Source organism: Mustela erminea, chromosome 19 (genome assembly GCF_009829155.1).
Source record: "Mustela erminea isolate mMusErm1 chromosome 19, mMusErm1.Pri, whole genome shotgun sequence".
Taxonomy (NCBI): Eukaryota; Metazoa; Chordata; class Mammalia; order Carnivora; family Mustelidae; genus Mustela; species Mustela erminea.
In genome coordinates this window covers 13,982,623-14,125,496 of record NC_045632.1, presented here as the reverse complement: position 1 = coordinate 14,125,496, position 142,874 = coordinate 13,982,623, and the positions used below count along the sequence as shown (strand labels likewise).

The window sequence follows — 142,874 nt, the reverse complement described above, 5'->3', positions numbered from 1 at the left end:
AGGGGAAGTCCAGTCTTGTTTCTCGCAAGGCAAGCGGGGAAACGCAAGGCTTATCTGGGTGACAATGCTGGGGAACTGAAAGCCCCAAGTTTGGCTCTGTTTCTCTCTCTATGTACACTTATGTTTTAATGCGTCTTCTTTTAAAAAAAAAAATCACATTCCTTTTCTCTTTTAAAACATGAATGCTGCAAATTACACTGAGTTTCTTCTGTTTAACTCTATTCCTGGAATAAGCCCAATATTTAGTGATTACCTCTAAAAATGGACCAAACTGAGTCAAAAAGGAAGAAACACACGAGTGGCCATACGAGCCAACAAACAAGGTGAATTAGTGTTTTGGAACCTAGATCCATTGGCAGGAGAGATGTTTAAACAAGAAACATGAAACATTCTCATCTTACTCCTACTCCTACAGAAGAGAGAGAGAACATAGCCGCAGCTCTTACCGTGGGGCTAGAAAAACCTTGACCCCCAAAGCGGGAAAAATACAGAAGGGAAAAGAGCAGGCTAAAGTCAGCAGATACGAACATCCGACACGAATAGGAGACACGATGCAGCAATAAATGGAAAAGACAATGTGCATGATATGTAGGGTTTACTCCAGGAAGAGAGTTGGTTTAACACTGGAAAGTCAATGTAATTCACAGCATTAATGGCTTGAAGAAGGAAAGCCTTATGTGTTTTTTTTCCCCCAAAAGATGCATTAAGTGAAAAGAAGGGCCATCCGTACCCCAATGTTTATAGCAGCAATGGCCACGGTCGCCAAACTATGGAAAGAACCAAGATGGCCTTCAACGGACGAATGGATAAGGAAAATGTGGTCCATAAACACTATGGAGTATTATGCCTCCATCAGAAAGGATGACTACCCAACTTTTGTAGCAACATGGACGGGACTGGAAGAGATTATGCTGAGTGAAATAGGTCAAGCAGAGAGAGTCAATTATCATATGGTTTCACCTATTTGTGCAGCATAACACACAGCATGGAGGACACGGGGAGTTAGAGAGGAGAAGGGAGTTGGGGGAAATTGGAAGGGGAGGTGAATCATGAGAGACTATGGACTCTGAAAAACAATCTGAGGGGTTTGAAGTGGCGGGGGGGTGGGAGGTTCGGGTACCAGGTGGTGGGTATTATAGAGGGCACAGATTGCATGGAGCACTGGGTCTGGTGAAAAAATAATGAATACTGTTATGCTGAAAATAAATAAATTTAATAAAATAAACCCAAAAACAAACAAACAAAAAAACCCAACTCTACCTAACTTCAGACTCACGTTCCTGGTAAAAACTCAGTAAACCAAAAATAAAAAGGAACTTCCTTAATCTGATAAAGAGTATCTCCAAAATGCTACAGCCAACATGATATTTAGATCAGGGGCAAGGCTCGCTGGGGTGGCTACTGTCACTAGGCAGGGGATGTAGGGGGTCCTTGCCTTGCAGCAAGACAGAAACATACAAGGAAGGAAAAATGCAGAAACGACGTCCCCGTTCCCAGTTCATAGTATTATTGCCTGGATAGAAAACTCAAAAGAATCCGACACATTTTTACAATCGATACTGTAGTTTACCAAGAGCGCCTGATATGAGCATCTTTTATTTTCTTTTTAAAGATTTTATTTATTTATTTGACAGAGAGAGATCCCAAGTAGGCAGAAAGAGAAGAGGAAGCAGGCTCCCTGCTGAGCAGACAGCCCGATAGTGGGGCTCGATCCCAAGACCCTGAGATCGTGACCTGAGCCGAAGGCAGAGACTTTAACCCACTGAGCCACACCAGGGCGCCCCTGATATGAGCATCTTTATGGGAAGCTCCGTGGAATGGGTTTATAAGAGCACAGGTGATTTTTTGTTTTGTTTTGTCTTGATCCTTATAACGTTTTATTTTCTTGTGGTGTGAACTTTTGAGATCTCCTCTTAGCAACTTTCAAGTATGCAGTACAACAGGATGAACTACAGTCGCCATGCTCTCCATGACTTCCCCATGATTATTTACTTCCTCGCTGGATGTGGGAAAGACAAATAACAACAGTTCACATTTACCGAGTTCTTAGGACAAGCCAGATATTTTTCTTGAAGCATTTTTTGCTTTAAAATTTAAAATCAATTAGTTAATGTCTTATCGTTTTTAGACGTACCGGTCTGTGATTCATCGGTGTTTTATACTACCCAGTGCTCATTACATCCTGTGTGCTCCTTAATGCCCATCACCCAGTTAGCCCTCCCCGCCAGCCCTCTCCCTTCCAGAAACCCTCAGTTTGTTTCTTATGACTAACAGTCTTTTATGCCTCCCTCTCTGGTTTTATCGTGTCCTGTTGTTTCCTCTCTTCCCCTGGGATCGTTTGTTTTGCTTATTGAATTCCACATTTGAGTGAGAGCCTATGATACTTGTCTTACTCTGACTGATTTGTCTCACTTGGCATGATCCTAGTTCACCCACCTCGGTGCAAATGGCAAGATTTCTTCTTTTGATGGCTGCATAATATTCCATGGCGTTTATACACTGCTTCTTCTTCATCCATTCATCTGTCAAGGGACATTTGGGCTCTTTCCACAGCTTGCCTATTGCCGACATTGCTGCTGTAAACTTGGGATACAGGTGCCCCCTTCATGTCACTATTTGTATCTTTGGGGTAAATACCCAGTCCGGCAATTGCTGGGTTGTAGGGTAGTTCAACTTTCCACTTTTTGAGGAGCCTCCAAATAGCTTTCCACGGTGGATGCACCAGCTTGCATTCCCATCAACAGCGTAGGAGGGTTCCCCCTTCCCTGCATCCTTGCCACCACCTGCCGTTTCCTGACTTGTGAGTTTTAGTCATGCTGACTGGTGCGAGGTGGTATCTCATTGAGGTTTTGATTTGTTGATGTTGATGTTGAGTGACGTGGAGCAGTTTTTCATGTGTCTGTTGGCCATTCGGATGTCTTCTTTGGAGAAATGTCTGTTCATGTCTTCTGCCCATGTCTTGCTTGGGTCTCCTCCCCATTGCGGACTCTTGAAGAGCTCAGAGGCCCCACGAGCAACCATGTGGGGTGAAAGGAGCTGGATGGGAACAAACCAACGTCTTGTTTTTGTCACACACGCAGAGCTGCCTTTTGGAACTTTTCACAGGTTCCACAGGCCCCAGGATTCTTCACCCCAATTTCTCCCTTCAAGAAATCTGTTAAAAATTATACTAAAACACAAGTGCATTACATTTTCTTCTTTTAAACCATCAGCCAGTGTAGAGTCCAGCGGCATATACATATTCTCCTTGTCGTACAACGCATTGTAACATATTCATTTGGTGACCGAAAATCGGTACCCACAGCTCCGTGTTTCCTCCTCCTCGCCCCCACTGGCTCCACAGTTCTTTCTGTTTCTGTAGATCTGACTACTTTAGATACCACGCAGAAGTGGATTCACAAGATCGTTGTCTGTGACTTGCTCATTTCACTTTGCAGAAAGTCCAGAATGACCTTCCTTTCTAGGATGGAATAGCGTCCCATTGTATGTAGATGCCAGGCGTTCTTTCTCCATTCCTCCGTGTGTGGACATGTGGGTGCTTCTACCTCTTGAGTCTGGAGAAGAACCCTGCAGTGAACGGGGGATGTGCGAGTAGCCCTTCGCAACGTTGCTTCCAGTTCTTAGGGATGTCAAGTCAGGAGTGCGATGGCTGCGTCGCGTGGTAAGTCTGTTTCCTCATTGGGAGGAAACTCTGCACTGTGTTCCAGGGCAGATGGGCCATTTCACATTTTCACCAAGACCGTGCCAGGGTTCCAGTTCCTCCAGGTCCTCGGCAACACAAGCTGTCATAAGGTGTGTGGCTTTGGGTTCTTTGGGCTACTGTTGTTGCTAGCGGCCATCCTCACAGGTACCCCATGTTATGTCTTTGTCATTTGATTTGTTTTCTGTAACGAGTACTGGTGCTGAGCATGTTCTCAGAAGCTTGGTGGCCTTTGTCTGTCTTTGGAGAAATGTCTTTTCAAGTCTCCTCTCCGTTGTCTAATTGTCTAGTTTGTTTTTCTTGTTGTTGTGCCTTTTAGATTTTTTATACGTCTTCTGGATATGAATCCCTTAAGAGACATAGGAAGTGCGAATCCTTTTCCCCATTCTGTAGGCTCCCTTTTCACTCGGTTGACTGTTTCTTCGGAGGGCCAACAGTTTGTAAGGTCGAAATGGCCCCGTTTTTCTAGTTGGCTGTTGCTGCCTGTGTTTCTTGGTGTCATGTCCTAGACCTCATTGCCAAATCCAAGGTCATGAAGTTTTGCTCCTGTTTCCCTCTCTCAGCTTCATGATCTTAGGTCCTCTGTGGAGATGCCTTCTCTATTTTCAATTAATCTTTGTGTGCGTTAGAAAGGAAGGGTCCGGTTTCCTTCTTTGCATATGGATACCCTGTCTTCCCAAGCCTTTTCATTAAAGAGACTGTCCTTTCTCATTCTAGTGGGAACGGCATCCTGCAGAAGATCATTTGGCCATGTGTGGAAAGTTTTATCTGAGGGCTCTCTGTTCTGTTCCTTCTATGTTTGTGTCTCTGTGTCTATGCTGGGACCTCACTCTATTGTTTCCTGTGGCTCAGTAATATGTGTTGAAATCGGGATGTGCAAGCCGCCTACTTTGTCCATTTCTAGATTGCTCGGGCTCCTTGGGGTCTGTTGAGATACCGTGTGATCTGAAGGATGAATTTTTTCTACTTCCTGCCCAAAATGCCATTAGGATTTTAAGGTGGATTGCATGGAATGTGTACATCACTTTGGGGGTATGAACTGTTCTTTCTTTCTTTCTTCTTCTACTTCTTCTTCTTCTTCTTTTTTTTATTTGACGTATTTATATGTGTGTGAGAGATGCGGCAGGCACAAGTGGTGGAAGGGGCAGAGGGAGAGGGAGAAGTAGACTCCATGCTGAGCAGGGAGCCTGATGCAGGCAGGCTCCACATTTCCAGGCCAGCCCCAGGACCTTCAGGGTTCCCCAGGGAGGGTTGTTCCACTCACACCCTCTCTCCCTCCACAGGGTCTCTCCTGACCCACGGGCGGCATTCTTGTGAGCCTTCTGGGTTTCACACCCCCCACACCCCAACGTTGGTCCCCTGGAACATGAGTTTTCGGAGCCCTATTCCTTGCTCAGCTCAGTCCTTTACACAGCTGCCTCTACCTGAGCCACATTTGGGATACATGCCCACGACTCCTTTAACCAGTTCATGGTTTGCCCTTCTCTCACCGTGAACTTCTCCTGGGGAGAGGAGACATCTTCAAATCGCCCCTCCTCCGCTCCCACCACCCCCCGCCCCCCACCAAGACAGAGCCCCAGGATATCAGCCTCAGAAACCAGTCCCCCACCCCCATCCACCACGCAGCAAATCTCAACTGGGCCAATGACCCATTCTTCACAGCCCACCCCACGCCATGGCATGGAGCGCTCATTCTCATCGCCATGGGGATTTCCTATTCCTCCTCGGATCCTGGCCACAGACCCTGAACCACACAGGAGAAAGAAGTCAGCCTAGAATGGGGCAATAAGACTCCAAGACACTCCATTTGTTGAAACTAGGTTTATTTGTTCCTTTGTGTTCCAAAACAAGAAACTGAGGCTGCAAAGTAAAACAGAACTTCTTTGAAGTCTGGGAGACACAGATTCAGGAGGAACGGGAAATGGGCTCTGGGGGAGGGGTGGGGTGGCAGGGGAGGGGAAAGGGGATGAAGGTAAAACCACAGGCTCCTGTAAGTTCTTGGCACAGAATGATGACTGTCCGCAGCACAAGTAGTCGGCTGTACTATATATAGACAGATGGTAGTCGCTGGGGGGAAGTTCAGCAGAATGAGCTTCCTTCAGAGACCCAGGCCAGAATGGAGCCGTTGGTGGTAGGCACAGGCTGGAAGTTCATGGGACGTCCAGAGGTGGGCGCGGACTCTGGGCGCCATGTCAGGACTGCTTAACATTTGTGATTCAAATTCAGTGTTTCCCTTTCGTTGTGAGCTAGTCTTCTTGGTGAGTTTGGTACTAGGGGGCCAGCCTCAGGGAGAGCCGAGCACACACACAAGCCTCCTCTGGCCGTAGAGAAGCTAGGAAAGGACTTTCTTTTCGTCCCGGTGCTAAGTACTCCCCAGCGCACCCAGATGGCTTAGACGAAAGAGTAGCTAAACCACAACCACGGCTGCGGCTTTAGAAAACGTCTTCTTGTGTCGAAAACGATATGGCATATTTATGACGACTTCTCCGACAATCCGTTTGTGTATAACGGAAGTAAGATGGCGCAGGACATACAAAAACGGTCTTCCTCAACAGAAACCGGCACGCTGTTTTTAACCAATCTGTGAAGTCCCATGGGTTCTCCGGTAATGTCATGAACAATGCAGGAAAAGAAATTCTTCCTTTATCCAGGACATAGGTAGCGACAATTTCCACCGCTAATTCCAGGACCCAGTGTGTGATACTGAACATAGTTGAATTGTTCTAGAACAGGAGCGTGTGCCGTTTGTCTGACTCATTCGCAAAAAAGATTATCTAGCGGAGACCTGGCCTTTTATAACCTCCGCAGTGAGTCATGCAGCGTCATCAGTAGGAAGGGCTCCTGGCCAACCAGCTTGTTGCACGTGTCCCAGCAGCCCGCTGACCTGGAGGCAGTATAGGGGAAGTCCAGTCTTGTTTCTCGCAAGGCAAGCGGGGAAACGCAAGGCTCATCTGGGTGACAGTGCTGGGGAACTGAAAGCCCCAAGTTTGGCTCTGTTTCTCTCTCTATGTACACTTATGTTTTAATGCGTCTTCTTTTAAAAAAAAAATCACATACCTTTCCTCCTTTAAAACATGAATGCTACAAATTACACCGAGTTTCTTCTGTTTAACTCTATTCCTTGAATAAGCCCAATATTCAGTGATTACCTCTAAAAATGGACCAAACTGAGTCAAAAAGGAAGAAACACACGAGTGGCCATACGAGCCAACAAACAAGGTGAATTAGTGTTTTGGAACCTAGATCCATTGGCAGGAGAGATGTTTAAACAAGAAACACGAAACATTCTAATCTTACTCCTACTTCTACAGAAGAGAGAGAGAACATAGCCGCAGCTCTTACCGTGGGGCTAGAAAAACCTTGACCCCCAAAGCGGGAAAAATACAGAAGGGAAAAGAGCAGGCTAAAGTCAGCAGATACGAACATCCGACACGAATAGGAGACACGATGCAGCAATAAATGGAAAAGACAATGTGCATGATATGTAGGGTTTACTCCAGGAAGAGAGTTGGTTTAACACTGGAAAGTCAATGTAATTCACAGCATTAATGGCTGGTTAAGGAAAGCCTTATGTGTTTTTTCCCCCAAAAGATGCATTAAGTGAAAAGAAGGGCCATCCGTACCCCAATGTTTATAGCAGCAATGGCCACGGTCGCCAAACTATGGAAAGAACCAAGATGGCCCTCAACGGACGAATGGATAAGGAAAATGTGGTCCATAAACACTATGGAGTATTATGCCTCCATCAGAAAGGATGACTACCCAACTTTTGTAGCAACATGGACGGGACTGGAAGAGATTATGCTGAGTGAAATAGGTCAAGCAGAGAGAGTCAATTATCATATGGTTTCACCTATTTGTGCAGCATAACACACAGCATGAAGGACACGGGGAGTTAGAGAGGAGAAGGGAGTTGGGGGAAATTGGAAGGGGAGGTGAATCATGAGAGACTATGGACTCTGAAAAACAATCTGAGGGGTTTGAAGTGGCGGGGGGGTGGGAGGTTCGGGTACCAGGTGGTGGGTATTATAGAGGGCACAGATTGCATGGAGCACTGGGTGTGGTGAAAAAATAATACTGTTATGTTAAAAATAAATAAATTTAATGAAACAAAAACAAAAACAAAAAAACAAACAAACAAAAAAACAAAACCCAACTCTACCTAACTTCAGCATCACGTTCCTGGTAAAATCTCATTAACCAAAAATAAAAAGGAACTTCCTCAATCTGATAAAGAGTATCTCCAAAATGCTACAGCCAACATGATATTTAGATCAGGGGCAAGGCTCGCTGGGGTGGCTACTGTCACTAGGCAGGGGATGTAGGGGGTCCTTGCCATGCGGCAAGACAGAAACATACAAGGAAGGAAAAATGCAGAAACGACGTCCCCGTTCCCAGTTCATAGTATTATTGCCTGGATAGAAAACTCAGGAGAATCTGACACATTTTTACAATCGATACTGTAGTTTACCAAGAGCGCCTGATATGAGCATCTTTTATTTTCTTTTTAAAGATTTTATTTATCTATTTGACAGAGAGAGATCCCAAGTAGGCAGAAAGAGAAGAGGAAGCAGGCTCCCTGCTGAGCAGACAGCCCGATAGTGGGGCTCGATCCCAAGACCCTGAGATCGTGACCTGAGCCGAAGGCAGAGACTTTAACCCACTGAGCCACACCAGGGTGCCCCTGATATGAGCATCTTTATGGGAAGCTCCGTGGAATGGGTTTATAAGAGCACAGGTGATTTTTTGTTTTGTTTTGTCTTGATCCTTATAACGTTTTATTTTCTTGTGGTGTGAACTTTTGAGATCTCCTCTTAGCAACTTTCAAGTATGCAGTACAACAGGATGAACTACAGTCGCCATGCTCTCCATGACTTCCCCATGATTATTTACTTCCTCGCTGGATGTGGGAAAGACAAATAACAACAGTTCACATTTACCGAGTTCTTAGGACAAGCCAGATATTTTTCTTGAAGCATTTTTTGCTTTAAAATTTAAAATCAATTAGTTAATGTCTTATCGTTTTTAGACGTACCGGTCTGTGATTCATCGGTGTTTTATACTACCCAGTGCTCATTACATCCTGTGTGCTCCTTAATGCCCATCACCCAGTTAGCCCTCCCCCCCAGCCCTCTCCCTTCCAGAAACCCTCAGTTTGTTTCTTATGACTAACAGTCTTTTATGCCTCCCTCTCTGGTTTTATCGTGTCCTGTTGTTTCCTCTCTTCCCCTGGGATCGTTTGTTTTGCTTATTGAATTCCACATTTGAGTGAGAGCCTATGATACTTGTCTTACTCTGACTGATTTGTCTCACTTGGCATGATCCTAGTTCACCCGCCTCGGTGCAAATGGCAAGATTTCTTCTTTTGATGGCTGCATAATATTCCATGGCATTTATACACTGCTTCTTCTTCATCCATTCATCTGTCAAGGGACATTTGGGCTCTTTCCACAGCTTGCCTATTGCCGACATTGCTGCTGTAAACTTGGGATACAGGTGCCCCCTTCATGTCACTATTTGTATCTTTGGGGTAAATACCCAGTCCGGCAATTGCTGGGTTGTAGGGTAGTTCAACTTTCCACTTTTTGAGGAGCCTCCAAATAGCTTTCCACGGTGGATGCACCAGCTTGCATTCCCATCAACAGCGTAGGAGGGTTCCCCCTTCCCTGCATCCTTGCCACCACCTGCCGTTTCCTGACTTGTGAGTTTTAGTCATGCTGACTGGTGCGAGGTGGTATCTCATTGAGGTTTTGATTTGTTGATGTTGATGTTGAGTGACTGTGGAGCAGTTTTTCATGTGTCTGTTGGCCATTCGGATGTCTTCTTTGGAGAAATGTCTGTTCATGTCTTCTGCCCATGTCTTGCTTGGGTCTCCTCCCCATTGCGGACTCTTGAAGAGCTCAGAGGCCCCACGAGCAACCATGTGGGGTGAAAGGAGCTGGATGGGAACAAACCAACGTCTTGTTTTTGTCACACACGCAGAGCTGCCTTTTGGAACTTTTCACAGGTTCCACAGGCCCCAGGGATTCTTCACCCCAATTTCTCCCTTCAAGAAATCTGTTAAAAATTATACTAAAACACAAGTGCATTACATTTTCTTCTTTTAAACCATCAGCCAGTGTAGAGTCCAGCGGCATATACATATTCTCCTTGTCGTACAACGCATTGTAACATATTCATTTGGTGACCGAAAATCGGTACCCACAGCTCCGTGTTTCCTCCTCCTCGCCCCCACTGGCTCCACAGTTCTTTCTGTTTCTGTAGATCTGACTACTTTAGATACCACGCAGAAGTGGATTCACAAGATCGTTGTCTGTGACTTGCTCATTTCACTTTGCAGAAAGTCCAGAATGACCTTCCTTTCTAGGATGGAATAGCGTCCCATTGTATGTAGATGCCAGGCGTTCTTTCTCCATTCCTCCGTGTGTGGACATGTGGGTGCTTCTACCTCTTGAGTCTGGAGAAGAACCCTGCAGTGAGCGGGGATGTGCGAGTAGCCCTTCGCAACGTTGCTTCCAGTTCTTAGGGATGTCAAGTCAGGAGTGCGATGGCTGCGTCGCGTGGTAAGTCTGTTTCCTCATTGGGAGGAAACTCTGCACTGTGTTCCAGGGCAGATGGGCCATTTCACATTTTCACCAAGACCGTGCCAGGGTTCCAGTTCCTCCAGGTCCTCGGCAACACAAGCTGTCATAAGGTGTGTGGCTTTGGGTTCTTTGGGCTACTGTTGTTGCTAGCGGCCATCCTCACAGGTACCCCATGTTATGTCTTTGTCATTTGATTTGTTTTCTGTAACGAGTACTGGTGCTGAGCATGTTCTCAGAAGCTTGGTGGCCTTTGTCTGTCTTTGGAGAAATGTCTTTTCAAGTCTCCTCTCCGTTGTCTAATTGTCTAGTTTGTTTTTCTTGTTGTTGTGCCTTTTAGATTTTTTATACGTCTTCTGGATATGAATCCCTTAAGAGACATAGGAAGTGCGAATCCTTTTCCCCATTCTGTAGGCTCCCTTTTCACTCGGTTGACTGTTTCTTCGGAGGGCCAACAGTTTGTAAGGTCGAAATGGCCCCGTTTTTCTAGTTGGCTGTTGCTGCCTGTGTTTCTTGGTGTCATGTCCTAGACCTCATTGCCAAATCCAAGGTCATGAAGTTTTGCTCCTGTTTCCCTCTCTCAGCTTCATGATCTTAGGTCCTCTGTGGAGATGCCTTCTCTATTTTCAATTAATCTTTGTGTGCGTTAGAAAGGAAGGGTCTGGTTTCCTTCTTTGCATATGGATACCCTGTCTTCCCAAGCCTTTGCATTAAAGAGACTGTCCTTTCTCATTCTAGTGGGAACGGCATCCTGCAGAAGATCATTTGGCCATGTGTGGAAAGTTTTATCTGAGGGCTCTCTGTTCTGTTCCTTCTATGTTTGTGTCTCTGTGTCTATGCTGGGACCTCACTCTATTGTTTCCTGTGGCTCAGTAATATGTGTTGAAATCGGGATGTGCAAGCCGCCTACTTTGTCCATTTCTAGATTGCTCGGGCTCCTTGGGGTCTGTTGAGATACCGTGTGATCTGAAGGATGAATTTTTTCTACTTCCTGCCCAAAATGCCATTAGGATTTTAAGGTGGATTGCATGGAATGTGTACATCACTTCGGGGGTATGAACTGTTCTTTCTTTCTTTCTTCTTCTACTTCTTCTTCTTCTTCTTTTTTTTATTTGACGTATTTATATGTGTGTGAGAGATGCGGCAGGCACAAGTGGTGGAAGGGGCAGAGGGAGAGGGAGAAGTAGACTCCATGCTGAGCAGGGAGCCTGATGCAGGCAGGCTCCACATTTCCAGGCCAGCCCCAGGACCTTCAGGGTTCCCCAGGGAGGGTTGTTCCACTCACACCCTCTCTCCCTCCACAGGGTCTCTCCTGACCCACGGGCGGCATTCTTGTGAGCCTTCTGGGTTTCACACCCCCCACACCCCAACGTTGGTCCCCTGGAACATGAGTTTTCGGAGCCCTATTCCTTGCTCAGCTCAGTCCTTTACACAGCTGCCTCTACCTGAGCCACATTTGGGATACATGCCCACGACTCCTTTAACCAGTTCATGGTTTGCCCTTCTCTCACCGTGAACTTCTCCTGGGGAGAGGAGACATCTTCAAATCGCCCCTCCTCCGCTCCCACCACCCCCCGCCCCCCACCAAGACTGAGCCCCAGGATATCAGCCTCAGAAACCAGTCCCCCACCCCCATCCACCACGCAGCAAATCTCAACTGGGCCAATGACCCATTCTTCACAGCCCACCCCACGCCATGGCATGGAGCGCTCATTCTCATCGCCATGGGGATTTCCTATTCCTCCTCGAATCCTGGCCACAGACCCTGAACCACACAGGAGAAAGAAGTCAGCCTAGAATGGGGCAATAAGACTCCAAGACACTCCATTTGTTGAAACTAGGTTTATTTGTTCCTTTGTGTTCCAAAACAAGAAACTGAGGCTGCAAAGTAAAACAGAACTTCTTTGAAGTCTGGGAGACACAGATTCAAGAGGAACGGGAAATGGGCTCTGGGGGAGGGGTGGGGTGGCAGGGGAGGGGAAAGGGGATGAAGGTAAAACCACAGGCTCCTGTAAGTTCTTGGCACAGAATGATGACTGCCGCAGCACAAGTAGTCGGCTGTACTATATATAGACAGATGGTAGTCGCTGGGGGGAAGTTCAGCAGAATGAGCTTCCTTCAGAGACCCAGGCCAGAATGGAGCCGTTGGTGGTAGGCACAGGCTGGAAGTTCATGGGACGTCCAGAGGTGGGCGCGGACTCTGGGCGCCATGTCAGGACTGCTTAACATTTGTGATTCAAATTCAGTGTTTCCCTTTCGTTGTGAGCTAGTCTTCTTGGTGAGTTTGGTACTAGGGGGCCAGCCTCAGGGAGAGGCGAGCACCCACACAAGCCTCCTCTGGCCGTAGAGAAGCTAGGAAAGGACTTTCTTTTCGTCCCGGTGCTAAGTACTCCCCAGAGCACCCAGATGGCTTAGACGGAAGAGTAGCTAAACCACAACCACGGCTGCGGCTTTAGAAAACGTCTTCTTGTGTCGAAAACGATATGGCATATTTATGACGACTTCTCCGACAATCCGTTTGTGTATAACGGAAGTAAGATGGCGCAGGACATACAAAAACGGTCTTCCTCAACAGAAACCGGCACGCTGTTTTTAACCAATCTGTGAAGTCCCATGGGTTCTCCGGTAATGTCATGAACAATGCAGGAAAAGAAATTCTTCCTTTATCCAGGACATAGGTAGCGACAATTTCCACCGCTAATTCCAGGACCCAGTGTGTGATACTGAACATAGTTGAATTGTTCTAGAACAGGAGCGTGTGCCGTTTGTCTGACTCATTCGCAAAAAAGATTATCTAGCGGAGACCTGGCCTTTTATAACCTCCGCAGTGAGTCATGCAGCGTCATCAGTAGGAAGGGCTCCTGGCCAACCAGCTTGTTGCACGTGTCCCAGCAGCCCGCTGACCTGGAGGCAGTATAGGGGAAGTCCAGTCTTGTTTCTCGCAAGGCAAGCGGGGAAACGCAAGGCTCATCTGGGTGACAGTGCTGGGGAACTGAAAGCCCCAAGTTTGGCTCTGTTTCTCTCTCTATGTACATTATGTTTTAATGCGTCTTCTTTTAAAAAAAAAATCACATACCTTTCCTCCTTTAAAACATGAATGCTACAAATTACACCGAGTTTCTTCTGTTTAACTCTATTCCTGGAATAAGCCCAATATTCAGTGATTACCTCTAAAAATGGACCAAACTGAGTCAAAAAGGAAGAAACACACGAGTGGCCATACGAGCCAACAAACAAGGTGAATTAGTGTTTTGGAACCTAGATCCATTGGCAGGAGAGATGTTTAAACAAGAAACATGAAACATTCTCATCTTACTCCTACTCCTACAGAAGAGAGAGAGAACATAGCCGCAGCTCTTACCGTGGGGCTAGAAAACCTTGACCCCCAAAGCGGGAAAAATACAGAAGGGAAAAGAGCAGGCTAAAGTCAGCAGATACGAACATCCGACACGAATAGGAGACACGATGCAGCAATAAATGGAAAAGACAATGTGCATGATATGTAGGGTTTACTCCAGGAAGAGAGTTGGTTTAACACTGGAAAGTCAATGTAATTCACAGCATTAATGGCTTGAAGAAGGAAAGCCTTATGTGTTTTTTCCCCCAAAAGATGCATTAAGTGAAAAGAAGGGCCATCCGTACCCCAATGTTTATAGCAGCAATGGCCACGGTCGCCAAACTATGGAAAGAACCAAGATGGCCTTCAACGGACGAATGGATAAGGAAAATGTGGTCCATAAACACTATGGAGTATTATGCCTCCATCAGAAAGGATGACTACCCAACTTTTGTAGCAACATGGACGGGACTGGAAGAGATTATGCTGAGTGAAATAGGTCAAGCAGAGAGAGTCAATTATCATATGGTTTCACCTATTTGTGCAGCATAACACACAGCATGGAGGACACGGGGAGTTAGAGAGGAGAAGGGAGTTGGGGGAAATTGGAAGGGGAGGTGAATCATGAGAGACTATGGACTCTGAAAAACAATCTGAGGGGTTTGAAGTGGCGGGGGGGTGGGAGGTTCGGGTACCAGGTGGTGGGTATTATAGAGGGCACAGATTGCATGGAGCACTGGGTCTGGTGAAAAAATAATGAATACTGTTATGCTGAAAATAAATAAATTTAATAAAATAAACCCAAAAACAAACAAACAAAAAAACCCAACTCTACCTAACTTCAGACTCACGTTCCTGGTAAAAACTCAGTAAACCAAAAATAAAAAGGAACTTCCTTAATCTGATAAAGAGTATCTCCAAAATGCTACAGCCAACATGATATTTAGATCAGGGGCAAGGCTCGCTGGGGTGGCTACTGTCACTAGGCAGGGGATGTAGGGGGTCCTTGCCTTGCAGCAAGACAGAAACATACAAGGAAGGAAAAATGCAGAAACGACGTCCCCGTTCCCAGTTCATAGTATTATTGCCTGGATAGAAAACTCAAAAGAATTCGACACATTTTTACAATCGATACTGTAGTTTACCAAGAGCGCCTGATATGAGCATCTTTTATTTTCTTTTTAAAGATTTTATTTATTTATTTGACAGAGAGAGATCCCAAGTAGGCAGAAAGAGAAGAGGAAGCAGGCTCCCTGCTGAGCAGACAGCCCGATGTGGGGCTCGATCCCAAGACCCTGAGATCGTGACCTGAGCCGAAGGCAGAGACTTTAACCCACTGAGCCACACCAGGGCGCCCCTGATATGAGCATCTTTATGGGAAGCTCCGTGGAATGGGTTTATAAGAGCACAGGTGATTTTTTGTTTTGTTTTGTCTTGATCCTTATAACGTTTTATTTTCTTGTGGTGTGAACTTTTGAGATCTCCTCTTAGCAACTTTCAAGTATGCAGTACAACAGGATGAACTACAGTCGCCATGCTCTCCATGACTTCCCCATGATTATTTACTTCCTCGCTGGATGTGGGAAAGACAAATAACAACAGTTCACATTTACCGAGTTCTTAGGACAAGCCAGATATTTTTCTTGAAGCATTTTTTGCTTTAAAATTTAAAATCAATTAGTTAATGTCTTATCGTTTTTAGACGTACCGGTCTGTGATTCATCGGTGTTTTATACTACCCAGTGCTCATTACATCCTGTGTGCTCCTTAATGCCCATCACCCAGTTAGCCCTCCCCCCCAGCCCTCTCCCTTCCAGAAACCCTCAGTTTGTTTCTTATGACTAACAGTCTTTTATGCCTCCCTCTCTGGTTTTATCGTGTCCTGTTGTTTCCTCTCTTCCCCTGGGATCGTTTGTTTTGCTTATTGAATTCCACATTCGAGTGAGAGCCTATGATACTTGTCTTACTCTGACTGATTTGTCTCACTTGGCATGATCCTAGTTCACCCGCCTCGGTGCAAATGGCAAGATTTCTTCTTTTGATGGCTGCATAATATTCCATGGCATTTATACACTGCTTCTTCTTCATCCATTCATCTGTCAAGGGACATTTGGGCCCTTTCCACAGCTTGCCTATTGCCGACATTGCTGCTGTAAACTTGGGATACAGGTGCCCCCTTCATGTCACTCTTTGTATCTTTGGGGTAAATACCCAGTCCGGCAATTGCTGGGTTGTAGGGTAGTTCAACTTTCCACTTTTTGAGGAGCCTCCAAATAGCTTTCCACGGTGGATGCACCAGCTTGCATTCCCATCAACAGCGTAGGAGGGTTCCCCCTTCCCTGCATCCTTGCCACCACCTGCCGTTTCCTGACTTGTGAGTTTTAGTCATGCTGACTGGTGCGAGGTGGTATCTCATTGAGGTTTTGATTTGTTGATGTTGATGTTGAGTGATGTGGAGCAGTTTTTCATGTGTCTGTTGGCCATTCGGATGTCTTCTTTGGAGAAATGTCTGTTCATGTCTTCTGCCCATGTCTTGCTTGGGTCTCCTCCCCATTGCGGACTCTTGAAGAGCTCAGAGGCCCCACGAGCAACCATGTGGGGTGAAAGGAGCTGGATGGGAACAAACCAACGTCTTGTTTTTGTCACACACGCAGAGCTGCCTTTTGGAACTTTTCACAGGTTCCACAGGCCCCAGGATTCTTCACCCCAATTTCTCCCTTCAAGAAATCTGTTAAAAATTATACTAAAACACAAGTGCATTACATTTTCTTCTTTTAAACCATCAGCCAGTGTAGAGTCCAGCGGCATATACATATTCTCCTTGTCGTACAACGCATTGTAACATATTCATTTGGTGACCGAAAATCGGTACCCACAGCTCCGTGTTTCCTCCTCCTCGCCCCCACTGGCTCCACAGTTCTTTCTGTTTCTGTAGATCTGACTACTTTAGATACCACGCAGAAGTGGATTCACAAGATCGTTGTCTGTGACTTGCTCATTTCACTTTGCAGAAAGTCCAGAATGACCTTCCTTTCTAGGATGGAATAGCGTCCCATTGTATGTAGATGCCAGGCGTTCTTTCTCCATTCCTCCGTGTGTGGACATGTGGGTGCTTCTACCTCTTGAGTCTGGAGAAGAACCCTGCAGTGAGCGGGGATGTGCGAGTAGCCCTTCGCAACGTTGCTTCCAGTTCTTAGGGATGTCAAGTCAGGAGTGCGATGGCTGCGTCGCGTGGTAAGTCTGTTTCCTCATTGGGAGGAAACTCTGCACTGTGTTCCAGGGCAGATGGGCCATTTCACATTTTCACCAAGACCGTGCCAGGGTTCCAGTTCCTCCAGGTCCTCGGCAACACAAGCTGTCATAAGGTGTGTGGCTTTGGGTTCTTTGGGCTACTGTTGTTGCTAGCGGCCATCCTCACAGGTACCCCATGTTATGTCTTTGTCATTTGATTTGTTTTCTGTAACGAGTACTGGTGCTGAGCATGTTCTCAGAAGCTTGGTGGCCTTTGTCTGTCTTTGGAGAAATGTCTTTTCAAGTCTTCTCTCCGTTGTCTAATTGCCTAGTTTGTTTTTCTTGTTGTTGTGCCTTTTAGATTTTTTTTACGTCTTCTGGATATGAATCCCTTAAGAGACATAGGAAGTGCGAATCCTTTTCCCCATTCTGTAGGCTCCCTTTTCACTCGGTTGACTGTTTCTTCGGAGGGCCAACAGTTTGTAAGGTCGAAATGGCCCCGTTTTTCTAGTTGGCTGTTGCTGCCTGTGTTTCTTGGTGTCATGTCCTAGACCTCATTGCCAAATCCAAGGTCATGAAGTTTTGCTCCTGTTTCCCTCTCTCAGCTTCATGATCTTAGGTCCTCTGTGGAGATGCCTTCTCTATTTTCAATTAATCTTTGTGTGCGTTAGAAAGGAAGGGTCCGGTTTCCTTCTTTGCATATGGATACCCTGTCTTCCCAAGCCTTTTCATTAAAGAGACTGTCCTTTCTCATTCTAGTGGGAACGGCATCCTGCAGAAGATCATTTGGCCATGTGTGGAAAGTTTTATCTGAGGGCTCTCTGTTCTGTTCCTTCTATGTTTGTGTCTCTGTGTCTATGCTGGGACCTCACTCTATTGTTTCCTGTGGCTCAGTAATATGTGTTGAAATCGGGATGTGCAAGCCGCCTACTTTGTCCATTTCTAGATTGCTTGGGCTCCTTGGAGTCTGTTGAGATTCCGTATGATCTGAAGGATGAATTTTTTCTACTTCCTGCCCAAAATGCCATTAGGATTTTAAGGTGGATTGCATGGAATGTGTACATCACTTTGGGGGTATGAACTGTTCTTTCTTTCTTTCTTCTTCTACTTCTTCTTCTTCTTCTTTTTTTTTATTTGACGTATTTATATGTGTGTGAGAGATGCGGCAGGCACAAGTGGTGGAAGGGGCAGAGGGAGAGGGAGAAGTAGACTCCATGCTGAGCAGGGAGCCTGATGCAGGCAGGCTCCACATTTCCAGGCCAGCCCCAGGACCTTCAGGGTTCCCCAGGGAGGGTTGTTCCACTCACACCCTCTCTCCCTCCACAGGGTCTCTCCTGACCCATGGGCGGCATTCTTGTGAGCCTTCTCGGTTTCACACCCCCCACATCCCAACGTTGGTCCCCTGGAACATGAGTTTTCAGAGCCCTATTCCTTGCTCAGCTCAGTCCTTTACACAGCTGCCTCTACCTGAGCCACATTTGGGATACATGCCCACGACTCCTTTAACCAGTTCATGGTTTGCCCTTCTCTCACCGTGAACTTCTCCTGGGGAGAGGAGACATCTTCAAATCGCCCCTCCTCCGCTCCCACCCCGCCCCCACATAGACTGAGCCCCAGGATATCAGCCTCAGAAACCAGTCCCCCAACCCCATCCACCACGCAGCAAATCTCAACTAGGCCAATGACCCATTCTTCACAGCCCACCCCACCCCATGGCATGGAGCGCTCATTCTCATCGCCATGGGGATTTCCTATTCCTCCTCGGATCCTGTCCACAGACCTTGAACCACACAGGAGAAAGAAGTCAGCTTAGAATGGGGCAATAAGACTCCAAGACACTCCATTTGTTGAAACTAGGTTTATTTGTTCCTCTGCGTTCCAAAACAAGAAACTGAGGCTGTAAAGCCAAACAGAACTTTTTTGAAGTCTGGGAGACACAGATTCAAGAGGAACGGGAAATGGGCTCTGGGGTAGGGGTGGCGTGGCAGGGGAGGGGAAAGGGGATGAAGGTAAAACCACAGGCTCCTGTAAGTTCTTGAACAGAATGATGACTGGCGCAGCACAAATAGTCGGCTGTACTATATATAGATAGATGGTAGTCGCTGGGGGGAAGTTCAGCAGAATGAGCTTCCTTCAGAGACCCAGGCCAGAATGGAGCCGTTGGTGGTAGGCACAGGCTGGAAGTTCATGGGACGTCCAGAGGTGGGCGCGGACTCTGGGCGCCATGTCAGGACTGCTTAACATTAGTGATTCAAATTCAGTGTTTCCCTTTCGTTGTGAGCTAGTCTTCTTGGTGAGTTTGGTACAAGGGGGCCAGCCTCAGGGAGAGGCGAGCACACACACAAGCCTCCTCTGGCCGTAGAGAAGCTAGGAAAGTACTTTCTTTTCGTCCCGGTGCTAAGTACTCCCCAGAGCACCCAGATGGCTTAGACGGAAGAGTAGCTAAACCACAACCACGGCTGCGGCTTTAGAAAACGTCTTCTTGTGTCGAAAACGATATGGCATATTTATGACGACTTCTCCGACAATCCGTTTGTGTATAACGGAAGTAAGATGGCGCAGGACATAAAAAACGGTCTTCCTCAACAGAAACCGGCACGCTGTTTTTAACCAATCTGTGAAGTCCCATGGGTTCTCCGGTAATGTCATGAACAATGCAGGAAAAGAAATTCTTCCTTTATCCAGGACATAGGTAGCGACAATTTCCACCGCTAATTCCAGGACCCAGTGTGTGATACTGAACATAGTTGAATTGTTCTAGAACAGGAGCGTGTGCCGTTTGTCTGACTCATTCGCAAAAAAGATTATCTAGCGGAGACCTGGCCTTTTATAACCTCCGCAGTGAGTCATGCAGCGTCATCAGTAGGAAGGGCTCCTAGTCAACCAGCTTGTTGCACGTGTCCCAGCAGCCTGCTGAGCTGGAGGCAGTATAGGGGAAGTCCAGTCTTGTTTCTCGCAAGGCAAGCGGGGAAACGCAAGGCTTATCTGGGTGACAATGCTGGGGAACTGAAAGCCCCAAGTTTGGCTCTGTTTCTCTCTCTATGTACACTTATGTTTTAATGCGTCTTCTTTTAAAAAAAAAATCACATACCTTTCCTCCTTTAAAACATGAATGCTGCAAATTACACCGAGTTTCTTCTGTTTAACTCTATTCCTGGAATAAGCCCAATATTCAGTGATTACCTCTAAAAATGGACCAAACTGAGTCAAAAAGTAAGAAACACACGAGTGGCCATACGAGCCAACAAACAAGCTGCATTAGTATTTTGGAACCTAGATTCATTGGCAGGAGAGATGTTTAAACAAGAAACATGAAACATTCTAATCTTACTCCTACTTCTACAGAAGAGAGAGAGAACATAGCCACAGCTCTTACCGTGGGGCTAGAAAAACCTTGACCCCCAAGGCGGGAAAAATACAGAAGGGAAAAGAGCAGGCTAAAGTCAGCAGATACGAACATCCGACACTAATAGGAGACACGATGCAGCAATAAATGGAAAAGATAATGTGCATGATATGTAGGGTTTACTCCAGGAAGAGAGTTGGTTTAACACCGGTTAAGTCAATGTAATTCACAGCATTAATGGCTTGAAGAAGGAAAGCCTTATGTGTTTTTTTTCCCCCAAAAGATGCATTAAGTGAAAAGAAGGGCCATCCGTACCCCAATGTTTATAGCAACAATGGCTACGGTCGCCAAACTATAGAAGAGCCAAGATGCCCTTCAACGGACGAATGGATAAGGAAAATGTGGTCCATAAACACTATGGAGTATTATGCCTCCATCAGAAAGGATGAATACCCAACTTTTGTAGCAACATGGACGGCACTGGAAGAGATTATGCTGAGTGAAATAGGTCTAGTAGAGGGAGTCAATTATCATATGGTTTCACCTATTTGTGCAGCATAACACACAGCATGGAGGACACCGGGAGTTAGAGAGGAGAAGGGAGTTGGGGGAAATTGGAAGGGGAGGTGAATCATGAGAGACTATGGACTCTGAAAAACAATCTGAGGGGTTTGAAGTGGCGGGGGGGTGGGAGGTTCGGTACCAGGTGGTGGGTATTATAGAGGGCACGGATTGCATGGAGCACTGGGTCTGGTGAAAAAATAATGAATACTGTTATACTGAAAATAAATAAATTTAATAAAATAAACCCCAAAACAAACAAACAAACAAAAAAACCCAACTCTACCTAACTTCAGACTCACGTTCCTGGTAAAAACTCAGTAAACCAAAAATAAAAAGGAACTTCCTTAATCTGATAAAGAGTATCTCCAAAATGCTACAGCCAACATGATATTTAGATCAGGGGCAAGGCTCGCTGGGGTGGCTACTGTCACTAGGCAGGGGATGTAGGGGGTCCTTGCCTTGCAGCAAGACAGAAACATACAAGGAAGGAAAAATGCAGAAACGACGTCCCCGTTCCCAGTTCATAGTATTATTGCCTGGATAGAAAACTCAAAAGAATCCGACACATTTTTACAATCAATACTGTAGTTTACCAAGAGCGCCTGATATGAGCATCTTTTATTTTCTTTTTAAAGATTTTATTTATTTATTTGACAGAGAGAGATCCCAAGTAGGCAGAAAGAGAAGAGGAAGCAGGCTCCCTGCTGAGCAGACAGCCCGATGTGGGGCTCGATCCCAAGACCCTGAGATTGTGACCTTTGCCGAAGCAGAGACTTTAACCCACTGAGCCACCAGGGCGCCCCTGATATGAGCATCTTTATGGGAAGCTCCATGGAATGGGTTTATAAGAGCACAGGTGATTTTTTGTTTTGTTTTGTCTTGATCCTTATAACGTTTTATTTTCTTGTGGTGTGAACTTTTGAGATCTCCTCTTAGCAACTTTCAAGTATGCAGTACAACAGGATGAACTACAGTCGCCATGCTCTCCATGACTTCCCCATGATTATTTACTTCCTCGCTGGATGTGGGAAAGACAAATAACAACAGTTCACATTTACCGAGTTCTTAGGACAAGCCAGATATTTTTCTTGAAGCATTTTTTGCTTTAAAATTTAAAATCAATTAGTTAATGTCTTATCGTTTTTAGACGTACCGGTCTGTGATTCATCGGTGTTTTATACTACCCAGTGCTCATTACATCCTGTGTGCTCCTTAATGCCCATCACCCAGTTAGCCCTCCCCCCCAGCCCTCTCCCTTCCAGAAACCCTCAGTTTGTTTCTTATGACTAACAGTCTTTTATGCCTCCCTCTCTGGTTTTATCGTGTCCTGTTGTTTCCTCTCTTCCCCTGGGATCGTTTGTTTTGCTTATTGAATTCCACATTTGAGTGAGAGCCTATGATACTTGTCTTACTCTGACTGATTTGTCTCACTTGGCATGATCCTAGTTCATCCACCTCGGTGCAAATGGCAAGATTTCTTCTTTGGATGGCTGCATAATATTCCATGGTGTATATACACTGCTTCTTCTTTATCCATTGATCTGTCAAGGGACATTTGGGCTCTTTCCACAGCTTGCCTATTGCCGACATTGTTGCTGTAAACACTGGGGTACAGGTGCCCCTTCATGTCACTATTTGTATCTTTGGGGTAAATACCCAGTCCGGCAATTGCTGGGTTGTAGGGTAGTTCAACTTTCCACTTTTTGAGGAGCCTCCAAATAGCTTTCCACAGTGGATGCACCAGCTTGCATTCCCATCAACAGCGTAGGAGGGTTCCCCCTTCCCTGCATCCTTGCCAACACCTGCCGTTTCCTGACTTGTGAGTTTTAGTCATGCTGACTGGTGCGAGATGGTATCTCATCGAGGTTTTGATTTGTTGATGCTGATGTTGAATGATGTGGAGCAGTTTTTCTGTTAGCCATTGGATGCCCTGTAGACACACTGGCATCAGCATGGGATCACCTACTTGATCACCACGGCAAGCTGAGTTAAGTGTTCCCACACGTCACAAAATTAATTTTTCTAGTGATGAGAACTATTAATATCTACTCTCTCAGCAACTTTCAAATATGCAATACAGTGTTGTTAACTATAGTCCCCTTGCTGTTCATTCTACCCCCACTACTTATCTATATTATAATTGGTATTTTATACCTTTTGAACACTTTCTCCCTTTATTAGGATTCCCATCCCATTCTGCTTCTGGCAACCACCAGTCTATTCTTTGTATCGGTAAACTTGGTTTTTTAAATTTGGTTCTTGTGACCCATGTATAAGTGAGAGCATTTGGTATCTGTCTTTCTCAGATTTACTTCATTTATCATATGCTCTGAAGGTCTGTCCATGGTGTCACAAATGGCGACATTTCCTTCTTTAAAAATAATAAAAGTTTTTATTTATTTATTTAGAGAAAGCATGTGAGTAAGGGGAGGGGCCCAGGTGAGAGAGAAAAAGAATCTCAAGCAGACCCTGAGCTCAGCACAGAGCCCAATGTGGAGCTCTATTTCAAGATCCCAAGATCACAACCTGAGTATAAATCAAGAGTTGGATGCTTAACCAACTGAGCCATGCAGGTGTCCTCAAATTTCTCTCTTTTTAAGAGCCGAATAACATCCCGGGCACCTGGGGGGTTCAGTCGTTAAGCATCTGCCTTCTGTTCAGGTCATGATCCTGGGGTCCTGGGATGGAGGCCCGCATTGGGCTCCCTGCTCAGCAGGGAGTCTGCTTCTGTTTCTCCCTGCCACTCCCCCTGCTTGTGCTCTCTCTCCCAAATAAATAAATAATAAAATTATTAAAAAAAAAAAAACGATGAATAACACTCCATTTTACATTCATACCGCATTTTCTTTACCCATTCATCCGTGGATGGACACTTAGGTTGTTTTGCTTTAGCTTTGTAGATTAGGATAAGGAGGACTGATCTGCAAATCTTCTATAAAACAACATGACAGTGATCTGTCCTCTTGGCGGAATCTGTAGAATTATACTATTTTGGGAAAAGTTCTCCAATCCTCAGTGCTCTTGAGAATGACACAGGGTGGTTTTGAGAATGGAGATTCCTTTGGGTGCCTGGGTGGCTCAGTCAGTTAGGTGTCTGCCTTCAGCTCAGGTCATGATCCCAGGGTCCTGGGACTGAGTCCCACACCAGGCTCCCTGCTCAGTGGGGAGCCAGCTTCTTCCTCTGCCTGCCACTCCCTTGCTTGTCCTTTCTTTCTGACAAATAAATAAGTAAAATTTTAAAAAGAAAGGAGAAAGAGAATGGAGATTCCTGGTGTGTGTATTCCTATGGCCAAGTCTGAGACAAACACCCTCCTTTCAGTGGGAGGAGCTGCAAGAGGTGCGCAGAGGGTGTGGATGGGTCACTCTAGCACTTGGCAGGCAGGAAGACTAAGAAGAGGGATTCAATACAACATGAACCCTTGCTTATTTGATATGGTGTCCTAATTATGAATTCTTGAACACAAAATAAGTATATATTGAATGAATCTCAAATTCCCTCAACTTCAGATTTTGCATGTGTGCAAGGGCTTATCACACAGACACAGACACACACCTACACCTCAAGAAACCTACAGGATCCTGGACAGCTCCAGACAGGCAGCAGCAGTGTGGGAATGACCCACATAATGTCCCTGGGGAAGAAGTTTCTGAGGGGTGGGGGCCTGCAGGGGGGAGGGCAGGCACCATAGAGCTGGGCACTGTGGAGCTGGGTGCTGACACTCAGGGAGGAACAGCACATCTCTGCAGCACCTGTGCACGGAGGGTGCCCTGAGCCAGGCTGCCAGTGTCTTGGCCCCAGTACCAAACTAGCACTAGGGGGTGGAATTTGCAGTCTGTTAACCAGATGGGTGGGGTTGAAGTTGACGGTGACAACCAAGGGAAATTCATCATCCCAAATTCAAAAGCCTGTGACTAGAAAATAGGAAAATACTCATGCATTCCCAGTGGATTTCCCAGGGACACACTATCCAAGCTGAAATGAGCATGAAGTTCTGTCATTTTTCTGGTTCCTCTCCCATAGATGGACTTGCAGGCTTCCAGAATGGCTAAAATTGTCCCTGTATCCTCTCCTTTGTGGGGCAGCTGCCCCCTCCTGGCAGATGATTGGTGATCAGGACAGAGAGCCTGAGGTGCAATGATTGTTCTGAGGACCCAAGAGGCCAGGACAGCTGGGCTACCCAGGTGTGATGGGGACAACGGAGCTGATGTAGGACTATCTTGTTGAACAGGAATGGGGCACATCAACTAGCAGCACCTAGGTGGAAGCTGAGCAAATGTTTGCAGGAAAAAGGCTGCACTCTCCAGAGGAAACCCTCTCAGTGATTCAGTGGCAGCAGCAAACGGGCTGCCTCCCACATGTGTGCCCATCCCCTAGCCACTCCTACCTCCAGAAATGAAGGTCTTTCCTCAACCCACTTCTCTGAATTCACCTGTGTTCCTTCACTGTCCAAGTCTGAGGGGACTTTGGGGTCTCATTCCTGCACTTCAGTCACGGGGTGGGGAGGCTGAGTTCCCCAGAGCCCAGCAATAGTGTTCTGCAGAGCCAGGCCAGGCAAGACCTCAACTCCGCCAGAATCTTGCAGGCTGACGTGGAGTTGGGAGGGAAGCCTGGACACTACCTCCTCCCTCAGGCCCGGAGAGATCCTGTGCCATGGTGAATGACATATCTCTCCTGGCTCTTCCAGCTAAGGAATATCCAGGAGGCCTAGTCTGGAAGGTTCCACAGAAGCCCCGTCAAGCTCCCCGTGCACAGATCCTAAGTGACAGGGCCTTTGGGGCCCCAGGCTCACAGTCATTTTCCCCAGGGCCTACACGTGGGGCTGGGGCATCTGGACCCTGAGCATCCAGCCTATGTTGCCCACTGTCCCGGCACCATCCCCTCTCCAGTGCCTTGGACCTGGGGTTGGTTCCAGGTCCCCAGTCCGTTCTGCCACATCTCCTCCAATGTGAGGTTCTTCTCTGGGGACCTGATTTCTGCCCCTGGAACTTCACCTTGAGCAAATCTAGAGAATATTTGAGGGTTGGGGGTTGTGGCAGTGAAAACACTTATATTTGTCTCAGGATGTGGGAAAGGTGGATCTGGATTGGGGAGGAGTGTGAGTGCCCTCTAGTGGATTGCTCCTGCTGGGGGAAGAGCAAAGAGGGCCTGGAGAAGAGACAGTAGGGATCAGCCGGGGCAAAGGGCATGGTCAGGTTCCGAAGGAGGTATATTTAAGGGAGATTAATTTATGGGTGCCTGTGGCTCACAAGCTGGACGACTGGTTTTGCAAAGAGTGTAACCACAAATCAGAAGGACACCCACTGGGTTATACTGCCAAGTCAGCTGAAGAAACACTAGACATCGGGATGCAAAAATATAACATGAGCACAAATCTATCCGCAATGTCTTTAGACGGTGTTCTCTGATGTTCTCACCATTTGAGAGGCATCTTAGCAGAGTCATACTATCATTTGGAAGGAATAACAAGAACATCAGGGGCACCTGGGTGCCTTCCGTGGTTAAGGGGCGGACTCTTGATTTCCACTCAGGTCATGATCTCAGGGGTGAGACTAAGCCTCCAGTGAGCTCCACAATGGGCATGGAGCTTGCTTAAGATTCTCTCTCTCCCTCTGACTCTCCCCATTCCCTCACATCCCAGGTGTACTCTCTCTCTCAAAAAAAAGTACATTATATCATAGGAGTGTCTCTTTATCTTCAGAGTCATATACCTTCGCATCATTTCTTAAGTATTACTCTACACCCCACAAAATGGACTTTAGTCAGGGACTGGCCAGTGTGGGTCTGGTTCCCAGCACCCGTGCACTGACAGCGCCCTACCCTCCAACCTGGGCCGATCTCTGAACCACAGGAGCCTCTGCTGCTCCATAATTTAAGGGAGCGATCTTTTCAACGTCTTCACCAAATACCCGTCTACCTCTGGACTCTGTGGGCGTACGGGCACAGGTTATCCCTGCGAGTGGGTGGGTCCTGATTGGCAGGACTCCCGGGTGGGGCCCTGGTTGGTGGGGCGCCCAGGGGCTGCTTTGTGGTTCAATTTGCATTAACACTGCAACCTCAAGCTCCTGGTTGTGGGCTGGGTCCTCCAACATAGATCAAGAAGTTCTGGAAACTGAATCTCTTCCAGAAAGCACCAACCCACATTCAGCTCTCAGGGGAGCTCCAGAACACAGCCCGGGCCGGTTCTGCCCAGACCCTGTGACCACCCGTCAAGATGCGGCCGGATGGGACATGGGAGTCCCAGCACATGGGGTCACCTCGGTGTGGAGGCGCTTTCCCAGGAGGCTGCCCTGATCCTATACTGGACCCTTCCCTCCCAAAGTTTATGTGAAGCACAGGGTTCGGTCAGCTGGAAGCACCTGAGAGGGCCCGATCCCTGTGCCAGGGAGGCTGTGCTGAGGCAATGGGAAGGCAAGGTGTGTCAAGGTACCAGACAGGAGAGCAGCACTCGGAGGTGGGGCACAGGCGATCCACAGCAAAGCCCCTGATGAGAAATGGGGAGGTCCCCTCATGCCTGTATTCTGAACAGACACTGCTCCAGCGACAATGTCTTGGAGGATGAGAAGGCAGCCAGGTCAGATACCCAGGCGTCCCTATCTGCACCCAGCAAAAGAAGCTCCATAAACACATGTGAAAATAGATAAGGAAAACCACACCATAGAAGCATGTCACCCACATGTAACACCGGCGGTCAGAGTCTGTTCCCTGTAGACACACTGGCATCAGCATGGGAGCAGGTCAGCATGTGCCTGAGGCTGTCTCAGGGACGGATCTTTACCCCTCCTATATTCAGGAGGGAGGGGACAGAGGCCTAACAGTGAGCATCGGATAGCCACTCTTTCCCAGACACAGACATCCCCCACTCCGTCTCTACCTTGTGAGTTGCTTCTTCTCTCCCCGGGGATCCTAGGTGGGCAGCCTGTGTCTTCCCTCTTCTCTCAGAGATCTGACCTAGAGCAAACTCTCGATCTTGACCCCAGGTGGAGTTACCATCAGGTGAGGTCAGGGTCCCACTCTGACCCTAAAGGAAGTCAGGAGGTGACTCCTCATCCCTAGGGTCTCCAGTCTGTGGGGATACCTGGCTATGATCCCCTGAAGATATCTTACCACCCCAGGAGTCCTGGGGAATGAGGGGAACTTCCCACGCAGGATGGGACAGGAGAACCCAGTATCTGAATTTGTTTCCATCTCAGAGGGGCTGAGGGTTGTCCCGTTGTGGCCAGACTCCCTGGTGGAGTCTCCAGGTAGAGCTGCTCCAGCTCCTGGGTCCAATAGGGAGGCCTAGAGCAAGGAGAGGACACCTATGACTTGAATGCAACAGGTCCCAGTGTTGTGATGGGGGAACAGGGCATTCTGACGCGCCCTCTCCCAAAAGCCAAAAGAGACCCTTCATTGGCCCTTCCTGGAAACAGAGAGCACCACCAGAGGCAACACATCGCCCAGGGTAGACAGTTCTCCTGAAGTTGGATCACGAATCTTCTGGCCAACAACTGTCCTTTCCTGGGGCTTACCCTGCAACTGGTATGAGGTCAAGAAGCCTGGGACCCACAAACACCAGGATCAGGGTTGACCAGCCCCTTAGCCTCGAGGTCAGCCCATCTCTGCCCAGGGCTCAGGGCCCCTCATTTCCTTTAGAGCCTGGTCAGCATCCCTGGTGCAGCCCCTGACATCACCTCCAGGGGGCAACATTGGGACGTGCAGACAACACGGGAAATTCACGTATGAAGCTGGTTTTGACTGAGGAGGAGGGAACAGGAGCCTGACCTTTATCCTCTGTTCCAAAATACACTTATGGGTCCCTACCATGCGCCTGTTCTGTCCTGTGTGTTCCTTCCTGAGGCCTCTAAGGTCTCTGCTCTGTCAAATGTCCCTGTGCAGCTCCCCACTCCATGCCTGGCACCACCCATGGGCAAAGACAAGTGACCACAGGAAATTCCCCCCGGCAGAGGACAGAGGCTGCCCAGGATGGTCAGAAGCCTGAATGATAGTCTATTGTGTTTATCCATTAATTCGGTTGTTTATTGTGTTTATCCATTAATTCGGTTGTTTATTGTGTTTATCCATTAATTCGGTTGTTTCTGCATTTTGGCTATCGTGAATAGGGTGAATAGGTTGTTTACTGTGTTTATCCATTAATTGGGTTGTTTCTGCATTTTGGCTATAGTGAATAGGGTGAATAGGGTGAAGATGGGTGTACAAATATCTCTTTCAGTTCCTGCTTTCGTTTTTTTAGCGTATATACCCAGAAGTGAAATTACCAGACCATATGGCATTTTTATGTACAGTATTTGGAAAATCACAGTACTGTTTTCCATTATGGCCGTTTTACTGTCCTGTCAAACATGCACAAGGTTCCAGCTTCTCCACATCCTCTCTAGTAGTTGTTTCCTGGGCTCCTTTGATACTAGCCATTTTAACTGGTGTGAGGGGTAGCTCAGGGTAGTTTTAATTTGCTTCTCCCCAATGCCTGGTGATGTTGAGCTGCTTTTTATGCGGTTTTTGGCCATTTGTATATCTTCTTTGGAGAAATGTCTATTCAAGAGCTTTGCCCATTTTATTTATTTTTTTATTTTTTAAAGATTTTATTTATTTATTTGACAGAAAGAGATATCACAAGCAGGCAGAGAGGCAGGCAGAGAGAGAGGGGGAAGCAGGCTCCCTGCTGAACAGAGAGTCCGATGTGGGGCTCGATCCCAGGATCCTGAGACCATGAGCTGAACCGGAAGGCAGAGTCTTAACCCACTGAGCCACCCAGGTGCCCCAGCTTTACCCATTTTAAAATCAGGTTTTAATTCGGTTTTGTTGTTGCTGAATAGTAGGAGTTCTTTGTATATTCTGGTCATTAACCCTTTGTCTGATACATGATTTGCAAGTTATTTTCTTTCATTCTGTTACTGGTGGGAGGTAAGTGCTATGTGACTGGAGGTCTGGGTTCTCGGATTCCCCACAAAAGGTTTACAGGAGGACCTGTGCTTGAATAAAGATGGACCAAAGGAAGGAAGCAGGCACAAAGCAGTTTATCAAGGACAGGACACTCGCGAGATGGGAGAGTGGGCAGGCCCAGAAGTGGCAACTGCCCCAGGCTCAGAGGTGTCTCTTTATGTTTGTATAGGTTATAGGTCATAGCTAGGGTTGTTCCCCATCACCTAAGAGACTCCCTCCACCAGTTGGGAGGAGGAGTTTTTGGCCTACAAGATTCTTGCAGAAACTGTCATGGCCACGGGGGTGGGATGGGGTGGGGGGGAATGGGTGTCCAAATGACAGTGTAAATATATTATAATGAAGTTACAGGTTATTGTAGGACACAGTCTGGACAGGAGAGCGCATGCTCTGCACCTGCTGCTCTTGGCCCCGGGAGGTGGGGAAACCATGAAACCACTGTTTACACCATCCTGGCCTCCAGTTCACATCTAGCTAACTGCCTGTTCTAGCAAGTCCATAAGTTGCCTTCCACTCTGTTAATTGTGTCCTTTGATGAGTAGGCTTTTTTCTTTAATGTTGATGCAAGTTTGGTTTATCTATTTTTTTTTTCTTTTTTTGCCCGTGTTCTCAGTGTTCTATTCAAGAAATCACTGCCAAATCCAATGTCATATAGGCTTTCCCCTACCTTTCCTTTCAAGAGTCTTATAGTTTTAGGTCTTACCTTTAGAATTTGATCCATTTTGAGTTAATTTCTGTAGGTGGTGTGAGGCAGTGGCCCACCTTCATTCTTTTGCATCTGGATATCTACTTTCCCAACACTCTGTTGAAAAGATGGTCCTTTGTCCATTAAAAGACTTGGCACTCTTGTCTAAAATCATTTCATCAAATAATTAGGGCTTTCACCTGGGCTTTTTATTGTATTCCATGGTATCTATATGTCTGTCTTTATCCCAGCACCATACTATTTTGATTCCTTTAGCTTTGTAGTAAGTTTTGAAATTGGGAAGCATGAGATCTCCAATTTTGTTCTTTTTTTAAAGATTGTCTTAACTATTTGAGATTCTATATGAATTTTAGGATGGATTTTCCTATTTATGCAAAAAAATCACTGGCATTTTTCATGGGAATTGTACCAAATATGTATATAGTTTGGGGTAACGTTGACATCTTAATATTAACCCTTTCAATCCATGAGCATGGATGTCTTTCTACTTATTTGAGTCTTCTTTAATTTCTTTCTTTTTTTAATAAACTTTTAAAAATTAACATATTATGTACTAATGAAATTTTTAAAAAAAGATTTTATTTATTTATTTGAGAGAGAGAGAGCATAAGAACGGAGAGGGTCAGAGGGAGAAGCAGTCTCTGCCGAGCAGGGAGCTGGATACAGGACTTGATCCCAGAACTCCAGAATCATGACCTGAGCCAAAGGCAGTTGCTTAACCAGCTGAGCCACCCAGGTGCCCCTTTAATTTCTTCTGAACACCTGGTATCTTTCAGTGTATACATCTTTCACCTACTTGGTTAAGTTTATTTCTAAACATTTCAGTCTTTTTGATGTTATTATGGATGGAATAAGCTCCATCCCTCCATTGTCAACTCAGTTCCCCAGAGAAGCCTGGGGACAAGACCTGGGTCCAAGAAATATACAGGATCAAAGAAAGGGGAAAGGGAGGTTAGGGGGAAAGGGATTAAATGGGGTCCATCTGGGCCCTGCAGGTTCTCCCTCCCAAAGGTATTCCTGGGGACACTATCCAAAAGGAGGTGCCTTTGCCCAGCCTGCCCTGCTCAGGCCACTTACTATATCCTTCTCATCCCTGGCATGGCTGGACCCCCTAAGGATGTAAATTTGGAGGAGCCAAGTCCTTTGGATGTTTGTCTAAGAAACACATCAGAAAATATTTCTTATCTCCAGGACGGGGAAAGGAGGGCTCTCCCATGTCTTACAGGAGGTGCTGACCCTGGTTTGCTATGACTACTGCCAAGTGTCCATCTGCCAAGGGTCCCATCCTAGTCACTCTGGAGACCCTGGGGGCTCAGGCCCTGCAAGGGCAGCGCACCCTGCAAGGGCAGCGCTCCTCTGTGCATGGGAGACTGTGCCACACAGCTCATATTTGGTACTTGGTTAAAAATATACTTCTAGCAAAACTTAAGGGACACAGCTAAAGTGGTGCTCCAAAGGGAATTCATTACCATAAATGCCGATACTGGAAAAGGTTGATTACAAATGAATTCATCATTCAGCTAAAGGAGATGGGGAAGAACAAAGGGAAAGAGGAAAGTGAACATAAACTTGAGAGGAAAAAATAATAAACTAGAGGACATACACAGAATCAAGAAGATCCACACATCCCAAAATTCCTTTCTTGGAAAAGCTTATCAGTTTTTAACACCTCTGGAAAAATGCATCAGCAAAACAACAGAGGAAGCACAAACCAGCTACAATAGCCACAGGGAATCGTGGCTATTGCTAAAGCTTCAGTGGAGATTGAAGAGTTGAAAACATCTTCACAGCCATAAACTCATAATTTTGACAGAACTGACAACGTTTCTAGTAAAATCAGAAATCATATAAACTAACTCATGAAGAAATAGGAAATCTGACCTGTACTATAACTATTTTTTAAAGATTTTATTTATTTATTTGACAGACAGAGATCACAAGTAGGCTAGAGAGGCAGGTTGGGGGGGTGGTGGCGCTGAGCAGAGAGCCTGATGTGGGGCTCCATCCCAGGACCCTGGGATCATGACCTGAGCCAAAGGCAGAGGCTTAACCAACTGAGCCACCCAGGTGCCCCTGTACTATAACTATTAAAGGAAATTTAGTTAATAGTTAAAATGGTTTTACACACACACATACACACTCATGCACACACACATACATGTAGGTGCCACATGTGTGCACACTCACAGAAAACACAGATGGCTTTAAAATGAATATGAGGGGGCACCTGGGTGGCTCATTTGGTAAAGTGTCTATCTTCAGCTCAGGTCATGATCCCAGGGACCTGGGATCTAGCCCTGCATCCAGCTCCTTACTCAGAGGGAAGTCTGCTTTTCCCTCTGGTGCTGCTCCTCCTGCTTGTGTTCATCTCTCTCTCTCTGACAAATAAATAAATAAAATATTTAAAAACAATAAAATAAAATGAATATGACTATCTCTATGGAGGAAAAAATAGGCCCCTAACTCACACAATACAATCTCTTAGAAACTGATTTAAATTTATTAAAATTAGAATTTCTGGCCTTCAAAGACACCCAGTTCTTTCTCCCTCTGTCTTTCATACGTAAATAAGTTACATAGAGGTGTGTGTGTAACTATATGATGATGAAGCCATGTCCGAAGGATTACAAAATCTTCCAAAAGCAATGAGAAAAAGACTGACAGTCCAGTTTTTGGATGGCTGATAACTCTAAGAGACACTAAACAGTAGAACATGGGAAAACAGCCAGCAAGCATATGAAGAGCTGCATTTGCTTTATTGTTTATCTGGGAAGCACACAGTAGAACCAGTGGGAACTATCCTGTCAGCCACATGAGAAGAGCTGAAATGAAAAGGACAGACAATGCAAAGAACTGGAACATTGGAATGTGTAAACACTACTGGTGGGGCTAAAGATTGGTTCAACTATTCGGCAGGAGGATCTAAAATTTCTATATATTTTAGAAGATGTTCCAGCGAATATCGTGGTACCTGCCCCCAAGGAAATGAGTTAGACACACATGCATAAGAATATTCCTATCAGTATTATTCAGAAGAGCCGAAGAGTAGAGGAATCCAAATGCCCAACAGTACAATGGGCAAATACTGTGATGTATTCAAACAAAAGAATAATTAAGCGACATGAAAACGGAGTGAATCGAGACTACAACACAACGTGGATATATCCCACAACACAGTGTTGAAGGAGAGCAGTCAAATGCAGAAGGGAACAAATTGATTCTACTTGTGTAAAATTTCCGAAGAGGCAAAACCAGTCTTTGGCAGTAGAGGTCAGAATGGAGGTGATGGTGAAGGTCCTAATGGCATGAGAGCATTTCCTGGTGTGGGGAACATTCTCTACTTTGAGCTGGGCAGTGCTTTCATAGGTACACACTCCTGCAGAAATTCACAGCAATGTTCATGTTACTTAATAAAAAAAGAAGTATAAAATCTCTTCAGGTCACACAAAAAAGCAACCTCCACAAAACAATCAAAGATCAGCTCATTCCAACTTTCAACTGTTTTTCCAGAGAACAGGTCAAAGAAGGAATATTCACAAACTCATTTTATGTGGCAGTAAAACCTTCATGTCAAAACCAGACCAGGAAAGAATGAGGAAGTAAAGGTGTAGGCCTTTCTCATGACCAGGGATGAAAAATCCCCAAATAAAATGCTAGCAAAATGGATCAGGAATTACCAAGCTGAATTTCCTGCCCAAAATATTTAGATAGATAGATAGATAGATAGATAGATAGATAGATAGTAAGTAGAATACTATTCAGCCACAAAAAAGAAAGAAATCTTGCCATTTGCACCAACGTCCAGTGCTCATTACATCACATGTCCCCCTTACAGACCATCACCCAGTTACCCCATCCCCCCACCTCCCTCCCCTTCAACAACCCTCAGTTTGTTTCCTATGATTAATAGTCTCCTATGGTTTGTCTCCCTCTCTGGTTTTGTCTTGCTTTTTTTCCTTTCTAAAAACACATATCTTAATGAAAGAAAAAAAAAGTAAAGTAAAGAAAAGAGGGACACCTGGGTGGCTCAGTCGGTTAAGCATCTGCCTTCGGCCCAGGTCATGATCCTGGGGTCCTGGGATCAGCCAGAGTCAGGCTCCTTGCTCAGCAGGGAGTCTGTTTCTCCCTCGCCCTCTGCCCTTCCCCCTGACTTGTGTGTGTTCTCTTTCTCTCTCAAATAAATTGAAAAAATCTTAAAAAAGAAAAGAAAAAGAAAGTCAATTGATTTACTTCTCTTGAGGAGATACTGGCATTTGGTTGGGAAAGTCTTTGTTATGTGGGACAGACCTGAGCCTCTTACCACCTTTATTACTTCTTTGTCTCCACTCTCTAATTCCCAAAAGGCCAGCCAAGTCACTGATGGAGCTAACATACCATTTCCAATACACACTTCCAAATGCTCTGAGTGGGGGGCGGTGCCATTCTCTGCTGAGAAAAAACTTCTAAATCTTTAACAGATCTGTGACCCACTGTGGATCACCTGGAGAGGATCTGAATAAAGAGAGCTCTTCCCTTCATTTGTTGTTTTTCTGCTTGTGGAGATTTTCTCTTTGCAGAAATTCACCTCAAACTCTGCTCTTTCCTTGGGCAAACAGGGAAAATATTATGTCTAAATTATCCTCTCTGCACCCCCTCATCCCTGTCTCCTAGGAGAGGGGAGTTGTGGTGGTGGGATGTTTTGGGGGACAATATCAAGAGGAAAGAAGGAGATTCGCAAGAGCCCCTACCCAGTCAGAAGAGCACTTGGCTGGCCTCACAGTGCCTCAGAGACAGAGGGACCACAGACAGCTCCCAGCCTTTTTCCCTTTGCAAGCAGCAGTTGGGACACAAGAAGATAGAAAATGGGGCCAGCTGATATGAGCAGAGAAGCAGACACATTGAGGGTGTATCTTCTCTCAGCCACCTCTCCCAGTGTCCTGAGCCCTCCTGTCTCCCCCCAGCTCAGGCTCTGGTGGAAAGACCCAGAAAACATACCAACTCTTCAGATAGGCTTCTCTTTTGTCTCACCTTCTCCCATGACCGGCTCCTTGTCATCCCACCTGTACATACACAGCCCCCTCATAATTCTTGGTCCACCAAGACTTGTTCTTGCCTCTCTGTATTTGTTCACATGGTCCCTGACTGGGGTGCCCTCTCCCCCTTTCTTTATGAATCTGCTCCTTCTATATAGCCAACTTCATTGGCCATCTGGCCACAAGGTCATCCCAACCTCCACAGGTAGACACAGTGAACCCCCTCAGAATTCCCACCTCTGACTCTGCTGTGCTAACACGTTTGGGGGCAGCTACCTATGCTCACATCATGTGTCCTACGGATCCCCAAGTTCCCAAGGCAGAGACAGGATAAGCCTTGGTGTATTTCTCAAAGGCCCCATCACAGGAAAATGGGTATCAGTGTTCAGAGAATGAATAAGGGAAGAAAGATAGATAAACGGGGGGACACCCGCTTCTACTCTCACATAATCACTATGGGCGTGCTGAGCATATGAAGAAATGGACATTCACATGCACTCCCAGTGGTGTGCTGGTGCCAGCTTTATACAAGGTGATATGTAGGTTTCTTTCCCAGCTTTTTGTTTGAGATAAAATTCACACAACATAAAATGCAGTATTTTTATGATTTTAAAGTGTGGGGCCAGGAAACTGTGGCCCATCCAGTCCCACCAGAGTTCTGTGCTGCAGGATAGACCCAGGGTGGCTGGAGACCTGCACTGACTGTCCTTGTAGGTGAGAGGTGAAAGCCCATCTCTGCTGAGGGGTCAGCATCCAAGGCACTGATCTGAACCCTGGTCAGGTGCCTGGTGTTAAGCCTGATGAGGGTATACAAATCCCCTCATGTCCACCACAGGACAACATCAGGACACATGAAGGTGTCTGCCTGTCTGCTCTCTTTCATGCACACACACAGGAACTGTTGGGCTCACTTGAACCACAAATGTTCTCAAGTACCCTGGGCATGGATGGAGTCAAGGTTTTGGGAGGAAAATGACCACCATCCCTAGATAAAATGATAGACATGCTTTTGCCAGAAAGAAGATCCCGTGCCCAGGAAAAGTGACATCACGTCCCAGATGCACCTCCCAGGGAGAGCTATGCTGGGGAGACATGTGTCCTGCCTGAATGAAGTAGGGGCGGGTCTTCAGTTAGTGCAAACACTGTAGATTTCATTCTCCCTGTTCTTTCCCCACAGATGGACCCACCTCAGAAACCTCAGCACCTTTCTCCCCGATGGAGCCATCATGGGCATCATGGTGGGGCCCAGGCTGAGCTGACTCTGACCTGGAACCCTTGGATATCTTCTGTTTCTAGAAAACTGGGATGATGGGACCCTTCAGATCCGGCTCCTCCTCTGCTGGGAGGAGACAGAGGGCCTCCCCTCATCTACAGATGAGTCTCCCTTCCCATCCTTATTTCTCATCCCCCATTCCATGACATTCTCTTGCCCTCAGCTAAAAAGGATTACTTTTCAATGGGCCTTTGACCAAGGCAACCCCAGATACCCAGAATTTCCCCTAATTCTGTCATGTGAGCCGTGGGAGCAGCTGGGGATAAGGGCTCCAAGGACACCCACATCCTCCATAACCTACTTCCTTGCACGGACTTCTCAGTCACCTGGGCCTGAGTTCCCTTCAAATCAAAAGCTTCAGCACAAAGGACCTCACACTCCCCAAAGCACAGAACCTTCCTAAGGAACAGAGACACCCCAAGAGAGGAGACCATCCAGACTGACCATATAAGGCCTGACCAGAGGGTGCATGTCCATGGGTATTTCCTCACCTGGCTCACTTCCCTCAGCCACCCCAGGAAAATCGGAGACTCTGTGTGGAATATTCTTTCCCTCCACCAGTGTTCCGTGGACAGAGACACCTCTCTGAGAGAAATATCTTCAGACCCTTCCCCACTCAGCTCACTAGGTCACTGCTCAGTTCTGCGTCTGTATCTGTTTATCCTAACAGACCCATGAGTTCTCTGCATCAGAGAACAGCCCTGAGACTCAGAGGCAGAGGAATGGATCCAAAGGCTAAGGAGATCGGAGTGTGGTGTGGACTTGTCATTTAAGACCTGCTTGCCCACACTTTGGAGGATCCAGAAGACACATCTTTCTCTTTCATGACTGTGAAGTATACATTTATAAGGGAGTCTCAGCACACCTGAAGAGCTCTGCGACTGCTCTTCTCTGTAGGTCAGAAAGTACAGTGGGAGCTGCTGCCACTGAACAGGGAAACCTAAATTCACTGGATCCTGGAGTAGCAGGGACAAGAGGCCACACTTAATCATCAAAAGCAAGCTGGGCCATGGTCACCCTCATGAACAGCAGATCCAAAGCAGCCATCTGAGCAGTGACCTAGTGAGCTGAGTGGGGAAGGGTCTGAAGATATTTCTCTCAGAGAGGTGTCTCTGTCCACGGAACACTGGTGGAGGGAAAGAATATTCCACACAGAGTCTCCGATTTTCCTGGGGTGGCTGAGGGAAGTGTGCCAGGTGAGGAAATACCCATGGACATGCACCCTCTGGTCAGGCCTTATATGGTCAGTCTGGATGGTCTCCTCTCTTGGGGTGTCTCTGTTCCTTAGGAAGGTTCTGTGCTTTGGGGAGTGTGAGGTCCTTTGTGCTGAATGTGATTCATGGAGACCAATGACAATGGCAATGACATTGGCTAGCTAATCATGGTGTTCGTAGAAATGAAATAGACAGGAAGCTACTAAATTCTTACTTGGTCTGTATAAGTAGAAGAGTTCTAGGTCAAGTGAACAAAAGTCTATCTTGAATCACAGCAACCGAGTTTTATGGCTTCTCAGTCAATTCCCAGACTTGAGGCAGTTTAAGGAGCCAGAACCCCTTGAATAAATGAGAAGCCAGGTCCCCTTGAGGAAGGACCCAGTACACTGCTAAAAATTTATACTCTTAACTTTTCTCCAAGCCTTCCCAGAGGGACCTGTGACCTTTACCAAGTTGACGGTCGCTGGGGAAAAGCAAATAGCTCTTTGGGGCACCACTAGACAGGGGCTCTAAACTAGGGACCAAAATGTCACAGTGTCCCACCAATTAGAGGAGGAGTTTATGGAGCTCAGGTGGCCAATGGACTCTGAGCTCAGGTCCATCTCACAGTGAGCCTGGGCAGGCAGGGAGGGGCGGTATCCCTGAACCAATCCTATGGTTATCTCCCCGTTTGGTGTAAGTGGAATAGTCATACTCAACAGCTAGCAGAATCCCTACATTGGTTCCCTGCCCTATAGACCAAGGACTATTACTTGGGAAAGGCCAAGTGGAAAACACTAGAACTGCCTCTACTTAGTAAAACGGTAAACTGAGCAATACCACGTTCCTGGAGGGACCAGAGAGATTAGTGCAGCATCAAGGACTTGAAGGATACAGGGGTCTTGGAGAGTGACAATGGATTATCCCAAGCTTAACCAGGTAGTGACTCTAATTGCAGCTGGTATGTGTTGTACCAGATGTGGTTTCCTTGCTTGAGCAAATTATCACCTCCCATGGTGCCTGGTATGAATCTATCCATCTGGCAAATACTTCTTCCTCCATACCTGATAGTAAAGACCCACTGGAGTCAGTTTACTTTCAGCTGGCAAGGCCAGGAATGCACCTTCACCGTCCCGTCCCAGGGGCACAACAACTTCCCAGCCCTGAGTCATAATTTAGTTCATAGGGATCTTGATTGCCTTTCCCTCTCACAAGCCATCACTCCGGCCTATTGCATTGATGACATTATGCTAACTGCGCCCAGTGAGCAAAGAAGTAGCGGTGACCCTAGACTTCCAGGTAAGGCATTTCTATGCCAATACAAGGGAAATAAACAAAAATTCAGGGGCTGTCTACCTCCATGAAATTTCTAGGGGTTCAGGGGTGAGGGGCATATCGATCTCTTCTAAAGTGAAGGATCAGTTGCTGCATCCTGCCCTTCAAACCACCCAAAACCAAAGCAACACCAAGTGAGCCTCTTTGGATTTCAAGACAATGTGCTCCCTGTTTAGGTAGGTGTGCTACTCTGGCTCATTTACCAAGTGACCCAAAAAGCTGCTAGTTTTGAGTGGTGCCAAGAAAAAAAGAAGGCTTTGCTGCAGGTCACCCTCTGTGCAAATTGCTCTGCCATTTGGGCTAGAGAGCCCAGCAGGTCCAGCAGTGCTGGAGGTGGTGGGGGTGGCCAGGTTTGGTGTCTGGAGCCCTTAGCAGGCCCACAGAACTGAGTCACAGGGCAGGCCCTTAGGATTGTGATTCAAAATCTTGCTGTACTTTTGGGAGACAGCTTTTGGCTTGCCACTGGCCACCCAGTTGCCATGTGATCTGGGTGGCCTATGTGCTGGGGCAAAGGAAATATACCCAGGCCCTTTGGATGCTACTAGACACAGGCTCTGCACTGACCCTAATTCCATCATGGACTGGGAGACACACCAGGCCCTACAGCCAGGCATACAGAGCAGCACTCCATCATCAAATGGAAGTGGGAAATGAGATGATCAAGCTTGGCCAGGATCTGAAGGCACATGCAGTATGTGAAGACATGGCCCAGATTCCCACACTCCCCATTCCTGCAGCACTGCCTTCTCTCTCCCAGCCACATCTGTGGCCTCATGGCGAGCCGTCTATGATCAGTCGATGGAGGAAGAGAAACCTCAGGCCTGGTTTACAGATGGTTCTGCATGCCAGGCAGACACCACTCCAAAGTGGACATCTCCAGCATGGCAGCCCCTTTCTGGAACATTCCTGATGGTCAGGGTGAAGGGAAATCCTCTTGGTGGGGAGAGCTTCAGGAAGTGCACCTGTTGTTCATTGTGCTTGGAAGGAGACATGGCCTGGGTATGGTTGTGTACCGACTCACGGCTGTGGCTGATGATCTGGTTGCATGGTCAGACACTTGGAAGGAACATGGTTGGAAAATCGGTGACAAGGAGGTCTGGGGAGAAGGTATGTGGATAGACCTTTCTGAACGCTCACCACGCACTTCAGCATGGGAAGATTTTAATACTTAAGTGGATTGGTGGTCTGTTTTGTGGCTATCAATCAGTCAGCCTCTTTCCCTAGCCAACCTGTCATTCCCTGGGTGGCTCATGAACAAAGTGGCCACAGTGGGGGTGGTTTATGCACTGGCTTAGCATTATGAACTTCAGCTCACCAAGGCCAACCTAGCCATGGCCACCACTGAGTGCTCCATCTGCCAGCTCAGAGACCAATGCTGGGTCCCTGGTATGGCCCCATTCCCCAGGGTGACCAGACAGCTGTCTGCTGGCAGGTTGATGACAGACCATTTCCAGGATGGAAGGAGCACTGTTTTGTTCTTACTGGATGGATACTCACTCTGGATACAGATTTGCCTTCCCTACACACAAAGCTCCTGACGAAAAGACCATCCATGGGTTCACAGAATGCTTTCTCAATTGCCACAGCATTCCACACAGCACTGCTTCTGATCAAGGGACTCACTTCAGAGCAAATAAAATGCAGCAGTGTGTGCACGCATTCATCATAATCCTGAAGCAGCTGTCTTGAGGGAAAAGTGGGGCTGGCCTTTTGGACACTCAGTGACAGCACCAGCTAGGATTGGAGGGAAGGACTCCAGGAGGCTCTACATGCTCTGAGTCTACATCCAGTCTGTGTGGTTTCTCCCACAGCCAGGATTCTCATGTCTAGGAATCGAGGGCTAGAAATAAGAGTGGTACCGCTCACTATACCTCTCGTGATCCACCGGCAAAATGTCGTTTCCCGTCCCTGTGGCATTATGTGCTGCTGACCTTGAAGTTAGTTCCAAAGGGAGGAATATTTCTACCAGGAGATACAATGATTCCATTGACACATCACTCCAGGCCATCCAGAGAGTGCAGCGCCTAGCAGAACGGAGATCTCAGCTTCACCTCTCTCCGCCCACACATGATGGCTACTGAGCCCAGAGACTGTGAGGCCCCAACGACCTCAGGAGCAGCTGCCTTGAGCAGGAGTAGATGGGGCCACTGGCTGAGGCCAGCCACAGAGGACCAGAGAGAAGGTGGTGCAGGACAGAAATCCCAGGGATGGGGATGGGGAAGGGGGAGAGAGGAACACAGGCCTTAAGGTGGGGGTACTCCTAGGTGCTGGGTGAGACTGTGAGTATAAAGTCATTTCAGTATTGTGAGGCCCAGGAGGCTCACAATGATGAATAGGAGAGAAGGAGTTCCCACCTCACCGGGTGCGGGGACACAGAGAGGTGTGGTGCTGTGTGTTCCCAGGTCGAGGACCCTGTGCTGATTCCAGGTCCTGGGAGTGAGAAGGAAAGTTAACTTACCCATCTTCCTCCCTCTGCCCTCTTGACACAAACCTTCCCTTCCTGATGCACCCAGCTCCCTGCTCCTCCTCCTTCTCCCCACAGACCCACCACCCAGCATTCCAGCCACACAAATCACTGCCGCTCAGGGACACACACAGTATAACTTAACTGGAGACAACACACATTGATACACGTTCCTGGACATCAGAGTTTGGTGACAATTTACTGAGGGAAGAGGCGGGGACAATGTACTTACAACAGCAGACACTGGGACTCACAGAGCTGGAATATGATGGAGTATTAACACGATATGTGATCCATGTGAAATATCCACAGATTGATGTTGAATAAACATGAAGAATGGGGGCGCCTGGGTGGCTCAGTGGGTTAAAGCCTCTGCCTTTGGCTCGGGTCATGATCCCAGGGTCCTGGGATCAAGCCCCACATCGGGTTCTCTGCTCGGTGGGGAGCCTGCTTCCTCCTCTCTCTCTGCCTGCCTCTCTGCCTACCTGTGATCTCTGTCTGTCATATAAATAAATTAAAAAACAAAAACAAAAACAAAAACATGAAGAATGGCTTGGCACCCTGACTTGATCTTCTACGTTTCCCTCTTTGTCCACCAGATGGCGGTAGAGTTGCGCCGCCTCCAGGAGCCTTCCTCAGCCTGCCCACACCCAGCAGGGTCTGACCCTCCCCAGGCTCACTCACTCACAGTCCTCCTGGCTCCCCAGGCTCCCCACAACTGGACTCTGTCAGCACCTCTGGCCAACCAGGCATCTGCCCACTGTGGACAGCTCGTCCCTCCACACCCTCTGTCTTTCAAGGGGCGAAGGTCCACTCATGCTTCCAGTCTCAGCCAAAAGGTCACTTTCTCAGGAATGCTCCATGGGACCCCCCATCAGCTAAGACCCCCTGACATGTTCCAGATGCACCAGATACTTTCCCTTCCTGGCCCTTCTCTTTTTGATAATTGACCCCTCAGTGCCATGATTTTCTAGTGCTGCTGGCCCTGGTACAAGGTAAACCCCATGAGTCCAGGGCCCACATTTGTCCTGTTTTCTGTGGAGTTCCCCGGATCCAGCCCAGGCCTAACACATCACAGATGCTCAGTAAGTACTCGTTGAAGGCATGAGGGAAAGTACACAATGTCCCCCCATGTGAACCTGGGGTTAGAGCCTCTTCCCTGCAGACTAAGGCCACTGGCATCAGCATGGGAGGAGGCCAGCACGTGCCCGAAGCTGCCCCTGTAAGCTGCCGGGCCTTTACCCCTCCTAGATTCAGGAGGAAGGACAGGGGCCTCCTACAGTTAGAGGTCGGACCCCCATTCATTCCCACAACATGGACACCCCCTCCCATGTGGATCTTGTGAATGACTTCTCCCTTGGAAGGCCTGGCTGGGCAGCCTGTGTCCTTCCTCTTCTCTCAGAGATCTGACCTCGCACAAATTCTGGATCACAAACCCAGATGTGGTTACTACCAGGGGAGTTCAGAGTCCCACCCTGACCTCCAAAGACATCAGGAGCTGACTCCTCCTCACCCCTGGTCTGTGGGGACACCTGCTATGACTCCCTGAAGATTTCTCAGTAGCTCAAGTTGTCCTGGGGAACAAGGGGGAACTTCCCAGGCAGGTGAGACAGGAGAACCCAGCATCTGCCCGTTTTTCCCCCCGGGGCTGAGTCTCTGGGTAGGGGCACCCCAGCTCCTAGTTCCTGTGGAGAGACCTAGAGCAGAGGAGAGACAGGGACACAGATGGCTCCCCTCCCTGTTGTGATGGGGAGACAGGACATTGTGGGGTCCAGCCCCCAGGCTGGCACCTTTTCCCCAAAGGCTCAAGAGACCCCTACGAGGTCATTCCTTGAAATCTCGAGGACAGAGAGCTCCTGCTGAGGGAGAAAATCCCTCTGGGTGGACAATTCTCCTGACACAAGAGCAGGAATCTTCTAGACTGTGTCTGTATTCTCCCTGGGCTCATGCTGCCCTGGGATGGAGTCAGACAGTCTAGGACCCACAGGGACCAGGACCCGGCCTGAAAGTCACTCACCTCTGCCCAGAGCTCAGGGACCCTCATCCTTTGGAGCCTTGTCAGCAGCCCTCATGCTGCCCCCAGACTTGCCTCCAGGGAACAACATAGAGACATGCAGGCAACACACAGGACATTAAACCCTGAAGCTGGTTTTGGCTGAGGGGGAGGAGGAGCCTGGTTTCCATCTCTTTCTCCCACAGACCCTTCTGGGTCCCTCCCACATGCCCATTCTGTACTGACCACTCCTTCTAGGGCCCTAGGAGCACCCTGATCATCAGGGGTCCCTGTGTAGCTCCTATTCCCTGCTTGGCACCACCCATGGGGGAAGCAGAGTGACCACAGGAAGGTTCCCAGACAGAGGACACAGACTGCCCAGGACGCTCAAGAGTACACGGACTGTCTCTGGGCCACAGTTCAGCCAATGGACACAGAGAGGGAGGGTCTCCTCGAAACATTTCCAGGAGCCCCAGCTGCCTGACCTCCCACCATCTCTTCTCTTCCCAGGACACACAGGAAACCCCTTCGCACCTGGGAATGGAGCTCCTGAGACACCTGGCCCTGGGTCTCTGTCCCTGGAAGCAGAGACCAGACTGAGGACAACCAAGGATGGACCATGGGTCCCTCACCTGTCATCATCCAGCCTGTCCCTTTCTCCCCCAGAGTCATCTCTAAAACCTGGCTGCCGGGAGTCAGTCCAACCTCCCCAGAGTCTGTGAGAGCACTGGTGAGACCAGTGCCCAGCTGGCCTTCTCTGTTACGAAGGAAAATAATCCTCGGTATCTGGGAACCCTGGGGCTCTGTGTGTGGTGCCCACAGACTCAAGGCCAGGACACAGCAGGGGAGTGGAGAAAAGGGCCATCCTCTAAGAGAACTGGGTCCCCCTCAGTCTTGCTATTCAGAGTGTGTTTCCCAGGCCAGGTTGGTCAGCATCACCTGGGAGCTTGGTAGAGGCAGACTCTGGGGTTCACTCCACACCCGCTGAGTCAGACTCTGCATTTTCACAGGATCTGCAGACCCTCCATGGGCAGGAAGGGGCAGAGGCGGCCGCACCCCCCACATCATGGGGTCTCAGCCTGGCTGGGCATCTGCTGAAGCAGCATTTCTAGGTGTCTCCTGGGCATTCAGTCTTGATACAGTTCCACAGGTGATTCTAGTGCACAGTGTGGGTGACATCCCAGTGACAGGAGTTCCTGAGGCAGCCCCCAGGCTCCTGCTCCGAAGGGGAAAGCCGCAAGGGGAGGACAGAGGGCTGTGGGGGTGCTGTCCCTGTACCTTAACCCCAAGCTGTGTGGGTCACTGGACCCCAACGCGACAGGCTTGTGCTTGTCCAAACAAGGGCATGTGGGCGTTCTCCAATATGCTGGGAAATCACAGCTGAAGAGGGAGAGGCCTCAGCCGTTCCCAGGGAACTCCTAAAAGTAGACAGAAATGAAAGGGGAAGAAGGGGACAAGGGAGTGGGGAAGGAGGTGAGGGGAGGGGATCTAGCAGTTACCCCGCCCTGGCTCACGTGACCCGGCCCTGTGTCCCTGCCCCCCAGAGGAAGATCAGCTCAGAAGCAGGAAGGACGGCAGAGCTGACACGTTGGGACAGCAGTGCTCCAAGCATTTCTGAAGCAGAGGCTCTTCTCACAGAGGGAGGGACAGAGTGGGCAGCAGGTACCATGAAGCCCACTTCGGCCCCTCCCCGAGGAGGACGGGTTCCCTGGCAGGACCTCCTGCTGGCAGGTGAGAGGGTCAATTCCCTGGGAGGGGGCAGCAGGCTAAGAGAGAGAGGCTGGCTGGGGTCTCCAGGGAGGACAGGACGCTGAGAGGGGACAGAGGAGCGGGGCAGGACTTGGGGAGCCGCTCAGCGATAGGACTGTCTCATGATCTGGAAGTGGTGAGCCAAGGGCTATTTCCCAAGTACTGAGGACTGAAGTTTGAAAACGTATGATAACAACAACCCTACTGGGGTCCCTATTAGGGACCCTAAGAGCTGTCCCTTCCTACCAACCTGAGATCTTGACAAATGCCAGACTTGGAGGGCCCTGGGGACACATTCATTCAGCCCCGGGTATTTGCCGCCTGCCCTACCACCAGGGTATAGCACAGATCAGACGAGTCTCTGCCCTCCCCGAGCTCACTTCTGTGGGGACGAAGACAGACACCCAGAGACGTCTAGAATGTGAGGTCAGGTACTGACAAGCGTCATGATGGGAACAGAACAGGAAAGGTCAGGACGTAGAGACAGAGGGTCTTCAGAGGAGGCAGTCAGGGCAGGCCTCTCCTGAGGAACCCCTGAGCATGAGCAGGTATCTGAGGGCATTGAGGGAGTGAGCGACAGACATGGGAGGAAATTGTTCCAAACAGAGGAATTAAGTTCAGAAGTGAAGCAGTGCAGTCATGCCGCTGACCTTGACCAGCAGAGACACATACAGACACACAGATACCCATGCACGCTCACTCACACACACCCCGAGGCTGGGGGATGAGGACCTCCTCCGTCTGCAGGGCCCCAGCTTTCCCTCCGACACCTAGGTCCAGACCCTGATCCGTCTGCTCCCTTCCTTCCTAGTCTTGCTCTTAACCCTCTGGAACCCGCCCACCACTGCCCAAGTCACTGTGGAGTCCGTGCCGCCCAGGGCTACTGAAGGGAAGGACGTCCTTCTGCAAGTCCACAATCTGCCTAGGGATACTGGACGCTTCAACTGGTACAAAGGGGCCACAACAGAGGAGAACCGTCGTATTTTATCATATATATTAGATACACAAAAAACTGTTATAGGACCTGCACGCAGCGGCAGAGAGACAGTGTACCCCAATGGATCCCTGCTGTTCCAGAACATCACCCTGAATGACACAGGAGTCTACACCCTACAAATCATAAATAGATCTTATGACACGGTACAAGTAACTGGACAGCTCCATGTATCTGGTGAGTAATTCCCTCTCACCTCTGGTGCTGAGTGGGGTGAATTCTACTTCACACACAGGATGACAGGCCGGGACTGGGCCTCCATCCCCCTCTGCATTATGTCCCATGTTGGGAGGAGGGTTCCAGCATTTAGTGCAGGACACACAGTGGAGACTAACTTCCTAAGACTGGAATTCTTTTCCTGGAATCCAGACTCTGGAATCATCCGAGAAAGTACCTGCAGGGTCCAGCCAGGGCCAACCTGAGGGGCCCCCTGGGATCGTCACTAGAGCTCGGCCCAGAATTCCCCTGCACAGACTCCTGTCTCAGGGCTCCTGACTCCAGTGACTATGGGGGTTCCGTGACAGGGTTTTTGCCTTCCTGGCACGGCTGACTGGGAGCAATGATTTCCCAGCTGCCCGAGCCGGTCACCATCGAGGGCTCGGTACCAAGAGCCACATCTGGGGAGCGGCAGAGCCTGGTCCTTCACCTGTGAGTTGGGGTGGAAAACAGATAGCGAAGGTCCCTGGGCTTATTGTATGATGGCTCTGGCGGGATAGGAGACCCCAGAGGAAGGTCAGTGCCCCCAGGGAGGAACAGAGGAGAGAAGGTGCTCCTGGCAGCAACTCCCATACCAGGGATCAGGCCCAGGGAGCTGTCTCTCATGCAGGCAAGTAACAGCTGTTTATGGGGCAGCTCCTCTCTACCAAGCCTTAGGTGAGGTAATTGTGAAAGGTTAATAACAGATGACATGGCAGCCCTGAGACCACTTACTTGATTTTATTGAGGGGAAACTGAGGCATGGGGCAATGCAGACAACTGAATCAGACAACTGAATCAGAGTCACACAGGCAGATCACAATACTACAAGGTCTGTCTGTAGCCACAGCCCTGTCTCCACCCAGGTGGCCTTAGTAAGCATCTATGGACCCTGAGACCAGCTATTGGATCAGACGTTTCTTCTTAGGGATCCACAGCTCAAGGTAGATTTTCTGGTCTGGGAAGTGAGAGCAAACAGAGAATTAATGTTTTTAGTCAAGAACTAAATTACCTTCAACAATGATCAGAGTCAGTGCGGGGAACGCCAAGGCCTCCCCTTAGGTGGCCAATCCACAGCTCTCTGCATTGGACTTGGAATCACTTACTTTTTCCTGATGTGCTGATATTATCCCACTGGAGTATAAGGGAAAGGACTCTGCCTGCTCCTCCCAACTGTGTACCCCTAACTGGCACAGGGCCCAACAAATCAACTGCTCTTTAATGAAGGAGGAAAAGAATGAATGAATGATTCATAATCTCTTCAGAGTCTGGTCCCTGGATGCAGAATTCTAGGAGGTTCTAGACATACCTGCTCCCTGTCCCTCCAGGGGCTGAGTCTCATATTCTGTGAGACCCATGTTCTCTGACCACCAGGCCCTCAGGCCACTCCCAGAGAGTCTCATGATGACTGTGGTGTTGCTCAGCCATGGGAGGATCCCGTCCCTGGGTCAGCTGTGGGCTCTCAATGCCTGGAGTCTTTGGAGTCACTTGTAACCGTCACTGCTCACAGCCTGGAACATTTCTGGCTCTCTGCTCTATCCATGTTCCTAATCTTCCTCCTCCTCCTTTCCAGCTGGGACTACCCCTGCTCTGCACACTCTTCTTTACCCCCTTCCCTAGATTCTTCCACTAACACCTGTGGCTAGGCCTACCCTCCCAGGCAATAGTAAAGGTCACAGAAATCAGTCAGAGCAGCAGGCTCTGCTGGGCTCCATCTGGAGCCAGTTTCCCCAGTTCACCAGGAGAGTGAGCTTTCGCTGTGCCCTCATCCAGGGCTCTTTCCCTCCATGACGGCAACAAGTGGGACACACCACATAACAGGGACCTGTGACCCCTTGATCTACTCTCTACATGACTCCACCAGAGCATCAAAGGCAGAAGGGGCAGGTCTGCACTCCCCAAAACTCATGGGCTCATTTCATGCCTTTACTCCTGATTCATATCCTCATCCTGACAAGACTCTCGTTCTTCCCAGTGGCTCCCCAGACCCTCCCACAGTGGGACTGGCCAAACACTGCACCATCTGACTAGTCCATTGCCTTTTACACACACACACACACACACACACACACACACACGGGTGCTCCTGAGAACACCTCTACCGCAGGGTGGGGTCCTCTCACATGGTGAGATCTACCAGTCACTGTCCTTTCACTTAGATGCTGCCCAATTTGGATAAATTTGATCAAACTTGTGTTTCCTGAGATCAAAAGAAAGCCACATACAAGCATTGGGTTTCTTCCCATTTTGACTGTAGAAATTAGTGACAAGGACTTTCTTTCCTAAATTTACTAACATAACGCGTATCATTTCTACTAATTTGGTATCATTCCTCCCTTTATATAACAGAGGCACCTCAGATCCTTCCTGGATCAATTCTGTTCCTTAACAGGACTCATGTGTCTTTCTCTACCCAGGGAGTTACTGATTTCAAACCCACTATAACATCTTCCTTTGCTCAAAATGTAATCCTGGTGGGACCGCAGAACTTGGTCTACAACATACATCTGTCTCATAACTGTGTTTGTAAATGGTCTATGAAGGCCAGATATCCTTACCCCCATCCCCACCTCACCTCCCACCATTCACCGCTTCTGCATTTGAAAATAGCCGCTTGTATTTCAGGAAAGATGAGCATCGTCCTCACTGGCCTCTGCAGTGAGAAAAGAGACTTTAAAGACCAAGGGCAGAGCACACAGTTCTCTGCCAAAGCCAGTCAGGCCCTGCTTGTCCCCCTGACTCTTTTCTGGATCATTTCTAGTCTTGACTCTGCTCCACCAGCGTCTCAGGTCAGTCACTGTGGAACACCTGGGGAGACCTGCCCTACTTCGTGGCCCTGCAGCCTGGGTGCTGACCTGCCCTCTGAGCTTGCCCTGGTGTCCCCAGGTATTACTTCTGCTGAAATACTCCCTTCCAGGCCATGCTGCCCAGTGTTCTCCGGGCTTATGAGCTCTGGGAAGGCCCATCATGACCCATCTCTAGGACAACCCTGGAAAACAAGGCCTCAGGGAAAAACACGTGTAGGCTGACTGGTGGAGGTCTGTGCCGTAGAAAGGGCCTCAGCACCTGCACTTTCCAGGTGAGGCATCTGAGGCTGGTCAGTCAGGGAAGAGCCAGGAGAGGTCCAGGGTGCTCTCTGACTTCCTGTCCTGTGTCTTTCACAACCAAACTCTGATGCTTCTTTGACCTAAGAGAGCCTGTGCTTGCTCTTGGACAAACAGCAGGCAGCCTGTGTTCTCTGAGGCTCAGATCCTCATGCATTTGTCTTGAGAAACACAGACCTGCCTTATTCTTTGAAGGACTCCGGTTGGCTGAGAGGTGAGAGATGCCAACTCTGATTCAAGATGCCTGTGGAGGAATCACAGGTACCACCCAGGGCAATGTTCTTTCTGTTGTCTGCGCAGCGGAGTTACCCAAACCCCACATCACAAGCAACAACTCCAACCCCGTGGAGAATGTGGATTCTGTGCTATTAACCTGTGAACCTCAGACTCAGAACACGAGCTACCTGTGGTCAGTAAGCAATAAGAGCCTCCCGGCCAGCACCAGGCTGGAGCTGTCCCTGGACAACAGGACTCTCACTATACATGGTGTCACAAGGGATGACACAGGACCCTATGTGTGTGCAACTCGGAACCCAGTGAGTGACGGTCGTAGTGACCCATTCACCCTGAATGTTCTCTGTGAGTAGCTTCCGTTCCTCCCAAACCCGGGCTGCCAACCCAAATCCACACAGCTAGGGGCCAGGCCACATCCATCCTTCTGGGGACCGAGTCCATGACTCTCAGCTGGACCCCCAGGCTGGCCACGGCTTCTTGTCCCAGGCAAACCTGGGCTGGCCCGGCCTAAGCCAAGACTAGGAGGGGACAGGCTGCTCCTCCCTGAGAGGGTCACCAGCCTGTGAGGGGAAACAGGTGAATGTCTCACACCCAGGCTGAACACAGGGGGTTTCTGGTTGGGACTTTATAAAATGAGATTGGGACCCAGCTCAGAGGGACACTGTGGCCCTTGTACAGACCAGGAGCTTCCCCTTCCCTTGGATTGCATCAACTGTGGCTTTATTCTGTTTGCTCCAGATGGCCCGGACGCCCCCACCATTTCCCCCTCAGACTCCTATTACCATCCAGGGGCCAACCTCAATCTCTCCTGCCACGCAGCCTCTAACCCGCCTGCACAGTATTCTTGGCTTATCAATGGGAGGCCCCAGACAAACACACAGGAGCTCTTTATCCCCAACATCACTGCGAATGATAGTGGATCCTATACCTGCCTCGCCTCTAACTCTGACACTCGCCTCAATAAGACCACAGTCAAGACTATCACAGTCTCTGGTAAGTGGGTCCCTGGAGCATCTGCATGGATCGTTGTGGTGAAGGTCTGTCTGGCTTCCAGAAAAGAGCCTAGAAGTTATTTCCCATTTGCTTATGTCACAAGCAAATACCAAATCTGTCCCTGAACTCTACCATTACATGTCTGCAGACGCTTCCTCCCCTTGCTCTCTGATTTCTCAAGGCAGACCTTGGGTCCAGCCTGGAATGTGGGAATTGGGTTCTCTCGGCCCCAGAAAGCCCCATGTGGTGGAGAGGGCTTACAGAGGGAGAAGGAAGGTCCTTTTGCTCCTGGTTCACCCTGTGACTGACTCTGCTCTGATGTCATCTGTGGTGGGACAGGAGCATATGGAGAAGGTATAGGAGAAGCCTGTCTTCAATCTGGCCAAATTGTGCTACCAGTTGTGCCAGAGTCTCCCTCATGTGAGGCCGCCAAGAAATGGGCAAAGCAAGCCTTGAGGCAGACCCTCTGACTATATCAGGCTCCGAAGTCTACCAGTTCTAGAACCCTCCGTGAAACCATCATGTCTGATACACCAAACGAGAGCAATGAGTAATGGTAGATTCCCCAACAGAGTCCCTTTGCGGGACAGAAGGAGCAGTGCCAAAATTATATATTTATACCTACAGCTAAGAGTACCAGCCTTCTGTTAAAACTATGACCATTACTCTAAAGATTTCCTTTCTGTAATATTCTATCCAAAGGCCAGGAAGTAAAGGTCAGATTCAGATTGAGAAACCCTTTAGATTGGAACTTCTCCAGGTCCTAAGCTCACAAAGACTGGCTGGGCCATTCTCATTTTCTAATAAATTATTTAACAAAAGGGAAATGCCTTCCCTTTCTATGTAAAGCTACCATACTGAGAGGGGGCCTGATCTTTTCAGAAAGCTCTAGAAAAGGGTCTTGAGAAAGCCACTGTGTAAAAAATTCCACCTGATGATGAGGATGCTGGACACATGGGCTTAGAAGAGGTTCCTGGTGCTGATACCACAGTGATGTCTGGGTGGAGCAGACACATGACTAAGGGCGAGAGGGAAACTGAGGGTCAGAGGGCAAGGGACAGCCCTCTCCTTACAGATCATCACCTGAACAGAGACACTCATCCTTCTGCAGACAGCAGGGCCATCCTCTGGGGCACAGAGCTCGCTGGGGCCCTCCAACTGGCTGGCATCTCAGAGGAAGGAGTGTGGCTCCACACCCCAGGTGCCCATTCTCATCAGCCCCCTCCTGTGTTTCCCTGCAGAGCCCTTGGCCCAGCCCTCTCTCCATGCCAGCAACACCACACTCACAGAAGACGACTCTGTGTTCCTGACCTGCTCCACAAATAACACTGGGGTCTCTATTGGGTGGCTCTTCGATGGCCAGAGTCTAAAGCTCACAGAGAGGATGACGCTGTCCCAGGACAACAGCACCCTCACCATACACCCTGTCAGGAAGGAGGATGCCGGGAATTACCAATGTGAGGTCTCCAACCCAGGCGATTCCAGTAAAAGTGACCCTGTCAGGCTGGTTGTGAAAGGTAACTGACACCTTTCCCAGTGATACATCCTGGGACAATTACTCTACCAATGATGTGCAAAATGGATAGAAGTCACAGGGGGCAGAAGAGCAGAATAGAATCAAGAGACCATTTCAGTAAACAGGATGGCAGAGTGGTTAAGAGCTAAGTCTCTGAATCAGATATACTGTTTCTTATCCCAGGTCTGGCATTTACTGTGTGACCTTACACAAGATTCCTTTTTTCCTCTGTTACCATTTTTTTTTGTGCCGTATAATACACATAAGGTTTATCATTTTAACCATTTTCAGTTTACAGTTCAGTGGCAATAGTACACCTGTATTGTTGTGTAGCTGTCACCACCATCCATTAAACAGTCACTTCCTACTCCCGACTTGAACCGCATAACCACCATCCTACTTGCTGTCTCTAGAATGTGACTATTCTAAGATTACGTGGAATCATAATGACATTTTTTTGTGTGTGTCTCTGGATTTTTTCACTTAGCATAACGTCTTCAGGGTTCATCCATGTTGTAGCGTGTCAGAATTTCATTCCTTTTTTAAAGCTGAATAATATTCCCTCGTGTGTATCACATTTTGTTTATCATTTATCTGTCTATGAACTTTTAAGGTTTTTTTTCACCTCATGGGTGTACAAATATCTACTAAAATCCCTGCTTTCAATTTATTGGGGCATAGACCCAGAAGTGGAATTACTGCATCAAATGGTAATTCTTTGTTCAATTTTTTGACAAACTCCCACACCATTTCCACAGTGACTGCACCACTTACAGTCCCACCAGCAAATGCAGTGAAGTTTCAACTTTTCCACATCCTCGCCAACACTTGTTTTCTCTTTTTTTGTTTCGTTTTGTTTTGTTTTGAATGACATCCATCCTCATGGGTATGAGGTGATATCTAATTGTGATTTTTACCTGCATTTCCCTGATTGTGAATGATGTTGAGCCTCTTTCCATGTGCCTGTTTGCCATCTGCATGTCTTCTTTGTAGAAATGTGTTTAAGTCCTCTGCCACCCCCCCCTTTTTTTTTAAGATTTTATTTATCTGACAGAGAGACGGTGAGAGAGGGAACACAAGCAGGGGGAGTGGGAGGAGAAGAAGAAGAAGGCTTCCCACTGAGATGGGAGCCTGATGCAGGGCTCCATCCCAGGACCCTGGGATCATGACCTGAGCTGAAGGCAGATGCTTAATGACTCAGCCATCCAGGCGTCCCTCATTTTTTCCATTAGGTTTTTTTTGTTGCTGAGGTGTAGTTCTCTATTATGGATATTAACCCCTTATGGGATATGTGATTTGTAAATATTTTCTCCCACTCTGTGGGTTGTTTTTTCATTTTGTGGATAGTGTCCTTTGATGTACAAAAGCTTATAATTTTAATTGAAGCCCAATTTATCTAGTTTTTTTTATTGCCTATGCTTTTAGTTTCATATCCAAGAAATTGTTGCCAAACCCAAAGTCATGAAGTTTCACCCTGTGTTTTCTTCTAAGAGGTTTTATAGTTCTAACTCTTATATTTAGGTCTCTAATCCACTTTGAGTTAATTTTCCATATGTGGTGTTAAGTAAGCATTCAGTTTTTTTGCATGGATGTCTAGTTTTCCCAACACCCATTTGCTGAAAAAGCTATCTTTTCTCCATTGAATAGTCTTGGCACCCCTGTCAAAAACGGTGTGACTGTGTATGTAAACTTTTATTTCTGGGATCTCTATTCTATTTCATTGGTCTATTTGCTTGTCTTTATGCTAGTACCGCACTGTTTTGATTACTGTAGCTTTGTAGTAAATTTTGAAATCGGGAAAAGTGAGCCCTCTAACTTTGTTCTTTGTTTTGGATATTTGGGGTCCCTTGAAGTTACATATGAATTTTAGGATAGATGTCTCTATTTTTGAAAAAAAAAAAAAAAGTCATTGTTATTTGACCAAGATTTCACTGAATCTGCAGATCACTTTGGGTAGTACTGTCTTCTTAAGTCTTCCAAACGATGAACATGGAATGTCTTCACATTTATTTAGGTCTTTAATTTCTTTCAGCAGTGCTGTGTAGTTTTCAGTGTATAAGTCTTTCACCTCCTTGGTTAAATAAGTTCCTAAGTATTCTATTCTTTTTGATGCTGTGGTAAATAGAATTTTCTTAATTTCCTTTTTGGATTATTCATTGTTAATATATAGAAATATAACTGATTTCTGTGTGTTGATTTAGTATCTTGCAACTTTGCTGTATTTATTAGTTATAACAGATTTTGTGGACTCTTTAGTGTTTTCTGTGTGTAAGTTCATGTCCTCTGTGAACAAAGATCATTTCATACTTCTTTTTTCCAATTTGGATACCTTTGCCTAATTATTGCCCTAGCTAGAACTTCCAGTGCTATTTTGGATAAAAGTGACAAAAACAGGCATCCCTGTCTTGTTCCTGATCTTAGAGGAAAAACTTTGAGTCTTTCAACATTGAGTTAGATGTTGGCAGTGAGTTTTTCATCTGTGGCCATTATTATATTGAGGCAGTTTCCTTCTATTACTACTTTTATGGTTTTTATCATGAAAGTATATTGAATTTTGTTGGATGCCCTTACTGATTCAATCTCCTTACTGGTTACAGGTTTTTTCATATTTTCTATTTCTTCATGATTCCATCTTGGTTGGTTTTGTGTTTCTAAGAATTTGTCCATTTCATTATGGTTATCCAATTTGTTTGCAATTATTCATAGTACTTCTAAAATATTTATTATTTCTATAAAATTGATAGTGATTTCCCCCACTTCCAATTCTGATTTTAGTAATTTTAATCTTTTTTTAAATTAAAGTTTTGTCAATTTTATTCATCTTTTTTAAGACTCAGTTTTTGGTTTCATAGATTTTCTCTGTTGTTTTTCTACTTATTATTTTATTTATCCCCACTCTAATCCTTATTATTCTCTTCCTTCTGCTAGCTTTGGGTTTAGTTTGTTCTTCTTTTTTCAGTTTCTTATAAAGTTAGATTATTGTAAAGTGGAAATATTGTAAAGTGGAAAGGGTTATTATATGGATCAAATGAGATATATGTATTCACCAGAGCCTGGTACATACTAAGTATGCCATAGTAGTAGCTAAACATTAATATTAATACATCAGGCTTGAGCTGGTGAAGAAAACAGAAATTTAAAAAAAAGAAATTAAAAAAAAACAGAAATTAGGAAAACAGAATTTAAAAAAAAAAACAGAAATTTAAAAAAAGATGCAAATGTATTATTTATGGCTGTAGAAGGCATTAGGCAAAAAGCCAGTGGGACATAGTTCCTGACTGAACACAGGAGAGGATAAAAAGGAGTCAAATGCAAAGTTTCAAGCCTACTATGTTAGTTTTATCCCCTGAGATGTGATCAAACTGGGACTGCTTATTTATTTATATTTATTGGGAAAATATTTATTTATTTATTGGGGAAAATGCCCGTGAGGGAAAGACAGGAGTGGGAGGAGCCTGGGAGTTTGCTCAGACCATCGTGTAATTGTGACAGAATGAAGTTTTAGCTCAAAGCACAGTTCTGTAAAGGTGCCTGTCTGCAAGGCTGATGTGAGGAGGGGCCCTTGAACTCAAGTCACCCTTCAGAGGAAAATGGTTTCTCACAGAATTGGGCTTATTTCACATCCTTTCCCCTTACTGTCAGAAGTATGGGCTCTGTGCAAAGGAGATGGGTGAATTCAGAATGCACTCCCGAGGCCTTCCATCACTTAAGTCCTCACCACAAGAAACCCGAGGGGCACATACTTGTGGCTGCCACAGCTGGCACATGAAAAGGTGGGAAGTTATAGAAAAATAGCAATCAGTCTTTCTCACATTTCCAAAGCCTTCAAAAATATCTGAGCACAGACAGGCCAGGATGGAACTGAGGTAAGTCTGATCACAAGCCCAAAAATACAGTGAGAGAAAAAAAATCGAAGGATGAAGTCAGCTAATCACCGCACAGCAACTTTCCACAGAAAATGTATTCCTTGAAGGAACAGAAAGTAGAGACTACTACACATTGAGAGTTGTCCCCCAGGGGACCCCACTGTGAAATAATGTCACTTTCATTCATTCTTCTCTCTTCTTTCCACGATAGGTGCTTTAACGCAGTTGAATCCTGGCCTCGCACCTGGGGCTATTGCTGGCATCGTGATTGGGGTCCTGGCTGGGGTTGCTGTGATAGCAACCCTGGTGTACTTTCTGTTTATCAGAAAGACTGGCGGGTATGATGACCTTTCCTCTTGTTCCTCTTTCTCCAAGTCTAACTGCCATGCTTGGGAGAGGGAAGAAGACTTTGCCCCTGTCTCTGCACCTGGATCTGCTCCTCCCTTCTTTATAAACCCTTGCTTCCTGGCACTAATTCCTGTGGATCTCTTCTTCATGCTTCCCGGACCCCACTCTCTCTTGGACACAGTTATTCCCATCTACATCTGGCTTAGAGGGGGAAGATCCCCCTATGTTTTTATCTCCCAGTCAGGGAAGACAAGGTCCCAGGAGGAAACAAATGAGGAAATGAAAGGAGGAGCAGGAGAAAGTGAGTCGTGTGCTCTTTTGACAGTTGTAGGAGGGAGGGATAGGACAGGAAGAGAACCTAAGAAAAGGCAAAAACAACCAAAGGCCTCTTGGACAATAAGTAAAGTGAGAAAAAAGCTACCGTCTACCTAAAAGAAGGGGAAAGGTGTTGGAGTACAAGTAGGCTCCGATGCAAGGGACCCACATGTGGGACCCACATGTGGACATCCAGCAAACAGGAAAGGAAGAAATCCTAGAGGGGATCGTGGATAGACTGAAGGAGGAGGCCCTAAGAGGAAAGGCAGTACCAACCACTGTATAAATGAACACTGAGGAACTCCAAGGAATTACTTGCTGACCATGTCCTTCCTAATTCAAGAAGCAAAGGTCCTATGCTTGGGAATGGCAGTCACAGTGTCTGATATTTATTTAGGGCAAATGACCTGCGTGATGTCACAGAGCACAAACCCTCAGCCTCCAACCACAGTAAGTAAAGCCACTCACCCAGTGAGACCCATAGCAGGGAATCCTGGATTCCCAAACTACTTCTGACCTGAACTTTTGGAAGGGGATGTCCATTTCCTAACCTTAGGTTGGCATAGGTCCTCACACCCTTCTAGCCACAAAAGATTCCCCTGAGACACAGCCCTGGGAGAAATATTCACTCTGCCTGGGCGAAGCAGGCCTGAGCAAGATGGACCCATTTCCAGGAGTCATTTCCTTGCCCGCACTCCTCCCCTCCTGCCTCTATGACGGATGTGGGCATTCTCCTTTGGTGAAGCTTTCCCTGTCTTATGGTGCTCTGGGTACTGTGGGCCTCAATGTCCCTCCTTGCCACTAAAGCCTGTTGCTGAGAAATACATCCGGGTGAAAATTAAGACCCTGTGAACTGGAAGAAATTGTCAGAAGTGGGCTGGGGCCTCCTGTGGCTCTACTCTTGGCCCTCCTCTGGTACCAGTGCCCTGGGTCTGGACCACAGACTCTGAGGAAAGTGAATTCCTCAGGTGTTCATAGGCCACTTCCTTACCCTGCCCTCCTGCCAGCTGCCACCTCCTTCAGCTAGAAATCACAACAGCTTAGGACCCACCTCCCCACTCTCTCGCTCTCACCCCCTAACCCCCCATTCTACGGCTGTAAATGATCTTTGCATTTTCATGGATTGGGAACTCATCTTCTGTTTCCCCAGGTCAGGACCACTCTGACAATTTGTCTAAGGTAAGCACAGCCAGTTTCAATGTCTCATGGAAGTATCTCTGTGTAGAATGGGTTATTCTTGAAGATTCAAATGTGAGATCAAATTTGGGTCAAAATTCCTCAATGCAGCAACAAACAAAGGATTACTGGTTAATGTCTTCCTGGAGTCTACCTCATTACAAGAATGTGGACTTTGGAATTAACCCCATCCTGTATTTAATCCTGGCTGTGACTCTCAGTAGCTCTGTGACCTTGGACAAGTAACTTAAGCTCTTTGAGCCATGGTTTTGCCATCTGTAAAATGGGCATGCTGTCTACTTCAAAGAGAAGTTGAAGGAATCAAACGAGATGACCACTGGAAAACACCCAGCATAGCGCCCAGCATAAGGCACGAGATGGTTCTCCCTCCTCTACCCTCACTGACCCTGCTCTCACCAACAAAGGATGATATCCATTCTAATGGTTCTGAGGTCTTGGTTCCTTTACTTTACAATAATTTAACCAAATTTTTCTCAACCTTTCAGTAGAATACATACATATACCAAAAAGTACTTAAATCCTAAATATATTTTAACAATGTATAAATTTTCATGAGTTGAACACAAAAGTCACCCAGGTCAAGAAATAAAACGTCATCCTCCCTTTCCCCTGCCAAAAAAACCCTCCAGTTATTTCCTTCCAAAGAGTAACCACTACCCTGGCTTTCAGTGCACTAGATTACTTTTGTCTGTTTATGCCCTTACAAAATGAGATACACAGTACATCCTTGTATGTGTCTAGCTTCTCTCATTCAAAATTGTTTTGTGAGATTCATGCATGTCCTTGTATGCATTTATAGACTGTCCATTCTCTGTTGCTATATCACTGCATTCCAGTATGAGTAAATACTGTCATCTATCTCTTACAATGATCACTCAACCGGATGTTAGCAAGCAGAGTAATCTTGGCTAATTAAAGCCCTTCTCCAAAGCTAAAAAGTTTCAAAATGGTGATAGCACATGGTGCTGAATCACAGCACACAAGGTGAGGGTCTGACCTATGCTCTGATTTAACTGACCACACTGCTCTTGCCTTTCAGAGTGAAGAAGTTGCATATTCTTCCCTGAACTTCAGTGCCCATGAACCAAAGAAATCAACTTCAGCCTCCCCATCCCCAGCAGACACAGAAACGGTGTATACAGAAGTACAAAAGAAGTAACGTGACCTGTCCTGCTCGCTGTGCTGACTCTTTCCAACCTTTTCATCCCCATCATGAGGAGACCCCTTTACCCTCAGGGAAAAGGGGAAGAAGCCTCTTTCCCCACCTTATTCCCTAACAAGCTCCTCCAGGCTGCCTTGTCACAGTCCCTCCCTTCAGTGTCAATACATGAGAAGGTACATCCGGGATTCCTAGGAAACCCAACCTTCCTTGTCATTGAAATTTGGCAAAGGGGACCTTGGGAAGTTGCCACAACCTCTGCCCCTCCTCCTTTCCTTTTTTAAACTTCCCTATTCAGAGCATAGTCATTCCTTCCAGCCCCAGTCCTGTCCTATTGGAGTCTAACTTGAATTTGCCATAACCTTGAGAGTCCTCTCCTGATCCAATGAAATGCATGTGCCAGGAAAGAAGAGAGAGAAGAATTAAAAGCAAAAGTTTCTATCTCTCCAAAGCCCCCTGCAAACCCCACCCTGCACAGGAAAACAAATATGCTAACCTGGGAAATTCTATACCTTTGTCTGTTGTCAAAGTTGTCTACCAGGGCCTAAACACCTTAATGCTTAACTAGAAAGCCACCTAAGCCCTTTGACAAGCCTATCTTCAGAGAACCCACTAGAAACAATTAGGAAAATTAATCACTGAGGTCAACAGGTGATTCCTAATGGAAAATGCAAAAAAAAAGTATGTTTCATAATTTTCTTCTTCAAGGAAATGCCTACAGAAGGAGGGCTTATAAAGCTTCAGGGAGCAGTCAAGTCTTAGTAGAGATAATCAACTGGGAGTTTGGGAAAGGAGTCAGAGAGCTACCCTTCGGAGATGATTTAAATAATTATTAAAGAATGCACTGTTTGGTATGTTGGGTTTTTTTCCCCTGAGATATTCTGCCATTGCAGTTTTTGCAAGTGCTTGTTCATGTGAAAGGTGCTATTTCTACTTAGCTATATAAGCTGAACTGACTGCCTTCAGCCAAAGAAGCCACCAAAACCCCTCAAGTCCCCTTGGCCACGAGTTCCTCAAGGTCCTCATGTTGGGGGCTCCAAAAAAGAAGAGCAGCAGCAGCAGTTTTCCTCTTTTGTGGCTAGAATGGGTCTAACTCAGTTTCCCGGCATCCTAGGCCAGTCTTCAACCACCACCACTTTCCATGTCTCTGCTGTGCGTGGTGTCTGCCCCACTCACTTTTCAGGAGACCTGGCTTCTGCTAAGGTGTGACTGGTCCTTGAGAAGTGGGGTGCCCTGAAGGGAACACACTCACACCCCTGTTGGCACTGCTAACCCCCGAGAAAGCTGCCCTGGTGTAGATGCTCCTGGGAAGCAGGGATGAGAAGGGTATTAGGACAGGGGTGGGGGATAACTGGTTCAGAGGCCCCATGAACAGCCTCTGAAATGTTTTTTTTTTTCCCATGGGCATCTAGAAGTCCCAGCGTGCAGAACAGAAAGGAAGGACAGGGGAAGGAGAGGCAACATATTTCCCAACCAGCCTCCTTCTAGACACAGTCTCTTTGTGGCTGTTGAGAAAAGGATTTCATTCGATATTACTTGATATCATGCTGTGTCTAAGAGGCCCCTCAAAGAGGGCAAGTTGGGAATTCTGTGCACTCAGGTACCTCTTTCAAGGGTTTTCTAACTCTGACACAGTCTGTATATACTTCCCCACATCCATGCTATTCTGTGTTATTTAATTTTGTCTGGCTAGGGCCACTTCTGAATTATTTGTAAAATCTGCTTTATATTTATAATAAAAATTATAAAGTCAACATGAAGATGCTGCCTCGTGATTAATACTACTTTAGACAATATCTTCTTTACAGGCAGAAGAAAGAGAACTTGCTGAACTGGGAGTCAGAGTAAGCCTAAGTTTGCAGGTATTTGATCCAGTGACCAGAAAATCAGCTAAAGTCATTTGCATGCTTGCTGATAAAGTGAGTCTATCTAGAAATGACAGGCTATAGCTTCAACCTGCTTGGGAGAAATTGCCTATTTTCTTCTGAGAGAGATGATTCCAGGAGTAAAAGATCTCCGGGCCTCATTAGTAGGGATAAGCTACACTTCCTGCACGGGTGGCCCTGGTGAATGAGACGCAGCAGTACAGCTCGGGCTCGGAGCCTCCACAGGTCCAGTCACACAGACCCCTCTCTAGGGTATTCTACCCGGAATAACCTTCATTTATTAATCCCACTAAGTATTAGCCTGTTCTCTCATCTCCTTCACTTCCAAGCTGTGGAAGCATGTGTGCTGCGTCCCCTGTCCTTGTCACCTGCTTTCTCCTGTCCCCTGTCTTGGGGTGGAGGCACCACCCCGAGACCACTAGATGCAGCAGAAAGTCAGTATCTGTCCTTAGCCCAGTTCAAAGGTATTTTCACCATTGTCTGCTTTTCCAATGTCTAAGACCATGGACAACTTTTCCTTCTTGGACAATCTCCTCCTTCCGCCCCCTGACCTTTGCATCATACCCCACGCCAGATTTAGTAGTGAGACCTGGACTGGATACTTCCACCACCACCCTCTTCCACAGCTTCGATGACCTCTTTGCAGGTGGCTCCTGCATCTGTATCTCCAGCCCCTATGACTCCCCAGAACTCCTGATACTCACATCCAAACACCTTCTGAAATTCCTCCTCATTTAAGTTGCAATCCCCACCCCTACAGCCCCACCCAGGGAACTCACTCCTCTCCTTCCACATCTTCCCACACCACCACTATTTCCTGTGTTGCTCTTTGGTTTCCCAGATTTGATACATCACAAAGCCTAATGGTTCTTTAATACCTCTCAGTACACTGTTCTGTCGATTCCCGTGACCCTGTACAACCCAGGCCCTCAACAACTCTGCTGGAAGTACAGCCTGACTCCTTGTTTCTGGTCTCTCTATTAAATAATCTTTCTTGTTCTCTCTTGCCTCACCACCTTCTTAAAGACTGGTTCACTCTCGTGCTCAAGGGTCTATAGTGGCCTATACTGCGCTATCGGGTAAGCTCAAATTTCTTCCTCTTTACTAATATTTCTTACTTTCTTTACCACAACTCTAGTATAACTCCCCCATTGTAATTAGATCTGTCTCCTTACCTGACCCTGCTCCTCTACCCCATAGACACATATAATTCTTATTCCCAGTGATATGCCTAAAAACAAATACCAAACAGGGGAAAGTTCTGTTATCTCACAGAGGAGTTACCCCACTGGTCATCACAACTCCGACCCGAGGGAGGACAGGGACTCTGAGACTCAGAATGCAACCTACCTGTGACTGCCATCTCTTCCTGATGACCAACTCATGTGTTCGTGAAATGCTTATTGAGCACCTACTGTGCTACAGGTGTAGGTGTCAGACCCCATGAAAGACATAGAAATGAGAAAGGCTAGGAACATAATGCCTAAGACAGGAGATAAGACATGAAAAAGTATTAAAATATAAAAATAAAAAAATATATATGTATTATAATAAATTATAATATAAAAATAAAAATATATAAATGCTACAAGAGAAGACAGAAAGAAATCCAATGGGAAATGTGATTGCATATTGGAATGACAGGGAAATTAAAAAAAAAAACAAAAACAGTTGACACTCGGGCCCCACCCCCAGATTCCAACTCCATTGGCGTGGTCTGGAACCTTGGAACTAGTGAGTGTTGAAAACTCCCCAGATCCTGTTGATGTGTAGGCAAGATGAAGAGCCTCTGTTATCACAGGTAGGACTTGAGCCTCAAAGCAGTGGTTTTTAGCTAGGAATATAAATCAGAATGACCTGGGGAACTTTTCCAACATACACATTGAGCTCATGAACAATCCCTGAGAAAGCTACTGGTACAGTGTGACTGCAGGGAGACCTGGGAGACTCCAGGTGATTCTCACGTATATTCCATGTCAAAAAACATGGACCTAAAACATAGGTAAAATTGAAAAACTGAGGACTCAGGAGTATAGTCCACATAAGGGGCATAAAATGAATAATCTCTTCTGCAAGGCACCGAGAAGTACTCAAAATAAAATTATCGGCAAGTAGCTAAACTTTAAGAGACTGCTGATACTTGTTGTGAGGATGGGAAACAGCTAGTATTCTTCATATTGCTGGTGGAAGTATAAAATGACACAACCACTCTGGAAAAGAGTCTGACATTTTCTTATAGACTTAAATACATAGTCCAGCAATCCCATGTCTGGGTGTCTACTCAAGAGAAACGAAAACAGATATCCACAGAGAGTTATACATGAATGTTTCTAACAGCATTATTCACAATCACCAAAAACTGGAAACCACAAATATCCATCAGTATGTGAATGGATAAACAAACTATGGTATATCCATACAAGGGAATGCTAGTCATCAATAAAAAGTGTACAAACTACCGCTAAAATGAGATGCATGAATCTCTAAAACATTACACTATGCAGAAGAAGCTAGACACGAAGGAGTACATACTATATGATGCCATTTAAATAAAACCCAAGAATAGGCAGTGATAATTAAGGATGTTAGGATTCACCATATGGGATAGAATTAGCTGCAAAGGTGCACAAGGGAACTTTCTGGGTCACGTTAGACATCTCAGTTCAGGTGGTGAATACATGGATGTATACATTTACCAAAAATCAAATGGTACACTTAAGATCTGTATGCATTTCTTTTTTTTTTTTTTAAAGATTTTATTTATCTATTTGAGAGAGAAAGAGAGAGAACACAAACACGAGCGGGGGCGGGGGTGGTGAGTGGCAGAGGAAGAAGCAGACTCCTTGCTGAGCAGGAAGCCCAACTTAGGGTTTGATCCCAGGACCCAGGGTCTTAACATGAGCAGAAGGTAGCAGACACTTAACCAAATGAGCCACCCATGTGCCCCAGATCTGTATGCATTTCAATGTATTTCAATTTTATCCTGATTCTTAAAAATAAAGTAAGTGAAGGAGGAACCAATTCAATCCATCAGGTACAAAACCTACCACCGCAATGTGATCTCTGTTCCTGCTCTCAAGGAGCACCTTCAGGGTCGTCCCTATTTTGAAGAAATAGCAAAAAAGCCAAATATGGTCAGTCCAAACTCAAAGTGAAATAGAGACTAGAGACAAAAAGCAGGGACAAGAAAACCTGGCCCATTTCCTTCTAGCATGCAAATGCCTGAGTCACAAACGCATTCACTGTCCTCAAACCTTTAGTAATGGCTGATAGTAGCCGGCATCTAAGTTAATTGTTAACTAAAGTACCACAAACCAAACGCCAGGCCAAGAAACCAACCAAATATGACAGTAAGACAACACTCATTCAACTAGCGCTTTTTATCGATCTCTGATGAATCATTCATTTACTAAACATTTACTGAGGATTTCTGTATGTCAAGCACTAAAGCCAGGTGCTGATGAGAACATGAAGCATGAAGATTAAAAATAAAGACTTTACTTGGATACTTGGATTTTTATTCAAATAACTCTGCCTATTTTTTTTTTTTAAGTTAAAGGGGGGTAGGTAAAGAAGAAATAAAGAAATAAAAAAGGCTGGAAGGAAAGAGAGGGAAAGGGAGGGGATTATGAGATAATTGCAGAAATTAGAACAGTGAATATTTTATGACATTAAGGAAGTATTAATTTTTAGTGCAATAATGGTATTGTGGTTATGTTTTTGTAGATACCTTATATTTTAGTAATACAACTGGAATCTTAATGAGATTATCTGATGTCTGAAGTTTGCTTCAAAATAATCCAGGTTTGAGGAGAGGAGGATAAATGAAACTATACCGGCCACAAAATAATTGCCAAAGCTGCATGATGAGTACATATAGATTCGTTTTATTATAGCTTTACTTTTGCAACTGTTTGAGATTTTCCAGAAAAAAAAAAAAGAAGTCCCTGCTCTCCAGAAGCTTATAAAGAATCACACATTCCAACAAATACACTACTGCGTAGCTTAATAAAATTTGACCAAATGCAGTCAAGCTCCAAGGGCAGTGACTGCCCCTGGGATAGGCAAAAAAGACCGAGAAGATGTTAAAGGAGCGTCCTCCCCTTGACCAGAGTCTTTAAGAAAACAAAAACTACAGTGCTCGCTTTGGCAGCACATACACTAAAATTAGAAAGAAAAAAAAAACTATAGGCAAAAGGGCAAACCAGTTGTACAAAGGCAATGCAGATGGGAAGCTGCAGAGCTCACGCATATGCAGTGGATGACTTGCTAGAGAACATGTTATCTAGGAGCACACCTTCTGGAGCCCGACTACCTGCACTGAAGGTTCTGCTCCTAAAGACATAGAGACTTCAGGTGAGCTACTTGTAATGTCTCTGTGCCTCAGATTCTTTACCTATAAACGGGGATTATAATAATACATACTTCACAGGGCTATTGTCAGAAGTCAATGAGTTAATACACATGCAAAAAAAATGAGTTAATACACATGTAAAATGCTTAGAAGACAGTGGGCAAACTATAAATTTTAGCTGCAGGATACAGACTTAATTAATATACAGAATCAGTTACATTTCTATAGAATAATAATGACATATACCAGAAAGAGAAATTAGGAAAGTAATCCCATTTACAATCACATCAAAAGGAATAAAACACCTAGGAATAAATTTAACCGAGGACGTGAAAGACCTGTACTCTGAAAACTACAGACATTGATGGAAGAAACTGAAGATAAATGGAATAGATGGAAAAATATGCCATGCTCATAAAGTGGAAGAATTAATATTGTTAAAATGCCCACAATACACAAAGCAATCTACAGAGTCAATGCAGTCCCTACCAAAATACCAACAGTATTTTCACAGAACTAGAATAAGTAATCCTAAAATTACTTATTTTATTTAAAATTACTTACTTAGGATTACACCACCAAAACAATCTCGAAAAAGAAGAACAAAGCTGGAAGTATCACAATCCCAGATTTCAAACAATACTACAAAGCTACAATAATCAAAACAATATGGTACATGCACAAAAACAGACACATAGCTCAATGGGACATAATGGAGAACCCAGAAATGAGCCCAAGCTTGTATGGTCAATTACATGCAAAGAAGGCAAAAGAATGCAATGGGGAAAAGACAGTCTGTCTCTTCAATAGGGTTCTGGGAAACTGGACAGCTACATGCAAAAGAATGAAACTGGACCACTTTCTTAAACCATACTCAAAAATAAACTAAAAATGGATTAAGAACCTAAATTTAAGACATGAAGCAATAAAACCCCTAAAAGAAAACATAGTAATCTGCTGCATATTACCTTCAGCAATATTCTTCTGGATCTGTCTCCTGAGGCATGGGGAAACAAAGCAAAAATAAACTATTGGGACTACATCACACTTTTTTTTTTAAGAATTTATTTATTTATTTGACAGAGATCACAAGTAGGCAGAGAGGCAGACAGAGAGAGAGAGGAGGAAGCAGGCTTCCCGCTAAGCAGAGAGCAGGATGTGGGGCTTGATCCCAGGACCTTGGGATCATGACCTGAGCTGAAAGCAGAGGCTTTAACCCACTGGGCCACCCAGGTGCCCCTATGTCAAACTTTTTGCACAGCAAAGGAAACCATAAGCAAAATGAAAAAGCAACATACTGAATGGAAGAAGATATTTGCAAATGCCGTATCTGATAAGAAGGTAATATTCAAAATTAATATAAAGAACTCATATAACTCAACACCAAAAAAAAATTAATAATAATAACCCAATTTAAAAATGGGCAGAGGAGGGGCACCTGGCTGGCTCAATCAGTGGAGCATGTGACTATTGATCTCAGGGTCATGAGCTCAAAGCTATGTTGGGTATAGAGTTTACTTAATAAAAGAAAATAAAAAATAAACTTTGAAAAAAAAATGTGCAGAGGACCTGAATAGGCATTTTCCAAAGACAACATACAGATGGCCAACAGTCACAGGAAAAGATGTTCAGCATCACTAATCATCAGAAAAATGCAAATCAAAACCATAATGAGATATTACCTCATACCAGTCAGAAAGGCTAGTATCAAAAAGATAAGAAATAACAAGTGGAAAAGGAAGTGGGAAAAAGCAAGCCCTTGTGAGCTGTTGGTGGGAATGTAAACTGGAGCAGCCACGATGGAAAATAGTATGGAGGTTGCTCAAAAAATTAAAAACAGAAATACTGGGTTGCCTGGGTGGCTCAGTCATTAAGTGTCTGCCTTCGGTCAGATCATGATCCCAGGGTCATGATCCCAGGGTCCTGGGATCAAGTCCTGCATTAGGCTCTCTGCTCAGTGGGAGTCTGCTTCTCCCTCTCCCTCTATTGCTGTGTCTCTCTCTGTCAAATAAATAAATAAAATCTTAAAAACAAACAAACAGAAATACCATATGACCCAGCAATTCTACTTTTAGGTATTTACCTGAGAAAAAACACTAATTCAAAAAGATACATGCATTCCTATGTTTACTTGCAGCATTATTTATAATAGACATGATATGGAAGCAATCAAAGTGTCCACTAATAACTGAATGGATAAAAAATATGATGTATATATATATATACATGTAATAGGATATTACTCAGCCATAAAGAAGAATGTAATCTTGCCAGCATAGATGGACATAAAGGGTATTATGCTAAGTGAAATAAGTCAGACAGAAAAACACAAATATGACATGATTTCATTTATATGCAGGATCTAAATAAACAAAACAAATAGATTTATAAATACAGAGGACAAACTGGTGATTGCCAGAGGAGAGCGGTGCACGGGGGGATGGGTGAAAAAGGCGAGAGAGATTAAGAAGTACAGACTTCATTGGAGGGCTGGGTGGCTCAATTGGTTAAGCAGTCGACTCCTGGTTTCAGCTAACGTCACAATCTCTCGGTCATGATTTCCCAGTCCTGACGAGCCAGCATCAGGCTCCACACTGATCATAAAGCCCGCTTAAGATTGTTTCTCAGGGGCGCCTGGGTGGCTCAGTCGTTAAGTGTCTGCCATCAGCTCAGGTCATGATCTCAGGGTCCTGGGATGGAGCCCTGCAACAGGCTCCCTGCTCAGCGGGAAGTCTGCTTCTCCCTCTCCCATTCCCCCTGCTTGTGTTCCCTCTCTCACTGTCTCTCTCTCTGTCAAATAAATAAATAAAATCTTAAAAAAAAAAAAAGATGCTTCTCCCTCTGCCCTTTCCCCACTTCCACTCCCCCCACCTCCCCCATGTGCACGCACTCTTTTTTTTTAACATAACCTCAAGATTTTATTGTCTTCATAATACAACAAAATACAAAACCTAGAAATAGATCACCTGGCCTTTTCTCTTCTTACCTCCTCCCAGTTAAAAACTCTTGCCTCTCTTAATAGCCAGCATTCTCTTAGATCTGTAATTGGGCTCAATGCATTCAAACCTCAGCACAATCTTCTTGGTAGTTTTAGCCTTTTTCCAAAAAAATTGGCTTAGTTTGCTCACCATAGCCATTCTGCTTCCTATCATAACGCTGCTTTCTCTGGGCATAAAGAGAATCTTTGCCTTTCTTGTACTGTGTTACTTTATGGTGTAGGTACTTGCCACACTTCTTGGCAGAAAGCCCGCCAGATTTAGGAACATTTACCACGTTTGTGAGAGTGCTATCAGCACAGAAAGAAAGGGCATGCTCCCTCTTAAAACAAACAAACAAAAAACTAAGTACAAACTTCAAATTATAAAATAAATTAAGTCATAGGGATGAAAAACACAGCCTAGGGAAGACAGTCGATAATGTGTAGTAACTTTGTATGGTGACATGACAACTGCTCTTACAGTGCACATTTCATAATATATGTAATTGTCAAATCACTACGTTATACACCTGAAACAAATAAAATATTGTATGTCAATGTAAAGATTTTATCTATTTATTTGAGAGAGAGAGAGAGTGTGTGTGAGCGCAAGTGGAGGTCGGGGGCCGCAGAGGGAGAGAAACAAGCAGACTCTCCGCTGAGCAAGGAGCCTGGGATCAGGACCTGAGCTGAAAGCAGACGCTTAAACAACTGAGCCATCCAGGCTTCCCTCAAATCTCGTAATTTGTACTTGTTACTTATCTTCTTTTTGTTAGAATATACACTTATAAAGTAGGGACTATATCTTATTTATCTCTATATTCCCAGCACCTACCCTAAGGCCGTGTCCATAGTAGCTACTAATCAAGCAACTTTTTCAGGTACTAGAGAAGGGACCACCAAAAGCCTTTACCTAGCCCCATTTATTCCCTGATGGATTATACTCTCAATTCCTGCCAGAATTCCTGCCTGCTTGAGATTCTCTCTCTCATTCTCCCTCTGCCCCTCCCCTTGCCCTCTCTCTCTCAAATAGAGCTGCTTAAGCATGGTTTGTTTAAAGGTCAAAGTCTTGTGAAGCATGCCAGTCTCCCTTCACTGCCTCTCTATGTCAGTGCTTGCCCCAAATGAACCCAGAACTCCTCCTGTCTGGGGACTAGAGCTAGAAAGGTAAAGGGGAACTGGGAATAGGAAGACATAAATACAAGCAAAGTGGGAGGCCCCCTACAATACTAGATGTGATTATTAAGGAAGTGAAACTCGTCTTCTTATAGGGTTCAGATTGGTTTTGAGAGAAACTACACAAAATACCAAAATGTTTTGAGTAACAACTAAACTCTTGGAATAAATATATAGCCACCCAGAAAAACTACTTTTTTTTCCCAGGACAACTACTCTTAAGGTGCCTGTATTTATTTGAATATGAAATACTTGTAAAAGGAACCCTAGGGGTGCCTGGGAGGCTCAGTGGATTAAACCTCTGCCTTCAGCTCAGGTCATGATTCCAAGGTCCTGGGATCAAGCCCCCCCCCCCCCCCCCCCCCCCCCCCCGCATCGGGCTTCCTGCTCAGCAGGAAGCCTGCTTCTTCCTCTCCCTCTGCTGCTCCCCATGTTGTACTCTCTGTCAAATAAATAAATAAAATATTTTTTTTTAAAGAAAAGGAATCCTAAAACTCACATTGAGTCTCATAACTTTATTGTCTTAACTTAAATAGGACCAAGGAACAATTTGTTACTACCAGGAGACTGAGGAGAAAGGAAAGAGCAGGGAACCCAGGAGTGTATATGGCTGCAGAGATGTTGAAGAAAAAAGAAGAGACAAAGAGAGGTAGAATACAATACATTCCTACTGCAATACAGAGGGAAGCAATGATTTAATTATGGCTAAAAATCAGTCACTAAAGCGAGCTTCCCCAGTTGAAGCTTCCTGTGTGACTCCATCAGGAAACCCTGTGTGATCCAGGGGTACGGGGGAATGGGAGTGGAAATGGGCAGAACCAAACACTAATTTCTTCCACTTCCACTTAAACCCAAGAAGGGCTTTATTTTCCTGCACAGGAGAATAGGACTTTGCACATTCATTGGATATTTTACATTACATAGAGAAATTTAATTAATGTCAATTCTTTAAATCAATAAATTAAAGAGCAAGAGTTATTAGTGCTTCATGTGTTTGTGAGCTTATTCTGTAAAGCAACCTCTGTTTTTTTTTTTAAAGATTTTATTTATTTATTTGACAGACAGAGATCACAAGTAGGCAGAGAGGCAGGCAGAGAGAGAAGAGGAAGCAGGTTCCCCGCTGAGCAAAGAGCCCAACAGCTCAATCGATCGCAGGACCCTGTGATCATGACCTAAGCTGTAGGCTGAGGCTTGAACCCACTGAGCCACCCAAGCACCCCTGTTTTTTTTTTTAATTTAAAGATTTATTTATTTAAGAGAGAGAGAGGAGAGGGCATGTGTGCGAGAAGCAGGGGTGGGTGGCATGGGGGTGGGAAGTGAAGGGCAGAGGGAAAGAGAATCCTCTAGGAGACTCCACCCTGAGGAAGAAGCCAATGCTGGGCTCAACCCCAGAATCCCAGGACTGCAGGACCCCAAGACCATGACCTGAACCGAAACCAAAAGCTAGGTGCCCAACCGACTAAGCCACCCAGTTGCCACTACAGCCTCTGTTCTTTAGAATCTTAAGTCCTGAACCACTTGGCTGGTCCAATCAGTAGACTGTGGGACTCTTGATCTCAGGGTCATGAATCAAAGCTCCAAAATGGGCAGAGCCTACTTAAAAAAAAAGAAATTTGAAGTCCTCCATATGACCTGGCAATTCCACTCCCAGATAAAACCTAAGAGAAATAAAAAACTATGTCAACACAACACAAGAGCTTGTACACAAGTGTTCATAAGCAGCATTATTTGTGCTAGCCTAAAAGCACAAACAACCCAAATGTCCATCAACTGATGGACGGATATACAAAATGGGGTGTGTAGTGGAATATCATTCGGCAATAAAAAGAAATAAAAATAAAATACTGATACTTGATACAACATGGATGAATCTTAAAAACATCATGCTAAGTGGGTGCCTAGATGGCTCAGTGGGTTAAAGCCTCCCTTCAGCTCAGGTCATGATCCCAGGGTCCTGCGATGGAGCCCTGCATTGGGCTCTCTGCTCGGCGAGGAGCCTGCTTCCCCCTCTCTCTCTGCCTACTTGTGATCTCTATCAAATAAGTAAATAAAATCTTTTAAAAAAATCATGCTAAGTGAAAGAAGCAAGTCACAAATACACCATATATATATATATATATATATCACGATTTTATTTATATGAAACATCCTAAATAGGCAAATTCATAGAGACAAAAAGATTAGTGGCTTCCAGAGGATAGAGATAGGAGATGGAGATGAGGAGTGACTGCTAATGGGTATGGGGTTTCTTGTTGGTGTGATGAAAATGTTCTAAAATTGCAGTGTTGGTTGTTATGCCATTCTGTGAACCTGTTAAAAACCATTGAATTGGGGCACCTGGGTGGCTCAGTGGGTTGAGCCTCTGCCTTCAGCTCGGGTCGTGATCCTAGGGTCCTGGGATCGAGCCCCGCATCGGGATCTCCGCTCAGCGGGGGGCCTGCTCCCCTCCTCTCTCTCTGCCTGCCTCTCTGCCTATTTGTGAATTCTGTCTGTCAAATTAAAAAAAAAAAAAACCACTGAATTATACAATTTAAGTGGATGAATTGTATGGTATATGAATTCTATATCAAGCTGTTATTTAAAAAGAAGTCTACAGGTGTGGAAGAAGATGGTGTCAGCCAGCTGGAGTGCAGGGTTCAGCTGTACTATTCCCATCAGCCCATTAAGACCCATAGCCAGCCTGTAACACTGCAAAAATATGAACTTTTACTTTTTTTTTAAAAAGATTTTATTTGTCAGAGAGAGAGAGAGAGAGAGAGCAGCCAGAGGGAGAAGCAGGCTCCCCACTGAGCAGGGAGCCCCATGTGGGACTTGATCCCAGGATCCAGGGATCACGACCTGAGTCGAAGGTAGATGCTTAACCAACTGAGCCACCCAGGCGTCCCTAAACTTTTGCTTTAATTAAAACAAAATAACAAAAACTGATATCAAGGCTTTGGACCTCTTTTGTGCTCTCTCCTTACCAGCAACCCACTTTTCAACTGACGTAAGAAGAAGGTGTCCTAAGTAACTATGGAAATCATTCATTGATATAAGTATTTATTGAACACCTATTATATGAAAGGTACTTTTCTAGGCCCCAGGAATTTAATATGTTATCCCTGCCTACAAGATACTGGCAGTATATTCATCAGATGGTCTCAAGAGAGCAAAGTAAGTGCTACCAAAGGGGGTAAGTGCTGGGGACTTCAGGAACATGATCCAGGGTTGGTGTGTTAGTGTAGAAGATCACAGAAGTAAGGTACAAACCAAAGCCCTGAAAGATAACTCGAACTGATAGAAAAAATAAAGAGACATAACAGGAATGTTCTAGGTAGACATAATAAGTACAAAGGCCCAGACTCATAGAAAGCAGGACTATCAGGAATTAAAGAGTTGGTGTGGCTGGAACATAATGTTGCAAGAATTGGAGTGGGGGGCCAGACTGGGACAGAGGAAGCTGAAGAACACTGAGATCTTTTAAAACTGTCACAGAACAAAAAACTTGGAAGCCATGCTGAAGAGGTCAAAGTGCAGCCTGCGGGCAACAGAGAAGGACTGGAGGACTTTAAATAACTGATAGGATATGATCACACACTTGTTGATAGGGCCACTCTAGCTGCTTGTGGACAGGGGGCTGGGAGGGCACCCAGAATTAATTACACAGAAGCAAGGAAGGGAGGTCAGAGCAGATGTTGTTGCAAGGGATCCAGAGGAGATGATGGGGGCCTGAGTTAGTAGTGTGAGTTAGGTTGGAAACAAGGGGACAAGTTAGAGATATGTAGGAGATGGCGCTGTCAAAACTGATGACTGAGCAGACGAGGGAATGACAAAGAGAAGAGGCAGGGTGGTGACCATTTTCTGGCATAGATCACTGTGGGTTAGGGTATATATTATTAATGTAATGTAATGTTATATTATATTATATATTATATCATTATAATATACTATATATTATTATATATCATTATTATATATTATATCATTATAATATATACAGTTATCATTATAATAATATATAACATATAATAATTATAATAATATAATTATTATATTATATTAATATAAGATATAATAATATATATCATTATGGTATATATTATATAATGATATGTATTATTATAATGATAACTGTTATTATTTTTTAAAAGAACTAGGTTTTGAGGTAAGACAGTTTGGGACATGCTGCATATTCAAAAGCAGATTCCCAACAGACAGTAGAGACATATGCCTCAAGAGAAAATGGATTTGACTGAAGTCACAGAGGGCCTGTATAAGGCACATAACTAGAGGTGCCTCCACAGGGTGCGGCCCAGAATAAAGATGGCGCCGGCTTGCCGTCTCTTCCGGCCAACAAGGCGCCATTTCACAGTTTCGGTTCCTGAACCTATGGCACTTCCTCCTCTCGCCCCGATCTTATTGGCTCTTCCCCCTCTGTCCTCACTTCCCTTCTGCTGCTCTATATAAGGTGTGCCCCCGCACAATAAAGTGAGATCCTGCTTCGACAGATCCCCCGAGCCTGGTGTCGTCTGTTGGTGCGTCCGGGTTCACGACACTCGCCATCCCGCTCAGCCCCGGGAAGGGGGCCTCCGGCTGGTCCGGTCGCCTCCACCCCTCCGAGGGAACCCCAACAACTGGTGCCCCGTGTGAGGAGTCTCTTCCGCTGACGGGCCAATCGGTCAACGGGTGAGTGTACCCCCATAAGTTATGGGGCAGTCCTCTTCTAAAAACGACCCCCCTGTTGAACCAAAGAGGTTCTACCCCTCGCTAGACCCCTTTGACGCGGCTCCTTGGCCCCCGGACCTCCAACCCGGATCTCTGGCTGAGGGCCCCCCTGCGCGCCCCCCCTTCTACTAACCCCTTTATCCAACCGTTAGCGTCTACCCCTCCGCCTCCATACTGCCCTCCTCCTTCGGAACACCACACCCCCGAACCCCCGGGATTGCTCTCTTTACCCTGTTAATGTGAACCCCGGGGGCAATCGACCTGCCCCCTGGTACCCATGGGAACCCGGGGACCTCAAGGAACTTAAGAAGGCAGTTCTGGAGGATGGGCCTAATGCCCCCTGGACCGAAACCATCCTCCGCGGACTTGCATATTCTCCCTGTACGGCGGCAGACTGGCGCTCGCTAGCTAGGGCCATTCTTCCGGGGGCCCTATATATAAAGTGGACAGCCTTATATAAAGAGGAATGTCAGCAGATTGCAGAAAGAAATGCCCGAGCCAATCCAGCCATCCCTATAACTATGGGAATGCTTGCTGGGACTGATGGCCAGTATGCCTCCGGAACCCAACAGGCAGCCATCCCCCCCCCTTACCAGGACCAAATCCGAGCCGCTGGGCTCGCGGCTTGGAGCAAACTTGAGGAGGGGCCTTCTGAGTCACTAATAGCAGGGTTACACCAAAAAACTAACGAAGATTTGCCCTCTTTCATTGATCGGGTGGAGAGATCCGTTTAAGAAAAAGATGCCCCCTGGGATCTCAGAGACCATTTCGTCAGAATGGCAGTATGGGAAGGAATGACCCGAGATTATAAGATGGCCTGTGCTGGCCTAAAAGAAAGATCTATGGACCGCTGGTTTATTGCTACAAAAGACATTGGGTCCACATCGCATCAGGCGCGAGCTATGGCGGCAGCCTTAAGAGAGCATCAACAGGACAGCCTTGAGACGCTAGTGTGTGTAATGCAGCAGGCATCATTGCAGCCCCACCAGGCCAACCTTCCCCGCCTGTGCTTTGGCTGTGGGCAAGAGGGGCATTTTAAGAGAAACTGCCCCCTAGGGCGCAAACCAAGCTCCCCACAACCTGTTGATACGCCCCGAAACACCCATGTCCTAAATGTAGGAAGGGGTTCCATTGGGCCAAGGATTGTAGATCTAAGTTTGATATCCAAGGCAAACCTTTAAACTCCAATCGGGGCAATCCCCAGCCCCGTTAAACAAGGGGAAAACACCTGTCAAGGCTCATTGGACAGTTCCTTTGGTCCCAGGCCCTCCGCCCCAAAATGCGTCTTACCATCGGAGACAAGTCCTTTAAAATGCCTCATTGATACAGGTGCTGAACGCACTGTCCTCAGGCAAGAGGAAGTCCCCCTTCTTGGAAACTTGTCCCCGCCCTCCCCTACTGGGGGTAGGAGGCCAGTCCAGCTCTTATGAGACTGGCTAACACCGTTATGTTGGGTAGATCCAGATGGCAACAGAGGACAGATTTCGCCCCTAGTGGGCCCCTGGCCTCACCGCTAACCTACTTGGTCAAGATATTTTAGGGGCAACGGAGGCCTTCATTACTACTGACCATAAGGCCTTCTTTGATGATGTACTAGATGAGGAAAAATACCAACAGCAGTTCCAGGAAGGAAGGGACTCCCATCCTAATTACAGAGAGGACCCCTATCTTGAGAGCATTAGGCAAAGGTATCAGTCCCCCCAATCCTAAAGGCCACTGCCCTGCCCAGGTCCCTAAGATTACCTGGAAAGAGGGACCTCCCATTTGGGTGGAGCAGTGGCCTCTCCCTTCCCACAAACTACAACAACTCCATATCTTAGTGCAGCAACAGTTCGACCTAGGACATATACGCCAGTCCCTTAGCCCTTGGAACTCACCCATTTTCGTTATCAAAAAACCCAATGGTACATGGAGATTACTACAGGACCTGCGACAGGTCAACAATAAAATGGTCCCCTTTGGAACCCCCCAAAGGGGACTTCCATGGATTCCAGCCATTCCATCCAACCATTTTATTACCACCATTGATATAAAGGATTGTTTCTTCTCCATTCCTCTCCACCCTGATGATATGGAAAAAGTTCGCCTTTCCCTGACCGCTCTTAATTTTCTCCGGGCCCGATCAGAGGTTTGAATGACGGTCCTCCCCCAGGGGATGGCTAATAGCCCATCAATCTGCCAGAACATATTAGCCCAGATTTTTACATCATTTTTCAGAAACCCAGACATTCTATTTTACATCTATATGGATGATATTATCCTAGGAGCGCCTGACCGCTCTCAGCTTGACCTCCTCACTACCGAGTGCCTCTCTATTTTGGCCCACCATAATTTCAAGGTGGCCCCTGAAAAGATCCAAAGGATCCCCCCTTTTAAAATCCTTGGATCCTTACTCTCCTTGGATACAGTGTCCCCGATCAGACCCCAATTAAAGATTCAACCCTCGTACATCCTACCTCAGGTACAAAAACTACTTGGTGAAATAAATTGGATGAGGCCAACAAGGCGCCAATTTCACAGTTTCGGTTCCTGAAACCTATGGCACTTCCTCCTCTCGCCCGATCTTATTGGCTCTTCCCCCTCTGTCCTCACTTGCCTTCTGCTGCTCTATATAAGGTGTGCCCCCGCACAATAAAGTGAGATCCTGCTTCGACAGATCCCCCAAGCCTGGTGTCGTCCGTTGGTGCGTCCGGGTTCGCGACACTCGCCATCCCGCTCAGCGCCGGGAAGGGGCCTCCGGCTGGTCCGGTCGCCTCCACCCCTCCGAGGGAACCCCAACAGGCCTGGTGAGTACACATAGGAAGAGAAGAGGGCACAGGACAAGACAGACTCTAGAGACCAATGGCATTTAGGGGATGGACAGATAAGAGAAGGTGCAATGGCCAGATAGATGGGGAGCCGCCAGAGTGGGAGCCATGGCAGCAATCTTGAGTGAAGCAGTGGCCAATAGGGGCAAGGGCCCTGTGACATCACGTAAAACAAAGGTGAGAAGGGTTTATGCTATTTGGGGATAACTTCACCATTGGAGACCTTGGTTAGAGCAGTTTTTGTTGCACAATGTGTGAAGAAAATCAACTCTATGATGCTGAGAAAGGATGGGAAATAAGCAAATGGAGATATTGGTTTAAAAAAAAACACTTTTAAGAAGTTCGTCTAGGGGGGCACCTGGGCGGCTGAGTGGGTTAAAGCCTCTGCCTTCGGCTCAGGTCATGACCTCAGGGCCCTGGGATCAAGCCCTGCATCCGGCTCTCTGCTCAGCGGGAAGCCTACTTCTTCCTCTCTCCCTGCCTGCCTCTCTGACTACTTGTAATCTGTGTCTGTCAAATAAATAAATAAAATCTTAAAAAAAAATAAAGATATTATTTTAAAAAAAAAAAGTTCATCAAGGGGCGCTTGGGTGGCTCAGTGGGTTAAGCATCTGCCTTCAGCTCAGATCATAATCCCAGAGTCCTGGGATTGAGCCCCACATCGGGCTCTCTGCTTGACAGGGAGCCTGCTTCCTCCTCTCTCTCTCTGCCTGCCTCTCTGCCTACTTGTGATCTCTCCCTCTCTCTCTGTCAAATAAATAAATAAAATCTTAAAAAAAAAAAAAGAAGTTCATCTATACAAAGGAAGATAGTACTAGAGCAGAAGTCAGCAAGAGGAATAGGGTTCAAAAAAGAGTTTTGGTTTTTTTTTTAAAGACTTATTTATTTGAGAGAGAGTGACAGGGAGGGACAGAGAGAGAGGGAGAGAGAATCTCAAGCAAACTCCATGCTGAGCATGGAGCCTGATGCAGAGTTCAATCCCATGACCCCGAGATCATGACCTGAGCCGAAACCAAGAGTCAAATGCCCAACTGACTATGCCACCCAGGCGCCCCAAGAGATTTTTTTTTTAATATGAGGAAGACATAAATGTATTTAAATATGGAAACAGATGCAAGAGTTTGTAGTTTTAGATTATGACTGTGATCTTTCCCCTAAATTCCCCTCTTCCTTCTTAGAGGAAACCTAGAGAGAAGATCTGTCTTATAATAGGTGAGGTGCTAAGTATTTTAAGTATTTTATTTAAGTATTTTAAGTATAGTATTTTAAGTATATTTACATATATATACTTATATAAGTATACACATATTATATAAGTATACTTATATAAGTATATATATATAATATGTGTATATATTATATAAATATATTTATATAAGTATATGTAAATATTTTAAGTATATTTAAGTATTTTAAGTAGCTTCAATGCTGATGTGACTAACCAACATGTTTGCCAATTCGGTGCCTCTCCTGCCTCCACTGACATCTGCTCTCCTGCCAGGTCTTTATTTATGGCCTCATGTAATATAAAACTACTGATTTTCTCATCATCTTTAAAGTAGTCTATATTCTGGGGCGCCTGGGTGGGTCAGTGGGCTAAGCTTCTGCCTTTGGCTCAGGTCATGATCTCAGGGCCCCGCATCAGACTCTCACCTCAGGAGGGAGACTGCTTCCCCCGCCCGGGCCCTGCTGCTCTGCCTCCTTGTGATCTCTCTCTATGTCAAGTAAATAAATAAAATATTTTAAAATAAAATAAATAAATAGTCTATATTTTTCTAAAATGAGCATTTCAAAACACTAAGTTTTTGCTAACTTATAAAGATCTAGTGGAGACATGCAAATGGTTTCCCTTTCCTCTCCCTCCCTCCTTGTGCGGGCAGCAGAGTCTCCACCCCAGTTTCTGTGAGAGTGCTTACTTGCTATTGTTCTTAGAGAAGCTGTGGTTTCAGAAATGGAAAAGGGAAGAATCTGCCAAAGCAGCAAGTGCATAGGAGGTCCTCACCCTAGGGCTGACCTTCAGAAGGCTGTCCTGCCTGCCCAGTGGAAAGTTACTCAAAGATATCATTTCTACCCTGCCTAAAAATTTCACTTTATTAAATTTACATAAATTTAATAAATTTATATAAAATCATATAAATTATATATTTATAATTTATAAAATAAATTATATAATTTAATAAAATTTATTAAATTCTGCTTTATTAAATTATTTGATATTTCACCCAATTCATTTAGAAAATGATTCTAAGAAGGTTAGAGAGCTCTCAGCTAAACATGAATCACTTGAATGGTCAGGCTGCTTTCCTCCACCACCTTCCTTGGACCTACTATATTGAGTGGGGACTCTGATGGGGTACAGTTAGGAAGAGGACTCAAAAGGTAGGAAAATTTGGGCCTTACATGAGAAGCAGGGTGGGCCTCCATCAGTACTATAATGGAGTGCTAATGGAAGTGTACAAATTTCATGTGGCTGAAATCTTGGAAAAGGGAGAAGAGTTCATATAAGAAGTGCTCAGGAAATGAAAAGATACTAAAGGTAAGTATCATTTAAAAAGTGGCCTCACATACCTCAATATTATCAAAGCCATCTATGAAAAACCCACTGCAAATATCATTCTCAATGGAGAAAAACTGAGCTTTTCCACTAAGGTCAGGAACACGGCAGGGATATCCATTATAACCACTGCTATTCAATATAGTACTAGAAGTCGTAGCCTCAGCCAGCAATCAGACAACAAAAAGAAATTAAAGACATCCAAATCGGCAAAGAAGAAGTCAAACTATCACTCTTTGCAAATGATATGATACTGTATGTGGAAAACCCAAAAGACTCCACTCCAAATCTGCGAGAACTTGTACAGGAATTCAGTAAAGTGTCAGGATATAAAATCAATGCACAGAAATCAGTTGCATTTCTTTATACCAACAAGACAGAAGAAAGAGAAATTAAGGAGTCAATCCCATTTACAATTGCACCCAAAACCATAAGATACCTGGGAATAAACCTAACCAAAGAGGCAAAGAATCCATACTCAGAAAACTATAAAGTACTCATGAAAAAAATTGAGGAAGACACAAAGAAATGGAAAAATGTTCTATGCTCATAGATTGGAAGAACAAATATTGTGAAAGTGTCTACGCTACCTAAAGCAATCTACACATTCAATGCAATCTCTATCAAAATCCCATCCATTTTTTTCAAAGAAATGAAACAAATAATCCTAAAATTTATATGGAACCAGAAAAGACCTCGAATAACCAAAGGAATATTGAAAAAGAAAGCCAAAATTGGTGGCATCACAATTCTAGACTTCAAGCTCTATTACAAAGCTATAATCATCAAGACAGTATGATACTGGCACAAAAACAGGCACATAGATCAATGGAACAATAGAAAGCCCAGAAATAGACCCTCAACTCTATGGTCAACTAATCTTTGACAAAGCAGGAAAGAATGTCCAATGGAAAAAAGATAGCCTCTTCAACAAATGGTGTTGGGAAAATTGGACAACCACATGCAGAAAAATGAAATTGGACCATTTCCTTATACCACACACGAAAATAGACTCAAAATGGATGAAGAGGGGCATCTGGGTGGCTCAGTGGGTTAAGCCTCTGCCTTCAGCAAAGGTCATGATCTCAGGGTCCTGGGATCGAATTCTGCATCAGGCTGTCTGCTCAGCGGGGAGCCTGCTTCCCTCCCTCTCTCTGCCTGCCTCTCTGCCTACTTGTGATCTCTCTCTCTCGGTCACATAAATAAATAAAATATTTTTTTAAAAAATGGATGAAGGACCTCAATTTGAGAAAGGAATCCATCAAAATCCTTGAGGAGAACACAGGCAGCAACCTCTTCGACTTCAGCCACAGCAACTTCTTCCTCGGAACATTGCCAAAGGCAAGGGAAGCAAGGGCAAAAATGAACTATTGGGACTTCATCAAGATCAAAAGCTTTTGCACAGCAAAGGAAACAGTTAACAAAACCAAAAGACAACTGAGAGAATGGGAGAAGATATTTGCAAACGACATATCAGACCTGGAGGGGAGAGAATGCTTGATTCCTTGAAGGACAGAGAAGAATAGGTAAACATGGAATGCATAAGGGGAGTTCACAACCCTCCTACACTGTTGGTGGGAACGCAAGCTGGTGTAGCCACTCTGGAAAACAGCATGGAGGTTCCTCAAAAAGTTGAAAATAGAGCTACCCTACGTCCCAGCAATTGCACTACTGGGTATTTACCCTAAAGATACAAACATAGTGATCCGAAGGGGCACATACACCCAAATGTTTATAGCAGCAATGTCCACAATAGCCAAACTATGGAAAGAACCTAGATGTTCATCAACAGATGAATGGATAAAGAAGAGGTGATATATATATATATATATATACACAATGGAATACTATATATATATATATATATATATATATACACAATGGAATACTATGCAGCCATCAAAAGAAATGAAATCTTGCCATTTGCGACGGCGTGGATGGAACTAGAGGGTATTATGCTTAGTAAAATAAGTCAATTGGAGAAAGACAACTATCATATGATCTCCCTGATATGAGGAAGTGGAGATGCAACGTTGGGGGTTTGGGGGAACCCCAACAAAATAATGAACAAGGTGGATCGGGAGGAGACAAAAACGTAAGAGACTCTTAATCTCACAAAACAAAGTGAGGGTGGCCGGGGGGGAGGGGGTAGGGAAAGGGTGATGGGGTTATGGATATTTGGGAGGGTATGTGCTATGGTGAGTGCTGTGAAGTGTGTAAACCTGGCGATTCACAGTCCTGTACCCCTGGGGCTAATATACATTATAGATTTATAAAAAATAAAATAAATAAAAGGGCCTCATGTTAATCCAATTCCAGGAAAGGTAGATCAAACTCTTTTCCTTTCTCCAGAATATTTCTAAAATCCAGGATCTAGGGGTGCCTGGGTGGCTCGTCAGTTGGGTATCTGCCTTTGGCTCGGGTCAATGATCTCAAGTGTCTTGGATCCTGCTGCTCATCAGGGGAGTCTGCTTCTCCCTCTCACTCTCCTTCTGCGCTCCTCTCTCAAATAAATAATAAATCTTTTAAAATAAATAAATAAATAAAATTTAAAATAAATAAAATCTAGGACCTAAATATATTAGTCAGAGTTCTCCAGAAAAGCAGGACAATAGGATGGATATAGATCTAGATACAGAGATTAGATAGACAGACATATAGATACAAAGAAAGAGATTTATAAGGAATTGGCTCACTTGACGAAAGAGGCTGACAATCCCATAATCTGCAGTGTAAGTCGGCAAACTAGAGACCGGGGAGCAAATGGTTAGTTCCTGTCCAAAGGCCAGTAGCCGTCCAGACCCAGGAAGAGCCAATGTTTCAGTTCAAGTCTGAAGGCAGAAATAAGCTGATGTCCTAGACAGCCAGGAGGAATTCTTTCTTACTCAGAGGAGGGTCAACCTTTTTGTTCTATTCAAGCCATCAGCCCATTGGATAGTCTACCCACATTAGGGTGGGCAATTTGTTTTACTCAGTCCACCAGTGTAATGTTAATCTCATACAAAAAACACCAGATAAATGTTTGACCAAATATCTGGGCACCCCGTGGCCCAGTCAAGTTGACAGGTAAAATTCACCATCACACTAAGCCAGTATAATAGTTCTGTCAACATTTGGTTTCACTCAACATTTACGAGGCCCTGTGGTATGAAATACACATAGCTAAATTAGATCCCTTGCTTCGAGTGAGAATAGAATGATAATTCTATCCATATATAATTCTAGAAATAGCATTAAGTACATGAGGGGGCCTAAAAGCTGAGATGTTCAGGGTAGGGAGAGACTCTTTCTTTCATAGGGTTTCAGGAAAGAGTCTAACATTTCAGGAGGGAAATAAATAATAATGATAATGGCATAATGGAGCAGGGGCATTCCTAATGAAGAAAAGAAACAGACAAGGGCACCTGTATGCTCAGTGGGTTAAGCCTCTGCCTTGTGGCTCAGGTCATGATCTCAGGGTTCTGGGATTGAGTCCCGCATTGGCTTCTTTGCTCAGCGGGGGAGCCTGCCTTCCTCCTCTCTCTCTTCCTGCCTCTCTGCCTACTTGTGATTTCTCTCATCTGTGTGTCAAAAAAAAAGAAAAGAAAAGAAAAGGAAATCTTTAGAAAAAAAAAAAGAAAGAAAGAAAGAAACGGAAAGACAAAGAATCAGGAAAACATGCTGAGTCATCTAGTTTAATTATAGTTTAAAATACAGGAGGAGAGGGAAGCCTAGGTGTCTCAGTTGGTTAAGCATGTGCCTTTGGCTCGGGTCATGATCCTGGGGTTCTGGAATAGGGTCACATGTTAGGCCACCCTGATCAGTAGGGAGTCTGCTTCTACCTTTCCCTGGTTTGTGCCCTCTCGTACAAACGCTCTCTCTGTCTCTGTCTCTCTCTCTCTCTCTCAAATAAATAAAATCTTTAAAAAATTAAAATAAAGTATATGAAGAGAAACAAAAGCAAACTGTGGAATGGTAAGTGGTAAAGGGAACCCAGAGCTTCCCAATCTCCTCAGTAGGACTTTCTAAGAACTTAACAACTATTTTTTTTAAATTTTATTTATTTATTTGACAGACAGATATCACAAGTAGGCAGAGAGGCAGGCAGAGAGAGAGAGAGGGAGGCAGGCTTCCTGCTGAGCAGAGAGCCCGATGCGGGGCTCGATCCCAGGACCCTGAGATCACGACCCTAGCCGAAGGCAGAGGCTTAACCCACTGAGTCACCCAGGTGCCCCGAACTTAACAACTTTTGGCCTAGGACTGTTCTGAATTGTTTCAATTCAGCTTTTAAGTATTTCTGAGAAATAACTTACTTCCCATCCTGCTAACTTCACCCACCTCCTAGTTCCTTTCCTCCAGTCCTCGATATGCCTAGTTAACCATTAGGCTACAGGTTTAAAAAACTTTTGAGGGGCCAAGCAAGCAAGGGCTGCCAATGTGGTGGGGGAGCAGGGCCATGAACAAGCCGTGGCAGGTCCTAAGCGGCCAGGACGACGGAACTCACAGGTCCTGGATGCCTCATCCCTTAGAGTCAACACCAGATTGAGTGATTTTTCATATGCTTCGTGTGCGGCACTTTCTTCTCTATCCTTGAAACTGGATTGCTGTGGCTTCCTGGTGTTATAAAGCTCTTTGTAGCATTTTATACCCTTGGAAATACTGCTGCATTAGCCAGGATGTGCTTTTCAGTGGGATCCATGAAGCAACTGAAGAAAACGTCTGAAACAAGACTGCTTGCAACAATTATTATGCTCCTGTGTTTCATATTTACGCTGTGTGCTGCTCTTTGGTGGCACAAGAGGGGACAGGCCTTATTATTCTGTATACTGCAGTTTCTTGTCAATGACCTGGTGTAGTCTGTCATATAACCCACATGCAAGGGGAGGCTCTTTGAGTTCCATCTTGTTGCTTCTGGTCCTTAATGATTCTTACACAAATACATACATTCTAGTATATGAACATCAAAATATGATTTAAAAAAAGGGCAAAATAAATAAATAAGTAAAAAGCTTTTGGAGGAATCAGCACCTAATCAACATTTACAATGTATTTCATAAAACACATTTCAAGTCCAAAACAAGGAATTTCAGACTCATGAAACAAATATCTACTATCACCCACTGTGTATAATGCACTGTGGTAAGTCCTGGGAATATAAAAATGAATAAAAGTACATTTCCTGCCTTAAAGGAACACACTATTCACTTTGGAACAAAGATTCATCACGATATGGAGAATGTCTTGAGAAAGGCCATGCAAAAGAGATCTTCAAGGTCAATCCTAACCTGGAAAGCAATTTCGCCTACTTTGTGACCACAGGAGAAAGGGTACCCGCCCTACCTTCAAATCAGTGCCCAGTAGCTGCTAGCACAAGTCATGCTGGAGCCAACCAATGCCCACTGAGAGCCTCTAAGGGTCAGCCACTGAGTGGGGCTCAGGTGGTACAAAGAAGAGTGAGATATCTAAGAAGCACTTCCGAATTGCCTCCTTGTTTAGCAGGTGCTATGGCAGGAACTAGAGACCTGGTCCCTCAGGATGGAAAGGAGCATCCCAGAGAAGCAGGAAGCAGCAATCACCTACCTCACCTATCCTGTTCCTGGGCTTCCCTTGCTGAATGGCCCTGGTTGTAGCTCATCTTCCTCCAACACATAGGTTCCATCTGTTTTCCACTTTGATAGTCAAAGTGATCTCCAAACACCAATCTGGTCATGTCAATGCTCCGCCTAAAATCTAGGTGTAGCTGTCCATCACCCTGAGGATAAAATCCAAACTTCTTTACCCAGCATGTCAGGCTCTTCCCTAATGTTCCCTGTTTATTTCTAACCACCGTCCCTCTGCAGCCCCTGTTATAACATATGCAACTGCTTGCAGTTCCTTGAATATAGGACCCCTCATACCATGGACTTTGCACATGCTATTCCTTCTGCCTAGAAGGCTTGTATCTCAATTTTTATTTTTCCTTTAGAATTTTGCTCTTGAAAAAGAAAAAGGAAAAAAAAAAAGCCGTGTCTGACCCATCTCAACACCTCCACCTTCATCTCAGATGAATTATAAGACCCTCCTCTGTGTTCCCATAATAACCCATCTGTCCCTCAGTCACACTTGCCATTCTGCTCTGTAAATGCCTGTTTATCTGACTCACCTACAAGACCAAAAGCTCCTTAAGGACCACTAAAACCCTTCATTTTTATTCCCATTATATCCCTAATATAATGCTTAGTATCTAGTAGGCATTCAGGAGACTACACACTTATTAAGAGATTGAATGAATGAATGAAAAATATGAAGCCCTTACTGGAATCTGTGAGGCATACAGAAAAGCCTCCAACTTAATAAATATTTATTGGGTACCTATGTCAGTAGTTTCTTCTTTTTATTTTAAAGATTATATTTATTTATTTGAAAGAGAGAGAGTGCAAGCAAGCATGAGCAGGGAGAGAGGGAGAGAGTAAAGAAGAAGCAGACTCTCCACTGAGCAGGGAGCCCAACATGGGGCTCGACATGGGGTTCAATCCCAGGATCCTGGGATCATGACCTGAGCCAAAGGCAGACACTTAACCAACTGAGCCACCCAGGCCCCCCTGTCAGTAGTTTTTTGGCAGGTACTTTAAAGTCAGACATAGATACAGCTTCTAACATTAAGTTGCCTTCAGAGGAGGGGCGGAAGTTAAATATATACTCAGATAAAGAACAGAGCATAATGGCAATGCAATCATGCTATTAAAGTTATCAAAAGGGCAAAGGGAAGGCAAGGGCACCACCGCATTGTTTTCCAGAGCTGTTCTTACAACCACGTTAGTTATACTGGCTAGGTAAGAACAAACCTTTTCTACTTAGTTCAGCCAAGACTAATTTTTTCAATAGGAACAAACAACAGGAATAAGAAAAGAAAAAATACACAAAAAATTTTTTTCAAAGACAGACACTTCCAGCAAGGATAGCCAGAGCCTAACCGGGAATCTCACATGGGATACCGGGATACCACATGCCGAGGTCTGAACTTCCTTGGACAATAGATTCAGTTCCTCAGGCCCCTAACTGGCTCACCAAGGATTTGGACTGACTAAGTTTTCACTCCCTTTCAGGAAAACTTGGGTGGTACTGTGTGTAAACTGGCAGGTCCAGACCAGGGTGGGGTTGGGGGGGGTTAGGTTGGTTCAGAGGGCGGGGAAGAGACTTCCCTTCTCTTTCTGCCTTCTAGGCTCCTCTCTTGAACTTTAGCCTGGCCTGTGCTTACTGGCAGCCACCTCCTTTGCCCTACCAACCAATTACTTTAAATTTGAGACCCTAGTGTTTCTCCTGAAATTCTGCCTGAAACTTACCTTTCTCTTTTTTTTAAAAACTTGTCTGGAGGGGGGCACTTGGTGGCTCAGTTGGTTGCATGTCCAACTCTTGGTTTCAGCTCAGGTCATGATCTCAGGATGGTGCGATCGAGCCCTACACTGGGCTCTGTGCTCAGCACAGAGTCTGCTTCTCTACCACTGCCCCTCCCCGCCCTCGCTCAAGTGCTCTCTCGTTCTCTCTCAAATAAATAAAAAATCTTTGAAAAAAAAAGTCCTGTCTGGAATATCTGCCTTCGTCTGAACTTTGTCGAGGATGGTTCTATCCTTTAGGGGTATTCAACTGATTTCCTCTCCTTCCCATGAATTTATGCTGCTTGATCTCTCGGATATTTTCCTAGAATTCCCCTTTGCCACCCTCCTAACCTCTGCACATTTGCACAGTTCACTTGTTCAGGAAGCGTTCTCTGAGCAGCCTAGTACAGGGCAGCTCTCCTATATCTGAACTCCAAAAGCTCTAATGTTTGTTATACTTGGGCGCCTGTGTTACATTATATGCTATTCCTATGAGGTTGTGATTTATATGTTTACCTGTCTCATTACCTCTAACCCCACCCAGACTGTAACCTCTTTAAATGCAAAGAATCAGGGAACGGGGAGCCTGCTTCTCCCTCTGCCTGCCACTCCCCTCCTCTCTCTCTCTCTGACAAATAAATAAATAAAATATTTTTTTAAAAGGCAAATAATCGTCTTTTATATTCCCCCCACCCCAGCTGCACCCACCCATGACTGAGAGCAGATACTGAGTACCTACAGTATGTGAGTTGCTGTTCTGGTGCTTCATGTACGTTATTTCATTTGATCCTCACAATTTTTTCACAAATGAAAAAACTGAGGGTCAGGGAACATGAATAAAAGGCAAAGGCCACCCAACTAAAAAGTGGCAGAGCCGGGACGACTGGATGGCTCAGTTGGTTAAGCAGCTGCCTTCGGCTCAGGTCATGATCCCAGCGTCCTGGGATGGAGTCCCACATCGGGCTCCTTGCTCAGCAGGGAGCCTGCTTCTCCCTCTGCCTCTGCCTGCCATTCTGTCTGCCTGTGCTCACTCTCTCCCCGCTCCCCCTCTCTCTCTCTGATAAAAAAAAAAAAAAAAAAAAGTGGCAGAGTCACGAAGGGACTCCAAAGCCTTGTGGCCTCTAAGCCCAGCTGGCACCTCGAGTGGGGCAGGCATACCAGAACCACCGGTTGCTGACCAAGCCATTTCCAGCGCCAGGCAGACAGCCGAGGTACACAACCACCAGGCAGCAGAGCCAGCTTCATACCGCCTCCTCGGAAGCCCACATCTGGGTCTCCCTGGCTTCCTGGCACTAACCCAACCCTTCACCCTCTGCCAATTTAGGCAGTAGCCCCTCTCTGTTCCACAGGTGGCTTATTTGGAAGCCCAGATTATATGCCTAAGACATCAGGAAGCGAGAGGTCAAGTTCCTCAAAAGCCAAGTCAGAGAAGTGGTTTTTGAGCCCTGGCTAGCTGGGAGGGAGCTCTTCCTATGGCCAGCGAGTTTCGGCTCTTATGTTTTCTTTTCAGGACCTGTCAGGCAACTTTGGAATTACAGGGACAAGCCTTTTGCCAATAAGCCTTGTTTGAAAGAGACAGATTAGTAGAAACCCTGCCACTGTGGAAGGCCCAGGTCAGCAGGAGGACTCCGGTCTCTCCTGCATCACCCAGACCCACAGTCACATCTGCCACCTGCTCACGTGATAGCAGGTTTCTCCCCTCCAGTAATAACAGATACCATTTACTGAGTGCCTGGAACAGGCCAAGCACTATACCCAGTGCTTCAAGTGTTTATCTCAATGAATTCTTGTGAACATGCTGTGAATACATCTAGTGCAGTAGTTAAGGACAGAGGCTCCAGGGTCAAACTGCCCAAGTTCAGAATCCCAGCTCTACCACTTACACATTGCATTAGTTTGGTCCTGATACTTAACTTCTCTGTGCCTCAATTTCTTCATCTGATAAATGGCAACCACACTAGCACCTAATTCCTAGAAATGTATGAGGGTTAGCTGAATTAATAAGTGTAGGGTGCTCAAGGCATTTTACTATTATAATAACTATTATGTAGGCATCATCCCCATTTGACAAGAGTGTAGTAACTGAGTATTAAGAGACCTTAAGTCACTTGCCAAGGTAACCCAGTTAATGAAGAACAAAGCGTGAAGTTAAATCCAGGTCTGGTCTACCTGACTCCAAAGGCACATGGACATTTCAGAAATCCCAGCACTTGAAATCTCTCTTGTACAGACCAACCAGGCTGGCGAAAGAGCTACAAAAGGACCTAGGCTGGAGGCACCTGGGTGGCTCAGTGGGTTAAAGCCTCTGCCTTCGGCTCAGGTCATGATCCCAGCGTCCCAGGATCAAGCCCTGCACTGGGCTTTCTGATCCGCAGGGAGTCTGCTTCCTCTGATCTCTCTGCTGCCTCTCTGCCTACTTGTCATCTCTGTCTGCCAAATAAATAAATAAAGTCTTAAAAAAAAAAAAAAAGGGCCCAGGCTGGAATAAGCTCCCAGGGTCAACCTGGAGAAGCAGAAATGTGCAGGGCCCAGAGCCAACCCCAAGAATGTAGAGTCTGGAAAAATTTCACTCACCCAACCCCTAGTAATATTGTACAAGTGAACAAAGGCAGTATGGAAGAGGAAAAGAAGTCATAAAAAGACATCATAAGGCCTTAGCAAAATGGTTTTTCCACAGATAGGGGAAGTACTACCCAAGTTCACTTGGTGCTCTGCAAGGGTAGAAGGGATATGAGCTCAGTATGAGAGCCTCAGAAGGAGGCTTGGCACCGTCGGTCTGAGCATTTTTTGTGCCTCATTCTCTTTACCCCACCCTTACCTACTGCCAACCTCCTGGTCTGAATGGAGTGAAGTATCTGTAGTTCCCTAAAGATAATTCTGCAGGGCCTCAAACTGCCTTTCCTTCTCACTGCTGATGATCTTTTTTTTTTTTTTTTTAGATTTATTTTATTTATTTATATTTGAGAGAGAGAAAGAGAGAAAGGCTGGGAGGGGCAGAGGGATAGGGGGAGAGAGTCTCAAGCAGTCTCTGTGCTGAACGTGGATCTCAGCATGGAGTTCAATCTCACAACCGTGAGATCACGATCTGAGCCAAAACCAAGAGTGGAAAGCTTAACTGATTGGGCCACCCAGGTGTCCCTCACTGCTGATGTTCTTAGGAATAGCTAACCAATCTTTCTTCCAGGGTCCCAAGAAACAGACACTCATTGTCCATCTCTGGGAACACTTGAGGGCATTGTCTCAAGTCGAGAGGAGCTGAGAGACAAGGTAAAGGACAGTCCAAGTTGCCATCCCCACCATGTTACCTAACATAACGTCTCTGAAGGGGCCCAGTTTCCTACCTCCCACAGTCACTGTGCTCCTGAAAGAGAGTCAGACAGTGCAGGGAGCTGGGATCCTGCCGCCTCTCCTGCATCCACCATTCTAGCATCGACCTCTCCTGTCTGGTTCTGAGAGCTCTCAAGGCTTTCCTGGTGAGAGAGTCAGGAACTAAGGGAATTGAGCCCAAAACGCCTTGCTCAAAAAAGACCAACTATTAACTCAGGACAGGGAGTGAATTTCATTTATCCTTGAAAATTTAGCTCCTGACAGTTGGTAGTAGGTGACAGTATCAGTGAAATTAAATTATTCTTAAAGGTAGGAATGCTTAAAGATTGGTTAGAAATAAGCCACAAACTTGGGGCGCCTGGGTGGCTCAGTGGGTTAAAGCCTCTGCCTTCGGCTCAGGTCATGATCCCAGGGTCCTGGGATCTAGCCCCACATCAGGCTCTCTGCTTGGCAGGGAGCCTGCTTCCTCCTTTCTCTCTCTGCCTGCTCTCTGCCTACTTGCGATCTCTGTCTGTCAAATAAATAAATAAAACCTTAAAAAAAAAAAAAAAAAGAAAAGAAATAAGCCACAAACTTGATCGGTTTCCTGCTTATCAACTTGTCTCTAATTGTTCCAGAACAATGTAATACCTCTGTCACTAAAGCTCTCCAATTCTCGGGATCCTGCTCACAGATCCAAAGGTGGTAATAGCTACATGATCAACATCCAATTTCTGAGAACCAACATCTATTGCTCAGGAAGGTCCAGTGTTTCATTCTCCATCTCTTCACACCCTCACAGGTTACACACCCAAGAATAAAACAAGGTGAATTTCAGACCAGGTTAAGGAAATGTCTAACATCTTTTTAATCTGACAACACTTTACCAGTGTGTTGCGAAAAAAAAACAGAAACAGAGAGAGCAAACCAGCTCCTGAATCACTTCCTCTCAGCATCAACCACCTTGACGCCACAGTGTGGTCCACAAGCACACACCCAAACAATTGAAACATGGATGCACACATTCACAGTACCCACTCTAAACTAAGTGGTAGACACACACAAGCCATTAGGACACCACACAACTCATGTAAGTACGCCACGAGCCCCCAGACAAATACTGAGAACAGAAGCCCATCACGCTTCAGCACAGGTGAATGCTGGCAGCTAGAACATGCACATGTTTCTCCATGGCCTGTGTGTTCTGTCCAGTTCTGCGGGGAAAGAGGAAAACATGAAGTGGACACCTGATGGCTATGAAAAGAATTTCCTGCTGTTTGTTTCAGGGAACCAAAGGCAGGAAAGAGCCAGGAAAGTCATCCAAACAATCATAGCCCAGGCCGGAAACTGAATGTGATGCTCAGGGGAAAGTTATGGAGGAGGTGGAAGAACGGGAATGGAAGTCATATCAAACCAAAACAGGAGAATTCTGCACAATGGCAGGGAACCCCCAGCTAGATCCTCCTTCCCCAGGGGGCTGAGGGGGTGCTCCTGGCTCCAGACTCTCCTCACCACACCCACAGTGGACATCTTCAGGCCACTGAAATAAACACAGAGCTGTACAAGAAGAGACACAAATAGAATTTCTACCCTGCTCCTTTGGGGAAAGACAGGCATGTGAGATACAAGAAGCATTCAGGGCTCTGCCACAGCTGCCCCCTCTTCCCGCTACTAATCACAGAATCAGAACTTGAGGGCAAGAAGGAACATAAAAGATTATCTCAGCCAAAAAAAAAAAAAAGAGAGAGAGAGAGATTATCTCAGCCAAATTCAACTTCAGATAAGAAAACCAAGTCCAGGGGCGCCTGGGTGGCTCAGTGGGTTAAAGCCTCTGCCTTTAGCTTGGGTCGTGATCCCAGGGTCCTGGGATTGAGCCCCACATCATGCTCTCTGCTCAGCAGGGAGCCTGCTCCCCCCACCCCGCCCCCCACTCTCTGCCTGTCTCTCAGCCTACTTGTGATCTCTGTCAAATAAATAAATAAAATCTTAAAAAAAAAAAAAAAGAAAGAAGAAAGAAGAAGAAAAGAAAACCAAGTCCAGCATAGGTGAGTGACTTTCTCAAGTAACACTTAGCTCACACACTACTAAGAACCAGCTCTCCTCACTCCTAGCCCAGGGCTCTCCCCCTCCCTCTGGATCTCCTAGAGGCTGGTGTGGGAATATCCCCCAAAGTGAACTATATAAAACCCCCTTATCCTCACTCAAGGTAGGGGTGCAACTGGATCAGCCTTCCAAACTTACTAGGGGATGAGATGAGGATTGGCATTTCTTCCTGTTTTTCTGCACTGCCTGGCTTGGAGCCTTAGGGAGATTAACCCTCCATTTCAGAAGAGCCCACAGCCATGGATGATGGGGTCTCCACCTAGCATCCCAGGCTATGGCTCCACGGTCCCTAGTCTCACAGGTGGAGTTCCACCGGCAGTGGCGAAGCCCCCACAGAGCCCTGAGCCCCTCCCTGGTTCCCCTGCCCTCCCAGAGCCTCTGTCCCACCCAGGTGGCTTGAGCCTCTGTGCGATCCAGTTGGCAAGCCACCCCGGGGGACAGGCAGAGAAGTGAAACCCACCCTGATGCGGGGAGAAGCAAATGAAGGGTGAAGAGAAAATGTGAGAGTAAAGGACACTGCCTCCAAATGCCTCCCTATCATAAATGTCAGTGTGATTTCATCCATTCTCGGGATGGAATGTACCCCTCCAACACAGCCCAGAGGAAGAAAGCAAGTGTAGACTGCATTGTCGATTCACAGAAGAATGAGAACCAAACAGCGGGTGACTAAAGAAGCCAAGATTCCACTGCCTTCCAGAACCCAGACCTCGGGCCCTCTGGCCCAGTAGTTTTAACTATCAGTGTTTGAGAAATTCTGTTCTTGGTTGGTCTAGGGTGAGACCCATCAGTCTCAATTTTTAACAAACATCCCAGATAATTCTCATACAGATTCAAGGACCATCTCTGAGAATCTCAGAGAAGTCCTACCTTCTCACTGCCCCACCTGCCACCGAGTGGCTAAGAGCACAGGTGGCGAGGTCCCCAGACCTGGCCTCAGACCCTGGCTCTTGAGTACGAGCAGCAGGACAGATGACTGCACTTGAGCCCCCACGTCTGTGAAATGGGGCTCATAAAAGTACCCACCACATGGGCTGTTACAGGGAGCACATGAAGTGATCTAGTTATTTACCATGCTTAGCACACTGCCTGGAAGGGAGTAAGCACATGGTATTTGCTGGGTACTAGCTGTCCTACTAGTTGTCAGTTGTACCATAAATTAGGAAGCACACCACACTGGTTGGCTAGTACTAGTTTATATTATAATTACTCCCGGTAACTTTTAAGCTATAGTGTTTCTTGAGCTAGCTGCTTTGCTATTAGCCTACTCCTAAATTACCTCTTCCCTGTGCCCTGCTAGTCTCACCACTCCCTTCTGCCCCTGGATGCTGAACACCAGGCTCTCAATGAAAGTTTAAAGTTACATTGTGCTTTTATGTTTTGTGATGAATGTCAAGTGTTTTGTAAGGTGTGTTCTGATTGCCTGTTCTTCTCTATTAACTTTCTCCAAAGCCATTCCTTGCCTTCCCTCCTTTCCACCTCTCCCCTAATCGACCCACAGCCCCCATTTTCCAGAAGACTTACGGGCAGTTAATATGTGACCCCTAGACAAAGAATATCCATCTTGCCAAAACCCTGAAAAACCATTCTGATCAACAGAAAAGGTTGATGAAGAATAGCACTCAGGCCTGCGTACCTGTGGCCTTGTGCTGAGGTGACCGTGCTGAGCTGAGGGACAAGTGCTGGGCACAACCCCTCCTCTCCATCACTGCCTCCACCAATTCCTGGCCCCAGCCCATCCTTCTCCTAGAGCTTCTCCCCACTGCCCGTAGCAATTCTACCTGGACAGTCCACAAGCATCTCATCCAAACATACCCAAAACTGTGTTTAGCATCTCAGTCCCAGGCCAGCCTATCCCTCATTCTTATCTCAGGGCTAATGGCACCCCATCCACCCAAAAGCTCAAACCAGACTCAGCTCCAAGTCATCCTCAGCTTTCCCCACCCACCATCACCGCTTTGGTCACTCACCAAGCCCTGCCCGTTCTTCAAATGGCTCTCCTGCTCCTGCACTCCCAGCTCAGATCTCAGACTCCCAGGCACACTCCCCACAGCTGCAACAAACCAGCTGCCAGAGCATGTGTCCTGAAACACAATCTGACCAGGTCATTTCCCACTGAAAGCCTCTGGTAGTTCCCCACTCACAAGACTCCAAACTTTTTGGGCTGTTTGTCAAGACTTGCACAATTTGGGAGAGCCTTACCCCTCCTGCTGCCAAAAAGAGCCCCAAAATAAGGCCAGGCCAAAAATACCCACCACTCCACTGTAATCTAAGAGGCCAGCCACCCAGGGAACATGTCGCCTCTCAACCAGACATCAGTCAAATTTAGTTTATCTGATGGTGGATCCTTGGGCCCTGAAGGGATGACATGGACTTCAAGGGAAGAAAAGAAAGGCATGGCCGGGAATTCAAGCCACGGGGCCTGTACTCTAGTGGCCAAAGCTCCTCATCATGCACGGCAAAACTAAGGACTAGAGAAACAAATCTACTGGTTGGAGGTCACAGCTTTAATCACCAGCACCATGGCCCAGGGCCCAGGCCCATAATTCAGCTTCTTCTGCTAAGAGCCCTAGAAGAGTCTCCCAAGCACAACCGTGTGGGATTCCCTTTTTTCTGGACATAACTCAGGACTTTCTACCACACCCACAGGCATGTAGATTCCCAGATGACCTGGGAGGAACAGAACAGGAAGCTCGAGCCTTGGCACCAGTTCAGAGTGGAACTCCTAGGGCCAAACACTAGGGCCTTTGACTCTAGGGGGAGAAAAGGCCCATTGTCTGGGTGGGTGGAACCAAACCATAAGAGCAGCAAGGAAACCAGTTTTGTGCCCAGAGATGGGGACTTGGCCCTCAGATATCAGGGTGGAGAGGGGGAAGGGAGAAAGGAACACATACCTTAAGTAAACAGAGGCAACTGCAAGAGTTCTTACTCACTCCTGGGTTTTGTTTTCTGCTGTGTGTTTGTTTTCCCTCACATAGGGCTTTGCATGGCCTTTGAGGCCCCCAGAATCTAGGAGGACCAGGAAAAGGTGTGGCTCCCTGGAGGGTGGAGGAATCAAGATGAGATTTAGGTGACTCCATTATGAGACTGTTAGTGGAGAAAGGAGCCACTCTATCATTTCCTTAATTGCTAGTGAAACAAAACAAAACAAAACAAACAAACAAACAAAAAAGCCTCAGAGCTGGCTACACATCAACAAAAGGAACAAACCCTTCCTGCAAGATACTGGGCACATATACGGGACAGGGGGACACTGCCCACCCCAGTACTGCAAGAAGCAGGAAGGAAAGAGCAGAAAAACCTAAACCTTAAACAAATACTTCTATTTACCTATTTATTTGAGCAGAGGGAGAGGGACAAGCAGACTCTGTGCTGAGCACTGAGCCTAACTCGGGGCTTGATCCCACAGCCCTGATATCACTATTTGAGTCAAAATCAAGCATCAGTTGCTCAACCAATAGAGCCACCAAGATACCCCTAAACAATAAATGTTTCACGAGCACATTCTCTCCGGGCACTGAGTTCAAAGCTACCTGATACAATTCCAAGTTACCCAAATGTCTTGGCTTGCCCCATAACAGGTCTCTGACCTAACTCCTTGATGCCTAGAAATTTATTCATTTGGGTTTGATCCACTGAGGTGATGGACCATTTAGATTGAAGAACAAAGTCTTATGCTAATCTTTAGGACAGAGTCTAGTGTTTCTAGGCTGAGGGGGTAAGAAGGGGGGGACCTACTGTTTCTTCCTTCCTCCCCTTGCACAAGCTGTTCCTTCGCCTCTCACACCCTTTCTTCTCTTGCCCTTGCCCTCAGCAAACTCAAATGGCACACTCTCTCAGACACCTTGAAGGGCTCCTGCAGGCAGATGAAAGCTTCCCGCTCCATGCTCCCACAGCACATGGATTTTTTAGGGTTTCAGCCAGATGGATATTCTTGTCTAGGGGTCACATATTAACTGCCTCTAAGTCTTCTGGAAAATGGGGGCTATGGGTCAATGTGGGGAGAGGTGGGAAGGAGAGAAGGCAAGGAATGGCTTTGGAGAAAGTTAACAGAGAAGAGCAGGCAATCAGAACACACCCTATAAACCAAGCCGCCCTCACTAATCCATTCTGTGCCCATGTGCTATGTAGAGAGGTGAGTCAAGTCCCCTGCACACTGACAGCTTTCCTCCCTTTTCTACACTCTCCACCTGCACAGCTCAGTGCTGCATGCTCCGGTTTGGCCTCAAGCCCAGGAGGGGATATTTATAAGATCCTGGAGTAATGATATTTAATGTTTTTATTTTGAAAATCAAGGTGAAGTACTAAAAAGAAAATAACTAGGGGCTCCTGGGTGGTTCAGTGGGTTAAGCCTCTGCCTTCGGCTCAGGTCATGATCTCAGTGTCCTGGGATCGAGCCCTGCATTGGGCTCTCTGCTGGGCAGGGAGCCTGCTTCCCCCTCTCTATCTTCTGATCTGCCTACTTGTGATCCCAGGCCCCCAGAATCAATAATTGTGACAGAAGCCACAGACCCTCTGGGGATCCCATCATTGAATTATGACACTTTCCAGAATGTTGTTCATGAGTTACTGTGACCCAATCCTTCTACTCTTGGAAATTAACTTCCCCTATCATTTTCATCTCCAGCCCTGCCAGGACCCTGGCTAAAAAGCGCATCCCTACCCAGGTGACAAGGATGGCATCTTTGCCTCTTGCCATAACTGTAAGAGCTCACACCCACTCAGCACTCACTCTGTGCCTGGCACCATCCTGTGGGCTGTTATGAAGCTACAGTCTTGACCAAAAAATCCCATGAATGTTATCATCCCTGTTTTAACAGATTAAAAAAACTGACAGAGAAGTAATTTACCCTACATCCCACAACTCATAATTTAACCTCATCTCCCACCCAAATAAATAATTTAATCTGGGGGGAGAATATCTTAAGTTTTCAGAGGTCTCCTGAATGAAATCTACCTTCCAGAATGATTTTTGCTCCCTGAACCCATTTGCCGGATTCAATGGTCAGCATTTTGTTTCCTGTCTTCCCTTTCACGGTTGCATCTGTTCCCTCATACCACACTCACAATTGCACATCCCTTATAAAAGCTTGCTTTTATGAACCTCAATCTCTTTTGGGAAGAAACAGGGTCAGGTTCCCAGTCCCCATGAAAAGTCATTCTTACTGAACTGTCAACTATTTGCACAGCCATTCTCTGGCCACAAAAGACGTGCACTAGGGAGAGAAGATGTAATAAGAAGCAGGAGGTTGGGAGAGTTCTTGAAATGGTCATAAAGGGGAGAAGATTCTAAATGTAGAAACAGCCATAAAACACACCCAGGGTTTGTGGCCTTTGTACAGTGGCAGCTCCACCTGTCTATTTCCATGCCTGTTGGCATCTGACTTCCTTCTCAGTCTGCCCCTCAGGACTTGTCTTCTCAGACTAATACTAGAGACCTGGGACTACGGCCAACCAGAGCATGCAGCACTGAGCTGTGCGGGTAGAGAGAGCAGAAAAGGGTGGGAAAGTGTTCACCACACAGGGGACCTGACTCACCTCTGTACATTGTACTTGGACACAGAATGGATTAGTAAGGGCTGTTTGGCAGGACTCATGGCTTAAGAAGTTTAGTAAGGAGTTGTACTTCCTCAATGCTGTCTGACCAAGAGCAAAAGGAAGGGTGTGGGAGGCATCACAGGCTTAGAAACCCATTGTCCCTCCCTTCTCCCTCTGTTGGGTTACATTCTTCTATCTGCCCCTCACTTATTCACTGAGTTTGGTTCCAGGAAAACATAATCTCAGTTGAATTCCTTAAAGCCCCAAGCACTCAATTCAGCTCAGGAGTTTCTGTCATCTCAGTGATGACTAGAGGCAAATATGTTTTTAAAGACTGGCAGAAAATTTTGACAAGAGCTTTTGCAACCACAATCCCTTTGAAGACTGCTGAGCTACAAACCAAGTGAGGAAGAAACCACCTAGGTGCTGGAAAACTTTATGTTTAGACTTCATCTAATGCTCAGAATTGCCCTTTGACGTAAATGCTATTATCCCTATTTCACAAATGAGAAACCAAAACTTCAAGAAGTCCCTTGTCTCCTCTCCAAGAACTGGTTAAAAATGGAACCAGGACTCAGACTCACATATTTCTTAATCTAAAGCTCATGTTTTCACTCCACACCTTCTTACCTACTATAATTCAAAGAAGGGAAGGATGACTTCTTCCAACAGAGATATTCACAAAGGGCTTCAGTGAAGAGACAGAGTCTGAGATGGGCTTTAAGGTGAACAATAATTCAGGAGGCTGAGCAGGAAGGCAAGGGCATTATAGAAATAAGGGAAAGAATTAGAATAAACTCAGATACACAAAAGTAAACTGTTGAGGTGCCTGGGTAGCACAGTTAGTTAAGTGTCCAGCTCTTGGTTTCAGCTCAGGTCATGATCTCAGGATCATGAGATCGAGCCCCATGGTGGGCTCTGAGCTCAGCATGGTGTCTGGGTCACTTCCCGCCATGCATGCATGTGCTCTCTCTCTCTAAAATGGATAAATAAATATTAAAAAGAAAAAGAGGGGCGCCTGGGTGGCTCAGTGGGTTAAGCCGCTGCCTTCGGCTCAGGTCATGATCTCAGGATCCTGGGATCGAGTCCCGCGTCGGGCTCTCTGCTCAGCAGGGAGCCTGCTTCCTCCTCTCTCTCTCTCTGTCTGCCTCTCCATCTACTTGTGATCTCTGTCAAATAAATAAATAAAATCTTTAAAAAAAAAAAAAAAAAAAGAAAAGAAAAGAAAAAAAGTAAACTGCAGGCTGAGCAAGGCAGCAGATCGGGGAATGATACAGGGGCTCTGAATGGCAGCCTAAGGAATCTGAATTTATCCTACAGATAATAGGAATAACTGGGAAGCTTTAAGAAAGTCAGAAACAGGGGTGCCTGGGGGGCTCAGTGGGTTAAAGCCTCTGCACCGGCTCAGGTCATGATCTCAGGGTCCTGGGATTGAGCTCCGCATTGGGCTCTCTGCTCAGCGGGGAGCCTGCTTCCTCTCCTCTCTCTGCATGCCTCTCTGTCTACTTGTGATCTCTGTCTGCCAAATAAATAAATAAAATCATTCAAAAAAAAAAAAAAAAGGAAAAAAAGTCAGAAACATGACAAAATAGCACTGTCAGGAAGCTAATTCTGACAGTATTAGGCAAGAAGACCTAAGGAAATTGTTGTCAACTCTGGAAATTCATTAATTCCCTAGAAAATGTTTTTCTTTGTTTTTTTCTTTAACTTGTCATTTTGACATATTTTCAGACCTTCAAATATGTTCCAAAAATAGTCCAAGTTCCCATATATGCTTCATTCAACCTCCCCAAATATTAATGTTGTAGATAAGCAAGGACCAAAATCAATAAATTATCATTGATAATATGATGAACTAATCTACAGATCTTGTTCAAATTCCATCAGCCTTTCCACTAAGGTCCTTTTTCTGGACTAGGAACCAGTCTAGAATCAAACATTGTATTTGGCAGTTTTATCTCCTTTTAGGCCAGTTTCTGAGAAATTCTTTTACCTTCATTAACTTAACATTTTTTTAAGAGTATTGGCCAATTATTCTGTGAAATGACCCTCAGTTTGGGCTTATCTAATATACCCTCATGATTAAACTTAGGCTATGCACTTTCGGCAACAATAACACAGACATGATGCCGTGCCTTTTCAGTTTATCATATCAGGCTGGCTACCCTGATATCTCCCACTACTGGTGATGTTAACTTTGAACATGTGCCTAAGGTTTCTCCGTAAAATTACTTGGAAGCTCTTAAAAACTACAAATGCCAGGGCCGCACCATAGACCAATCAAGTCAGATTCTCTGGAGATAAGGCACTGGCTTTGGTAGGTTTTTAAATGCCCTGCAGGTGATTCTAACCAGACTCTAGGGCTGGAAACCACCAGCTTAGACAATGAACATTAGAATACTGGAAATCAATAAGGAAGCCATTCCTCAGACCTCTCTTTTTAAAATAACAGCCAGTTCCAGGCACAAGATAAATATAATTGGACTTTGGCATGGACCCATGGTAGGGGAAAGGAAAGACCCAAAATCCCCTGATTGAGAAAGTGATGGGAGAGTAGATTGCTGTCCAATAAAAAAAGAGGGTAGGATGCTAAGTGAAGTGTTCAGCCCTGCTGGCCTATTTTCTCTCCAGACTTCAGGGAAACCTTTGCTGCACAGAAGGCACACACCATATAATTTTACAATCATGAGCCTAATGCAAGCTCCTCAGTACCACTGAGGGAGGGAGTTTTAAATCATGTGATATAAATACACAAACACACGCAAATGAGCACTTCCAGCTACAGCTGAGCAGACTGTTCACAGAATCGAAGTCGGAACTGCACGGCCTCCCTTAAACAACCGGCCTTTCCCACTTGGTCTTTGTCCTTAATCTCTTCTGAAGTAAGTGAGTAAGGATACTGATGTAAATTTCACGAAATAGGAAAGTGTACACAATCTCCTGTCACCAGGTTGTTGAAGCAATGATACTATGCTCAACTTCCTTACCGCTATTATCTTGAGGTTTCCATGAAGAGATTTCATCATCCCCTCCCTTGGAGGGGCCATCAATAACATGCAAACAGGAACACCAGTTTAACCCAAATCCCAAGGCAGGAAGGACCCCGATGAGAACTATCCCTAAAGTATCCACAACCTACCAGGATCTGGTGCCACTGGCTCAGGGGAGCTACTGCTAGGCAGGGCTGTGACAAAGGAGAAGCGAGCTGTGACACAGTCAGCCGGCCCTATGGAAAGATGCAACTCAATTGTCCCTCAACTATTACAAATCCAAATATCCATCAGGCCTCTCCCTGAGAGGCTGGTACATAACTCAATGCTAATGTTTAGGTGAAATAATTTATAGAAAGTTGGGGTCAACGAGGTCAGGAATGGCCAGGAAAGGTTTCGTGAGAGAGGTGAGGCCTTTGAATGGTTGAGTCTTAGGGAAACAGTGATGATAAGAAACGAGCACAGGGAAGCAGGAGTCAGGCACCACTAGAGATGCTAATTTGGAGGGGGATTTCAGGAATGAGGGGGCATTTGCATGTTATTTTACCTATTCCTCTCAACCACCACTTGAGGTTATTTCAGTGGTTGCCGATCCTCAGAAAGGTAGCATAACTTGTCAAGGTCGTTGGTGGATCTGGGATTAACAAGCAGGTGTGTTGAACTCCAAAGCCCATGCCAATAGCACTGCCACTGAGAGAAAACTGGACGCGGTATGTTTAGGGAATAAGAAGGAGCAGAGAATACTATGACAGAAAAATAAGATTAAGAAACAGGGAAGTTAGGTAAGCTTGCCAAATTAGGACCATATGTTGTACAGCCACAAAAACTAGACAGACGTTTGAATTTGATCTTGTATTTACACAAGAGCCTTTGTGAAGATTTTGAGTAAGAGAGTAACCAAAGTGATCCCTTGAGCCAAGACCAAAGGGGACAGTGGCAAAAATCAGGATTCTGGGTTCCTCTGCCAAAAAGATGCCACTGACAACAGTAAAGGGAGCCACACAATACAGTGGAGTGAGAACTGGACTAAGAGGCAGAAGCTTGAGTTTAAATGCAAGAAGTTATGCACTGACATCATGACTTTATTCAGCCATTTACATATTCTCTCTGGACTTCAGTTTCTCCTCATCCATAGGTCAGGTGAAGTGAGACCTAATCCCTAAATGACCTCTAAAAGTTTTGCTACGCAAAGTGTGGCCCACCAACCAGCAGCAACCAGCATCACCCAAAAGCTTACTTGAAATGCAGCATCTCAGGCCCCACCAGAGGAATCAGTCCTGTATTTAAACAATCTATAAAGCAATCTATAAATGATCTATAAACACATGAAAATTTGAGATACTTCTCTAAAGTATGTTCCAGGGGCACCTGGGTGGATCAGTCAGTTAAGCATCTGCCTTGGGCTCAAGTCAAGATCTCAGGGTCCTGGAATCAAGCCCTACCTGAAGACCTGTGCTCAGCAGCAACTCTGCTTCTCCCTCTCCCTATGCTCCTCTCCCCACTTATATGTGCCAATGTGCTCTCTAAAGAAGACGTGGTCCGTATAACAATGGAATATTACTCAGCCAGCAGAAAGGATGAATACCCAATTTTTGCATCAGTTTGGATGGGACTGGAGATTATGCTCAGTGAAATAAGTCAAACAGAGAAAGTCAATTATCATAAGGTTTCACTTACTTGTGGAACATAAGGAATAGCATGCAGGACATTAGGAGAAGGGAAAATGAAGGGGGAGAAATCAGAATGGGAAATGAACCATGAGAGTCTATGGACTCTGGGAAACAAACGGAGAGTTTTAAAAGGGAGGGGAGTGGGAGGTTGGGTGAGCCCGGTGATGGATATTAAGGAAGGCATGGATTGCATAGAGCACTGGGTGTTATACGCAAACAATGAATCATGGAACACTACATCAAAAACTAATGGTGACTAACATAACACAATTCAAAAAAAAAACAAACAACAAAACAAAAAAAGTATGTCCCAGTTCTAAAATGCAATAGTTTCCAACTCACCTCAACTCTGTCACTTGAAAGGGAAAATAATTACCTATTCATTTCATTTGTGTTTAATTCATTTTTCATTCATTTTTCTCTCACCCTAACACCGCAGCCCCCATCCCCCACATACTTGCCCGAGCCCTAGTAGTGCTCAGGAAACACCAGTGGAGCAGCGCTGCCATCTTGTGGCCACAATCAGAAAATGCACTTAACCACACAGTTCTTGCCAGTGAGAGGGATGGGGATTGGCAGAAGGGGTGAAGTCCAAGTCACAGATTAGATAAGAGAATCACAACCACCCAGAGTGACCGGAAGCAGACAGACGTCAGCCTGCATCATATGGTAATGTCACATTTCAAAGGGTAGGTTTTTTGTTTGTTTTTTAAGATTTTATTTATTTATTTGACAGAGATCACAAGTAGGCAGAGAGGCAGGCAGAGAGAGAGAGAGGAGGAAGCAGGCTCCCTGCTGAGCAGAGGGCACGATGTGGGGCTCGATCCCAGGACCTTGAGATCATGATCTGAGCCGAAAGTAGAGACTTTAACCCACTGAGCCACCCAGGCACCCTGGGTAGTTTTTATAATACATAATAAAATGTGATATTAGCAGGGAAGCTGGGCTCCAAGCCAAGCCCTGCCCTAATAACCTTCAAAAACAACAACAAAAAATCACTGTGACACATTTGTAGACATCTAGCCCCTGCCTGAACTCTGTCAGTAAACTTGTAATTTTCCAAGAAAATTTCCTTTGCTGTTACAGTTCTTTCTCATCCTGAGCCGAGTGTGCCTGCTGCACTCACCAGTCCGAGTCCTACTCTCTGCCGGTCCTGAAACACATCTAATAACTTTTCACAAAACAGACCTCTCCCAAATGACAATCTTTAAGTCCCTACACTCTTCTGTCCCTTTCCAATGGGCCAGCGAAGTGTGTCCAGCACAGTGAAAGCTCAGTATTCTAGGAGTGTTTTGACCAGAGCAGCAGAACCACAGGACCACCCACTTCCCCATTCTGGGCACTAGATCTATATTAGAAAACCATATCAGCTGATGTGACAACACTGGTTTTTCCTACTTGCGCAATGGCTCAGTCACCCTACACCTCTGTTGGCATATACATTTTATTCAATTTTTAAAAGATTTTATTTATTTATTTGACAGACAGAGATCACAAGTAGGCAGAGAAGCAGGCAGAAGTGGGTGGGAGGAAACAGGCTCCCCTGCTGAGCAGAGAGCCTGATGCGGGGCTTGATCCTAGGACCTTGGGATCATGACCTGAGCCTAAGGCAGAGGCTTTATTTTAACCCACTGAGCCACACAGGCACCCCTTTTTTGTTTTTTATTTTTTATTTTAAAGATTTATTTATTTGACAGAGACAGCAAGGAAGAGAATAAAGGCAAGGGGAGTGGGAGAGGAAGAAGCAGGCTTCTTGCTGAGCAGGGGCTTAATCCCAGGACCCTAGGACCATGACCTGACCTGAAGGCAGACGCTTAATGACTGAGCCACCCAGGCGCCCTATTCAGGTTTTTTTTTAAAGATTTATTTTGAGAAAGAGAGAGGGAGTGTTGGTGGGGAGCAGAGGGAGCGACTCTCAAATAGACTCCCTGCTGAGCACAGAGCCCTGACTCAGGGCTAGATCTCACGACCCTGAGATCATGGCCTGAGCCAAAATCAAGAGTTAGATGCTTAGCTGGCTGAGCCACCCAGGAGCCCCATATTCAGTTTTACTTTTTAAGAAATATTTATTAGAAAAAATATATATATTTATTAGAACCTGTTATGCACTATGCACTGGAGAGGCAAAGATGAACCAGACCTGGTCTCTGCTCTCACTGAGCTCTGGGCTATGGAGGGAACCTAATTCAAAGCCAGACAATCACAGTTCAGCAGGAAATATCTTGACAGAGATAGACACAGACTTTTGAGGGCCATCCCAGCAACCCCCTGTGAAAATCTTCCACTCTTGTTCTCTGGGCTCAGTTCTCTTCAAGTTCAAAGTGAAAAAAAAAAAAAAAAAGTAGTAAGCAAATGTCCCAGACAGTCATAGTTGGGTCAGACATTTCCTTCTGGCTAATCCAAGGCATTTATGGGCTCATTCCGAACATCCACTCTCTCCTGTTAGACTTCACCACAGCTGCCACACAAACAGAAATTCCAGCAGGTCAGGAAACCTGAGTGTGAGTCTTGTGGTTCTGAGGCTAATGGAACTATATGATGCCATAAATCATATAATTTCCCTGTGCTTTAATTTCCGTTCTGTGAAATGGTGCAGTTACACCTTCTTCTCAGTAGCCACCACCTAGCAAACACCAGGCACACATTAGGTGCTCAAATGTCTACTGAATATATGTATGAATAAATGATTATTAGGGCAGCTTGAATCATGGAATCAAACAACAGGCATTTTTTTTTCTTTTTTCTTTCTTCTTTTCTTTTATTTTTTTTCTTTCTTCTTTTATTTTATTTTATTTTATTTTATTTTATTTTATTTTATTTCTTCTTTTATTTTTTAAAGCTTAAACTCAAGGCTTTTTTAAAGATTTTATTTATTTATTTGACAGGCAGAGATCACAAGTAGGCAGAGAGGCAGGCAGAGAGAGAGGAGGAAGCAGGCTCCCTGCTGATCCCAGGATCCTGGGATCAAGACCTGAGCCGAAGGCAGAGGCTTTAACCCACTGAGCCACCCAGGCATTTCTGAATGTCTACTAAGTATACTGTGGAATCAGGAAACCAAATGGGGCAGAATGGCATTTTCTCCCCACTTTTCCCTTATCTCCTTCCTGAAGGGGAAGCTTTGTAAGGCAGAGAGGCTGTGTTAAAACAAATAATGTTCTCAAGATGGGCTCTAAGTAGTTGTCAATATTAAGAAGAAAAAGGTCTGTTTGTCTTGGGGGGTGTTTTATATAAATGCACCTGAGGGACCCAAAGCCCCTTCCCATGGTATCCAGGACCCAACCCTCCACCCCAAGTCCTTGGAGGTGAAAAGCAGACAGAAGGAACTGACAGGGAGCCAGGACTGCGGGGAACAAGAGGGAGGGCTGAGGAGCTCACTGACCCTGCAGCAGCCTGGGAGCGGACTGACAGATAACTCAGTGGGCAAAGGAAAGCACTCCCACCAGGTCCCTTGTGGCATGTGACCATTCATCAGTGAGATTTTCTTTCTGATAATGGACTGAACTTTTTACATGCTTCCTAACAAACCAGGCCTAGTTAAAGTGTTACAAGAATATCGCTTAATTCAACAAACACTGATAGAGTGCTCCCAAAGTGCCAGGCCCTACATAAGTTCAGGAACACAAAAATGAACAGTAACAGCCCTTCCCCCCACTGCCCTCAAATATCACCATCCAATTAGCTCCACGCTTCTTCCCTGTACTGCCCTACTCTCTGGCCTCCACAACCCAAGTCCTACCCTATCAGCAAGACCCCTCCAAAGCTCCACCTAATCCAGAGTACCCTGAGTGACTCTGAGCCCACAATGAACTCCCACCTCTTCTGGAATTTGGTTCCATTTCCATTTCTAGGTTTTATGAATATATATCATCTCCCTGGTTAGATTTGAGCTTCCTGAGAACAGAGACCATTGTTAGAATTTTCCAGAGAAACCACATCCATGATTTGTATCAGACCAAGCTCAGACAGCCCAAGCCTTCAACTAGAGACCAATCCCTGTTGTGCCTGCTTCACGAAGGTGCTTTATAAACTTTGTAGTAGCAAAGTCTATAATCTCCCACATTGTCAATAAGCAGAAATAATTTGAAAATTGAGAGGTTAAGAATGATCATACAGAAATCAGAAAGGGCTTGACTTGTGCCTTGCCTCTCCCCTCCTCTTAGGTCAAACAATCACGCCACCTGTTCTCACTGCTGCCTGGAGGCTGCCAGGAAGGACTTCCTTGTAAAACTTCCCCTCAGTCCCTGAAAATACCACTCAGCATTCAAGCCCTTCTCTCCTCTCTTTGAGCATATTTCCCAAAGTCTCTGAAATTAGTCAAGTTTAGTAAGTACCCTGTTCTGTAACCCTTAATGATTACTCTAAATAGAATTACCTTCTTCCTTTGCCTTGGGCTGTTTCCAAACAAGCTCTGGAGCCAACAACCTCAAGAGCACAGGCAAACGCCCTTTAAGGGCTCCTTCCCCCCTGCGGTTCCTGTTTCTCAGAGCTTCTTGGATGTAAAGCCCTGGGGGTCTTCCACCAACCCAGTTCCTTCTCCTTTAGTCTGGAGCAAAAAAGCCATAGCCACCTTCCTGATGAACAACAAGCAGGCCCAGTTTGACCCACTGCTTCAGGGGCAATGTTCTGAGCAAGAGAGAAACAGCCTCTCCTCTGCAGTCCTCTCTCCTTCCCACCTTCTGTGGCCACAGAATTGGGAGGAAATTGTAAACGCGGTGAAGACAGGACTTCTCAAGCAATACTCCTGTTGCTCCAGGGGCCCCGACGACAGAGGGGAGACAGATCATACCATCCTCTCTTCTGCTGACCCTTAGTACTTGCTTTCTTGCCCAATATTAAGCTAGAAAACATCACCAAAAGGTACAAGGAAATTCAAAGAGCAAAAAGATTTGGGGGAGAAATCATAGCACCCTGGGAGGTAGGAAGCGGGTGAGGAGGAGGGGAGGGAACCAGTATTGCTGCCAAGTTGTCAGTCACCTTCTTGTGTTCTTAAGAATGCTTCATTTCTTTTGTTTGGTCAGTTTTTCCTCCCAGATTCCTGTAAACCTGTTACCTAACGAGGTCAGTGTCACTTAGCCGTTCTCGCCCTCTAACAGGAATACTGGCCAGGGATTAAAGCCCAGACCACCATCTCAAGGAAGACTTTGGGAGCCTCCAATTGGGAACCCTCCACACTCTCTTCAAGTGACGCACAGCAGCACCAACAGTCGCAATGAAAATTCTAATCCCTTCCCTCCTTCTGTTGCTGCCACTAATGCTGATGCCTGTGGTCTCTAGCAGCCCAAATCCAGGTAATAAGATTAATTTTCTATAAAGGGGAAATGGGGCGGGGGGGGGCTGTGGATGTGGCAGAACACAGAAGAAAATGAGGCAAAAACCCTGCAACAACCATGCATTGAAATGTAGCCCCTTCCAGCTACAGGGATTTGAGACAAGTTAGTTTCTGCCAGTGCCTGGTTCCTCATTTACAAAAAGGAGAAGACTATACTTATATCCAAAGAGTGTTTCAAGAGCAAAATGAAATAGTGAGATAGTGGGTATCAAAATGTCTGAAACTGTAGCTGCAAAATACAGATATATACTGGCTCAATAAAAATCTGCTCTCTGGAGGCGCTTGGGTGGCTCAGTCGGTTGAGCTTCTGCTTTCAGCTCAGGTCATGATCTCAGAGTCCTGGGATGAAGTCCGGCATTGGGTTCCCTGCTCAGTGGGGAGTCTGCTTCTCTTCTCTCCCTGTTCTCTCTCTGTCAAAAAAATAAAAATAAAAATCTGCTCCCTTACCTTCTGCCCTTTGTCCCTTCCCAGAAGAGCCAGTCTTGGTGAAGGCGGTATAAAAGTATTGAAGGCAACTGTACATTCAAGGAGAATGAGAAGTCCTTGCTTATATTCTTTAGGAGCACCTGGGTGGCTCAGTCATTAAGCGGCTGCCATCAGCTCAGGTCATGGTCCCAGGGTCCTGGGATCGAGCCCCACATCGGGCTCCCTGCTCAGCGGTAAGCCTGCTTCTTCCTCTCCCTCTCCTCCTGCTTGTGTTCCCTCTCTTGCTGTGTCTCTCCCTATCAAATAAATAAATAAAATCTTTTAAAAATATATTCTTTATAGTACACCACGATGCCACCAATAATTTTTAATACTATTTAATGGTAAAGTAAAAAACTAGAAAGATCGTATCACCGGATAGTATCTATATTGGAAGCTTTAGCCATACTAAGCTCACGTTTTGGGAAGCAGGCCTTAGGTTAAAGACTCCAAATCAGCCCCAGCTTTCACTTCATCTCAGGTGAGCTCACCATTAGCAGAACAACCATGCAGAACAGAGCTCATCCCATGTATGTTTCTACTCAAGAAAACCAACTCCTCAAGGGCTAGTTTGAGGTAAAATAGCTTTTTTACATATTTACCAAAAACTTGATCCTTAAAATCAGAAGCTCAACTTACTCCACCCCAATTTTACACTTCCCTTCCCTTGTAGAGAGAGATCTCTGGAAGGTGCTGGACCCCATAGTTCTAGGGCCTAGACTGCCAGTCGGGAGGGCAAGGCTTTTCCATCATGGTGACCAACACCAAGGCTAGAGTCCTTACCCTTGATTCAAAGCCCTAACCACAACCTGCCTTTCCAATCCACTCCACATCTCACTAACAAGTGCTCTGTGCTCCATCTAGACTGTTGGCTGTTCCCCGAACGGGTCTTGTGCTTCCCCACTAGCTTAACTTCTCTCATACACTCAGCTCAGAAACCACCTCCTCCTCACAGCCTTGCTGATACCTCTCTCAACCAGATATGAGCCCTCCGTCCTGTGAACATGCTTCGTCCAAACGTGACCCTCTCTTTGCATTTGTCATATTCTGTCTCATACTGAAGGTATTTGTGTGCCTTTCCTACCTCCACCCCTGCCCTTCTAGACTGCAACCTCCTTGGTAGCACAATCTGGTATAGTGTTTCCATATCCCTCATTCTATCCAGCATAGTATTCAGTAAATATTTGCTAAGGGAAAGAATAAATGCTCAGGTTTCTAAGTTCAAAATGTTGCCCTTAAAAGACTCTACACCTGGGTAGCTCTATTGACATTTGGGACTGGGCAATTCTTTGCTGTATCTGCTGTTCTGTGCATTGTAAGATGTCCAGCAGCACGTGTGTGACCTCTATCAACTATATACCAAGCCTCTCCTCCCCTGCCCCCAGTTAAGATAGACAAAGTTAACTCCAGGCGTTGCCAAATGTCCACTGGAGGGGGTAACCACCTCCAGCTGAGAACCCTTGCTCTATAACAATAGTTCTCAAACCTGGCAACATGTTTAGACTTTCCTAGATTTGTAGACTCAGCCTTGGAACGCAGGGAGCCTAGATCTAAATCCTCGTTCCACCCTTAATTTGCAGCCCTAGACAAGCTGCTTCACTTTTTGGAGCCCGTTTTACCATCTTAAAATGAGTAAAATACCATTTATAACATAATTGTTGTGAATATTAAATGATCTATAATATGTACCTAGCAAGGATTCAATAAATGGACTAAGTAAAATATCTCAAGTAGCTCCTAAAATACAACAGCAATGAATTGGGGAAAGCTCGCTCTGCCGCCAGATGGCGCTATTACAGACAACCAGGCTCCATCCCAGTCTCTCTCTCTCTTTTTTTTTTTTTTTTAAGATTTTATTTATTTTATTTGATAGAAAGAGATCACAAGTAGGCAGAGAGGCAGGCAGAGAGAGAGAGGGAGAGAGAGAGAGAGAGGAGGAAGCAGGCTCCCTGCTTAGCAGAGAGCCTAATCCCAGGACCCTTAGATCCCGACCTGAGCCAAAGGCAGAAGCTTAACCCACTGAGCCACCCAGGTGCCCCTCCATCCCAGTCTCTTAATCCAGTTCTGCAGCACCTCTCTGGCTCGTGGAAACAACACTCTCCACCTTCCCATCCCCCCAAAATAAAATCTAATCTTACTTTATTTCTTAAAATAACCACATACATGCACAGTGTGTTTTTCACAGAGAGGAATGAGAAAAGATAAGAATATATGAAAATGTTAGGAAACAAATCACTTATAATAATAGATTAATTACTTATATCATTAACTATGAAGTTATCTACAATGATTGTTGAAATATGCTAAGTAATCCTATGTGGCAGGCGATTTTTTTTTTAATTTTTAAAATTTATTTTATTTTTTCTTAAGATTGTGTCTATTTATTTGATAAAGACACAGTGAGAGAGGGAATATAAGCAGGGGGAGTGGGAGAGGGAGAAGCAGGCTTCCCGCTGAGCAGGGAGCCCCATGTGGGGCTTGATCCCAGGACCCTGAGATCATGACCTGAGCAGAAGGCAGACACTTAACGACTGAGCCCCCAGATGCCCCTAGCAAGGGAGGTTCCAAGCACTTCATACATATTACCTCATTATGTCCTCACAGAAATATAATGTATTTTTAAATTCACTTTTAATTTTTCAGACTCAAGAAATGTTATAAAAACAGAGTTCCCATATATCCTTTATCCAGTTTTTTAAAAATAATATCTTACATTACCATAACATGATTACCAAAACCAGGAAGTTAGCATTGACATAATACTATGAATGAATGTACTAATATTCAGGTTTGCTAATCATCCCATTAATGTCCTTTTCCTGGCCCAGAATCCAATCCAGGATACTAACCTGAATAAAGCTGTCATGTCCCCTTGGTTTTCCCCAAGCTGGAGTAGTTTCTCAGCCTTCCTTGTCTTTCATGATTTTGACAGTTTTGAAGACTACTGGTCAGTTATTTTGTAGAAAGCCTCTCAGTTTGGATTTGTCTTATGATTCTTCATGATTAAGATCAGATTATGTGTTTTTGGCAAGAGTACCACAGAAGTCATGTGTACCTTCTCCATGCCTCACATCAGACGGCCCATGATCATTCCCAACTACTGATGATATTCATTTTGAACACTTGCTCAAGGTAGTGTCTGCCAGGTTTCTCTACTATAAAACTACTCTTTTTCCCACTGTAATTAATAAGTATCTTGTGAAGAGATACTTTAAGACTATACAAAAAGCAGGGCGCCTGGGTGCCTCAGTGGGTTAAAGCCTCTGCCTTTGGCTCGGGTCGTGATCCCAGGGTCCCAGGATCGAGCCCCACATCAGGGTCTCTGCTCAGCGGGGAGACTGCTTCCTCCTCTCTCTGCCTGCTTCTCTGCTTACTTGTGATCTCTGTCTGTCAAATAAATAAATAAAATCTTAAAAAAAAAAAAAAGACTATACAAAAAGCCTATTTCTTCAAAATCCATTGACGATTCCCACCTTCAACAAAAGTTACTATGGAATTAGCCAAATGGTGATTTTCTATGTCCATCATTCCTTCTACATTTATTAATTGGGATTCTACTATAAGAAAAGCTTCTCGGGACGCTTGGGTGACTCAGTCGATTAAGCGGCTGCCTTCGGCTCAGGCCATGATCCTGGAATCCCAGGATGGAGTTCCAGAATCGAGTCCCACATCAGGCTCCCTGCTCAGTAGGGAGTCTGTTTCTCCCTCTGACCCTCCCCGCACCCTCATGCTCTCTCTCTTACTCTCTCTTAAATAAATAAAATCATAAAAAAAAAAGAAAGAAAAATCTTCTCCTTCTCTCCCATTTACTTACTGAATTATTTATGAGTAAAGACTCATGGATATTTATGGATTATAATCCATTACTATCATTATTTGTTATGTTGTTCATGTTGTCTCAAAATTGACTATTGAGAGCTGCCGCAAGCAGGCTTCTCTTTTTGGCATATCATTTTTTAACAGTTCCAGACTTTCTGATATCATAAGATGTTCCAGGCTCATCTTGTACTTCCCTGGCCTGCCTTGGAATCAACCATTTATTTCTCCAAGGAGCTGTGGTTCCTTTCACTGGGCCATGGTACTCACGAGCCCTGCACACTAAGGTCTGGCCTGTGGCTACCGGGAGCTAGCGCTTCTACGCCCTCTAGTGGACAAAGCTAGGAACATACTAATCCACAGGCACATACTAATGGACAATTATTAGCCCTATTTTACAAATTAGGTAAATGAAAGACAGAAGTTAGGCAACTTCTCCGAAATCATAAAGCTAATATGTAGTGGAACAGCGAAGTCAAAATAATGATAGATCTACCACAAGTCCTAACAAGTGGGAGTTAGCTTCTTTACATATACAGGTCAGTAGAAAGCAACAAACCTAACATTCCAGCATAGACATTCTCTTTGGTACAGAGCGACAGAAGTCCGCAATAATAACCACAATAATAACAATCATGTACTGAACACCTACTTGGGAACTGACCAATGGGCACACCCAGTAGCTTATTTATTCCTAATTCTGCAAGGTGGATACTACTACTCTCGTTTTACAAACCAGAGAACCAAAAATCAAAGAAGCCAAGACTGCATCGTTAAGGGACAGAGCAAGTAGTAGATGCCACATCTGCCTGGATGTAAAGTTCATGCTTATTCCACTATATCAATATTTTCCAAAACTGATTTTCGGTAGGACATAAATTAGCTTTTACTTCAATAGTTATGTTTTTGTTAATGCATGTTAGAAAAAATCTAAGCATGTATCAAACTCCTAATCTCACAGATAATATAGCAGAGGATGAGGCTGGTTTTATAAATTAAATCTGTTTAAAGAAAAAGTAAGAAGTAAATAATAGCATCATAAAGGTGGTCCAGAAATGTCTGAGGTTTGGTAAACATAATATTGTAGGAACGTGCAGCTTCATTTTAATTTATGCCATGGAATTAAGGTTGTAAAGACTGCGGAAAGAACAGCACTTAAGAAACTTGGACCTGAGTTTTAGCTTCAGCTGGGTCACCATTACCTTTGTGAACTTGGGCATTTCATTTGCTCTCTCTCAGTTTCCTCATCTAAAAAAAGGGGGGGGGGATAATGATTTAGTTAATTTGTACAATCCTTTTACAAGCAATTTAATAATAATATCAAGAAACATAAAACTATTCTTAACTTTTGACCCAGCAATTCCACTTTGGGAAATCTTGCCCAAGACAATAATCTAACATTTGGAAAACAGTTACAAACATAAGGAATTTTATCAATACCCAAAAGTAAAACAATCTAAATATTCAGCAATGAGTGAAGAGTTAAATAACTTGGAGGTCATATGCTTATTGGGAATATTAGGTAGTCATTAAAAATGTCTGTTTGGGGGGCACCTGGCTGGCTCAGTCAGTTAAGTGTCTGCCTTGGGCTCAGGTCATGATCTTGGGGTCCTGGGATCAAGCTCCAAGTTATCAATGGGCTCCCAGCTCAACAGGGAGTCTGCCCCCCACTCATGCTCTCTCTCTCTAATAAAGAAATACAATCTTTTTTAAACGGTGGGGGGAGCCTGGGCACCTCAGTAAGTTGAGTGTCTGACTCTTGATTTCAGCTCAGGTCATGATCTCAGGGTCATGGGATCCGGTCCTGAGTAGCACTCTGCCAGGGCATGGAGCCTGCTTGAGATTCTCTCTCTCCCTCTGTCTCTCTTTCTCAAAAAAAAAAAAAAAAGTTCATAAAAATGTCCATCATAGAGGGCCTGGGTGGCTCAGTGAGTTAAAGCCTCTGCCTTCGGCTTAGGTCACAATCCCAGGGTTCTGGGATTGAGCCCCACATCAGGCTCTCTGCTCAGCAGGAAGCCTGCTTCCTCTTCTCTCTCTCCTCTCCTCTTCCAGCCTACCTCTCTGCCTACTTCTCTGTCTGTCAAATAAATAAAATCTTGGGACGCCTGGGTGGCTCAGTTGTTTAAGCTGCTGCCTTCAGCTCAGGTCATGATCCCAGGGTCCAGGGATTGAGTCCTGCATTGGGCTCCTTGTCCAGCGGGGAGCCTGCTTCTCTCTCTGCCTCTGCCTGCCACTCTGCCTGCTTGTGCTCTCTCTATGACAAATAAATAAATAAAATCTTTTAAAAAATAAATAAAATAAATAAAATCTTTTTAAAAAGTCCATCATAAAGATGACATAGCAACTTGTTTATAAAGTGAACAACAACAACAAAAAACTTGTTCACGTACTATGGTTATCACTGTAGAAAGAAAATCATATGCAGGAAACACACCAAAATACCACCAGATGGTAAGAGTGAAGATTTCTTTATTTGCACTTTCCAAATTTTCTCTAATATAGCTCTATACATTTAGAATTTTTAAAACTTCTAACTAAAGAGATTCAATTAAATAAGCTCCAAGATTCCCTCTGGCTCTAGTATTCTGTGGCCTTCCTCTGGAACTACAAGTAGAGGTCAGGCGAAAGTAAAATATTACAAAAATTTAGATGGCAGGGGCTATGTGTGTCTGCTTGAGTTATTTTAATAGCACTCAAAACAGCACATGAGAACATTTGGAAACTAGTACTTGGGGGAAATGGTGCAATACCTTCCATCTGTGTGGCAGAAAGGGCACAAGTCTGGGAAAGAGCCCTAGATTGAATCAAAGGATCTCTAAGGGCCCTCTCCAGACAACTAGTCCATTTGCTTATTGTACAAACATCTACCAAGTGCCTGCCATGTGTCAGCTCTATACAGTTGAGTGACTATTGAGCCATTGGTGGGAGCAAGATTTTTAGTTTCCTGTAGCACAGAATGAGGGGCTTAAACAACAGAAATTTATTTTCTGACAACTCTGGTATCTCTTTGCCCAAATCTTTTCTTCTTATAGGGACTCCAGTTGGACTGAATCAGGACTCACCATAACGACCTCATCTTAACTTGAACTCGTTTTAACACAGTCACATCTCTAAAGATCCTATCTTCAAATAAAGTCATTCTGGGGGTTAGGGCTTCATCTTGAATTGGGGCGGGGGGGACAATTCAATGTCCACAACAGATTTCAAACAACAAACTATATGTATAGCTGTGCATTAAGAGAACTGCTTTCAAATACAGTGGGAAACCATGTAAAGGCGTAATTGATTCTTACAGGATATATCAGAAACCACTATGCCAAGGAAGCACCATCTGGGCTCACTTCTAGCTACAGTATCTCAAGTCTATTAACCATCATCCTTGACTGTCATAGAAATACTACCATTTCACAAAATCAGAATCTTAAAAGACAGCATCAGGTGATAAGACAGACTTGACTAGAGGCCAAAAGAGGAATGGATTTGTTGCAGAGGCACAAAAGTAAATACCATCCTCTTATAGTTGAACTGGGATTATGGATGCAAATATAGGGAACGTAAAGGTCAGGTGAAGATCCTGACGAGTCTGTGAAATAATCTGCTCCTTGTTCTCATTTCTGAAGTCATGAGAACTTTAATGTGTGCTGGGGTAGGGCGTATTATCGGGTCCTCTTTTTCTTTTTCCTAAAGACTTATCTATTTATTTGAGAAAGAGAGCGAGAGCAGGAGAAGGGTGGGAGGGACAGAGACACAGAGAGAAAGAAACCCAAGCAGACTCCACACTGATCACAGAAGCCGACACGGAGCTCAACAGCTCAACGCAGGGCTTAATCTCACAACCCTGAGATCATGACCTTAGCCAAAACCAAGGGTCAGATGCTTAGTCAACTGTGCCACCCAGATGCTCCAGTCAGATCTTGATTAACACCCACCTTTTATCCTTTCTTCCATCCAGAAGCCATTCTTTTTCCACCTACCTCCAGCTAAGCTCTTCTCTAAGCCATATCTTAAACCTCAATTCCTTACCCATTTAAAATATTCCTCTCATGGAGCACCTGGGTGGCTCAGTGGGTTAAAGCCTCTGCCTTCAGCTCAGGTCATGATCCCAGGGTGCTGGGATTGAACCCCGCATCAGGCTCTCTGCTCTGCAGGGAGTCTGCTTCTCCCTCTCTCTGCCTGCCTCTCTGCCTACTTGTGATCTCTATCAAAAAAATAAATAAAATCTTAAAAAATAAATAAATAAAATAAAATATTCCTCTCTTGAAGTACCCTAGATCCCTGAAAAATGAAGGAGGGGCATCTGGGATGGCTCAGTCAGTTAAGCACCTGCTTTGGGCCTAGGTCTTTTTCTCAGGGTCCTGGGATCCAGCCTGGCATGAGCATTGGGCTCCCTGCTCAGTGGGGAGCCTGCTTCTCTCTCCCCCACTCTCCCTCTGCCACTCCCACTACTTGTGTGCGCACTCTCTCTATAAAATAAATAAAATCTTAAGAAAAAAAAAAGAGTAAGGAAAAACCAATGATGCAGGTAGCACAATACTGGGGGACCATTTCTGTTGGCCTCTTCCCTTTCCGATGCCTGGCCATGACCTGTTTTCTTCCACCAGGGATCGCCAGAGGCCAACGGGACGATCGCCAGGCTCCTAGGACGTGGCCCCACAAAGGCAGCCAAGAATGTGATTGCAAAGGTCAGTATCAACAATAGCACTGCACCATCCCAATCCAACTCTCTCCCCTGAGCCCCACGCCCGCCCTCCAAACACCAGTGCAGATGTTTTCTGAGCTAACTTCACCCACTGCCCTCTCCACCAGCCCACCACATGTAGCACCAACACTTGTCTTCTTCCTGAATCTCTGGCAAGAGCAGGACCCCTCCAAGTTCTAGGGGGAGCTGGTTGAATCTCTGGCTGCCCTTCCCCCCTTATTCTTCTCCCCAAGAACCCAGGGCTGCATTCCAAAAACTTCCTGAATCTTCTTTTTGATCTTCATTAAATCATAAATAAGACTGAAATCAGAGAGGCAAAACGTTTGGCCAAGTTAAGACAGCCAGAGGAAGACACTAGATCTTTTCTTCATTTTTTGGTCTCCTTAATGATATCTTGATGCCCCCTCCAAACCTGCCACTAAATTCTTGCCAATACAGGTCAGGCAAAACAACTCAGAAATCCTGGTGCTCATATAACTGGGTATCCCCACTGTTCTGTGTTGACTCCTTTCCCCACCTCCACTGCAGTCTGAAAAAGAAACTGGAAGGCAAGGAAGATGGCAAGTAAAGCCCTGCCCTACTCCCTATTCTCAACGATATTAACCTTCCCCTCTAAGTACCAACCCTGTTATTTCAGACTGGTTCCTGAGAGCCCCTAAAAGAAAACTTATGGCAATGCCTGAGATGCCAAAGAAGCAGTGTCCCTGTGATCAGTTCAAGGCCAGTGTGAAGAAAACCAGTAAGTTTCAAAAAGAATGACCTTCCTTCAACCAGAGTCACCCTGCGGAATAACAATTCCACATTGTTATTCCATATGATTCCATATGATGGAACAGGGGTTGAGAATAGACAAAAGAAGTGAAACAAAGACTAAGATAAGCACACCTCTCAGCCCTTTCTACTCAATGTCAACTTGAAGAAACAAGAGGAAGGGAGGTAGATACAATTTTCCTAATACTAGAAAGGTTCCACCAAATTCTTAGATTTTAGGAGTCCATTGCTTATCAAAGTGGAGGGAGATGGGACTATTGGAGACTTGGTCATCAATCTCTGAAGATATCAAACATAATTTGGTTCCTTCCTTGAGAAGTTTTTAAATGTCATATAAAAAGTAAATTGGGGGCGCCTGGGTGGCTCAGTTGGTTAAGCTGCTGCCTTCGGCTCAGGTCATGATCCCAGCCTCCTGGGATCGAGTCCCACGTCGGGCTCCTTGCTCGGCGGGGAGCCTGCTTCTCTCTCTGCCTCTGCCTGCCACTCTATCTGCTGTGCTCACTCTCTCTGTCAAATAAATAAATAAAATCTTTTAAAAAAAAAAAAAAAGTAAATTGGCGGGCACCTGGGTTGCTCTGTGGATTGAGCTCAGGTCCTGATCTCAGGGTCGCCCCAAGCCCCACATCGGGCTCTCTGCTCAGCAGGGAGCCTGCTTCCCCACTGTCTCTCTCTACCTGCCTCTTGGCCTACTTGTGAACTCTATCTATCAAATAAATAAATAAAATCTTAAAAAAAAATAAATTGGCAAATTAAACTGATTGAAATTATGATATTATGAAGGATGAGATAAATCAAGATCCTTATCACCGCTGGCAGAAGTAAAATTCAATTTGGTAGTACCTATCGAAAATTTATTTACTTATTTTTAAATATTTTATTTTGGGGGGCACCATGGTGTCTTGGTTGGTTAAGTATCCAGTTCTAAGGAATGAAGAATGAAGAATATATTTTTTTATTTTAATTTCTAAATTTTTTAAATTTTTATTTTTTCCATTGGACGAGTCTCACCTTTTTACCATTTTGAAAGATTTCCTAAAAATTAAAAATTTTTAAAGATTTTATTTATTTATTTGAGAGAGAGAGAGAGAGCATGAGAGGAAAGAGGTCAGAGGGAGAAGCAGACTCCCCTCCGAGCAGGTAGCCTAATGTGGGACTCGATCCTGACTCCAGGATCATGACCTGAGCTGAAGGCAGTTGCTTAACCAACTGAGCTACCCAGGCGCCCTAAAAATTAAATTTTGAAAACATTTTTAACATTAATCTTTATTTTCACCCTAGGGCACCAAAGGCACCACAGGAAGCCAAACAAGCACTGGAGAGCCTGCCAGGAATTTCTCAAACAATGTCAGCTAGCAAGCTTTGCACTGCCTTTATAGGACTCCCTCTCCCAATGAAGCATTCTCAGTCAAGATGGTAGAGAACACCTAGAGGATGCCCTCCTCCCACTTCCAGCTCCCCTATCCTGTCCCTACTCCAGCATTCTCACAAAGCATTTTCCCCAAGATTATTGCTTCTTCTAGTGCCCTCTTCTCTTGTCAGTCTTTTTTCCTGTGCACCTCCTCCCTCCCTTTTCCCAGGCTTAAACTTAATTACCTAGAAACCCTGGTTTCTTAACTGGTCCCAAATGACCTTACATATAACCAGGCAAGTAGCAAACAGAAAATAAATATTTTTAAATGTAGTAAGTCAAAATCCATTTCTTTCACATGGGGTCTGGCAACTCATTTAATCCCCACTTTAGCCCGTTTACTGCAAACTCTACCCAGACTCTACACACACTTCCCACCACCAGCTTCATTCTTCCTCTCCACTGCCCAATTTTTTATTCTTTTACCGTTTTAACAAACCTTTTTGAGGTAAGAGCTAAGTGGAGAAAAGACAACAGGTATAGGAACAAATCTGACATGATCTTACTAAAGATAATGTAAATTTAAAAAAACAAAACAAAAAAAACCTGGCACTCTCCCAACACATAGAATGCCTAAATACTAAATACTAAAGTATTAATGATCCTTCTTATCATCATCATCATCATTAATGGTCATTGTACTCTGTGGGTTTCTAATCTAGTACAGAAAACTCATATTCACAACCACAGTTCAAGGCTAGAGAGATGGTGTGGAAGATCTCAAATGCCATTGAAAAGGCCTTCATGCTGTAAAAATGCGAGGGTGTCATTTTTTTTAACATGGAAATAAAATGATCAAAACAATAATACAGGGCGCCTGGGTGGCTCAGTTGGTTAAGCGACTACCTTCAGCTCAGGTCATGATCCTGGAGTCCTGGGATCGAGTCCTGCTTCGGGCTCCCTGCTCAGCAGGGAGTCTGCTTCTCCCTCTGACCCTCTCCCCTCTCATGCTTTCTCTCAGGTAAATAAATAAAATCTTTAAAAAAAAAAAACCCACAATATATAAGGACATTAAACTGGCAGCCATTTTAAAGAATGAATAAGGAAGTAAAGGCTATCACAGCAGTATAAAGACTGCCTCTTCTCCAGGTGCCTGGGTGGCTCAGTGGGTTGAAGCCTATGCCTTCAGCTCAGGTCGTGGTCTTAGGGTCCTGGGATCAGGCCCCACGTCGGGCTCTCTGCTCGGCGGGGAGCCTGTTTCCCCTTCTCTCTCTGCCTGCCTCTCTGACTACTTGTGATCTTTCTCTGTCAAAATAAATAAATAAAATTTAAAAAAAAAAAAAAAAAAAGACTGCCTCCTCTCTAACCCTTTCCTGAAAGGTCAGAAGGGGAAGGGGAAAAAAAAAAAAACACTCATCCAGAATCTGGCTTCTGTCATCCCAGATGAAACAAAGGACTAAATTAGGATGCTTGCTTTAAGAGGAAAAAAACACTTAAACTGAGTGGTAAGTGGGGTGGGGTCCTATTTATGACACAAGAGGGCAAGCCCCTCCCCTTTGGTAGGAGAGTACTGGCCATTCAGCCTCCTCCTGTTCCTAATCCCTCCTCCCACAGCAGGAGGCACAGAAGTCCCTCACTTGGTATAGGAGTGGAGGTCAGCAGTGCTACCTGCCAACTGCCTTAGAATGGAAGAACCAGGGATGCCAAGATGAAGGAGTGGAATCCAAAGGGAGGTGTCATCATGAGGAATCAATGAGAGATCTGTGACAAAGGAAGTCTTGGGGGCCCAGAAGGATGAAATCTGGGAAAGCAACAGCTCCCAAGATGGAAGTAACAACAATGGAGCCACATTCTAAGTCAGTATCTAGGCATGACTTAGAACCCAAGCCACCCCAGACACCTATCACCCAGCCAGAGCCTGAGCCAAAAGTGACAGCCACAACCCAGCCAGCATCTAAGACTCATCAGGGACCCAGTACTCAACAGGAACTGGCTCCCCAGCAAAGACCCCTCACTCAGCAGAATCCCCTTGCCCAACATGAAGCTGAATCCCAGCAGGAACCTAGCACCCAACAAAATTCAGCTCTGCAGCGGGAACTTCTCACCCCACAGGAGCCTGCACCACAGCAATCACCTCCCATGCACCGGGTGTCCTCCTCTCAACAGGAAGTTACTTCACAACAGGGACCTGGGCCAGGAAAAAAATCTGAAACTCAGCAGGAGCCAGAACTGAGAGAGGCACAGGTTGGCCAGCCAGGACCCAGTCCAATGAAGCAACCTCCAGCTCATCGAGAAGCTGGATCAACACCTCCAGCTCAGTCTAGACCTAGACCCGAAAATGGATCACCTGACCAGAGTGAATCTACATCCCAAGAGAGACTGAGACAATCAGACCCTATAGCCCAGCAAAGAGCTCCAGCCCGAGGAATGAAAGTCCAGCTGAGATCTTCCACCGAGTGGGGATTTCTATCAAAACTACACCAAATATCCACGCAGCGACCAGCCTCAGAGTGGAGGATGTTTTACGAGTGGGTCACAGATTCTGACTCAGAACCAGATGTGGGGTCTCCATTAAAGAGCAATTCATCACCCAAGAGAGGGGGAACAGTGGCCAAGGGAAAGAAGCTGGCCTTCAAGGGGAAAAATGAAGGGGCATCAGGGCATGGGGGGACATCAACACATGGGAAGAGAACTGGCAGCCAGACTCACAGACACTACAGGGACGCAGGTGAGTTTGAGGTCAGAGGAACGGATCCTCCCAGAGACCATCAAGGGGAGCTGAGGACCACCAGTATGTCTGGTTGGCTCTAGGAATCCCTCACCATTCCTTGCAGACAAAGATCAACAGCTCCATCTGATAGATGAGAAAGCTGAGGCGGGGAGACACAGAGGCCTTGCAAGAGGCAGGACAGATATTGGGACTGGCAGACCCCAGCTGTGACTTCTTCCCCACACCAGACTGCCTCCCCACGGGGACAGAAGTGGGACAGGGCTCTGACCTAGGGGCCAAGAAACAGAGTAGCTGCCACTCCGCCCCATCCCCCACCAGTATTTGCCCATCGGTCCCCAAACTCACAGCCGTGGGGCACCCCCTGCCTTAGGCACCAGCCACCTGGTGCTGCACGTAGACCCTTACCCTCATGGTGCTTCCATCCCCACTAGGGGTAAAATCGGGCCTCAGGGATCCTGAGCTTTCCAGGTCGCCCCAGGCGGGCGGGGCGGCACCTACTCCTCTGCCAGGCCACCCCCAGTCCAGCCAGGCTCGGTGGCCTGGGGGTTGTGTTCTCAGGAAGGGTGGCGTGGGAGAGGGGCTGCGGGGTCCTCCGAAGTCTCCAGCAAGGTTGAATCCGGACAAAGGGAGAGTTGCCAGGACCGGTATGCGAGGGGGCCGGGCCCGGGACTCCGCGGGCCGCCGGCGCTGCCCCCTCCTCTGACGTGCTCAGGCCCAAGGGGGTACGTGAAGTCTCATCCATGGAATGAGGGGCTGGTTGTGGAAGCAGCCTGAGGGGAGGCAAGGCAGCCCCAATCCAGAAGCTGAGGGCTCCCATATGGCCGGGTAGTCCAAGGGGCCGGCAATGCTGGCTGTGGCTCGTAGGCCGGTCTCTTCCTGAAGGGCTGGGCCATCTCTCTCGCACCTGCGAAGAGAGTAACGATGTCTCTCAAGGGCAGGGCTGCGCATGTGCTTCGGGAGGGAAAGAAGGGTTTGAGGTCCGCTTTTTCCGGCGCTGAGAATGAAGAGCTCTTTCTGTAGGCTCCAGAACCCAGTGTCAGGGCACGCGCTCCACACACCAACAGGGCAGCCTCCCCCCCCCACCACCACCACTGCGCCCCGCCGGCAGTTGACTGTGTGCGCATGCGTGAGCCTCGAGACTCATCTGTCTCCCGCCTTTTCCCAGGCACGCGCCAGGCCCTATGCGGTCGCTCTCGGCGGCCGATCCGCGGCTTTGGGCTAGTGCGCAGGCGCCGAGCATTCTTCTTGCCCCCCGCCCTTCCACTCTCTTGGAAAGGTAGAAGGCCGAGAAAAGAACCCCGAGAAAGAGAGCAATAGGACATCTACGGCAGGAAGAAGGCGGGGCTTCCTTCTCCAACGGCTATCAGGCAGAGCCACGCCTCTAGTGCTGTCGCCCCTCCCCGGCATTGAATTGCCGGAGGACCTGGCCCACCCCCACCCCCAAAGGCGGAGGATCAGAGGCGCCCCTCTTTCCCCTTCCACCAGGCAGTCCGGGTCGCGTTCTAGGGGATCCCTACTTGGGAAGGTGAGTGGGAAAGCGAAGTTGAGAGCCAGCACTTTAGAAGAGCGAGGCTTCCCTTCTGGGACGACCCCCGCGGGACTCCCCGCTAGTCCTGTCCGAAGGACACTTTTCGCGGCCCAGGGGCTGCATTTTCGTTGGTCACGGGCCCTTTAAAGTGTGCGAGGGGGCGGGGCCAGGCTTTAGGCCCAGGGCGGGACCCGGCAGTGGAGTGCGGCCCGGATCGCTCAGGGGGCGGGACCCAGAGAAAAGCAAGCCCAGGATTGGATGGTATGGGGGCCCGGTGGTGGTGCGCCGCGAGGATTGGCTCTCCCGGCGAGGCCCGGCGACTGGAATCAGCCCCCGCGTGGGGATCGCCGAGAATTGATGGAGTCTGACTGGGGAAGCGGGGCAGCCAGGGCCGATGGGGCCCTGGCCTCGAAGAGGGCCAAAGAGGGTTCCAAGAGTCGTAGCCGTCGGCGGTGGCGAAAAAGCAAAACCAAAGGTGAGCGCCCGGGGGTCGGCTGCAGAACGGAAGGAACCCTGGACATCCTGCAGGGAACTGGGGACTGAGTGGACGGACCCACGGCCCCGAGAAGTGGGGGAGCCCGTGGGCTGGCCCAATGCCGCCCTGCGAAGGGGTGCGGGGATGATCCATTGTGAGAATGGGTGACGTGAGAGTGGAATATTACCCTCAGCCTAGAGACTACCAGATGTCCCAGTAGCGACTCGGGAACACGATCCTGAATGCGAGTCTCCAAAACTAGGGGTCCCTGTCCTGCTCCGTACTCGCTGTGTGACCGTAGGGTGATTCCTGGCCTCGGTCTTTCCTACCAGAAAAATGGTTCGAGAGCCGGTTTTCAGGGCCCCAGCACTCATGAGAGGATAGTGGAGAGGTTTAGAAACGGTTGCTCCAAGAGGAAGTTTAGAGGGCATTCACTGTCAGGAAAAGGTAGGAGGAAGAGGTACCCCATAGTGGGAAGTGCCCCAGGCTCAAAACCGTATGACTCAAAACAGTCCATCCTCCCACCCTTCATTCAATCCATGTCTCAGTTCCTTGTCAGCCCACCTGCTTCAGCCCAGCATCATTGGGGTCTAACTTCCTGACCTCCCCCCATTCTTTACTTATTTGACAGACAGAGATCACAAGTAGGCAGAGAGGCAGGCAGAGAGAGAGGGGGAAGCAGGCTCCCCGCTGAGCAGAGAGCGCGATGCGGGGCTCGATCCCAGGACCCTGGGATCATGACCTGAGCCGAAAGCAGAGGCTTTAACCCACTGAGTCACCCAGGCGCCCCAACCCCCCATTCTTTTTAAAACTAGGGGCCCTGGGTAGCTTCAGACCACCACACCCACCCTGGCGCAAAGAAGGGAGGGCTGTCCACTGGGTTCCCAAGGTGTCACATTATTTACAGATCTCAGCAGACTGGAGAAAGACTGATAGACCAGCAGAGATGCTGCAAGCCCCAGGCAGGACAACACATTAAGTTCTTGCTAGGGATGAGTAGTTATGAAGCCAAGTGAGGACCTGTAGGAAGTTCCTGTGAAGGAAAGAAACTGACATAGCCCCCAGGCCCTAGAGACCCCAAGCCCACTGTTCTGTCTGCCTTAGGCAACATCATTAGCCAAAGACAGAACGAGAGTTGGCTACACACAGGAATACAGGCACACAAGCACACCCACACAGACAGGCAGACAGGCTCCGAGCTCAGGCTGGGACCTGAGGGCATTCACTGTCGCACTACCAGACACAGCCTCACGAGCAGGACAGTGTGCCCAGAGGCAGTAGAGACCAAAGTTAAAAACGTGGGTGTTGCTGGTGTGGTTCCTGGGGTTATAAGCTATGGTACACTGGACAACAGGCTGCTTCTTTCCCTGTCTGAACTTTCTGAGCTGTAAAGTGGGCACAATGATCGGACTCCCTGGCTCGTAGGGCTGTTGTGAGGTTTGAATGAGTGTAGCACATTAGACACGGGCACACAGCATGACTGCCTGAGGGGCGGAGGTTATGATGACTGTTACTTCCCAGTAGGCAGTGAGTTCCCCTAAGAAGGGGCTGTGTCTGCTTTGTTTAGCCCACATTTTCATAGCCTCACATGCCGGGCACAGAGGCACTCAGATATTTATTGGATTAGTAAGTGAAGGAATGTATAAACTGTAACACTGGGATAATAATAATTGTACTGCCCTTAAGGATGTCATGAGGACTCAGAATCCTATCAGGTGGGGTGCTTTGCACAGGGCTGAGCCAGTCCTACCCACCAACCCAAGGGCCCACCTACTCACAAAGACTCATTCCACTAAGCTCTGAGATCCACCAGTCATTTCCTGAGTTTCTGCCCTGGTGCCACGCCTCAGTAGGGTGAATCAGACCTTGCCCCAGCCCTCTAGGCTGGCTGCAGCAGTCCTAGTCATCAGTTTGATCTTCCCAGGAACCAATGACTCTAGCGTCATTATGATCACCCCATTTCCGAGATGACGACGCTGAGGCTCTGAGGGAGCAAGGTCACCAGGGCTTCTTTACCTGGCCAGTGAGGGCAGAGAGATGGCCAACCCAGCCTCCTGAGGGCAGGAGTGTGTGAACTCAAAACTGCTCTGCGCCCCCACCTTGATTGTGGATCCAGAAGGCTCCAGTCACACAGATTTGTTCACTGAACATTAACTTGTGTCAGGCCTAGACTCTTGGTGGTGAAGACAGACTCACACTGGAGGTGTAAGTGAATCACATAATCCCACAAATCAAATATAATTGTAAACTGTGGCAAATACAAGAGGGAAAGTCCTAAGAAAATGAAAGAGGGAAGCTTCCCAGGAAGGTGACATTGGACCCAAGGATGAGCAAGTGTTGATGGCTGTGCAAGGGGGGCAGGGAGCCAAAGGAGACAGTGCGGGCAGAGACCTTGAGGCCCAAGGAAGTGGCTCATTACAACACAGAGGGAGCTCAGCAAGGGAGGGGAGGAAGAGGGGGCTGGGTGGGCAGGGGGCCCAGAGAGCACCTGGTTTGGAAGGTCATGTCCAGGATTGGGGGCTTTATCCTGAGAGCAAGGGTGGGGGTGTTGCGGGGGTAGGAGTATGTGACCGGACTAAAGTTCTAGAAAAATCCTCTGGCTGCTACGTGGAAAAGAGATTGAAGGGGGCAAAATCAGAGACACATAAAAACTTAATACAATTATCTAGATGAGGGGTCACTAGAGGTGGGACAAGGGCCAGATTCCAGAGGCTTCTGCGGAGGCAGAGTGGGCAGAACTTTGTGATGCATTAGATGGTAGTGGGAAGTGGCCACACACACACACGGATGCACACAGATATGAGTATACATGTCCATAAACACACAGACACATGCCTGTGCAATCTCACAGGCCAAGAAGAACACACAGATACACTCACAGGGGCCACGACACATACATACACACAGGCCCTAGACATACAGAAAAACATACAAATGCACAGACTGGAAAAAAAATGTCACCCACCCACAAACACAGGCCAGGTGAACATGAGGCATGACATGTTCCCACATACATACATACATCATGGATGAGCCTCCAAAACACTCATACCTGACCACCCAGAAAGCAGCCAGCTGAGACGTGATGGAGAGGAGACACACACACACACACACAGCAGAAACACTGCAGAGACCCCCTGAGCCGCCCTCCTCAGCCCTGTGACCATGGGCGGTTCTGTCCTCCTCTGCATCTCACTTGTCTCTGCTGCCAGAAGGGGCGAGGACAGTCCCAGCCCCTGGGCTGCGGAGAGCACGAGATGAGTTACTGTGCCTGGCTCACAGGGTTGTCAGAACAGTGTTTGCCCTTTGAGGCAGACACACTCAGGGAGCAGGCTGCCCTTGCTGCCCCCCACCCAGCTTCTGCCCTGCAGGGCTCTCCCCTTCAGAAGCTCTCACCCCTCCCAGGCCTCAGAGCTGGCCTTTCCTCCTCCATCCTCGCTGAGCTGCCTTCCTTTCTCACCCTTGCTCAGTCCCCAGGGCCTAGAATCCAGCCTGGCTCCAGCTGTCCTGTGGCTCTTCAGGGCAAAGGGCTGGCGCGAGGTGGCAGGACCCCTTGGTCCCACCTCTACCCCAGTTGTTACCCACGGGCCTTGGGTGCCTGCCTCTGCCCCAGTGCCCTCTGCCTGAGATTCTTGGCAAGTTTCTGGCAACCTCAATATCCCTTCCTCCCTCCTCCACCCAGCTCAGCCCCTGGGGAGCTGCCTAGAACAGGGCGGAAGGGCAGGGCCCTGGAATCATGACGGCCTGGGATTCAGCCTCTTCCTCGCCACTGCTCATCCCAGCCCATCCAGGTTCACCTGGTCACCAACCTCAGCACTGTCTCCAGAGGCGTCTATCTGTTCATCTGGTTGTCTGCCCTGGGGAGGGGTGGTCCTCTCCCAAGCTCCCATTCACCTGCTTCTGCCCTGACTCTGACTCTTCACGCTTTCTTTCCATCTTGTCAGGTATTTGCTGAGTAACTACTATGTTCCAGACCCCATGATGAGCCCTGAGGCCACCCCCTGCCCTAGGGGGCATCATAATCCAAAAGAAAAGAAATGGGGGCACCTTGGTGGTGCGGTCTGTTAAGGGTCTGACTCATGGTTTTGGCTCAGGTCCAGATCTCAGGGTCATGAGATCAAGCCCTGCATCCCGGCTCCCCATTTAGCGGGGAGTCTGATGGAGTCTGATGGAGGTTCTCTCTCCCTCTCCCTCTGCCCCTCCTGCTGTGCTTGGTCTCTCTCTCTCTCTCTCTCCAGCAAATAAATAAATAAATCTTAAAAAGAAAAAAAAAAAAGAGAGAGAAGAGAGACAGAGGATTCACCTATAGCCAAGCAGATGACCTCAGGGCCTCCCATTTGTGCAGACCCCTTCCAAAACCCTGTCCCTAAGTTTGTATTTGTGATTTTACACCTTTTTTTTTTTTCCTAAAAAGAGCTTTACTTCTACACATACCAGCTTCACAGCTCCACGAAGTCTGGGTCTGTCCCTGGTGGGGAGACAAACAACAAACATGTAAATGAACGGGTCTAATTGCAAGTGTGTAAAATTCTAGGAAGAAATGCAAGTATGATGCAGAGAGTAATGATAGGAGTGTGTGTCTTAGGTGGGGAGGAATAGTTAGAGAGGGCCTGTGTGTGGAGGGGACAAGCCGAGGCCTAAAGGGTAAGAAAGAGCTGGCCAGGTAAGGAGTACATGGAATCACATCAGTAAGGTGTTTATTGGAGCCTCAGTTTCCCATATGTGAGGTGAGGATGACAGTCACAGCAGGATGGCCTGTGAAGGGTAAGTGGCATGTGCCCAGTATGGGAACACCACACCGTAGGACACGTGGCTCAGAACCCCTAGCTGAGCTTGGCACCACCCTTAATAGGCTTTTTTTTTTTCCTAAAGATTTTTATTTATTTATTTGACAGAGAGAGATCACAAGTAGGCAGAGAGAGAGGGGGAAGCAGGCTCCCCGCCGAGCAGAGAGCCCGATGCGAGGCTCGATCCCAGGACCCTGGGATCATGACCTGAGCCGAAGGCAGAGGCTTAACCTACTGAGCCACCTAGGCGCTCCCCTTAATCGGCTTTTGTGCTCTGGGGAGGGACAGGCAGGGCTGACTCTCCCTCCCCGCCTACCACCACCAACAGCTGGGGCCGGCTGTGCCAGGGCCAGCATAGGGGACAGGACAGGAGCTGAGATCACTGGGCCTTTGCTCCCTGAAATCCACCCTGGGGAGAGGGAGGGCAGCTGGGCTTGGTGAAAAGAGACAGTTTGTTCAGAACAGAGGCTAAGATTCCTGGCTTCTAAGAGAGAAGAGGGTTGGCAGGCTAGATACCTGTTTCTAATTGTTGAGGGGGTTGAGTGTCTGGATGCCTGGATCCAAGGGAGGAAGGGGCTGGGTCCTGAACTCCTGGGTTCTAAGGCAGAGGAGCCTGGGACAAGGACTCCCATTTGAGCGGAGGCCTGGGAACCGGCAGAGGGGGAGGGGCGCTGGGCTCCCTGCTGTGTTTACAACACATGGTTTCCCTGTCCTTTCTGGGTGGGAGGTGGAGCCGGTGGCCACACCCAGGGCAGGCTCTGCTCCTCCCCGCTGGTTTATCGCCCCAGGCTTCTGCTGGCACCCGCCACTCTCAGCCCTAGCGGAGCCTGCAGCTCAGCCTGGGGGAGCTCAGAAGAGGTCTGGGAGGGGTGAGTGCACTGTCTGCTGAGAGACAGGGGTGGTAGAGCTTTAAAACCCCAGGGACTGCAAGGGAGGGGAGACACCTTCTCGGGGATGAGGCAGCAGCCAGGCAGGGTCCTTAGTGGGCTTCAGGAGGGAAGAGTCCCCTGAGCAGAGGGCACCATCTCCACCAAGGGAGTCAACGGCAGCTTGCCCAGGGCGTGGGTGACAGTACAGGGATCCCAGAGGGAAGATCACCAGGAACCCTGAAGTGTGGGGAGTCAGGCCTAGGCCAGGGCAAGTTTTTGAGGGCCATAGTCAGAGGCCCAGTTTCCAGAACCCTGGGAGGGAGACCAGCAGAAGTAAGGGCTCTGGACCCAGAGATCAGGGTTTGAATCCCGCGCTGCCACTATCAATGCAAGCTTCAGCTCCTTACTGAACACCTCGGAGCCTCAGTTTCTCCTGTAAAATGGGGATGCTACCCATAACAGTTGAAACAAAAATGGAGGTAGTCTGGTTCTCAGGGTGAGCAAGCACTAACGGAACAAACACATGGAAAGTTCTTAGCACAGGTCTGGCACAGAGGGAGCTCAAGGCTAATGGCAGAGATGAAGGCGACTGTTCTAAGCAGGGGAATGGGGCTGGCCCGTGCCATCTAAGCCAAGTGGAGAGGCCCAAAGGCTGGGGGACCCAGCTGGGGAGCAGTGGGACCGACCAACCTGTGGGGATCCCACAGAGGAAAAGGGAGGCAGCTGGAGCTTGGAGGAGGTTCCACAGCCAGATTCAAGGGACCAGGAGGGGGACAGGACTGACTCCTCTGTTTTAAGTAAGGCTAGGATTATGAAATGGGTTCAGGAAGAGAATTAGGCTTGAGACCAGCGTCTGGCAACATCACCAGGTAGATGGGAATGGATGGGCTGAGAGCTGAGCTCTCCCAAATTCTGGTGGAGGGGATGGGCCTGTGGGTGGCACCTGGGGCCTGAGAGAGGGGGGACCTAGTTAGGCTCCACACCTCTCAGAGAACCTCAGAGTCCTGGCCCCCAGGAGAGCAAGCACCTGTATTCTTGGGTCCCTGGAAGGAAACAGAGGGGTGGGTAGACTCGGGGGTTGTAGGAGAGACCTGGAGCTAGGAATCCAAGAAGAGCCCCACATAGGAGATAGCAGGGAGAACGGGGTCTGGGTCCGGACTCTTGGGTCTGCAAAAGGAAGGGGATGGGGCATTAGACTGTACCCTTGGCCTTAGCCTGCCTAACAGAGGCTCCCCGCTGGCCCACAGCCTCGCGGCTCACACACAGCATGGACCTGCGCACGATGACCCAGTCGCTGGTGACTCTGGCAGAGGACAACATGGCCTATTTCTCGAGCCAGGGCCCCGGGGAAACGGCACGGCGGCTGTCGGGAGTCTTCGCGGGGATTCGGGAGCAGGCGCTGGGGCTGGAGCCGGCCCTGGGCCGCCTGCTGAGCGTGGCACACCTCTTTGACCTGGACGCCGAGACGCCGGCCAATGGGTACCGCAGCCTCGTGCACACGGCCCGCTGCTGCCTGGCGCACCTACTGCACAAGTCCCGCTACGTGGCCTCCAACCGCCGCAGCATCTTCTTCCGCACCAGCCACAACCTGGCAGAGCTCGAGGCCTACCTGGTCGCCCTCACCCAGCTCCGGGCCCTAGCCTACTATGCCCAGGGCCTGCTGGCCACTAACCGGCCAGGGGGGCTCTTCTTTGAGGGTGACGATGGGCTCATTGCTGAGTTCCTGCGCGAGTATGTCACACTGCATAAGGGCTGCTTCTATGGCCGCTGTCTGGGCTTCCAGGTGAGCTCCCCCGGCCACAGCCCCACTCCTCTGGACTCAGAGTGAAGGTGCCTGGTGGGCCCCTACCTGGCCCCACAGCATGGTACAGTTGCCACAGTGGTCGGTTTGCCTGAACTCCCAGGATGGTAGACCTGGAAAGGGGAAGCCATCTAGGGCTCAGGCAGCTGCATGGGACGGGGGAGGGGGGAGGGCTCAAACTTGTGGCCCCTGGGTCGATTCCACCGAGTAGTAAGAAATCGTCAACTCGCATAACTCTTTGTGCCAGGATCCCCATGACTTTCTAGACCAGTCTTTGTGGTGACCTGCCTGGCCCCTGAATCATCTGAGACCCCTCAGAAGGGTGCTTAGTATTGTTCTCAGAGGCCTCTTCAAAAGCACACACCCCATTTAGTACCCCCCCGGGGGGGTGCATGTGCAGAAGGGAGGGGGCTAGCTCCATTTTACAGAGGCCCAAGGCCACAGGACCCCAGGTCAGCCTGGGCTGTTGACGCAGGATTTTCCAGCCATGGGGAAGGCCAAGGAGCACTTCCGAGTTGGTGACTACCAGGGGGACTTGGTGGTGGCCCCACCCCACCAAGACACTCCCACGGGGGTACTGCTCACCTTAGCACTGAAAGGAAGGCAGCCTGGGAGCCTTTGGACTCTGAGCAAGTCGTCTGGGGATTCAGAATTGGGGTAGGGGACGGGGTCCTGAGGCCTCAGAGCAGAGGTCCAGTGTACTCCTATGAGGTCAGTTCTAGGTGCCCCAGGCCCCAGGCACATCAGGGAAGCCCCCCGCAGGAGCATCTGAAGCTGTGTGACTCTGCAGCCCCTCAGATTCTCTCTGGGTCCCCCTAATCCCCCAGCCCAGATGGGCTTGACAGTCTCTCAGCGTTCTTTCCTGCTTCCCCACGGAGCAGCCTGTCCTCACCAATCCAGCCTGGATGTTCCTGGGAACTTCCCTTCACCTAAACTGACCCCCAGCAAATATCGATCAGTCCAGCTGGGCCAGCTGGCTCCTCCCTGTGTCCCGGCCATGACCTTGGAGTCACGGGAGAGTGATCCTGGGGCCACCCAAGCCAGCACTCCAGGCAAAATGGCCAGGCACCGCTGTGCTCTCTGGCCCACTGGGCCCCTGGCCAGGGGCAAGGTCATGCCTGACAGCTCTTCTCTGAGGGCCCAGCAGCTATGCTACAGAACTGGCTTTGTCCTGTAAAATGTCAGCCCCCACAGGGCAGAAGCCTCCTCGGTGTGGCTAGCTAGCACCTCCTGCTGCCCATCCCCCACCCCCCACCCAAAGCCTAGTGCCTAGCTTGAAGTAGGATGTAGGCCTGTATTTGTTGAATGAACAAAAGAACCCTGCTGGCCCCATGCCCAGCTTCCTATGGCTTTTTTCCTCTGATCTTGTCTCCCCATTGTCTTTTCTTAGCTGCCTGCCTCCTCCCTCAGATGTGTCTCCCCATTTGGCTTTCTGCTGCAAGATCTCTGGCCCTGTCTCTGACCATCTCCTGTCTGTCTTCCTGCCACCCAGGAACTGGTCCCCGTCCGTGCACCTGGCCTCATCTCTGTCCTCAATGACTTTCAGGAAATCTCTGCATCACCTTACTCCCAGCCCTCTATGGCTCCACCCACATCTGGAATACATCCACATTCCTCCATGAGCCCCCTCTTCTCTGACCTTGGCCACTGCCCCTCTCTCCTTATTCACTCTGCTGCAGCCACACAGTTTACCCCCACCAAGCACAGGCTGGCTGCCTCAGAGCCTTTGCACTTGCCATGTCCTCTGCAGGGCCCAGCCTTCCTTTGCTGTGTCTGGATCCCTCCTCCAGCACCCTCTGGATACCCATCTAAGTAGCCTGACCCCCTAGTCATCAGTCTGTGTCCCCTCCACCTATTGGTTTTTCAAAGCATTCCTTGACATTGAACATGCGCCTTTATTTGCTTCCTGTTGCCTAGAGCAATGTGAGTAGGAACTCACTAAATGTTTGCTGAATGACCACGCCTCCCCCCAAACCACATCTCTGCCCCTCACTCCTGCCTCCAGTCCCTCCTGGGCAGCAGGTGACCCAGCAGCGTCTCTCCACAGTTCACGCCTGCCATCCGGCCATTTCTGCAGACCATCTCCATCGGGCTGGTGTCCTTCGGGGAGCACTATAAGCGCAATGAAACAGGCCTTGGTGAGTTCCGGCCAGACCCTGCCTACAGCCCCACCTCCCTTCCTGTCCCTCCTCCTCCTTCCATCTCCCCCCACTGGAGTCCCTGATACCCCTCCTGACCCCCAGGTGTGACTGCCAGCTCCCTCTTCACCAGCGGCCGCTTTGCCATCGACCCAGAGCTGCGTGGGGCTGAGTTTGAGCGGATCATACAGAACCTAGATGTGCACTTCTGGAAATCCTTCTGGAATATCACTGAGATTGAGGTGCTATCGGTGAGCAGGGGGCCTGATGACGACCCCACGGGTGTTACAAGATGGGCACACTGGGGCCCACAGACCCATCCCAGGCCACGTCAGGCCTCAGTGAGGCTCCAGGCTCAGGGACAGTGCGTGACGGAAAAGGTGAGGGTGGGGATCCGAGAGGAGACATGAGAGGCTGCAAGCAGCTCGTCCCCAGCGCCCCTCCTGTCTCCTCCCACCAGTCTCTAGCGAACATGACATCAGCTACCGTGAGGGTAAGCCGCCTCCTCAGTCTGCCACCAGAGGCCTTTGAAATGCCGCTGACTGCTGACCCCAAGTTCACGGTCACTATCTCGCCCCCCCTGGCCCACTCGGGCCCCGGGCCAGTCCTCGTCAGGCTCATCTCTTATGACCTGCGTGAAGGACAGGTAGGAGATAACAGCCAAGGAGCACTGACAGCCCCTTTACCTAGATGCCCTCCCACCTCCCACTTCTTACACCTGCTCCCTATGCCCATCCTGTGTCTCTGAGCACATCCCTTTGGTGGGGTGAGGCCCGGGCAGGCTGCCCCAGCCTCACCCACATCATCCTTCCTCATCCCCCCGCCCAGGACAGTGAGGAGCTCAGCAACCTGGTAAAGTCCGAGGGGCCCCGGAGCCTGGAGCTGCGGCCCCGCCCCCAGCAGGCACCCCGCGCACAGTCCCTGGTTGTGCACATCCACGGCGGTGGCTTCGTGGCCCAGACCTCCAAATCCCATGAGCCCTACCTCAAGAGCTGGGCCCAGGAGCTGGGCGTTCCCATCCTCTCCATCGACTACTCCCTGGCCCCCGAGGCTCCCTTCCCCCGGGCGCTGGAGGAGTGCTTCTACGCTTACTGCTGGGCTGTCAAACACTGTGCCCTCCTCGGTGAGCCCTCGCCCCTCGCTGTCACCCACTCCCTGGTCCTGCCACCACCCTCTACTGCGCAGGGAGAGAGCCATTTACCTGCTCAGGCCTCAGTCTTGCACCTGCTGCCTCCCCTCCCATCTCCTCCCACCCAGCTCTCTGCCACCTGTTCACCCCCACCTGCCCCACTGCCCCCCGCTCTCCCCATCTAGCCCTGATACCCCACATGCCCTCGGACCTTTTCTTTCCTCCTCCTGTCTCTCCACCCGCCTGTCCTGCATGTCCAGCTCCCTAGCCCTCGCTCCAGCCCATTCCTCCAGCTCCTCTGACCTCCTTCTTCTGACATCTCCAGAGGCCCAGGACAAGGCAGGGGTGTGCCCCAGAGCACACGGATGTGGCTCTTTTGTATGGTCAGTTGAACCCTGCCCTTCCATCTCCAGGCCTCCGCTGCCCCTCCTTCCCGAAATGGGCCCTGTCTCTCCTTTCCCACCACCTGTCCCCCTTGCTTCTGACCTCCAGCCTCAAGCTCCTCAGAGCATGATCTCCACATCAAGTCTCCCTGATCCCCCGACTGCTGTCCCCCAAACCCCTCCCTCAGTTTACCAATCTCTAAAATCGCAGTTGGCTAGACCTTGGGGTTGGAGCCCCCATATCCTACCTCTGAGAGTCCATTGCTCCCGGCTCAGAGCTTGAATTCCTCCCTGCCAAGCTAACCAAGCCCTCTCCAACCCCCCTCCAACCCAGGCTCAACAGGGGAACGGATATGCCTCGCAGGGGACAGCGCAGGTGGGAACCTCTGCTTCACTGTGTCCCTCCGGGCAGCAGCCTATGGGGTACGGGTGCCAGATGGCATCATGGCAGCTTACCCAGCCACAATGCTACAATCAACCGCCTCTCCCTCCCGCCTTCTGAGCATCATGGACCCCCTGCTGCCCCTCAGTGTGCTCACCAAGTGTGTCAGCGCCTACGCTGGTAAGACCAATACACACACAGCTGGGGGCCTGGGGAGGGCTTGGACGCCGGAGTCCTACAGGGACGGGGGCCAGCGCCCAGTCTCCCAGGGCTCGAGAAAGGAAATCAGAGACTCCTGGTCCCCACTGAAGCCATCAGACATTCTTGGGTCCCTGAGGGCACAGAGGCTTGACGTTGCGAGTGCTGAGACTGGGCCTCAGCCCTCTGCACACACTCCACAGGTGGAGAGACAGAGGACCCCTCCGACTCGGACCAGAAGGCCCTGGGCATGATGGGGCTGGTGCGACGAGACACAGCCCTGCTCTTCCGGGACCTTCGCGTGGGCGCCTCCTCATGGCTCCACTCTTTCCTGGACTTGAGTGGGAACAAGTCCCACAGGAACTCAGTACCCACAGCAGGTGAGTGAAGCCCTCCCCTCACGCACCCATTCGAGGTGGAGAGCCCAGTCCACCAGAAGTCCTGGGGGGAGGTGAGGGGCTGTGTCCTGGAGTGCTCAGGGAATCGGAGATCACCTTCTGGCTCTAACCTTGTATTTATCCCTGGGGACTACCGCACAGCCTTGATTTTCCACAACGATCCACATCCTGGAATTTCCAGGACTTCCAGTCCACCAGGTCATCTCAGAACTTCCAGGAACTATAAGAGTTAGCCTTCCAAAGGTTGTTACGTGCTCATTTTCGATCCTGAGAATGCCACTCAAATCTTTTGGGCCCTCAGAGGGGAGTCCAGCCCTCCTAGATTCTTCCCAGACTTTTAACAGAGACACATGGGGGTAATACCCCACTCCAGGGGCTGGCCTAGAAGCCTAAGGGCAAGGAGATCAGCAGACTGCACAGACCTCAGTCAGTGGAAGAGATTCCTAGCCTCAGGGCGGGTGGCAGGATCCTCATGCATCCAAAAATCACTAACATCCTGGGATCTATTTTTTTCCCACCATTTTTTTTTAACATTTTAATGATCTTAAAGTACAGCCAACTCATTTTCTATCTCCAGCACCCCAAAGTACTTTTTGAATAATAGCACGTGGTCAAAAGTAGATACCATTCCTATTCAGAAAATTATTCCAACCGAATGTGTCCTACTTTTTTTTTTTTTTTAAAGATTTTATTTATTTCTTTGTCAGAGAGAGTGAGAGCAAGCACAGGCAGACAGAGTGGAAGGCAGAGGCAGAGGGAGAAGCAGGCTCCCTGCGGAGCAAGGAGCCCGATGTGGGACTCGATCCCAGGACGCTGGGATCATGACCTGAGCCGAAGGCAGCTGCTTAACCAACTGAGCCACCCAGGCATCCCGAATGTGTCCTACTTTAAGATTTTTTTTTTAAGATTTATTTATTTATTTTAGAGAGAGAGAGAGAGAGAGAGAGAACAAGCTGGGGGAGTGGGAGAGGGAGAAGCAGGTTTCCTGACGAGCAGGGAGCCCAATGCGAGGCTTGATCCCAGAACCCTGGGATCATGACCTGAGCCAAAGGCAGGCGCTTAATGACTGAGCCATCCAGGCGCCACTACTTTAACTTTTTAAATCCTAGGATATTCAAATGAATGCAAATACACACAAAAACAATTAAAAGGGATTTGAACCGTGGATCATTGAGCACTGGGGCTTTCCCTAAAGGTCAGAGGTGGCAAGTACAGCCCCTAGAGGCACACAGGCCAGTATAGCAACCTCAGGGGATGGGGGCCAGGGACCCAATCTGGGAGTCTTGCTTTGCTCCTCCATGAAATGAGTACAGTCAGGGGACCTGCCTCATGAGTTTGTTGTTAGGACTTCATGCAACTGTTTGTGCCAAGCACCCAGCACAAACCCGACACCCAGTAGGTGTTCCTAGCAGAAGCTGGCAGCCTGACAGGCTTCACCCCATGACTCCCATCACTGGTTCTGTGCCTGTGACCCTCTGGGTCATGAAGCACTTAGGCCATTATTCTCCTTTCGTCTTGCATCTTGCCTTTGAGGATTTATGTAGACAAAAAAGAAAAAGATCTGCAGAAGGCAGCGTCCTGGTGCACTAGTGGTAAGCAGCACAGATCTGATTAGATCAGCCAAGGTGGGCATTCAACACCAGCCGAAGCCATCTCCGGCATCAGCAGGGCACTTCCCGGCTCACTCAAAGGGAAGGGATAAAACCAAAGCACACGAAGGAAATGTTGGGAACAGATCTTTGGGGCTGCAGGGGTGGGGCCCCTGAGAACCAGTTTCCCAAGACTCTTTAGCTCCCTGTGAACACGGCTTCCTTTCACACCGTGTGGGCCTGCTCGCTACTCCACTGTGGATACCCTGTGTCGAGCGGCCCTCACAGGCTGGCTGGGCCTCGTGCTGGGGTCGGGGAGGCCTACTACTAAGACATGAGGATAGTCTATGACCTCCCAATGGCGAGCCGTGGCTCATCCCACTGAGTCCTCACCACCTCCTGTGAGGTAAGGACTATTTTTATGCCCTCTGTGCAAAGGAGGAAACTGAGCACTCAGAGGTAAAGTGACTTGCATTTCACCATCCTGGTCACCACACACACAGCCCTCCACCTTAACTCCTTCCACCTCTCCCTTGGAGTTGCAGTCAGGGGCACGTGGGGCTCCCCACCCATCCCCAAGGACACAGTCTGGGGGAACACGCAGCCTCCAGAGCCCTAGCACTCAGCTCCTCCTCCACAGGCCGCTGTCCTCCCCCTGACCCTTCCTTTCAGCCACTCACTCACCCAGCACACAAAGCCAGGCTGATGGGTGGCCCGGACTGGCCGCCTTACCCGGCCCCTTTTGCAGAACCCATGCGGCGCAGCGTGTCTGAGGCAGCCCTGGTCCAGCCCGAGGGCCCGCTGGGCACGGACTCCCTCAAGAGCCTGACACTACACGACCTGAGCCTAAAGGGCAGCTCGGACACGTCAGACACCCCAGAGCTGTCACTATCCGCGGAGACACTTGGCCCCCCCACGCCCTCGGACATCAACTTCTTCGTGGGCCCCGACGACGCGCCAGAAGCTAAGGCGCCGGATGAGCTGAGCACCAAGGACAGAGGCTGTAGCGCAAGCGCCGCCTTCCCAGAGGGTTTCCACCCCAGGCGCTCCAGCCATAGCACCACCCGGATGCCCCTCTGCTCTTCGCCGATCGTCAAGAACCCCTTCATGTCGCCGCTGCTGGCTTCTGACAGCATGCTACAGAGCCTGCCACCCGTGCACATTGTGGTGAGCACCAGACTGGGATGATGCAGGGACAGGTGGACGCAGGTGCATCTGGGGAAGAGAGCCCCCAAGCGGGAGCCACAGAGGGGGAGGGGGTGGGGGGAAGGGGGGAAGCCTGTCCAGGAACTAGGGCTGCCATTTCCTCTAGGGACAGTCGGGGAAGGGGAAAGAGGCAGTGGGTCTGGGGGGTGGGGAATGCCGGGCCGAGGCTCATTCTCCCACTCACCGGCCCCTCCCCTCGTTCCTCTGCCCCGTGCCCACCCCGCCGTCCCTCAGGCGTGCGCGCTGGACCCCATGCTGGACGACTCGGTCATGTTTGCGCGGAGGCTGCGCGGCCTGGGCAAGCCCGTGACGCTGCGCGTGGTGGAGGACCTGCCGCACGGCTTCCTGAGCCTGGCGGCGCTGTGCCGAGAAACGCGGCAGGCGGCCGCGCAGTGCGTGGAGTGCATCCGCCTCATCCTCGCCCCGCCCGCCGCGCCGCCGGTCTGAGCCCTGGCCCCAGCCAGGAGGCGCGGGGAGATGGGGCTGCGGGGGGCGACACTAAAGGCCTCTTGTTCCCATCTCAGCCGGCCTCCGTGGTGAATGCGCCCCGGGTTGGGTGGCGGGGCCCCCCTGAGGGGCTCCCGGCTCCCTCGGACTGAGCGGGAGGGGCAGGCTGTGCCTTAAGGTGGGAGGACGGCCAGGGGTAGGGGTGGGGACGCGGGTCCCAAGCCGAGACCCTGGCCTAAGGGGTGGGGGCGCACACCAACTAGTCTCCATGGACAGCTGGAGCTGCACTCCATCATTGCCTTCTACTGCTGCTGTGACCACCGCAGGGTGGGGGCCTGGCCCTACCTGGCAAGTCGGTTTGGTTTTATTCCTTTGTAAATAAAAGTATTTAACTAGTTTGGCCTCTTGCAAATAGTGTCGGGTGTCGCCCACCAGGGGGCAGCATCAGGCTCTGTTGCTGGGATCTGAGAAGCCTGGCGGTAGAAAGCTGGGAGTCCGCTTGTGGATCCTGAGGAAGGCGGGGACTGCAGGCCCGGATTCTTGGGTGCGGAGGGACTCGACACCCCTACTAACACACACCACCTTCAGACTTAATCCAGGTGGTGTGCCGAAGGGCTCTGGGTTCTCAGCTACTCCCCTTTGCAGACCCAGCCCCCGCACCCACCCAGAAAAGAAAACCCATACTTCCTAGAGAACTACAGCAAACTTAACAGGGAACCAGAAACAAAACTGGTCACCCCAAATACTGGAAGCCCAAGCTCTGCCCAGCTGTGACAGTCACTCAGTCCCTCAACCAAGACTCGAAGGTCTTGCCCTTTCGTACGCCCTGGGTTTAGAGCAGAGATAATTTCTATCCAGGGCCTGCCCTCAAGGGACTGGGGGGGGGGGGGGGAGTTGACAAAGAGACCCAGACACAGGCTGTCACATTCCCCTCAGATTCCATTAGTGGTAGTCAAGGAGGGCTTCACAGAGGAGGTGATATGAGCTTGACCTTAAAGGAGAAGTGTTAAGTTTGCTAGGCAGAAGAAACATGCAAAGTTGTGAGAGCTACTGGGCAGTTATCGAAGGTCAGGTGCAAAATGGGGAGTGGCCTAAGGGGCCTGGAGTGGTCAGCAAAAGCAGATCCTAAAGGGCTTGGAGTACAATCTGGGCTGTAACTGGAGGGCAATGGGAGCCACAGAAGGACTCTGAGCAGGGGAGGGACAGGATCAGACCCTGAAAGGGCCTGCTGCGACACTGGGGGATGGACTGAAAGGGGCAAGTCCTGGAGGCAGAGAAAGCTGAGGACAGGGATGAGGGTAGGGAGTAGGAGTAGGAGCCGTAACTGAGGTTGAAGAGGACTTACTGAGGGTAGAGCAGATGGGGATGAAAATGGCACCCAGGCTAGCCACAGGAGCACATGGACAGTGAGACTGTGTCTTTACTCGGAAGAGGCTCTGGTGTGTACAAGGTAGGTGACAGTATGTTTTGCACATGGAGAGATCAAAAGGTCTTTGTGAGACCACCCAGGGGGACATCAAGGAAGCAGCAGGAGGCAGGAGAGCTGACTAGATGCTCACATCTGGCTGGAGCTAGATTCTTTCCAGGAAGAGTGGACAGATGGGATGAGCAGAGGGTCAGGACAGAGGGAGTCCTGAGGGCTCCCCAGGAAAGGGGTGGGCAGTAAAAAGGGAGTCAGTCCTGGAGGGTTCTAAGGTGGAGCTGGAGAGGGAAGAAGCTAAGCAGGAAACAAGAGAAGAGGACTTAAAGCAAAGGGGATTTCAGGTGAGAGGGAGTGGTCTGGGTGAAATGAGGATGGAAATATCCCCAACCTCAGCAGGGAGTGGGTGGGTCCTTGGTGACTTGTCCAGAGCCATTGCAGGGCCAGGGATGTGGGCAGCCAGACATGGAGGGCTGAGGAGGGAGAGATCTGAGGAGGTAAGAGATTTGGCCAGTGAGTACCTCAAGTCTTCAGCTATGAACGGGGTGAGAAATAATTCAAGGGAGCTGGATGTAGTGTGTGTGTGTGTGTGTGTGTGTGTGTGTGTTTAGAGATGACAGAACATGTTTTAATGCTGCTGGGGAAGGAAGGGAGAGAGAGAGACTGAAGATGCAGAAGTACAAGAAAAGTTTCCTGAGCAGATGGGGGCAGGGGGACCCTCACCACAGAGGCCCTCATTCAACCAATAAGTGACTTCTGAGCAAGGGCTGTGTGGGGGAGGGAACCATGGCCCAGAACTCTCCCTAAAGGTCCTATTCCCTCGTTGAGCTCATAGAACCCCTTGTTCATCTCCCCCAAAACAGTCAACCAGCCACCAACCTGCTCCTATTTCCTGTCCCCATCTCAGGGACAGCTCCTGTACGCCTGTAGCCTAGGCCAGAACTCTGGGTCTTGTCCTGGACAGCCCCACAGCCCATCAAGCCCCATATGCTATTGTTTCTACCTCCTGAACCCCTCTCTGCCTTATCCTCTTGGTCTCTGACCTAATCCACGCTTCATCTCCTGCCTGGGTATCTGCCCAAGCCACCTTCTGGGCTACTGGCATCCAGTCTCCTTCCTCCAATTCTGGCTGCAGCTCTGACCTGGTCTTTCCCTGCTCTAAACCCTTCCATGGCTCCCCACTACCACCCCGCTCCAGGACAAAGTCCGAGCTGCCAAACTGGCCTTGCCCACTTCTTCTTCCTCTTCCAGCCTTACAGGTACCCCACTGCAAGGACCTGACTGGCCTCCTTGGGCACCTACACACAGTAATATTCCCGCATGCTTTGCTTTCCCCGCTTATGAGGAAACATCCTCCAACACGCTCTTCTCCTTTGCTTGGTACTTGTACCCCTCCAGGATCCACAGCCAATGTCCCCTCCTTCGGAAACCCTTTCCTGACCCAGTAAAGCTAAAAAGGATTCTCCTGTACTCCCCCACCTCGGCACACCCCTGCCCATCAACGTGTCCGTCCTCCCATCTGACCTGGGATCCTCGAGGGCAAGGCCTACGCTTGACTCGTCTTGGTCACCACTGTCGTCAGCCAGCACAAGGCCTAGCACACTGGAAGCCTCAGGAAACGTTTAAGTAATAGTGGCCGAGTGTGCGATGAGCCAGCAAGCGAGTAGCAACAGAAGGAAATGGGAAAGCCAGTGAGTGGGAGAGAGAATGAAGGCAGGAGAGACGGAACCGATGGGTACGCACACCAGGTAGGAGCAGCCGAGGATCAGGTTTAGGGTCAGAGGAATGGAATGGAGAGATAAACATCTGGGACTCAGTTTCTCCAACAAGCTAAATGCTCGGTCCTCCGGGCTAAGCGGACCCTCCGCCTTCAACCCCACCAAGCCTCGCCGTTTCCCCTCCGAACTATGTCCAGAATACCTGTACTGGGCGTGCAGGAAGGGGCTTACCGACTGCACCAGCAGAACCTGTTTCCCTCACCAGCAGCTCCAGCCTCCGCGGTGCGTCGAAGGAGTCCCACCCCGCAGGTGCGCGGCCTATTGGTTGACTGGCAAAGACTAGTGGAGACTGGCGTCCTCCAGAGCCTATCGCCGCCCGACTTAGGCCATGGGCTCCGCCTACCACTCCCGCGAGTGGCCCACGGCGATAGGGGTGGAACGCCTATTGGCTGGAAGATAGTGTCTGACGTCATGGGTAGCTTATCACAGCCAGCCTCCGGAGGCCTGC

General features: G+C 47.3%; 3 protein-coding genes, 1 long non-coding RNA gene and 2 pseudogenes across 11 annotated transcripts; 4 read left to right on the top strand and 2 right to left on the bottom strand.

Annotated features, from left to right (window-relative positions):
• Window positions 1-45,209: 45,209 nt before the first annotated feature.
• LOC116580308 (carcinoembryonic antigen-related cell adhesion molecule 1-like) lies at window positions 45,210-61,103 on the top strand. Of its 5 annotated transcripts, none has more exons than XM_032326542.1 (9): window positions 45,210-45,404; window positions 46,234-46,593; window positions 50,016-50,294; window positions 50,769-50,942; window positions 52,184-52,459; window positions 56,536-56,662; window positions 57,385-57,437; window positions 58,138-58,166; window positions 59,224-61,103. In XM_032326542.1, exons 1-9 carry the CDS (start codon window positions 45,341-45,343, stop codon window positions 59,341-59,343), a joined length of 1,482 nt encoding a protein of 493 aa, XP_032182433.1. In that variant the 5' UTR covers window positions 45,210-45,340; the 3' UTR covers window positions 59,344-61,103. The 5 variants fall into 5 exon arrangements, with proteins under 5 accessions (XP_032182433.1, XP_032182436.1, XP_032182431.1 ...); XM_032326540.1 differs by having other exon boundaries at window positions 45,211-45,404; window positions 50,688-50,942; XM_032326545.1 differs by lacking the exon at window positions 50,016-50,294 and having other exon boundaries at window positions 50,688-50,942.
• A 7,431-nt stretch (window positions 61,104-68,534) lies between these two features.
• LOC116580310 lies at window positions 68,535-68,916 on the bottom strand (annotated as a pseudogene).
• Window positions 68,917-84,236: 15,320 nt separating this feature from the next.
• Window positions 84,237-85,141, top strand: LOC116580118 (annotated as a pseudogene).
• A 22,630-nt stretch (window positions 85,142-107,771) lies between these two features.
• CXCL17 (C-X-C motif chemokine ligand 17) lies at window positions 107,772-119,976 on the top strand. Its single transcript, XM_032326546.1, has 4 exons — window positions 107,772-108,027; window positions 116,951-117,031; window positions 117,686-117,787; window positions 119,098-119,976. The coding sequence occupies exons 1-4, from the start codon at window positions 107,949-107,951 to the stop codon at window positions 119,193-119,195; spliced, it is 360 nt and encodes a 119-aa protein (XP_032182437.1). The 5' UTR covers window positions 107,772-107,948; the 3' UTR covers window positions 119,196-119,976.
• A 985-nt stretch (window positions 119,977-120,961) lies between these two features.
• LIPE (lipase E, hormone sensitive type) lies at window positions 120,962-139,624 on the top strand. Of its 4 annotated transcripts, none has more exons than XM_032326536.1 (10): window positions 120,962-121,895; window positions 130,805-131,340; window positions 133,406-133,496; window positions 133,602-133,747; window positions 133,957-134,142; window positions 134,325-134,619; window positions 135,343-135,570; window positions 135,792-135,968; window positions 138,324-138,742; window positions 139,016-139,624. In XM_032326536.1, the coding sequence occupies exons 1-10, from the start codon at window positions 120,962-120,964 to the stop codon at window positions 139,226-139,228; spliced, it is 3,225 nt and encodes a 1,074-aa protein (XP_032182427.1). In that variant the 3' UTR covers window positions 139,229-139,624. The 4 variants fall into 4 exon arrangements, with proteins under 4 accessions (XP_032182427.1, XP_032182430.1, XP_032182429.1 ...); XM_032326539.1 differs by lacking the exon at window positions 120,962-121,895 and adding an exon at window positions 123,320-123,423 and having other exon boundaries at window positions 139,016-139,228; XM_032326538.1 differs by lacking the exon at window positions 120,962-121,895 and adding an exon at window positions 123,542-123,901 and having other exon boundaries at window positions 139,016-139,228.
• Window positions 133,234-142,673, bottom strand: LOC116580311. Its single transcript, XR_004281597.1, has 2 exons — window positions 142,598-142,673; window positions 133,234-133,470 (listed from the first exon to the last, which is right to left on the bottom strand). It is a non-coding gene; the product is annotated as an uncharacterized LOC116580311 (long non-coding RNA).
• Window positions 142,674-142,874: the final 201 nt, after the last annotated feature.

Bases quoted from the DNA above. Each gene is read 5' to 3' on its own strand.
- LOC116580308 (XM_032326540.1), top strand. From the start codon at position 45,341: ATGAAGCCCACTTCGGCCCCTCCCCGAGGAGGACGGGTTCCCTGGCAG. The intron at 52,460-56,535 runs GTAACTGACACC...TTTCCACGATAG, and splicing joins TGTCAGGCTGGTTGTGAAAG to GTGCTTTAACGCAGTTGAAT. The intron at 57,438-58,137 runs GTAAGTAAAGCC...CTGTTTCCCCAG, and splicing joins ACCCTCAGCCTCCAACCACA to GTCAGGACCACTCTGACAAT.
- LIPE (XM_032326536.1), top strand. From the start codon at position 120,962: ATGAAATCTGGGAAAGCAACAGCTCCCAAGATGGAAGTAACAACAATG. The intron at 134,620-135,342 runs GTGAGCCCTCGC...CCTCCAACCCAG, and splicing joins CAAACACTGTGCCCTCCTCG to GCTCAACAGGGGAACGGATA. The intron at 135,969-138,323 runs GTGAGTGAAGCC...CCCCTTTTGCAG, and splicing joins GAACTCAGTACCCACAGCAG to AACCCATGCGGCGCAGCGTG.
- CXCL17 (XM_032326546.1), top strand. From the start codon at position 107,949: ATGAAAATTCTAATCCCTTCCCTCCTTCTGTTGCTGCCACTAATGCTG. The intron at 108,028-116,950 runs GTAATAAGATTA...TTCTTCCACCAG, and splicing joins CTCTAGCAGCCCAAATCCAG to GGATCGCCAGAGGCCAACGG. The intron at 117,788-119,097 runs GTAAGTTTCAAA...TTTTCACCCTAG, and splicing joins GGCCAGTGTGAAGAAAACCA to GGCACCAAAGGCACCACAGG.